This window comes from Miscanthus floridulus, chromosome 16 (genome assembly GCF_019320115.1).
Source record: "Miscanthus floridulus cultivar M001 chromosome 16, ASM1932011v1, whole genome shotgun sequence".
NCBI classification, from domain to species: Eukaryota; Viridiplantae; Streptophyta; class Magnoliopsida; order Poales; family Poaceae; genus Miscanthus; species Miscanthus floridulus.
The window spans coordinates 72,498,101-72,642,279 of record NC_089595.1 but is presented as its reverse complement, the minus strand read 5'-3'; the positions used below and the strand labels follow the sequence as shown (position 1 = coordinate 72,642,279).

The 144,179-nt window shown below is 44.3% G+C and overlaps 1 protein-coding gene across 1 annotated transcript; it reads left to right on the top strand.

The window, feature by feature from the left end:
- Positions 1–30,215: 30,215 nt before the first annotated feature.
- Positions 30,216–31,697, top strand: LOC136512919 (probable membrane-associated kinase regulator 1). The gene has a single exon (XM_066506925.1). It carries the CDS (start codon positions 30,337–30,339, stop codon positions 31,501–31,503), a length of 1,167 nt encoding a protein of 388 aa, XP_066363022.1. The 5' UTR covers positions 30,216–30,336; the 3' UTR covers positions 31,504–31,697.
- Positions 31,698–144,179: the final 112,482 nt, after the last annotated feature.

Genomic DNA, 144,179 nt, shown 5'->3' with positions numbered 1-144,179 from the left:
ATCATCAGTTCATGCATGCAGATAACGTGTTGGTAGAGTTTGTGCCTATGGGCGAGCAGGAGTATGAGGAGATCATCGAGGAGTATGAGGAGGACATTCTCGTATAGGAGGGAACCCTAGAGCTATCAGTTGTTGACTTTGCTAACACCCCACCTGTCCAAGGCAAGCCCCGATGCATAACCCCTATTTTGAATGATCACTGGAGATATATATGTGACATGCATTTATGTTACATGCATTTTATGAAAACTACATGCATAGATATACCTACCTATGAGTCCTACTAGCATAGACCAAGTAACTGCTATGCTTAGGATTTTTGGTAGCATGAGTAACCTGCCGTTACTCACAATAGGTGATTATTATGATCACTCATGATAAAATGGTGAAGGTAAATGAAGACCTGACATGGATATTGTTTGGGTATTGGTGGGTGTAAGATGTTGTGTTATGGCCAATGGGGCATAGCTTGGTTACACTGTTTCCCTATCTGCGTCGATTAAGGACCGGCCATTGTATTGGGTTCTAGGCAAGTCACAGACTTATTATCCCGAACACATACTTGTGTATGGGCGTAGGGAAGGCTTATTGCTCTCTTGTCATGGGTTTTGGCTCTTTCCGGACCCACTGATTGGAGGCAGGGATGGTGGAGGTCTAAGCACCGTACTGAGTCCGGGACTCAGGAGCGGGGGCTCGGAGTCCAAGTTTGGACGGGGACCTAGACCCCATGATAGGAGAGTGGTGGGTTGGTCCTGCTTGTGCCTAGGGTACAAGCGGGGCATGTGTTTCTGGGTACCCAGCTAGGCACATTGATTCGCGAATAGCCGGGCGATTCGGTATGGCTTGTCTATAGTCTAGCACCATAGTAAGAACTAAAAGATGAAAGGTGGTGAAATGGAACTATTTGCTCAACTCTTGCTTGAAAGTAGAACATGTGCTTACTTAGAATGGTTAGATAATGAACTAATCATGACTGCTAATAATAAATATATAGAAGGATGCACTATTAGTATTGCTTTCCGCAAAAAGGAAATCCAGCAAACCATAAAGCTTATCATATCCCTTAGAGTCAGAAAATTATTCCCACTAGTCAGATAAGTCTTGCGAGTACATTGTGTACTCAGGGTTTATTTACCCCTGTTGCAGGTGCAGCTTGAGGAGTAGCCTTGTGTGAAGGATTCTTCTGGTGGGCACAAACGGATTCTTATATTTTCTCGATAGATGTTTATTTTCATTTCACTGTTTAATTTCCGCACTCTGAATTTGGCACTGTAATAATGTATTTCTAAGAACTCTAATTGTATTGAATGGACTAAGTATTATAAACTCATTCTCATTATTGGATCCTGGAGGAAAATGTGGATTAATCGAGTTCTCCCTTGGGGTGTGCTCGACGGAATCCGCTCGATGTAGCTCGCTTTTGGGGTGCTTAGTGTCTGGTGGTAGATGAGTGCCTCCGAAGGTGTGTTATTTTGGGCAGTTCTGCCATAGTTGGTACCAAAGCCAATAATGAGTCTACGAGTTTCATCACTCCTTTCCAAAACCTAAAATTTAACCAACAAAAGTTTTGCGAAAAGTAGGATGCGATAAATTATGTAAATAAGTATAAGCCCTAACAATATGGTCTATCTAGGATAGCGGCACTGGTTTTATCTAATCAATTTTCTGCAAGTACACTGACTTACACTGCGTAAGAAATCGTTTAGCAAGCAAAAAGTGAGTGTGCAATGTGCCGAGAATTTTTGCGAATGCCGCTATATTCTGGCTTGAGTGAACGTATAGGCCGATGCATGCATCATCAAAAGAGAATCTTGCTTAAATTAAATTTCCCCCTGCACATATAATTGGGTTAGTGAATTGATAGGATAACTAAAAGAATGTTTTAATAAATGTCTTATCATTTCTCTAATCTCTTGTTCCTGATCTAGAAGGTTGTCCTAAATGGTTGGTTCCTGTCTGTTTTCAGATGAACTTGAGATCCGATCGCGAGAGCACCAGTGCCGGAGCGGGCCATGGTCTTAGCGAGGGCTAAGGTGAAAGTGGCTGGGGCAATGGGAATGGCAACGGGGAGAGCCATGAGGCTCCACTTCTAGCTCCTCCTCCTCCAACGCCACCGCCACCTCTGATGACTTATGTGGAGATGATGGCAGAGATGTTGGCTGCTCATCGTGAGTCAGCCCGTGCTATGGAGCTGTTAGCACAGGCTATCGATGGCTTCACCCATGGAGTCCACAGAGGAAATGGTGGGAACGGAGGTGGTGCCCGCGGTCCTGAGGGACCCTGCTCTTATCAGGATTTCTTGAAGACGCAACCACCCACGTTCACGCCGACTGCTGAGCCTCTAGATGCAGAGCATTGGCTTCGTATTCTAGAGCAGAAGTTTCTGCTACTCACCGTAACTGAGGAGCAGAAGGTGCGCTTTGCAGCACAACAACTGTTGGGATCTGCTAGTGCATGGTGGGACACATTCAATGTCATGCAGCTGGTGGATTATTGGGTGACTTGGTAGGAGTTTACTGCGGCCTTTAGAGAGTATCACATTCTTGCTGGTGTTCTAAACAGGAAGTTAACGGAGTTCCTAGATCTGAGACAAGGGGGCATGTCTGTGATGGGATATGTCAACAAGTTCAAGCACTTGTCACAGTATGTTGGGTCTCACATCGATACAGATGAGAAGAAGAGGGACCATTTCTATCACGGCCTCTCTTGTAGCCTGCAGAAGGAGTTATACACAGGAAACTACCAGACCTTTGGGACTATGATGAATGCTGCTATTGCCATGGAGGGACTGCAGCGTGACTCTTAGGCAGAATGGAAGCACAAGTGGGTGGCTACTAGGTCTTCTAGTCACCCCCAGGCTCAGAAGGTACAGGTTGTCAGGCGGGTGCCCTATCAGTCTTTGGGTGGACATTCATTTCTATAGCATTAGCAGACCTATCAGGCACCTTCCACCCAGTATCATGCACCTACTTCGTAGGTGCAACATTAGCAGCCCCAGGGATAGCAGGTCCCACCTTGTCAAGGATAGGGGAACAAGCCTGGTGCTTGTTTCAAGTGTGGCATGGAAGGCCACTATGCTCAGGAGTGTCCACAAAACCAACCTGCACAGTCTGCTCAGCCCTCAGCTAACTCCCGTCTCATTAAGTGGACTATTATCAAAAATAAGGTGCCAGTAAGCTGTTTTAGGCAAGTTAATTTCTCGGAGGCTGAGGAAATATTGCAGAATAAACCAGTGATGGCTAGTATGTTTACCATTGATTCCCATCCAGCTTATGTGTTGTGTGATTCTGGTGCATCACATTCGTTCATGAGCATGGGATTTGCATATAGGCACAATACACCTCTTATGGCTATACCTTTTGCCTATAGAATCAGTACTCCGGGTGCACAGTTGTGCGTTAATACTCGGACGGACATAGTTGGATTAGTGTTAGCCACTCACACTTACCGTCTCCAATTCATGGTGCTTCCTGGATAAGGCATTGATGCAATTATAGGAATGAACAGGTTGCGTGTTTATGGGGTAGTTTTGGATCTGAAGCAGAGAGTTGTTTAGTTATGACTTTCTTCTTTTGAGGATAGGATGTCTCTTCTTATGCCCTTAGATCCAGCCTTACCTGTTGCTGTTCATGCTAAAGCTTCTCCTGATCTTGCCTCTATTCCTATGGTCTGTGAGTTCCCAGATGTCTTTTCTGAAGATCTACCTGGGTTGCCACCGAATAGAGATGTGGAGTTCTCCATTGAGTTAGAACCTGTCACTACTCCTATCTCTCGGTGCCCGTACTACATGGCCCCGAAGGAATTAGCTGAAATGAAGAAGCAGTTAGAGGAGTTATTGGAAAAGGGATTCATTCGTCCTAGCTCTTCACCATGGGGTTGTCCAGCTATTTTTATGAAGAAGAAGGATGGCACTCTTCGAATGTGTGTGGATTACCGTCCTCTCAATGCGGTAACCATTAAGAACAAGTATCATTTACCTCGTATTGATACTTTGTTTGGTCAACTAGCTGATGCCAAGGTGTTCTCCAATATTGATCTCCGTTTAGGTTATCATCAAATCAAGATTAGACCACAAGATATACCAAAGATAGCTTTTTCTACTAGATATGGGCTGTATAAATACCTAGTCATATCTTTTGGTCTCACCAATGCTCCTGCATTCTTCATGTATCTCATGAATTCAGTCTTTATGCCGGAGTTAGTTGTAGTGGTATTCATTGATGATATCCTGATATACTCCAAGAACAAGGAAGAGCATGCCCAACACCTTCGGACAGTACTGACTCAACTAAGGGAGCACAAGTTGTATGCCAAATACAGCAAGTGTGAATTTTGGTTAGATCGAGTGCAGTTTTTGGGGCATGTTCTGACACCTGAAGGTATCTCTGTAGATCTAAGCAAGGTGCAAGATGTGCTAAATTAGAAGTCTCCCAAGTTAGTGCATCAGATTTGTCAGTTCCTTGGTCTTGCTGGATACTATCGGTGCTTCATTCCTGACTTCTCCAAAATAGCTCAGCCGATGACCAAGCCGCTTCAGAAAGATGCCAAGTTTGTTTGGAGCCCGGCTTGTGAAGAAGTTTTCCAAGCTTTGAAGAAATTTTTTACTACTGCTCATGTTCTGGCCCAACCAAATAATGACAGACCTTTTGATGTATATTGTGATGCCTTAAAGACGAGGTTGGGAGGTGTGCTTATGTAGGATGGGTGGGTGATAGTTTATGCTTCACGCCAACTAAAAAAGCACGAGGTAAATTATTCAACCCATAATTTAGAGCTAGCTGCTATAGTGCATGCTCTAAAAATTTAGAGGCATTATTGGATGGGAAATAAAGTACACATTTTTACGGACCATAAGAGCCTCAAATATATTTTCACTCAGTCTGAGTTAAATATGAGGCAAAGGAGATGGTTGGAATTAATCAAGGATTATAACTTGGAGGTACATTACCACCTCAAAAATGCTAATATGGTAGCTGATGCTTTGAGCCAGAAGTCATATCAGGTTGAAGAAACACCCTTGTCTCTCAACCATGCTAAGGTGCTAGCTCACATTGCCTTAGTCTCAGATTTACTTGAGCAGATTATTACGGAACAAAGACAAGATACTTCAGAAATTCCTCACATCAAGAAATTAATTGCCGAAGGGTGTGGTTCTCAGTTTAGTATTGATGAGCAAGGGGTAGTAAGGTATAAGAACAGATTGGTAGTTCCATCAAATGAGGAGATTGGAAGGAAGATTTTGAATGAAGCTCATCATTCCAAGTTGTCCATCCATCCTAGCAGTAACAAGATGTACCATGATTTATGCCACTTGTATTAGTGGTCCAATATGAAGCAGGATATTACAAAGTATGTCGCGGAGTGCGATACTTGTGGGAGAGTTAAAGCAGACCACATGTGTACCCTAGGATATTTGTAGCATTTGCCTATTCCTGTTTGGAAATGGGAAGATATTTCCATGGATTTCATTGTGGGTTTACCCCGCACATCCAAGGGCTATAACTCTATTCGGGTCATTATGGATTGCCTTACCAAGTCGGCTCATTTTCTCCCAGTGGATACTAGATATTCAGCTAGAAAGTATGCCAAGCTATATTTTGACTGGATTGTGACCTTGCATGGAGTTCCTCTTACTATCATCTCTGATAGAGGGCTAGTCTTTATCTCTCGCTTTTGGGAGCAACTCTAGAAATGTCTTGGTACTAGTCTCCTCCGAAGTTCAACCTATCATCCACAGACTGACGGCCAAACAGAATGGGTAAATCAGGTACTTGAGGATATGTTGAGAGCTTTTGCCATTTCTTTTCCTAAGAAGTAGGATGAATGCTTGAACTTAGCTGAGTTTTCTTACAACAATAGCTATCAAGAAAGCATTCATATGGCACCCTTTGAAGCTCTATATGGAAAGAAATGTAGGACACCACTTAACTAGGTTGAAGTGGGAGGCCATGGATATTTTGGGCCTGATTTCATCAAAGAAGCTCAAGAGCAAGTCAGTATTATTCAGAGTCATTTGAAGGCAGCTCAGAGCCGATAGAAAGTTTATGCGGACAAGCGAAGAAGGCCTTTACAGTTTGTAGTTGGGGATCATGTGTATCTTAAGGTGTCTCCTATGAGAGGGGTGCATCGGTTTAGTGTCCATGGCAAGCTAGCCCCTTGATATGTGGGCCCTTATAAGATTTTGGAGCAGTGTGACTCAGTTGCTTATCGTCTCCAACTTCTAGATATTTTATCGGCGGTACACAATGTGTTCCACGTATCTCAGTTGAAGAAATGTTTGTGGGTCCCTGATGAAGCTATGGAAATTGAAGGGCTTCCCCACCAGCCTGACTTGATGTATATTGAGCACCCTGTCAAAATCTTAGATGAGAAAGAAAGAGTGACTAGAAACAATATGGTGAAGTTCTACAAAGTTTAGTGGCAAAACCACTCCGAGGATGAAGCAATGTGGGAGTAAGAAAGTTATATCTTGAAGCATTACCCCCACCTTCTTTCTGGTTCATCGAGGTAGTTGCTTGCATTGAAATATATTTCTTATCTCTTCTCCCACACTAGGCACATGAAATCTCGGGGCAAGATTTTGTTTTAGGGGGGTAAATTTGTAACACCCTCGGTGTTACACTTTAAATCATTTACTAAAACACTGCATGAGCATCATGTTTATGTGTTAATGCATGTAATATAGAGTGAAGATCAATTTTCGTGACTTAAAACGACCAATGGAAATGCATAACGAAAGGTTGTTCGTGACTTATAAAATTATCAAGTAATGATGTTCGTGAATTTTTATTGAACGAAAACACTATAGAACGTATATACGGAACTTTAATAACGTTAGAAGTACAAACTTTGTAGATGACGATGAAATACCTATGGTCGAATAATGAATTTACTAGCTAACATATCTAATAGCTTGGAAATTAAATTTGACGCGAATCCGGTCAAGACTTAGTCGAATTTCTAAGGCTGAAAAATGCTTTGACAAAGCTATGTGCGGCAAATTTTGTAGAGTAATTGGGTTAAGGAGTGATGGGGTATTAGGGCTTGTTTTAGTAGCCTAACATGCCCTCTTAAGTATAGCATAGGTGGTTTGGCGTTTGAATCAACGATTTGGATTTTTAGGACGCTTTAAAAAGCGTGCATGGCACGTGTTGGGTTGGGTTCCTCGTGTTGACGCGGTCACCGCGCTCCTGTGCCAACGTTGGCGCGCCGGCCTCTTGCGTGCAGTCTCTGGCTGAGCTCGGCTAGCCAGCTGTGGCCGACAGCCCTGGCTTGCAGCCATCCCATCTCACTGCCTCAATGCGCGCCGCCGCTGGCATCGCTGTTGGTGTCTCTAGGGCCACCCGCGTTGCTCTACTGCTCGGTTCTACTCCGCCAGGTGCCATCGTTGTTTTTGCTCGGGCGCAGTGGCATCGCATGGCCGTAGTCTCCGTCGTCAACACGTGCACGTTCCTCTATGCTGCGTCATCACGTCGGGCGCACTACATGCGTAGGCTCGTGGCACCCCCACGTGCCTCTACTTTGCCTGGCGTCCGCATCCCACCGAGGTGGCACAACACCCTCTACTCACCGTGCCACTGCCACTACCGCCCTTGCTTTGCCGCACGTGTAGCCATCCCCAGTGGCGCCTTGTCCTTTTCTATTTAGTGGCAAGCACCACGCTGCGCTCCCCAACCACCGCCTTGAATGGCGTCATGTCGGTACGACCGAGCCACGCCAATGCAAACCGTAGCATCGCTTGTGACTCAATTTGGAACTTAGCTACGCGCCTAGCCCGCCCACTGCTATAGCCGTACCATGTCGAGCCCTAATTTGAAGATTCCCCGTCGTCGGCCACCTTAAGACCGAACGTCGACGTCCACCAAATTAGCCTCGCACCGTCCACCTCCAACCAATTCCATGGCACCGTGTCTTCACCTTGATCCCCTCTACCCTATGTGCACCCCATTTTCATTGTCATTGCTTTCCCGACGCCGCTGACACGGTCGCACCACTGCAGCCCATCGCTGTGCTTGTTGTGTGCGCATGGTCAGACGCACCCGGTCCATCCCCGGTCAAGCGACCGCCATAGGTAGATTTGGGGTGAGTTGCTGATGCCCATATTTTGGTTCTTTCACTTTGGTTGTGCCTTGGCTCATGGGAACATGGCCGCCGCCACCGCAGGATGTCCGTCGCTGTGGAGGGAGCTCTTGACCGTGTCTCCAATCATTGCTTCACCATCCACCACTTTGCGTTTGCATCTAGGTGAGCATCGGCTCCATAGAGGGGGCGAGGAGGGGACTAGACGGCCGGCGTGGCGGTCCAGTGCCATCGCCGCCGTGTCGGTGCGCACGGGGTGGCCGAAGGACCTGCCCATGGTAAAGAAGCGGTTTGGGAAGGGCTTATCTGTATAAGCGTAGACTGTAGGAATAGTGTCATGGACCTCGGGGTGAATCATCGATAGGTCAAGGGGGTTTTTGTGAAGTTGCCAGCGCACACGAGCCTCCTCGTCGTGGGCCATTGCTACGCGGTTGGGCTGCTCCCAGCGTGGGCTGTACCGGCGGGTCACGCATTCAAGCACATTGTGTGTGCGTGGGCTGCGCCGCTCGCTCGTGGGCCGTGCGAGTAAAATTCATTTTTCATTTTTACAGATGATAGAAATAGCTTTATATTTTACATTCTAAGTTAAACTTTGGAAATTAATATCAATTCATCTAAGTATCCAAAAATTATGAAATAAATTCCATTGAGTTCCTAAAAATGTTGTCTATCTGATAATATGGTTAGTTTATATATGTCTATGTTGGTGCTAAGGTCTACTAAATCATTTGGAAGTGTTAATGTCATTTAGATTAATAATTGTAGGAATTTTTGTGGCAAATTGGTAATATCTTTAGCCATGGAATTTTTACATTAGGTTCATTAGATTATTATGTACTCACTATAATTTTTGTAGCCTTAGAATATGTTGATAAATATGGTAGCTAGTACTCCTTGTTTTATCATATATATAGTAAATCGATATTAAGAATAAAGATGCCTTTAGTTGCTAAGGTGATACATGTAATGTTTTATACCTGTTTAGTGGTAATGATAGGTAACTTAATGTCTTGGTTGGTAGAGCTAGTTTAGTAGTATGATAGATGTATTTTTATTTTTTAGAGTTGCTGTTGCCGTATTACTAAGTGTTGCATCATCATTTCATGCATATAGATAACGAGTTGGTAGAGTTTGTGCCTGCGGGCGAGCAGGAGTATGAGGAGATCATCGAAGAGTACAAGGAGAAGATTCTCGTACAGGAGGGAGCCGTGGAGCCATTAGTTGCTGACTTTGCTGACACCCCGCCTGCCCAAGGCAAGCCCCGACGCATAACCCCTATTTTGAATTATCACTGGATATATATATGTGACATGCATTTATGTTACATGCATTTTATGGAATCTATATACATAGATATACCTACCTATGAGTCCTACTAGCATAGATCGAGTAACTGCTATGCTTAGGATTTTTGGTAGCATGAGTAACCTGCCGTTACTCATAATAGTGATTATTATGATCACTCATGATAAAATGGTGGAAGGTAAATAGAGACTGGGCAGGGATATGGTTTGGGTATTGGTGGGTCTAAGAGGTTGTGTCCTGCAGCCAACGGGGCATAGCTTGGTTACACTGTTTCCCTATCCATGTCGGTTAAGGACCGGCTGTTGCATTGTGTTCTAGGGAAGTCACAGACTTATTATCCCGAACTCATACTTGTGTATGGGCGTAGGGAAAGCTTGTTGCTCTCTTGTCATGGGTTCCGGCTCTTTTCGGACCGACTGATTGGAGGCGGGGATGGTGGAGATCTAAGCACCGCACTGAGTCTGGGACTCAGGAGCGGGGGCTTGGAGTCCAAGTTTGGACGAGGACCTAGACCCCGTGACAGGAGAGTGGTGGTAATGGGGATGAAGGTCCCGATCTTCCGTCAGGTTCAAGATACACAACAATTTGTTCGAAGAGCGACACACCGATCTAGTTTCAGATCACAAAGACCCGAACCCTACAACCTTAGCACCACGTCTCCTCTGGTTATCAACCGTGTCACAATCCGGTTGACCTCGCCAAGAAGGCTAATCCCTGCTGCGAATCGAAGAACACAAGCAAGAACAAGATAAAAAGCAACTCAATTAAAGTGACAATTGCAGATGAATGATTAAGCACTCGAAGTTGGGGTCTTGCAAACCGATAACGACGACTGTTCAATGACAGATTGATCTAAAACAAAACCCAAAACCTAATGTAGGTGGTGGCTACTGATTATATAGCCTAAGGGACGTCCAAGGATCCCTCTTCACGTCCTAAAGGTGTCCCAACACGTTACAAGGCCCAACGGCCCAAAAGACGACGATGTAGCGCCGTGATAGATTCTGGACGTCAACTTGTTTTGATGATTCCCATTGATTCTTATGGAATTTTGATGTGGGACCACTTCCATTGGTTTCCTTATGAAATTATCTTTCCATCCATATGTGGATCATAAAAAACAGAGTCCGTATGCAACCTGGACGTCCATTTTACTACACGCTGGTCCTGAAGCCCGAGATGGACTCGAACTCAAGTTGGACTGGGCCTCCGGCTTGGCTTGGACGTCCTTGCTGGCCTCCTAAGGTGGTGGCCAAGGAGGAGGACGTCCAAGGGCTTTCTTGGTGGGTTCTCCAAGTCCTTGGGGTGTGCTCCCACTTGGGCCAGGGTCCCAAGGATGAATAACAAGCCCATAACGACAGTGTAGCTCCCAGTAGAAATAGCGACAGAATATCTTGATGGTTTGGAGGCCTTGCTGATGTGATATTGCGATGAGACCAGATCTATTTGAAATCTTATCAAACAAGCTTTCCATCAAGTGCTCATTGACCTCGATCGCACTCCAGATGGCTGAGTTATGGCCTTCCCAATGATGCACTGTCGAGCTGCCGATGAACCAAAAATTCAACTTTGATGAACTTGCACGTTGAGACATATTTGTACCTACATTCAAATAACGACATGTACATGTGGAACCAAGTGAATTGTACCAAAAATCACTATGCAAATGTAGGAACGTGCTCACCTTATAAACAATGGTCGTATCCGATGGTGTCATGTCCTCATCAGGTGGGTTGGTCCTGCTTGTGCCTGGAGTACAAGCGGGGCGTGTGTTTCGGGGTGCCCAGCTGGGCACATTGATTCGTGAATCGCCGGGCAATCCAATACGGCTTGTCTACAGTCTAGCACTGTAGTAAGAACTGAAAGATGCAAGGTGGTAAAATGGAACTGTTTGCTCAATTCTTGCTTGAAAGTAGAACATGTGCTTACTTAGAATGGTTAGATAATGAATTAATTATGACTGCTAATAATAAACATACAGAAGGATGCACTATTAGTATTGCTTTCTGGAAAAAGGAAACCCAGTAAACCATAATGCTTATCATAGCCCTTGGAGTCGGAAAATTATTCCCACTAGTTGGATAAGTCTTGCGAGTACATTGTGTACTCAGGGTTTATTTACCTCTGTTGCAGGTGCAGCTTGAGGAGTAGCCGTTGTGTGAATGATTCTTCTGGTGGGCACAGACGGATCCTTGTATTTTCTCGATAGATGTTTATTTTTATTCCGCTGTTTAATTTCCACACTCTGAATTTGGTACTGTAATAATGTATTTCTAAGAACTCTGATCGTATGAAATGGACTAAGTATTGTATATTCGTTCTCATTATTGTATCATTGAGGAAAATGTGGATTAATCGAGTCCTCTCTTGGGGGTGTGCTCGACGGAATCCACCCGATGTAGCTCGCTTTCGAGGTGCTTAGTGCTTGGTGGTAGACGAGCGTCTCCGAAGATGTGTTATTTCGGACGGTTGTGCCACTTCTAAGCATTAGTTGCATGATTCAAGTAGCCTTCACTAGTCTCCGCTAGTGGGTTCATGGCACTTTTTTCCCTTCTTCAGAGTCAGACATACGGTAAAATCATATTTACTCGGTTCTAGTAAATTTTTAATTTTAAATCCATCAATTGAACTTTATTCCAAATTAAATTATCTAGTTTTAATTATGTCATAAAAATATATAAGCATCTACAAGGTCAAACAATATTCAATAGATGCACCATGAAATATATTTTGCAGTGCATTGATTTGCTATTGTAGATATTAATATATCTTTATATTAAATTAATTAAAGTTAGATGAGTTCAATTTAGAGCAAAACTAAAACGACCTCATTTGAAATTGAGGGAGTATATCTAAACTCACCCATACATCTAGAACAAAAATTCTATCATGTGATTTTCTCCACATTGAAACTTTCTCAAGCTAGGATTTTTATCTTGACTTCACAAATAACTACAGGATATATATGATGCATGCATGAGAGACGAAAGATGACCAAATAGTATATAACAACCCCCGGAACAAAATTAAATCCTAGCACCATAATGTTAGGACAATTCTCGAGTTACTAAACGCTGCTTGAATCCATTGCCAATCATTTATGCAGAATGAAATCATTGCTCTTTGACTATACTTTTGTTGCACCTGGCCCTCGGAAGGAGTTGGCCGTAATATTTTAATAATTTGCAGTGTACCACGAGCTCGATTACGACCTTCCAACATCATAATATGTCCATATCAAGGTACCCTTGTATAATAACAAGAAAAGGAAAATATAGAATTTGAGTTGACCAATCATATATATATATATATATATATATATATAAGGCTTTGTTTAAATCCAGGGTATAAAGTTTTAGGGTGTCACATCGGGTATCACATGAGGGTGTCGCATGTGGTGTTTGGATACTAATAAAAAAAATAAATTACAGAATCCATAGTAATCCGCGAGATGAATTTATTAAGTCTAATTAATCCGTCATTAGCACATGTGTGTACTGTAGCACCACATTGTCAAATCATGAACTAATTAGGCTTAAAAGATTCGTCGCGTAAATTAGTCGCAAACTGTGCAATTAGTTATTTTTAGTCTATATTTAATACTCTATGCATGTGTCCAAACATTCAATGAGATATGGAGTTAACTTTAGGAGAAGGAGTCCTACTAACTTACCGTACAAGATCAAGTCCAAAGTGTAAGCATGCAATGTTATGTCTACATTTGGTACATACTTCATTTTTTCCTTCGTTGGTTATATTATCATTAATCTAATATGTCTGTCTCCGTCTGCACTTTTTCAGGGTATATTTTGTCGAAACCATGCAAAGGAATCTTTCATTTTGCCCTCTACAAAGTATAAGTAGAGTGGGAGTAGCACGATGCTAGCTATATTTGTAGTCCAAGATCATTTTGAGAAGGATTGAGGAGAATCTAAACTTGTAGGGGTTTAATCCCTCTCTGTCCCTTTCATTCCCTATGGTTTCGAGACAGAACCAGCATGGCCTAAAGCAATTGCTATCCTATATTACCTCTAAGGTTCTGTTGGGATGGACTAGAACTAATTGTTAAAGCATCTTCAAGAGTTTCCAAAATGCCAATATTGAGGTGAAAGGAGGTAGGGAAATATAAGGAGCAAGGACGGGTTTTCCAATGTAAATGTATAAGAGAGAGAAAATATAAAAGTGGTTGGGGTGATTAATTTGAAAGTACTTTGGTATTTTTGTTGCAAAATTGTCTTCTATCTTTTAGAAGTGAGATTTTACAAACAGTTGGAGGAACCCAACAAATGAGCTTCCAACACTTTTTAGCAACTTGGAAACTATTGCATATGCTCTTAGTTGGTTATTAACTAGAGCTAATTGTTAGCTGACTAATACTTAGTTAGCTAAACATTAGTTTTGTGTTGTTTTTGGATTCAAGGACTAGTAGATAGTACTATGCCCACACAAATATGTGTATGCCTCTTGGTCCCTAGCACAAACATAACAGAGATAGGTGCAATTTAGATTTTTTTCGGGATTGGTTGCTCTTGTATTCCCAATTAATTGAGTTTGGTCAATGGGTGGACTAACAACTAGTTAAGGGCTTGGCTAAATTAAATTAGTTCTTTATGAGCAATGAAAATAGCCAGCGACATAGAGTAAGCGCAGCTTCTCACAGGTGAGGATCTAATGCTCAATTTAGCACAACTTAGCTTCACAAGTTAAGTGTTTTTTTTTTGCTTCAGCTTCATGAGCTATTGATAGAGTTAGAACTGTTTTAGTGAACTATTGGCAAAACAGCTTTGACAAAAAAGCACTTAACACTGATATTCCGTACACCTCTACATATTAGTGAACTGTTTTAGTGAGCTGCTAATATTAGTCCTAAGTAATTTGGGGTATATGCGGCCTCCAAAATAATGTAATTCTAGCTCTATCTTTAAATCTCAGTCAAAAATTTTAAAATAGGACTAATATTATTAAGAAAGTATCAATATTTATAATAGAAATTAGGTATAATTTAAAATATATTTCTAAAAAAATCTAATAATATTTATTTAGTATCATAAATATTCAGAAATGCTATACTCCACACATGTGTTTTTTGGTTTGTTGGCACACGAATTTTCTGTTCGCTGGATGAAGATTCGACGTCTGGTCGCGCCCATTTGTCTTGGGACGCTGATTTGCCAGGCCCATTCTGAGCGTTACTGTTTCAAATCGGAATCGCGCCTGGCTATCTCATTTCCCCCATCGTCTTCTCCCTCCGACGCTCTCTTGCCTAGAGAGGCGATTCGAGAGGCGACCTCGCCGCTCTGCCACACCGCATCTCTGCGCGTCGCCTCCTCCTCACCGATTCGGTTGCTACGGTAAGCCCGCCGCCACCATCGTCCGCCTGTGGGATGGCTCTATGGCGCTCCACACGGACCTCAACGCGACGCAAGTTGGGCTCGCTGCTGGACGCGCCGACCTCGTGGGCCTCCACGCCCGCGTCCTCACCACCACGGGCTCCTCTAGACGTTCCTCCGCGACATGTAGGACAACGGCTCTGGTGCGTGATTTGTCCCTATTCTTCCTATTTGTTTCTATGTTCCTCATTCGTTGCATGATTTATCTGATCCCCTTTCCTGATGTGGTGTGGATTTGCTCGATTCCTTTTCCTAATATGGTGTGTGATTCTTCCTATGGTGCGAGGAGCTTGTTTTGTTATGTTGTTGGGATGAGATCTGTGAGCAAGGAGAGGAGTTCGCCCTCTACTGCATAGTTAATTTTGGATTGAGTAGATCTAGAGCCTAGGTTGTGTCAGTGCACGCATTGATTGGGCAAACTGAACCTTTGTGTTTTCCTCTCATCTAATACTACTTGAAATGGTCAAGACGATGGCATTTTCTTTTTCATTCAACCACGTCTGACAACTGAATTCAACCTAAAAAACTATTGATACGTTTGTAATTGCTTGACACTCCGTGTTAAGTAGCTATCAGATTGACTAAGTATTCATAGATGCTGATTTGTGGCTTTTTGTTTGGACAGACTACTTCAATGTGTCTTGCTGACAGGAAGACTGCAAAGTTCCATAAGAACATCACTAGGAGGGGTTCCGTGCCTAAAACCACTGTTAAGAAGGGAAATGACTACCCTGTTGGCCCTATAGTGCTTGGGTTCTTCATCTTTGTCGTCATTGGATCATGTATGCCTTCCAACCCTCTCAAATTCTTTTCATATTGTATTGTTTCATGCTGGTGACATGCTACTTTAGAATACGCACCGCCATGCCTTTTTTCTTTAAGAATATGTTGTTCCCTCGAATGTATCATCTATTTTTGTACAAGCACAACGAGAATAATCAGTAGTTTTCTGGAATATGCACTTGCTTAATCGCCATCCTATTGTTTTGTCTCTAGCAGTAGTACATCTATCTTTCTCTATTCTTAAGTATGCATGGCCTTCAAATCCCCTTCAATCAATAGCACAAAGTACGCAATCATCCATGAACTAGTTCACAAAAGTAACTCCATTACATTTATGTACAAATGTACAAATTTGCTTATTTCAGCTGCTATACACATTACACACTTGCTGCTTCACCATAGGACTATGTCTCACCTCTTCTTGTTGGTCATTGGCTCGGCACCAGCTGTCCCTTTCCTCATCATGGCCACAAACTCTGAATAATCTATCCTTCCGTCCTACATGTGCAAAGAGTAAATTTAAGTCTCTTGATTTAACAAGAAACTAAAACACATACGCTCAGTACCAGGAACAATTAATCATGACAAGTTAATCATTTGATGTAGTGGATTCTATTTCTGTAACACCGATATGATGCTGTGGTTTCTATAGTTTATTATGTCAACTAAAATTTACATAATGTTTGTTCCTTACATTGTCACAATCGGCATCTAAAGTGACATCTTTGATTTTATCGGAGTCATACAACCCTTGCTGATGTTGTTAGATATAGGTGAAGCAATATTTTCTGGCATTTGATGTGTAGTTTTACCAAATAAATATTTGGCTCTGACCTGATTTATATAAAATTAAAGCATTGTTTCTTCTTGTGGCAGAACCTCCTAAATTATAGGGCCCACATGCACTTGTCATTGTCCAATGACTTCTGACGACTATGCATATATTCCCGGTAACTTAAGAAGCCTGTTGGGTGTCCTCGGGAGACCCGAATCATCCACATTTTCTTTTGAGCAGGATCCATCACAGAGTCATTGCAGTATTACAACAGTTTATTCATTAATATACATCAAAGTAAAATAGCGGAAGTCTTACAATAACTTAGTTACAAAATAGTTGTTTCACAAACTAAGTACGATTATTATTACAAAACATAGTAGTGGAGTAGCTTAGTAACATAAAACAAAACACGCAATTAAAGTGCCCTGCCCAAGGGCCACACATTTACTCGACATCTTCGATTTGAACATCCATCATGCAGCACGGTCCAAGGCAGACCTGCCCATGAGGCTCACCTGCAACAAGGGTTAAAGAACCCTGAGTACAAAAGTACTCAACAAGACTAAACCGACGTATAAATGGAGAAAACTCAGGAATGCATGCTCGGGGATTCAAGGTAGGGCTTTAGCAAGAATCAAAGTTCCTTTGTGTAAAAGCTCTCTAACAAGATTCTTTCTTTCAACAAATAACCCTTATCAAGATCATATATGAATCTGCCATGATCCGTATTGAGATCATGAACTTCATATCAAACCCTTTCTCAAATCTACCTCAAGTTTCATTTATTAACTACGATGATGAATAGTGAGTTGAGTCTCCATAATCGAGGAGCAACGATGATTCGAACCGATTATAATCCAGCTGGGGATTCCCAACCACACGACATATGCAGGTCCTTGACCTACATATACCAACCTACCCTTAGATCCTCTAAAACAGGAACGGGTCCACGCCACCCGAGAATACAGTACTCCACCAATCCAGTCCATGGCCACGTGGGTACACGCTACTCTCGCCATCTCTCCACTCCTAGTGCGCGAGTAGCCATTCTTATAATAGAATAGCCGAGTTAAGGCTTACCGGAGTATGTGGCCAGTACTACAAAGTCTCACCTCATGCAATTCAACAATGGATGGTTCTTAACCGACACAGGCGAAAAGAACCCGCTCACAAGACATCCATGTCTTGTGGCTCTCATACACCGAGTCCGCCCGGTCTAGATTTATTACTCCACAAGATTATATCTCATGATAAGATAAATACCCAATCATACCTAAAAATCCATTTATATCTCGCAGGTGACAGGTAATCACCCAACTTCTATCGGTCTAAGCATGGCTAAGCATAAGTAGGCATTCCTAAATTGAAACTGGTAACAAGGTTGATATGGTAAAGTAAGGTTGGTAATGCACCAATTAGGTTTCCACTCAACTCCTAATCACTTAATGCAGTATTTAAAAGCAAAAGTGATATAAATTTGTAAAACACAAGGTAGGTTTAAATGCATCCGGGGCTTGCCTTGATTGTCGAAAAAGTCTGGTTCCGGAGATGTTCCACAGATATCAAACCGACCTCAACAGGCGGATTAACTCCCTCAACAACTTGGTTGACTACCACATTCTCGCTTTCGTTCACTACACATAGTAATAATGCCATGTTTAAAATGATGCGAGATATAAAACATGATGCTTGACGATGGATGCAAAAGTTAATAACTTGAATACAACTTTCCTTCGCGGTACAGTTACAAGCCAAAAACTAACTAAACCCTTTTTTTTAACTCAAACACTTACTTTAAATGCCCAGGATCATCTTATGCTTATGACCCAAGGTCATCACTCAATCCCAAATTCAAACAACACCTAAGTCATTAAGGGTTAATATTTGTTTTTATTAATTAACAATTAATTCAAAATTATGAAATAAATCAACTTTTTCCAATTGAGCTCAAAATTTTTGTGAAGGCTCATCACATGATAACTAAGTGTAAAAACAATTATCATAATTTTTGGATAATTATACAAGCCTAGAAAAATCATGAAACCCCATTTCTTAATTAATTTGAGCAATTTTTATCACATTCAAAATGTACTGAAAAGTAACATTTAATATTTTTCCTAAATAGTTCACATCTTAGAGAGCTCACACAAAAATTTTCATAATTTTTGGAGCCCTATTTAATTCTACACAAAATAAACAAATCACAGCACTATTTAACCATTCCTGAAAAATAGAAAATTCATTTTCAAACAAACAGTCACTGACAGAGTGACCCCACTCGTCAGTGAGAGCAGCGCAACGTTGAGCCTCTAACCGGCACGTTCTCACCGGCGGCGAGGTCTCCGGCCACGATCGAGGTACCGGCGTGATCTCCACAGCAAGGCGCACCCATTAGTGGCATTAATTGAATCAGTAAAGGCTCAAACCAAGCTCGACGCCGGCCATGGCGGCCACGACGGCGCGGCTGCGTTATGCCTACGAAGTAAGACTGTCAGCGATTAAACTAAAGGCTTGGGAGGACTTAGTAGCTCACCCCAAACTCGCTCGAGCTGAAGGATGAACCGGAGGAGCAACAGAGAAGCTTGACGGCAATCAAGTCAGACACGGCGGCATTCCGGCGTCGACGGGGGCGTCCTGGCGTCTGCAATGGATGAACAGATCAACTAAAAGGCCGCAGAGCACCATGGAAACATGGAGAAGAAGGACCTATGCTTAGCAAGGGTAGAGATGCACCGTAGAGGGCTGGCCACGGAGAGACAAGGTCGGCGGCGTTGCGGCCGGCCACGAAGAAGAAAGACGGCGTGCAGCGTCTCCCGACGAACTCCGATGTCTAAGACTAGTTGAGTGGGTTCGCAAGGTACAAATGGAGCGATGACATGCTAAATTGAGGCTAGGGAAGCTCTGTGACTTCGGCGCGAGCTCGACGGAGCAATGGGGGCGCGACGGGAAAAACAGAGGAAGAGGAAAGAGCGACGGGAGAGCACTTCCAGTCTTATCGGCGAGTGAAGAGCGGCGGTGAAAGGTGCGCTTGACATGCCATGATAGCATGGACACGTTGAAGCTAGAGGTGGCACTTGCGGGCGTGAGTAGAAGCCAGTGGAAGCTTGCCGTCGGTGAGAGCTGGCCTGCTAGCACTGTTCAAGCTATGTACCGAATTACCACTCACTTAATTTCTCAAATTACTCTCAAATTTGTATGGTAACTCAAAAATCTCCCAAAGTAAAAGTTGTTCCAAATTCAAAGTTCTACAACTTTGCTTTAATATCCATACCCAAATTCTATCTAGATTTGAAAATGCAAGTTTGAAATCAAAAGGGGGCACTTTAAGAATTTATCCCCTTTCAAATTACTCTAAATTCTACATAACAACTTCGAAAACTCTAAAAACCAACTTTGTACACATTGACAAGCTCTACACTTTTCCTTTTAGGCTCAACCCCAAAATGTGCTTAGATTTTGAATTAGGTTTTCCAGGGTAATATTAAATGCTGGAAATTAGGGTTTTCGGAAATTCCAATTCAATGCTAAGGTTTTGAACTTGATTGATCCATACAAGTCAACACATATAATCATAAAATAAACTTGTTTTAGTGAATGCATATCAAAGTTTTCACTAACACACAAATGATGTGCAATGCATATGATGACATGGCATCTTTTAGGGTTTAAAACACCAGAGGTGTTACACTTCTTCTAATTGATTTTATCATGTCCTTTTCAGTGTATTGTATTTCATGTCGTTCTCAGTCAAAGTTAGTAGCCTAAACCAAAACTTCTATCTAATAGCAGGATGTAGGCTCAACTCTTAGACATACTCCTATATAATCCATTTCAAATAGTCCAACATTCTTTTTCTCGTGTCACTATTATAATCTTTAGTAATATATTTTCTTCATCCATCTTTTCTGCTACCATGGCTACTTCTTCCATATCCATTGACTGCACGTGTATGGCAAACGAAGCAAGGGTCAGCTACATTTAGTTTTAGTTATATTTTGAGCTTCCTTAAATTCGGATGCTGACATCTCTGATCTGATCTGCTATGTTCAGACTTAGAGAGAAGTCAATTGTTCAATGTTCAGCACCACTTATATTTCTTTGAACAAATTAAATATACACTAATTTGGTAATCTCAATTGATGTTCGCCGGTCTATATAGATATATAAATACAGTAATACACGGCTCCACATCTCCAATCCAACCAACCATTGCAAAGCAAGATACTTTAACAATGGGCTGAGGCTGCTTTTTTAGCATATGCAATTTGTGTTGGCTATTGTAAAAACATTCAGATAATTAATTGCAAGCATGAATAATGTAAATTGCAGGTATACAACACCGCAATTGTAGTTCTAAGTATATGCAATTTGGTTGTATGATGTTGTTATATTATTTGTTTTTCCATTTTAGCCTAAAAAACATTAGGTGATTCCCCATAGGTTGATTTCAAGTGTTGTTGATAATTATTCCTGTGTTAACTTGTCTTTCTTGCTCTCAGGACTACTGCAAATGGTAGCCTAGGTTAGGAATTATTAGAGCACACTAAGGATGCAATTGGAATGATCGACATTATTCTAATAAATCACTTAGCCAAGCAGTATGTAATTATTTCATGTTATTCAGAAGGCATATTATAGAAATATATTTCTGTATATTGTTGACAGTGGTTGGAGCGTAGCCATTCTCTTCGTTTTTAACTGTGTTGCTTTTTGCTTGCAGGGCTTGTCTATTAGTAAGTGAATCATTCTTCCACAACAATCCTTTCAACTTTGTTCACATGAGTGGTGGTGTAGTTTCAGAGCTAGAGCCACATAGAATGTTTTTGCTTGAGTTTGCTTTTAATTTGCTCTCTGTTTTTAACTGAATCTTGTCACTCCATTGCTAGGCGATGATTGTCACTCCATTTATAGGCAGAGGTATTTTAATTTGCTTGAGATGGGTGGGGGTTAGCAATTGTCATCGCCGAAAGCAAGCCGATGCTGTGGGGATGTGGTGTGCCCACTGCTGTGGTGTGTGCAGTAACTTATCAATTGCGCGTGTTCGTGCTGCCACTTTCAGTCCCCTTGTTGTCGAGGTTTGTTGCCTTGTTTGCGTTGATTTGAGTGTATTGCTAATTGTGGCGTCGTGATGTTTTTGCTTCATATAGCTCTCCTTGTTTATTAGGTATATACTTTTTTGGGGTCTCCTTGTTGCCTATAGCTCTGGATTGTTCTGTGTGTGGGTTAACTTAGTCTGAGCTATCAATAGGGGATTAGCTGGTGGTCGAGCCACCCGTAAGGGAATGATTTAGTTGGACATGACACCTGTATATTTGGCTGTGTAGTGATTTCTATCGAAATATCAGTTCATTTTAGGTATGTGCATTCTATCTTCTTTTGCCAGCCTTTTAACTATTTTTGTTGACACCGTACTCTTTTGTTGTATATCTGTGAAACTATACAAACTGTTCTTATCAAAATATGGAAACATAAAATTGGGATTGCACATTATGCTCTTGTTTTTTATAACCAGCTTTCAGTTAATTGAAACATCGAATTGTCCTGTGGGTTGGCATGATGTGAACCATCTTCCATGAGCCAGCTGCTAATTCAAGGGGACACTTCAAGTAGCTCCTATGTGTATGATGTAGGACGTGTTGTATGTGATTTGTTTTATGAAGTATACTGGCTACTTCATTTTTGTATTATTTATCAATCACTTATCATCCTGTGTGTCAAGTTGTGTCCTAAACTCCCTATTCGGGTTGAGTATAACATCCTTTAGGGTTTAGCTTGATTGCTTGAACCTAATTTTGTTTGATTTACTTTTTTTGGTTTTGTTAGTGGTTTCATTTTGGATTGCTTGTTAGAAATGGATTCATAGCTAAGTTGGCATTGCTGCATGCTCATTTGATTTTATGGGTTGGCTCAGGTGTTTTTTGAGTGTGGTGTGGCTTTGTTGATTTGGTTTTGGATGTTGTGGTTTATGTAGTAGTTGTTCTCGTTAATTAGTTTTTGTGGGTTGGATTCATAGTTCATTTGCCGACAAAGCACATGAGACTATGACCTTGTCTGACCCAAGTGGCATGCTACTACTACTATTGAATCTAACATTGAACAGATCCAATATAATTTGAGTGTCGTGGTTCCTAAAATTGAATGCCCTGCTTCTCATGATCTGAAGGTATCTCAAATAGATGAACTCTGCTGATCCAAAAGCTCAAATAGATAAAGGCTTCTGAATGTTGCAGTCAACCTGGTTCCTTGCTATGGAATCTAAAATTTACACTATGGCTTCATAGTGAAAGTCCTTGTTGAATAGTTGCCTCACAAGGAATTGGGCAGTGAACCTGGTTCCTTACTATAAAGGGTGTACCCAGTGCAAAGAGCTCCCGCTCTGTGCAGGGTCTGGGGAAGGGTGTTAGTGGCAAGCCTTATCCTCGCCTGTGCAATGCGAGGAGACCACGACTCGAACCCGGGGACCTTCTGGTCACAGGCGGTAAGACTACCACTAGCACCTGGTTCCTTACTATGGCATCTAAAATTGAGACTAATGATATCGAGCCTTTGCTTGAATCTTGAAATTTGTGCAGCAAGTGCTTACATATTTTTATGTATACCTATCAGTTTGTGTCATCTTATGCAAATCATGTATAATGAACAAGGCTCTGCCAACATTATGCTGGTGGTGATATAATTCTATCCTGCCATGTATGTAATTTATAATGATTGCCACTGCGATGAGTCAAATTCATGTCAGTTCACAATAGCATGGAACCATTAGGATTGTAACACCCATGTGTTTATATACTTCTTGTGATATCCTTGTTTTTATTTTTCTGTTTTGTATTTGTGTTGATCTGATTTTGTATATGTAGTGCTTGAATGATGGTACTCCAGAAGTTTGAGATGCTTCAGTTTCTATTTTAACTGTCATAGCCAAGGTTTCCTTCTTGAGAGCTTGCTTTTCTCTTCACTTCATTAAATGTATCAAAATGTAGCTTTAAATTGTGGATTTTTTTACTCTTGCTCTCTATAGATGGTTGGTATAAAACCATTGGAACGATCCCTTGAGAAATTAGATGATGTGAGGAAAAAGAAGCTATCAGATATGATTGGTTCTTCCAGTGACACTGTTTTGAGTTCACGGACAGGTTACATTTGCTTTTATACTTGTACCTGTGTATTAAAATAGACCAAATGTCTCTATTTTGGACTAACTTCTGTACAAACCACACTTTTCCAGCTCCAATCACAACACCGGGAGCACTAACATCTCCTTATGGGGTATGTTCATTGATCTTCTAATTCCAATATTTTATGAAGTTGTTCGCTACTCGTCAGCCTTCCTCTCCCAAGTGCCTATTTATAGTTCTTGTGCTGTGTTGGTGAATTCTTGTTAGAAAATTTATCATTTATGATTAGGTTCTATCTGTGTGCCTATTGAATCAATAGCTTCACACTCGCAAAGGCTCTCAGAAATGGCCGGTAGACCAACAAGGAAACGGCTATCCTTGTGCCAGGAGACATCATCAGTGTGAAGCTTGGGGATATGAAAGCTCTAGTTTGGTTTTGGTGAATTGATAAAACCCTAAGTGCTAACCTAGTTTATCAAGTGATCATGAGATAGGTAGCACACTTCAAATCGTGAAGCAAATGAAGATCATAGCATGATGAAGATGTTGCCATGGCAATGATCAAGTGCTTCGACTTAGAAAGAAGAAATAGAAAAACAAAAAGCTCAAGGCAAAGGTATAAACCATAGGAGCTATTTTGTTTTGGTGATCAAGACACTTAGAGAGTGTGATCACATTTAGGTTTGATAGCCGTACTATTAAGAGGGGTGAATTTCGTATCGGAATGCGGTTATCAAAGTGCCACTAGATGCTCTAACTCATTGCATATGCATTTAGGATCTAGTGGAGTGCTAACACCCTTGAAAATATTTGTGAAAATATGCTAACACATGTGCACAAGGTGATACACTTGGTGGTTGGCACATTTGAGCAAGGGTGAAGAAGATAGAGTTGAAAAGGAGTTAGTTGCACTGGTTACAGAGTGACCGGACGCGTCCGGTATGTGACCGGACATGTCCGGTATTTTGGCGACGAACTCAGCGACCGGACGCGTCCGGTCACCACACCGGACACGTCCGGTGTGAATTAGCAAAAGCAGTGTATGGTAGGACAGTCGATCGAACGTTGGCAGCGTCCGGTCTGGTATGACCGGACGCATCCGGTCGAGCGTGGATGCTTACTGTACTCCACCGAATGCTGTGGCTTAGCATCCGGTCATTTGTGTTTGTGCGTCCGGTCGTCGGTAGATTAGGTAGCAACGGCTATGCTGGTTTGAACTGGACACGTGGTAGTCTGGGAGCTACCGGACACGTCCGGTAGGCCGACCGGACGCGTTCGGTATTCACAAACGGAGCGTCCGGTGCTGCGTCCAGTCGATTGGACCGAAGCGTCCGGTCACCCCGCATTATGCCCAGTGAAGGGGTATAACGGCTCTATTTCGTGGGGGCTTCTATTTAAGCCCCATGGCTGGCTCAAGCTCACACTCTTAGCCATTTGCATTGACATAGCAACCTTGTGAGCTTAGCCAAAGCCCTCCCACTCATCTCCATCATTGATTCATCATCTTTGTGAGATTGGGAGTGAATCCAAGTGCATTGCTTGAGTGTTTGCATCTATAGGCACTTGGTGTTCGTGTTTCGCTATGGATTTCGCTTGTTACTCTTGGTGGTTGCCGCCACCTAGATGGCTTGAAGCAGCGAGGATCGTTGAGCGGAGGGTGGTGATTGTCTCTGGCTCCGATCGTGGTGATTGTGAGGGTTCTTGACCTTTCCCCGGTGGAGCGCCAAAAGGTACTCTAGTGGATTGCTCGTGGCTTGTGTGATCCTCATCTTGTGTTGGTTGTACGGCACCCTATTGAGGGTTTGGCGTGTGAAGCCAATTAGCGCGTGAACCTCCAAGTAAGTGAATCGCCACAACGAGGACTAGCTTGCCGGCAAGCAAGTGAACCTTGGTAAAAATCATTGTGTTCATCATTGATTCCGAGGTGATTGGTCTTCATTGTTATTCATCCTTGTGATTGATTGGTTTCTTCATCTACACGGCGGTATAACCTTCTTGATCACTCTCTTTACTTTACCGCAAACTAGTTGACAAGCTCTTTAGTGTAGCTAGTTGTGAGAGCTTGCTTGCTTGGTTGGTGTGGCTCTTTAGTTAGCCTTTGAGAGCACACTAACATAGGGTAGTGTCATAGCTATTGTGTGAATAGACACTATCTAAACTAGAATTGTGGTAGATGGCTTACATTTTGAGTAGGCTAGTGCAACACTTACTTTGCCTTATAATTGTCTAACTATTTTGTTAAGTGTTGTTGTAGAAATTTTATTAGGCTATTCACCCCCCTCTAGCCATTAGAACCTTTCAGGATATCATTGTAGCTGATGCTCGTCTGCTTGAAGGGAATCCACTAAAAATCGATCAGGTAATGCAAATTGAAGCTGCTCCTCTCTATGTGGATTTTTTGGGTTGATATTAAATTGTGCTTCTACTATCTTAGATTTTTTTGGGTCCCAACTTTTGAGTTGCTTGCAGTCTGCACTCATCGGGGAGTCCCTTCCGGTGACCAAAGTCCCTGGTGATGGAGTGTACTCTAGCTCCACTTGCAAACTAGGTGAGATTGAGGCCGTTGCCATTGCCACTGGTGTGCAAACCTTCTTTGGTAAGGTAGCATGTCTTGTTGATTCAACAAACCATGTTGGTCATTTCCATAAGGCAAGCTTCTAATCCTGCTTTGCAGAACTTGCTTACTTTCTTCATTAGCAAATTTATGATGGAACAAACATCTGTTGTTTCACTATCTAGGTTCTCACTGCCACAGGGAACTTTTGCATCTGTTGAATTGTTGTGGGAATGAGCTTGGAGCTTGTCATCATGTACGCTATCCAACACTAGGCTTACCGACCAAGAATTGATAATTGTTGGTGCTTCTGATTGGAGGAATTCCAATTGCCATGCCCACTGTCGTTTCTGTCACTATGGAAATCGGGGATCATCACTTAGCTCAATAGGTATGCACTTGCACAATGTGAAAAATTTTGATCTTTGTTTCTCATGTGATCTAATATAGAAATTGAATACTAAAGTTCTGCATTCTGGTTTAGAGAGCAATTACTAAAAGAATGACAGTAATTGAAGAAATGGCTGGCATGGATGTTCTTTGCAGTGACAAGACTGGCACATTAACCTTGAACAAACTTGCTAGAGCATTTTTTGTTTCTCATGCATGCTGATTTGTGCTAACACACCTATTCCTTTGTTTATTGTGATTTGTGCAAGCCCACACGAAATTTTTGTCCTTGTCCTTTCATAGAAAAAAATTGTTTCTTGTGATTTGTGCTAACACACATTTTGCTTTATTTATTGTGATTTGTGCAAGCCCACACCAATTTTTTGTCCATGTCCTTTCATAGAAAAAATTTGTTTAATTTTTTTGTCCTCTAAGACAAATAAAACATTCGGTTACACAATTGCAATCATCAACAATGTAATTTGCAGCTACTGGGCACTTCAATTTTAGTTCTCAACATATGTAGTTGTAATTCTGGACATAATTTAATTTAAGAATGTAACATCCTATTCATTAAACAAATTACATAAATTAATTGACCATTGAATTTGAATGCATCCCTCCTTCTAATTGATAAATTTTGCTTTCCTTCTGTTGATTATCTTTGATTACCATGTCCTCAGTGTTCTGTTGCTCGGTGATCAATGTTACCATTTGATATTTCCTTCCTCTTCTTTCTTCTTGGCTTCACCGAAAAGCTTACAAAACATTATTAGTTCACATAAATAAGAATTTTTACATTTGAATTCAAATTCTATTTGTATGTACTAAAATTCTATTTGTATGTACTTAAATTTTTTACCTGCACTGTATGTGTCATTTGTTTTCTTATTTTTCTTTTTTTCTGCTACCACCAGTTTCTTCTTTATTTCTTCTATATGTGTCTTCATTCTGACAGGTTTAGGTGGCCTTTCCTTTCTCTGAATTCTTTCTGGATCATCTATTTTAGTCTGTGGATCTTCAGCTTGTGCTGCTATAGTTTCTCCTTCTTCATTTCCTTGATGGTTATTTTGTGCTTCACCTATTTGCTGAGCAGATAACATTCTATCTAGATTGATTTTCATCTTGTTGAATTCTGCCATAAGGTATTCCATGACTTTCTTATTTTTTGATCCTTTTGAATTTAGTATTGTTGACTTCCTGGATAACATGTTGAATCTCAACAATGAGCTTGTTGCAATTGTTTCTTCTTCTTATCTTTCAACATGTACTTTCATAGCCTCTCTGCATTGAAATATATTTTAGTTGACAAACAACCTTTTTATCTTGACTTTCTTGGGAGTAAGCAATGATTTTGCTCACCTTTTTGTATCTGTAGAAACGGTCAGTGGAACAATTTGTGCCTCCAAATACTTGATATGGAGTTGACTGCACTGCCTTCATTACTTCTGTACCATGTGAGTTCATTGATGTTGGATAATAATCAACTCTACTTGTTGTCATATACATACTATTCTGCTTCATAAAAAAAGAGCACCTGAGTACTTATTTTACTTTTTATCAAATCTTCTTAATTTTTCATTGTATCTATGAAATGTGTTTTTTACCTCAAGTAATTGATCAAACTGGACTGGTGCTTATATCAAATACATTAGGGAACCAAATAAATGATGCATCAAAATATAGAATTCAGTAGTTGACATATTTTCATTGTTTATGACAGCATTTTAAATTAGGAGTTATTTTATCTCATATATGTCCTTGGTGTTGACATCATTGTTGTTGTATCCTTGCACTTTCTCAAAATTCTGAATCTGATATTATGGCTCTGACATTTGCTCCTGTCTTGTACCCTTGGTTCTAACATTCAAAAATGCTTGTTTAATCAGTATAATTGCATTAGCAGCCAATACCAGTTACACTATTTGAAATGTACAATTTGTTTTTTGGTATTCTATATTTTTGTTTCCTGAGTTCCTTAATTTGTGAATTTGTAATTATGATTCTTGAATTTGGTTGCAGCAAATACTAGCAGTCTTGGATTACATCTTCATGAGAAAGTCGGTGAGCTTACCTTGGCTGTTGAGGTTAGTGGTTCCCCTTCAATCTGTTGGTTGCTTGCCCCTTTCCTCTGCTCTGCTTGCCCCCACGCAGAGGAGATCTTCATCTTTGATTTGCTGGTTGTTTTCTCCTTTCTCCTGCTCTGATCTTCACACAGAGCAGATCTGATCTCCACGTAGATCATTTCTCCTGTTTTCTTTGCTTATTTTCCAAGTATAACTGTTATATTCCTATGGAATTCCTGTTTGTTGGGGTTATGGGTTGTTACATATTTAGTGGGCTTTTCAATTGCACAGAACTTACATCTAACAAACAACAACATATCTGGTTTGCGTGGACCTTTTTTGTCTGATGAAATTTGTGTGCTAGTTTCTCCTAAAACACATGGTTTTTTTCCCTTTTGTAATTTATGTGTTTTTTAGGCAGCCAACAACCATGTGCTAGCTTATCATAAAACACATGGTTTTTTGTATGTTGGAATTCATGTGTTTTTAGGCAGCCAACAACCATGTGCTAACTTTGGTTGAAGCACACGGTTGTACTGTAGATAGACACCTAAATATTAATGTCTTTTAGTATGAATTTAGTTAAATTTAAAATAATTCTACTTGGTATTCTTTCAAGAACTGAGAGAGTAATAATACAAGTGGAAGCCGAAGTCTTACTAGAAAAACTGAGAAAAGAAAAAACAACGGCAACAACCATGAGTCCATGACCACGGTCCAGTCCATTGATTCATGATGGAGGATCTGAGGCGCCGGTCAAGGAGACATGCAACATGGACGGTGACCCCTCCACATACTTGTTGGCTGCTGCCCTTGCGCAGCGCAGGAGACGAAAAGTTTATACGTACAGAAAACCAAAATTTTGCATCAACCTATGATGATAAATGAGTGCAATGTTCATCCCAAAATAAATGAGCACAATATCCAAGAATTTATGCCGGGCGTAGATGCACCAACCCGTCGTGATTGTTGTCAAAAAAAAAAAAAAAACCCCGTCGTGAACGTACAGGTACTAGATAAATCTACGGTGGATTCGCTTAAATTCCCTTGACATATATGTAGAGGTGTACGGAATATAAAATCTGTTAAGGAAGAAAAGGTACTACACTTGAAGATATGCTGCTACGATTTAATCATTACTCCATTTTCAACCAATGTACTATGTCTTTGTCAATCCATCTCTAGGAATAGGAAAAAAATTAAACCATGTTTGAATCTTGTGAGAAAAATGAAAATAAGATCCAAACACTTAGGTTCTAGAATTTCATTTTAGAATCCAACTATATGTACTGTAATATTCACTATAAAAGTAAGATCCAAACATTTTTTTCTTATCTAAAATCTACATTTTGTATTTACTATCTAGAGTCAAATTCTCACTATATAAGAAGTAAATGACATCCAAACGTGCTTTTACTTGTGTAACAAAGAAAGCCAGCTCTTAGCTGCATTGTTCAATGGAGAAATGGAGAAAAATCCTCAGAAATTCCTGTCCACATTCACAGTGAGATCCAGTCATCAGTCAGTTAACTGCCTGTTGGTTAACCAAGAATTTTTTTTTGGAATATTCAGCGCCAAGCCATCCGATCCTGATCCCGAAGTGATCCGACGGCCGCGGAGTGCGATCGCGGCCGTCATGGCCCCCGTCCCCGCCGGGGCATCTCCTCGGCGCAGCTGCATCTGTAGCTGCGAGCCAGCGACTACGACCCGGCTGGCCGGCTGCCCCTCATAAAGACGTCAGGTTCGTCACCCCCGAAAAGTTTTTACCTTTCCTCCCGTCTCCTCGGCTCCTTGCTATGCTGGCCGATCCCACCGCGCCTGTCCATCACTCCCCCGACGCCACGATGAGTCTGTAGCGGCCGCACAGCCAGCCACTATGGGCAGGACGAGAGGCAACAAGAGCGCAGCCGGCGGCGTGGGCGGCGTGAAGTCGTTCCCGTCGCCGGCGTCGTCGTCCTCGGCGTCGTCGTCGGAGTTCGAGTTCACGGTCACGCTGTCGCCGGCGTCCAAGCAGCGGTCGGCGGAGCAGCTATGCCCGGCCGACGAGCTCTTCTACAAGGGCCAGCTCCTGCCGCTGCAGCTGTCGCCGCGCATCTCCATGGTGCGCACGTTGCTGTTGTCCTCGGCGTCCACGTCCTCTGCCTCCGCGTCCGACTCCACCTCCACGTCCAACTCCTCCCGCGACTCCAACGGCAGCACGTCGTCGTCCTTCTCCGCTGACTGCGCCGCGCTGCTGCTCCCGGACTCCGCGGCCTCGTCGTCTCGCCCCAGCTCCGCCACCGAGGATGACCGCCACCTGCATCACCCGCTGTCGGCCGCCGCCTCCTTCGCCGGGCTGCCACCCGCCAACAAGCGCACCGGGAAGCAGTACCTCTCGTCCTTCGCCACCCGCTTCTCCTCCGTCTTCCACCGTGGCGGCGCTCCGACCGCGAAGAAGCAGCCGTCCAAGTCGCTCGCCAAGGAGGTGATCAAGAAGTACGCCAAGAAGGTGAAACCGCTCTACGAAAAGCTCTCCCAGATCCCCAAGAACCAGAACAACAACGTCAGTGGCAGTGGCGGCGTCGTCGGTGGAGCCAACAACCAGCCGCAGCAAGGGTTCAAGAAGCCGTTCACCTTCTCCATCCGCAAGAAGAGAGGCGACGACGACCACGCCGTCGCGGCTGCGGCAGCGGTGGAGGCAGAGGTTGTTGGCGGCGGCAAGTACGCGCACTCCAACTCCTTCTCCGGGAACCTCCGGTTCCCGCGCCAGAAGCGGGCCGCGGCGAGCTGCCCGTCATCGATGCGGTCGTCGCCGAGCCACTCGGGTCTGCTCACCTTCGGCGGGGCCGGCGGCGTCGGCTTCCCCGACGTGCCGGCTGCAGCGGCTGCGGCCGTTGCGAGCGGCATTGGCGTCGGTCCGCCGGTGTCGCTGTCCACGGCATCGTCCATGGAGGAGCTCCAGAGCGCTATCGAGGGCGCCATCGCGCACTGCAAGAACACGATGGGCGGCGCCGTGCCGCGCAAGGCGGCGGCGGCGGTCGCCTATGAGATCTGCGCGTTCTGAGCGCGCGAGGCGCGCTAGGATTCAGGCGGCGGGGAGCTAAGTAAGCAGGCTGTTTAATTGGTAGCAGTACTTATCTGTTATTAGTAATTTTAATTTCATTCGTCTCCTTTTGGTAAGACTATGATCATGGTCGTAAATAAGGGTAGTTCGAAGGGTTAAAATGATAATCGGAGACTTTCAATCACTCCTTTTCCTGGGTTTTGGAATTTGCATTGGCGCCCTCCAATTTTTATGTCTAATTGCATCTATCTACCCAAAGAAAATGTTGGGGCAACCTTAGTAATATATAAATCCACACACAAAAAAAACTGCCTCAATTTTGATGCTTCCAATGCAAACATTCAGATCATGAAAACGTCTGCTATGAAATGCCTGCATTTTGCAAGTTGAATTTTGTCTCCCAGATAGAAGGGAGAATCTGAAAATCAGTTCAAGTGAGTATATTTCATCCTAAATTTTTGAAACAAAATGGAGTATGAAGTTCCCAACCTGATGATGGAGGGTGTTGATGCAAATTTCATTTCCTAGAGAAGGGTGGTCAAAAGCTCTTTAGTTCATTTAAGCTGAGGATTTGGACTCTGATGTGGCAGTACGTCTGAGCTAGTGGTATCAATTTTTGTTGTGATTTTGTTCGTTCCAAGACTAGAGTTTAATACTAAGCTAATGCTAATATAGTTTGGCTTTTAAATCTGTACTTTGCATTACTGCTTCAAAAAGTTCGTTTTGTCTGCTCCCCGCCGCTCAATGAATTTGTTTTGTTTGATTGTCATTTGTCAAACTGCTTTATTCTTACTGTCACCGATGAAAGAAAGGTCGATCTTTTGTTTATTTGATTGATGACTTCGGTTTTGGTAAATTGTGTCTCATATAAAAAAAATGAGAAGTGGTTCAACACCACTGCATGCCAATTGCCAACACCCACAAGGAGTTAAAAGTGGTTGCAACAACTGGGCTTCGCTAGATCTGGCTCGCATAGACATAATATGTACATTCACATGGTTACACAGCATACTCCGTACATTATTTCTTCGGTCAAGTACGTGAAACTTACGTGCTAATTAGCTTTTAGCTACTAGATCATGTGAGAGACGTTGACTGACTGACTGACTGTTTAAACAGAGGCAAAAGGTCGAGTAGGTGGAATCTCTATCTAGGGGTTGAGCCGTTGAGGTTGGGGTTCATTCAACGACCGGGACGTGCCACAAGTTTCTCACCTACGGTGTCACCCTCTCATGATTGCATTGCATACGTTTCGTACAACGACAAGGAGAAACAGAAACTGGTGATGAGATTAGATGTGATCCACGACATCAAGGACACACGGCAACTACTGCCATGCCATGCATGCTTGCTTTGGATTGTTGCACGCGCAGGTCAGGTCATGTGCAAACTGCAGAGTGCAGAGCAATGTGTGCAACCCGATGGATGAATGGATCCCCTCATCCCCTGTGGCCGTGACATGCTGAGACGTTGCACCTGTCGTAGATTATTAGCTGGACGGCCGGTCAGCAGCACATCGCCGCCGTGCCCGTTGAGAGCCATGCATGTGGCTGTGGTTGGACGTCTGTTAATGGCGATTAAAGTATGGTGGGTTACTCCCCCGGCCATGGCGAAACAAGCTGAAACATTGTATTTGTTGTGAGAAAAAAAATATTGTTTCAACTAAAAAGATAAACTGAAAAGTACAGAACGAACAGGCCACGTTGCCGAACGGCACGGTGAGACGCGAGTAGATTCCTGCCTGCCGGAGTAGTAGCGTCGGTAGGAGTAGGATGCATGCCCCAACAGTTAATGCTACAGTGGTTGACGTTGCAATAGTTTATGGAGGAACAACCTATTGAGAACGACCGCTCGGCATTGAAGAATCGAGTGCAAGGAGGAACCTCTAGACTTGCCGAGATCTACAACAAGTTTTCCCCTCGGCCCTGTATTCTCCTCTCCTCAGTCCCCCCAGGCAAACTGAAGTCGCCGGCCGGCGTCGACAGGGATCTCAACAGGCTGCAAGTGTGACAGGATCACAGGACCATGTATGGCGATACGGCATGGGCTTGCCAAGTGAGCAGGCTTCTGCTCCGTCGATTCAGTGACTTCGCAACTGCAAATTTGCATGTGTTGCTGTGCTTCAGTGACTTGTCCGGTTGGTCACCTTTTCATGGGTGGAAGTGGAACCAATGAGCCAGGCCCTGCCCGAGTGCATGCCAGCTTCGTAAAGCGCAGCTGCTTTTGCTTTGCTTTGCTTTGCTTGCTACGTCGGCCATACACTGTTTGCGTTCTCTTCTTGAAATCAGGTTTCTTTCGCGAAAGGTGCGTAAGCGGCACCGGTTTTTACTCGGTCCATCTCAGCAAAAGTAGAGAGGGGGAAAAGGCGCACTTTCCTTTCATCTTTCAGGATTACTACAAGTGAAGCTCGTGGATAACATTGCTTGATCGTAGTATTTGACTAACCTATACTCCTACGTACGTGCCACATAAAGTCCGTGTCCATGGAAACTGACCAGTCGCCACCGGGTGCAAAAGTTGAGTGCTCCACTACAAACTTTTCTAGTGTATGTAACCGATGGTACGCGATGTCTGTTATCATCCCTTTGCTGTCAGAACGCACACGGCTAGTAAGTTGTTCAAGCCGCGCCGATGAAAGTTCACGACGAACCAGAAACTCTGAAAGCTGGCAAACCTGTCCAGATCTCTGCATCAGCGCAACTTGCGTTAAAAACACACACCACACCACCTCTTGTTTCTGCACCGCACGCATTTCGCCTCCCTGGATCTGTTCTGCAACATGGCGGGCGCCTGTGACAGAACAGTGACATCGCGAGAGCCGCTGCCTGTCTGGCTCTCGATCGCCTCGTAAGCCAGCTGACAGTTCGGGGTCACGAGACCCCGGCGACTCCACGTAGATTCGCCCCCTGCTGACACCATTGTTTACTGTATAGCACTGTACTAATTAAACCACGCCATGACGGCCTGTCCTACATAGTCCGTGCTGTTAGATTGATCTCTAATTCTAAACTGGGCTCAATAGTCCAATTGAGCATTTGATCTGCGTCCTGATCGGAGGCGCCCAGCCCACTATGGCTGGAGGCCCCTGTCACACTGCGCAGTAAATAGAGGTGGAGGGCGACGATTCTGGATACGAGGTTCGCCTGAGCTACAGTTCTCCACCGAAATCCACTGGTAGAGAACAGAGCTTTACTCCCGGCGGGGAACCCCCTCTAGTCCCAGTTCCCCACCCGGGAGCAAGCATCCGGAACTAAAGGGGGTCCTTTAGTTCCGAGTCAGGAACCGGGACTAAAGGAGGACCTTTAGTCCCGGTGGGTAACACCAACCGGGACTAAAGGTGCCTCCTGACATGCCACGATGGCCGGCACCTTTAGTCCCGGTTGGTAATACGAACCGGACTAAAGGTTTTATTCCTTTTTTCTTTTCTTTTCAAAATAGGTTTTCGAAGTCGTATTGTACGCTGCTAATTATACATTTATACGCGCGTATAGTATGTTTCGGTTCAAGCACAATGAACGTATTAAATCACATAATTCAAGCATAGAAATATATATATATATATATATATATATATATATATATATATATATATATATATATATATATATATATATATATATATATATATATCATATATATATTTACATGCATGCATGCATATGTGTATTTTATATTATATTATTTCATGTGCATATATTACAAAAAGATTGCATTACAGTTGTTATGATATAACAAGTTTCCTCTCATCCTCTAGCTTGGCTTCCATGGCAGTGTTGGGTCAAAGTAGAACTCGCCCTTGGAATCGATGACCTGCTCATTAAAAAATCCGGCTATAGACTCTTGAATTGCTTTGATTTGGTCTTGCCGTATGACCTTTTCCTCCAGCCATCGAGTCTACAGGGTTGAATTAAAGAAAAATAAATTAATATATGTACATATATATATATATATATATATATATATATATATATATATATATATATATATATATATAAAGACATAGTAACACAATCAATAATAATAATTAAATGAATATATAGTATATTTTTAACGTACTTTGAGTCTCTCTGTAGGAGTTCTTTGGGAGACCACCTTGATAAACTTACAAACATAGTAACCACAATAGTTGTTCTCATGTTCCTGCCTCAGACACCACTTTACGAGAAAAAGATTTGTCATCCAATCTGGTGATCCGGTGAAAGCTATATATTTAATTAATAAAGATGATGCGATTTAGGGGACTTACTTTCAAAGGGATTACATTCAGTGGCGCTTTGCATTTTTCCATGTGTTGCTTCTCAATAAAGGTTTTCCAAACACTGCCCAATAAAAAATTTGCCACGTCAGCAGATATAGTTAATCATCATATTTGTGTGTATATATAGTTGCTAGAGATACCGAAATTACCTCTAGATAATATCTATCATATCTTTGTAGTCTTGTTGTGGTTTTCTCATCGAGTCATAGATTATCAAGTGACTTTTCACCAGATCGATGTCCATCAATATCCAGTGATTGCTGCATGTGTTTATAGGATATAACGCATAACACTCATTAATTAACTAGAATCAACATATAAGCCATTAAGGATGATCGACATTATTAACACTCACTTGAAATTGCAGGGAAAGAGTATATCCTTCTTGTGGCGTTGGTTTACTAAGAAGTTCATGAGGTTACTCTCTGACTCAGACTTCCAATTAGTCTTTGGAGTAACTGGGTCTTTGAATACTATATGGGGATCAACAAAACCAATTTCATTGCAGCCTTCCTTTCTGAGCTCTGTCATTGTAAATCTGCATATATATAGTACTTGTTAGGATAATTTATATGCATATACACACATATGATGAGTTTAATAATAGATCAAAAGAATTATTACTTACAGGCAATAGCAGCTAATGATAACTTTGTCCAGAGAGGTCAGGTGGCATAGTTGATGAAATTCTACAAAGTCAACATACATAACATCATCGCCACGGAACCAATGTTCATTTCTAATTCTGACACCAACGCAGAAGTCTCCACCAGTAGACGCCTGCATGTACCACTTGTTTAGCAGGTACATTTGCGTCCCCAGATCAGATAAGGCTTGAGGGTTGTATAGACTCTGACCAAGTATAAATTTTTTCTTCCAAATATCAACCTCCGTCGCACTCTCAATATTTCCATCACCAAACATCTGGTAAAGGTTAAGACCAGTCTCATCAATAAATTCACCAAGGTGATCCAAATCGACATCCGGAGGTATGTTTGCCTGATGCATTAATCCTAAATTCGAACCATATTCATTACCAACAACTAGCGGGGGGGGGGGACTGATTGGTGCGCTTGTTGTCCGAGTTGGCACTGGTAGAGAACAGAGCTTTACTCCCGGTGGGGAACCCCCCTAGTCCCGGTTCCCCACCCGGGAGCAAGCATCCGGGACTAAAGGGGGGTCCTTTAGTCCCAGGTCAGGAACCGGGACTAAAGGAGGACCTTTAGTCCCGGTTCGTATTACCAACCGGGACTAAAGGTGCCTCCTGACATGCCACGATGGCCGGCACCTTTAGTCCCGGTTGGTAATACGAACCAGGACTAAAGGTTTTATTCCTTTTTTCTTTTCTTTTCAAAATAGGTTTTCAAAGTCGTATTGTATGCTGCTAATTATACATTTATACGCGCGTATAGTATGTTTCGGTTCAAGCACAATGAACGTATTAAATCACACAATTCAAGCGATAGAAAAAAAATATATATATATATGCATGCATGCATCATATATATATTTACATGCATGCATGCATATGTGTATTTTATATTATATTATTTCATGTGCATATATTACAAAAAGATTGCATTACAGTTGTTGTGATATAACAAGTTTCCTCTCATCCTCTAGCTTGGCTTCCATGGCAGTGTTGGGTCGAAGTAGAACTCGCCCTTGGAATCGATGACCTGCTCATTAAAAAATCCGGCTATAGACTCTTGAATTGCTTTGATTTGGTCTTGCCGTATGACCTTTTCCTCCAACCATCGAGTCTACAGGTTTGAATTAAAGGAAAATAAATTAATATATGTACATATATATATAAAGACATAGTAACACAATCAATAATAATAATTAAATGAATATATAGTGTATTTTTAACGTACTTTGAGTCTCTCTGTAGGAGTTCTTTGGGAGACCACCTTGAAAAACTTGCAAACATAGTAACCACAGTAGTTGTTCCCCTGTTCCTGCCTCAGACACCACATTACGAGAAAAAGATTTGTCATCCAATCTGGTGATCCGGTGAAAGCTATATGTTTAATTAATAAAGATGATGCGATTCAGGGGACTTACTTTCAAAGGGATTACATTCAGTGGCGCTTTGCATTTTCCCATGTGTTACTTCTCAATAAAGGTTTTCCAAACACTGCCCAATAAAAAATTTGCCACGTCATCAGATATAGTTAATCATCATGTTTGTGTGTATATATAGTTGCTAGAGATCCCGAAATTACCTCTGGATAATATCTATCATATCTTGGTAGTCTTGTTGTGGTTTTCTCATCGAGTCATAGATTATCAAGTGACTTTTCACCAGATCGATGTCCATCAATATCCAGTGATTGCTGCATGTGTTTATAGGATATAACGCATAACACTCATTAATTAACTAGAATCAAGATATGAGCCATTAAGGATGATCGATATTATTAACACTCACTTGAAGTTATAGGGAAAGAGTATATCCTTCTTGTGGCGTTGGTTCACTAATAAGTTCATGAGGTTACTCTCTGACTCAGACTTCCAATTAGTCTTTGGAGTAATTGGGTCTTTGAATATTATATGGGGATCAACAAAACCAATTTCATTGCAGCCTTCCTTTCTGAGCTCTGTCATTGTAAATCTACATATATATAGTACTTGTTAGGATAATTTATATGCATATACACACATATGATGAGTTTAATAATAGATCGAAAGAATTATTACTTACAGGCAATAGCAGCTAATGATAACTTTGTTCAGAGAGGTCAGGTGGCATAGTTGATGAAATTCTGCAAAGTCAACATACATAACATCATCGCCACGGAACCAATGTTCGTCTCTAATTCTGACACCAACGCAGAAGTCTCCACCGGTAGATGCCTGCATGTACCACTTGTTTAGCAGGTACATTTGCATCCCCAGATCAGATAAGGCTTGAGGGTTGTATAGACTCTGGCCTAGTACAAATTTTTTCTTCCAAATATCAACCTCCGCCACACTCTCAATGTTTCCATCACCAAACATCTAGTAAAGGTCGAGACCAGTCTCATCAATAAATTCACCAAGGTGATCCAAATCGACATCCGGAGGTATGTTTGCCTGATGCATTAATCCTAAATTCGAACCATATTCATTACCAACAACTAGCGGGGGGACTGATTGGTGCGCTTGTTGTCCGAGTTGGGCAACTCCTTTCCCTGCCCGCTTCTTTTTCTGTGCCGCCTCAATTGACTTGGTGAGAGTGCGGTCATAGTCCAATAACGTTGATTTGGACGGCTTACGAGATTCCCGCTGTTGTTGCTGGTAAGAAGCCACCCTTTTTCTTAGAATATCTGGAGCTATGAAGAAGTACGGTTTCTCTGGGTTTCTCCTTGCTTCTTGATTCTTTTTAAGTTTGTCATAGAATCTAGACATATCTTTTTTATATGCATCAGTTCCTTCTTCCTTCTCTTCAGATATTATTTTGGGAATAGCCCTTGGTTTTACGGTGGCTTTTTTTGCAGGCGGGGACTGGTTCTTTGTTTGAGGGGTTGGCCTCTTGCTAGGCTTCTTGGTAGGCAGGGGCGGGGGAGGCGTTGGAGACCTCCTTGGAGGTGTTGGCAGTGGCGTTGGAGACCTCCTTGGAGGTGGCGGCTACGGCGTTGGAGACCTCCTTGGAGATGGTGTGGATGCAGCCTCGCCTTCCAACACAATGTCATCGTACAGAGCACTATGATGATCTGGCGATTGAACAATTGGATTTAGGTTGGGGGAGGATCTGCTACAAAAAAAGGAATGACATATTATTATGAGCAGATTATTAATTATTTAAGCCAATACAAATTAATGATGTAGTGTTTTCATCCGCACGTACCTATGGTGAGGTAGTTCAGGAGGAGGTGGAGCCGACATCCCTGGAATGATGATGTAGCGCTTGCGCCATAGAATGAATGTCTTCTCCGCTTCTCCTAGAGTCTTCTCGCCATCACCTCCAGGAATGTCAAGAGGCAAATCACTAAAACCTTTTTCAGCTTTATCTACCGAGATGGTAGCATATCCTTCTTGGATTATATTCCCATGAATCCTTGGTGTCTTGGTTTGGTCGATAGGATTAACTAGACCGATAGCCACCTTGATTGTGGAATTCCCCTTCGGAATGTGTAGCTCACACGTTGTACAAGGTTTAGTGACGTCATCCATAGGGAAGCGCAGTCCTGTGTCCCCTTGATTTGGTATGTCAAGAGGCAAATCACTAAAACCTTTTTTAGTGACGTTATTTTTAGCACCATCATCGCCGGCAACTTGAGTGCCAGTGTTGATCAAATTCATCATCAACTCCTCCTCATCCATGTTTCTTGGGTCGGCCATCTAGCTTCAAAAAACAAAACCAATATATAGTACGCCAAATCTTTGCTTACATGCGTAAAATCTACGAACAATATGCATTATTAAATCTTGCCCCTCGGTCACGGACGCAATTCGCCACACTAGGGCGAACTGCGTCGGTACTAGGGCAAATTAGGGCTATACATAAACGGCCGAGGGCGAATTGCATCGGTGACTAGGGCGAACCACGTCGGTGACATCAACAGCGTGGTTCGCCCTGGTGTGATTGTTTAGCGTTAACGATAACGATAATACGAATGTTGATCGACTAGGCCACGAGAGAGGGCGGTGTGACAAGAGTGGCGGTGCTCCACTCTGTCGTATATATGTCTGTACACATGGGTGAACGAGGGCGGCGGTGCTTCGCCGTATACATAGAAACGCATGGGCAAACGAGGGCGGCGGTGCTCCACGACGTATATATACATGCATATGAATACAAATGACGTATATATACATGTCGGCGTGGTGGCCGGTGTGCTGACGACGACGACGTGAGGCGGGCCGGCGTGCTGACGACGACGACGTGAGGCGGGCCGGGGCGGTGTCAGTGCGTGATGTTGTGATCCTATGTACCATGTGAACCATGTAGTCATTCATCATATGAGAAAATTCTATGCTGATAATGTAAGTATAAGTCATTATGAAATGTAAGTATATGTGTCTTATTGCTAATATAACCATTACTATTTCTGAAATGATAAGAATTTATCTTCTTTTTGGACTTTTCTTTCTTGTGGCCCAAATTGTCTTTAGCCATGCATGCAAGTCCAACCAAAACTGCTTACATCATCACATGTGATATTTTTTATAAACTAAAAGACGCTTAGTTTACAAACTGGGTATCCAAATTGAGTTCCTATTTGACCATTATATATCCTACAACAAATCCTTCAAAAAAAAGACCCTACATGAATATATTTGGATAAAATTTCGTTAACAAACATTGATCTATGAAGATAGAAAAAATTCTTGTATTGAGCAAAGCCAATGTTCTAGATTCATGAAACAATGTTCTACTTTCAAAAGAGAAATGTTTTCAGTTTAGGAGAACAAATTTCTACATTTCAGATCTATTCAGTATCACAGCAAGAATGTACATTTTAAAATTGAATTTGAAAAACTAAAAAATTTAAAGCATAATTTTGGGGCCATATACTATTTTAATTGAAAATATCATCAAGTAAAGGTTGTACATGTCTTCTAGCTCAACAACTTCAATAGAAAGTCTGTGCACACTCGCGGACGTCGTTAAGGAATGGCCTAGTGGCCGACAACAGCCGCTTGTGCACACTCGCGGACGACAAACTTAACATTTGAACAACACAGTACACATCCGCAACAACACAGTACACATCCGCATTGTTCAGATCAAGATCGCATCACGAACAAACTTACCAAAACTTACCAAACCAAGCAGCGGCTGGCGCGCGCGTTGGGCCAGGGCGGGCAGCAGCAGGCGCCGCGAGGTCGTCGGCGCGTGGGGTGGCGTGGGGACCGCGGACGTGCGCGAGGCGGTGGCGACGACCGGCGTCGGGTGGGGTGGCGGCGGCGTCCTCGGTGTGGCGGGCCGGGTGGCGTGGGCGCAGGGGAGAGGAATCAGTGAAGAACGCAAGGAAGAAGATGGCACTAGTATATATAGGCCACACCCCTTTACTCCCGGTGCTATCCCCCCACCGGGAGTAAAGGTCCTTTACTCCCGGTGCGTATTATCAACCGGGAGTAAAGGGTTTTTTTTGGCGGGCCACGAAACTGTAGCCCACCTTTACTCCCGGGTGGGCTTCCCACCCGGGAGTAAAGGTGGCCTGCAGTTTCGTTTCCCGCCTGTTTTAAGCAATAGTCTTGTTAAATACAATAGAAATGCAATAGTTTTTGTTAAATACATAGTAAATTAAATAAAAGGCATAAAATTATTTTGTTAAAAATATGGATTTTCTTTTTCTTTATTGCACATAGGAAAAAATCTATAACCTAACTTTTTTTATTTTTGTTACAATTATAAAACATAATGTAACTAATATTTATTATTTCGTTAATGCAAAAATGTAGTGTTTAATTAAAATTATTAAAACTATTGGTTTTGGACAGGAAATTTGTTTTCATATCATTTTAACGTTAATATTTTAATTTTTCATCACTCAATATCCTAATTTACCTTTTTGAGAGAGAAATCCCACCAAATCAAACATTGATTTAATTTGAAACATGACATAATAAACATCTGAATTCACAATTATTACATAATATCTCAAACACACACTACATTAAATCACTATATCATCAAGTGGGCACAGCAGTGAACTTCTTCTTTACGTATGTCCCTTGGTTATGATCGCATCGTAACCATGGAGTGTCCTCATCATTTACCAAGATGCTAGGGTCTTTGTTCACTTTGAATGGCGGAATTCGGTCATCCTTTTCATAATCTTCTGACATGTCCGACTTGTCCTCAATTCCCACGATGACTCTTTTCCCTAAAAGAACTATGTGGCGCTTTGGCTCTTTGGTTGAGTCATTATCGTTTTTCCCTCTTTTTGGTTTGGTAGACATATCATTGACATAGAACACCTGATTCACATCCTTAGCAAGGACGAATGGTTCGTCTTTGTACCCAATATTACTAAGGTCTACTGTTGTCATTCCATACTCGTTGTCTACTGTTACCCCACCTCCGGTCACCTTGACCCATTGGCACTTGAACAATGGGATCTTCAAAGTAGGTGCATATTCTAGTTCCCATATTTCATCTATGCGTCCATAATATGTCTGCTTATTCCCATTCGTGTCTGTGGCATCTATGCGGACACCACTATTTTGGTTGGTACTCCTTTTATCTTGGGCTACTGTGTAGAATATGTTCCCATTTATCTCGTACCCTTTGTATGTGATGATATGCCATGATGGTTGCATAGCCAATAAATACAGTTGCTCATGGATGCTCTCATCACCTTGACATTTTTTTCGCAACCAATCGCCGAAAGTTTCCATGTGCTTACGCGTAATCCAAGCTTCAGTTTTCCCTGGAAACTCGGATCGTAAGAGATCCTTGTGTGTCTCAATATACGGATCTACCAAAGAGGAGTTCTATAGAACTATGTAGTGCGCTTTATTGAAATAATCATCATCCGTACCAATATATGTTTTCCTCCCTAGTGTCCCCTTTCCGCTTAGTCTCCCCTCATGTCTCGATTCAGGAACACCAATCGAGTCAAGGTCGGGAATAAAGTCAACACAGAACTCAATGACCTCTTCTGTTCCATAGCCCTTGGCGATGCTTCCTTCTGGGCGAGCACGGTTGTGAACATATTTCTTCAGGACTCCCTTGAATCTCTCTAAGGGGAACATGTTGTGTAGGAACACAGGACCGAGAGTGAAAATCTCCTTGACTAGGTGAACTAGGAGGTGTGTCATAATATCAAAGAAGGAAGGAGGGAACACCAACTCAAAGCTGACGAGACATTGAACCACATCATTCTGTAGTTTAGCTAGATCAGTTGGATCAATTGCCTTCTGAGAAATTGCATTGAGGAATACACATAGCTTCACGGTGGCTAGACGTACATTTGGAGGTAGAATTCCTCTTAATGCAACTAGAAGTAATTGCGTCATGAGAACGTGATAGTCATGGGACTTTAAGTTACAGAATTTCTTCTCTAGCACTTTTATAATACCCTTTATATTCGAGGAGAATCCAGATGGTACCTTGATGTTGTTTAAGCATTCAAACATGATTTCCTTCTCCTCTTTGCTTAGAGTGTAGCTAGCAGGACGTAAGTAATGGTGTCCATCATCTGTCTTCTCTGGATGCAGGTTGTCTCTTTCTCTCAAACAACGCAGGTCCTGTCGTGCTTCAAATGTGTCCTTAGGCTTTCCATACACACCCATAAAGCCTAGCAGGTTCACACAAAGATTCTTCGTCAGGTGCATCACGTCGATCGAGCTGCGGACCTCTAGGACTTGCCAATAGGGTAGGTCCCAAAATATGGACTTCTTCTTCCACATGAGTGCGTGACCGTTAGTGTCGTTCAGAACAGGTTGGCTTCCATGTCCTTTTCCAAAGACGACTTTCACATCATTGACCATATCAAGTACATCCTCACCGGTTCGGTTGCGAGGCTTGGTCAGGTGGTCTGCCTTACCTTTAAAATGCTTGCCTTTCTTTCTTACGGGGTGATTTGCAGGAAGAAATCGATGATGGCCAAGGTATACGACCTTTTGACATTTTTTCAAGAATACACCTCTAATATCACCGAAGCAGTGTGTGCATGCATTATATCCCTTGTTTGACTGTCCTGAAAGATTACTTAGAGCAGGCCAATCATTGATTATTACGAACAACAATGCTCGCAGATCAAAGTGTTCCTGTTTGTACTCATCCCACACACGTACACCTTCTTTATTCCACAAAATGAGAAGTTCGTCAATAAGTGGTCTTAGGTACACATCGACGTCATTGCCAGGTTGCTTCGGGCCTTGGATGAGCACAGGCATCATAATGAACTTCCGCTTCATGCATAACCAAGGAGGAATATTGTAGATACTTAGAGTAACAGGCCAAGTGCTATGACTACTGTTCTGCTCTCCAAAAGGATTGATACCATCTGTACTTAAAGCAAACCTTAAGTTTCTTGCGTCATTTGCAAACTCCGGGAATTCTCTGTCGATTGCTCTCCACTGGCACCCATCAGCAGGGTGTCTCAACATATTGTCTACCTTACGGTCTTCTTTGTGCCATCACAACAATTTTGCATGTTCTTTGTTTCTGAACAGACGTTTCAAGCGTGGTATTATAGGAGCATACCACATAACCTTGGCAGGGATTTTCTTCCATGGACGTTCGCCCTCAACATCACTAGGGTCATCTCGCCTGATCTTATACCGCGACGCATGGCATACCGGGCATGCATCCAATTTCTCATACTCTTTGCCATGGTACAGGATGCAGTCATTAGGACATGCATGTATCTTCTCTATTTCTAGCCCCATAGGACAGACAACTTGTTTTGCTTCGTAGGTAGTGGCGGGCAATTCATTGTCCTTCGGAAGCATCTTCTTTTGGATTTTTAGTAACTCTCCAAATCCCTTATCAGATACACCATTCTTTGCCTTCCATTGCAGCAATTCTAGTGTGGTTCCCAACTTTTTCTGCCCTGCATCACAAGTTGGGTACAACAATTTCTTGTGATCTTCTAGCATCCGCTCGAACTTGATCTTCTCCTTTTCACTTTCACATTCTCTTTGTGCGTCATGAATGACCTGAGAAAGATCATCAGCCGGCTCATCTTCTGCGGCTACCTCTTCTTTAGCTTCTCCCATTGCAGTATCATTGAAGCACGCACCATCGGGAATAATATCATTGTCGTCCCATTGTTCTTCTTCACCTTCTTCCATTACAACACCGGTTTCTCGGTGCTTTGTCCAACAAATATAGTTTGGCATGAAACCCGACTTGAACAAGTGTGAATGAAGAGTCCTTGAGCAAGGATATTCCACCGTATTCTTACATATGGCACATGGGCAGCACATGAAACCGTCGCGTTTGTTTGCCTGGGCCGCACGTAACAAAGAATGCACGCCGTCAATAAACTCTTGGGAGCGTCGATCAGCATTATACATCCAATGATGGCTCATCTGCATTACATGACATAAATACCATATTAAAACCTAGATCATAATTAATTATTTATACAACATGCGTGCCACCACAAAAGATACAAATTTATGAAAGCATCGCTACAATGTAGACAATCCCAACTACCACTAAAAGAACTAAAGCTAAAATACATTTCAGGAGCACAAGGATTTCGCGACCAATCTCAACTAAAACAGACAGATCCCCCGATTGTGCAACATCTTTGGGCTTCTTCGGCTGGATCACTGCCTCATTAGCCGCCGTATCTGCCTGTTGTGTAAGATATTTTTGTACGAGTTCAACATACTCTTCCTCCCAGTACAAGCCTGAACATCGTCCACTGCCATCCCACTGAAATTAAAACAAAAAATTAGAACTTTAATCACAACCATCATGAAAATAGGTATAAACTAACCATAATCATTAAATATGATAAAATAACTCACATTGCGATCCGGACACTTGTAGAAGATACGATCCTTGTTGGGACCCTCCTTCTTCACTCGGTACTCCATCACAATCTTCGTCTCATCACGACACTTGCCGCATGGAATGAGAGGGAGGCCCGGCCTAAGTCGCTTTGGAAACCCATGAGAGGCCGAGGACTTGGTCAAGGAAGAGCTCCGATTCTACGAGGAAGGGAACACGGTCTTCCACGACCGTTGTCGCTCTCCCTCGTAGAATCAAAGCTCCTCCTTGATGTCCATTACCGCTCGACAGAGAACATGCTGGCCGAGCTGAACACGGTCCGCAAGTTCAACTAGTACGGATTTTCTATAATTTTCTAACTATTTTCTAAGTTTTTCATTTCATAAAAAGTTAAAATAAAAAGTACGGTGATTGATAGACTACTACGACGATATCGGGACATGTGAATAAATAACCATCCGTACTAGTTGAACTTGCTTACGTGATCATCTCGGCGAGCATTTCTCCACCGGACGGCACCGTACTTGCCATGGAAGAGCTCCGATTCTACGAGGAAGGGAACACGGTCTTCCACGACCGTTGCCGCTCTCCCTCGTAGAATCAAAGCTCCTCCTTGACGTTCGTTACCGCTCGGCAGAGAACATGGTCGCCGAGATGAACACGGTCCGCAAGTTCAACTAGCTACTTTAACCTTCTTTCATGTAAATATGCAAGCTTGAAGTGATTTTGAGCTCAAATTGCTTACAAATGAAAAAAACCACAATAAAGAACCATATATATATATAGTGAACAAAATGAGATAAGACAATGGTGAAAATGAGAGTATGAGATTGGTAACCTTTACAACTGAAGAATCGATGGAGAAATCGAAGAAATCGACGGAGGAATCGAAGAATGGATGGAGGAACAATGGAGGGAGGGAGGAAGCAAGAACACTACTGCAGTGAGCTTCAAAATACGCTGAGCTCGGGCTCGGGGAGGAAGGAGATGACCGGGATATAAAGAGGGGACCTTTAGTCCCAGTTGGTGGCTCCAACCGGGACTAAAGGTAACTTTCCAACCCCGGGCGCAACCACGGCCCGGGAGTAGACCTTTACTCCCGGTTGGAGCCACCAACCGGGAGTAAAAGTATACCTTTAGTCCCGGTTGGTGGCTCCAACTGGGACTAAAGGTCCCTGCCACCTCTGTCTGGCCCAGTAGCCATTGGGCAGGGACCTTTAGTCCCGGTTGGAGCCACCAACCGGGACTAAAGGTATTTCTAGTCCTGGGGGCAAAAAATTTTGGGACTAGAGCCCATTTTGGCCAAGGATCAAAGGTCTGTTCTCTACTAGTGTGGGCAACTCCTTTCCCTGCCCGCTTCTTTTTCTGTGCTGCCTCAATTGACTTGGTGAGAGTGCGGTCATAGTCCGTTAACGTTGATTTGGACGGCTTACGAGATTCCCGTTGTTGTTGCTGGTAAGAAGCCACCCTTTTTCTTAGAATATCTGGAGCTACGAAGAAGTACGGTTTCTCCGGGTTTCTACTTGCTTCTTGATTCTTTTTAAGTTTGTCATAGAATCTAGACATATCTTTTTTATATGCATCAATTCCTTCTTCCTTCTCTTCAGATATTATTTTGGGAATAGCCCTTGGTTTCACGGTGGCTTTCTTTGTAGGCGGGGACTGGTTCTTCATTTGCGGGGCTGGCCTCTTGCTAGGCTTCTTGGTAGGCGGTGGCGGGGGAGGCGTTGGAGACCTCCTTGGAGGTGGTGGCAGCGGCATTGGAGACCTCCTTGGAGGTGGCGGCTGTGGCGTTGGAGACCTCCTTGGAGATGGTGTGGATGCAGCCTCACCTTCCAACACAATGTCATCGTACAGAGCACTATGATGATCTGGCGATTGAACAATTGGATTTAGGTTGGGGGAGGATCTGCTACAAAAAAAGGAATGACATATTATTATGAGCAGATTGTTAATTATTTAAGCCAATACAAATTAATGATGTAGTGTTTTCATCTGCACGTACCTATGGTGAGGTAGTTCAGGAGGAGGTGGAGCCAACATCCCGGGAATGATGATGTAGCTCTTGCGCCATAGAATGAATGTCTTCTCTGCTTCTCCTAGAGTCTTCTCACCATCACCTCCAGGAATGTCAAGAGGCAAATCACTAAAACCTTTTTTAGCTTTATCTATCAAGATGGTAGCATATCCTTCTTGGATTATATTCCCATGAATCCTTGGTGTCTTGGTTCGGTCGATAGGATTAACAAGACCGATAGCCACCTTGATTGTGGAATTCCCCTTCGGAATGTGTAGCTCACACGATGTACAAGGTTCAGTGACATCATCCACAGGGAAGCGCAGTCCTGTGTCCCCTTGATTTGGTATCTCTGTGGAAGCGCAGCTGCTTTTCAATTGAACAGATTGGCTAATGTTGATTCCTGGCTCTGATGCCTGCTTGCTTGCACTCACTACTATTTGCACTTGCCTTCTGATTTCCTCTTGCATTCTCGCTTCAAGGTTTTTTTCCCGCTCCTGTGCTTCACGCACCGCTTCCTCCAACCTCTGGAGCCGCTAGGCCTCTTCTTCCTTCTTTCTCTGGTGGCTTCTATAGGAAGGTCTGTCCTGAGGTAATCCATGCTCCCACGAGACACTTCCTTTGCCTCTAGTTCGGCCACCATGTTCAATAGTCCCGATGGCGTATGTCAGCTCATCCTTCTCTCTGTTGGGCCTGAACACACCACTAGCAGTAGCTCTCTAAGCATAAAACAATCTTTCTGCTGCTTCTTGTAGTCTTGTGCCATAAACGCACTTCCCTGTCTCCTGGTCCAGTGTTCCTCCATGAGCGAAAAACCAATTCTTTGCACATTCTCCCCACTCGAGTGATTCTGGTGTGATACCCTTGGCAAGAAGGTCTGCTTCCATTTTGTTCCACTTCTTAATGGCAGTCGGGTAGCCACCTAATCCCAAGTTATGGTGGTATGTCTTCTGTTGGGCGTTACGTTGGTTCTTTATCACCCGACTCACACCCTCTTTCGAAGTCTTGTACTGTACAAACTCATCCCAATAGGGCCTTTGCTTTGAGATCGGGCCTGGGACAGTAAAATCTGGTGCTATGTTCTTCTTGACATACATCGTGTATAGGTGTTTCTTCTAAGTCTGAAACTGGGTGGCCATCTTCTTCATTGCCCAATCCCTAACTCGCTCCTTCAATTCATCACCATCTATTATATCATCATAACCATCTGTTTGGAGCGTGAAATGTACCAAGACATCTTTCCAAATTAACGTCTTGTCACGATCGGAGACAAAACTGATATGAGGAGCATTGGTCTTCTTCTTCCATTCACGGGTACTGATCGGGAGCCGGTCTCGTACAAGATAACCACAGTGGTGCACGAATTTCATTTTATTTGGCCCCCCGGTTCGCCTGTATCCACATTGAACTCCGAGATGATGAAGCGGCCCTGCAATGGCTTTTTGGGACCTCGAACATTTTTACTCTTCGTTGTAGTTGTTGATGTCGATCCAGAGGGCTACAAAACATAAACATTATTTTTAATGTCATGAGCACACATAAGACATATGATAATATATATAGCTAATAATAAAAAATATATACTTGGCCAATATGTTGTTGCTCATTTTGTTCAAGAGCTAAGTACTAACTCCCGTCATCTGCATCCTCTTGCACGTTATTTTTAGCACCATCATCGCCGGCAACTTGAGTGCTAGTGTTGATCAAATTCATCATCAACTCCTCATCCATGTTTCTCGGGTCGGCCATCTAGCTTCAAAAAACAAAACCAATATATAGTACGTCAAATCTTTGCTTACATGCGTAAAATCTTCTGCCGTATAAACCCTAAACCCTAAATGAGTAGGTTTTGACGGGTGAAGGTTGGTTTGTATGATAAGAAGAATCAGGAAGCGAGTAGGTTTTGGTGGCCCAGCTGTCACCGTGGAGGGCGTGGCCGCCGCCTCTTTGTGGTTGCGGCGCTGCTTGGGGAGGTGCGTCGGCTGGCCCACTGCTCGAAAGAGAGGGAGGCGCACCACACGGGGAGGAGAGAGGGGCGCTGCGTCCGGAAGGAGAAAAGGATGCCATGCAGGGGCTGAAAGATAGAATGCGCGTTGTTTTGAAGTGAAACCCTAAGTCTTTTTATTTATATGAGCCCAGTAGAAGGATAGATATGGGCTTTGCTTGGGCTCGGAGCTGGGCCAGTATTTTTGAAAAATGCCTCAAAAAATGGTCTATTTTTCTTGGAGGCGGGCACACTAAGGCCCGCCTTCGAAAATACTAGCCCAGCTTTGAGCCCAAGCAAAGCCCATATCTATCCTTCTACTGGGCTCATATAAATAAAAAGACTTAGGGTTTCACTTCAAAACAACGCGCATTCTGTCTTTCAGCCCCTGCGTGGCATCCTTTTCTCCTTCCGGACACGACGCCCCTCTCTCCTCCCCGCGTGGTGCGCCTCCCTCTCAACAGAGCGGCATGCGCGCCTCCCTCTCTTTCAAGCAGTGGGCTAGCCGATGCACCTCCCCAAGCAGCGCCGCAACCACAAAGAGGCGGCGGCCGCGCCCTCCACGGTGTTAGCGGGGCCTCCACGGCGACGTACATTTGGAGGTAGAATTCCTCTTAATGCAACTGGAAGTAATTGCGCCATGAGAACGTGACAGTCATGGGACTTTAAGTTACAGAATTACTTCTCTGGCACTTTTATAATACCCTTTATATTCGAGGAGAATCTAGATGGTACCTTGATGTTGTTTAAGCATTCAAACATCATTTCCTTCTCCTCTTTGCTTAGAGTGTAGCTGGCAGGACGTAAGTAATGGCGTCCATCATCTGTCTTCTCTGGATGCAGGTTGTCTCTTTCTCTCAAACAACACAGGTCCTGTCGTGCTTCAAATGTGTCCTTAGGCTTTCCATACACACCCATGAAGCCTAGCAGGTTCACACAAAGATTCTTCGTCAGGTGCATCACGTCGATCGAGCTACGGACCTCTAGGACTTGCCAATAGGGCAGGTCCCAAAATATTGACTTCTTCTTCCACATGGGTGCGTGACCATTAGCGTCGTTCAGAACATGTTGGCTGCCATGTCCTTTTCCAAAGACGACTTTCACATCATTGACCATATCAAGTACATCCTCACCGGTTCGATTGCGAGGCTTGGTCAGGTGGTCTGCCTTTCCTTTAAAATGCTTGCCTTTCTTTCTTATGAGGTGATTTGCAGGAAGAAATCGACGATGGCCAAGGTACACGACCTTTCGACATTTTTTCAAGAATACAGCTCTAATATCACCGAAGCAGTGTGTGCATGCATTATATCCCTTGTTTGACTGTCCTGAAAGATTACTTAGAGCAGGCCAATCATTGATTGTTATGAACAACAATGCTCGCAGATCAAAGTGTTCCTGTTTGTACTCATCCCACACACGTACACCTTCTTTATTCCACAAAATGAGAAGTTCATCAATAAGTGGTCTCAGGTACACATCGATGTCATTGCTAGGTTGCTTCGGGCCTTGGATGAGCACAGGCATCATAATGAACTTCCGCTTCATGCATAACCAAGGAGGAATGTTGTAGATACTTAGAGTAACAGGCCAAGTGCTATGACTACTGTTCTGCTCTCCAAAAGGATTGATACCATCTATACTTAAAGCAAACCTTAAGTTTCTTGCGTCATTTACAAACTCCGAGAATTCTCTGTCGATTGCTCTCCACTGGGACCCATCAGCAGGGTGTCTCAACATATTGTCTACCTTACGGTCTTCTTTGTGCCATCGTAAGAATTTTGCATGTTCTTTGTTTCTGAACAGACGTTTCAAGCGTGGTATTATAGGAGCATACCACATAACCTTGGCAGGGATTTTCTTCCATGGACGTTCACCCTCAACATCACTAGGGTCATCTCGCCTGATCTTATACCACGATGCATGGCATACCAGGCATGCATCCAATTTCTCGTACTCTTTGCCACGGTACAGGATGCAGTCATTAGGACATGCATGTATCTTCTCGATTTCTAGCCCCATAGGACAGACAACTTGTTTTGCTTTGTAGGTAGTGGCGGGCAATTCATTGTCCTTCGGAAGCATCTTCTTTTGGATTTTTAGTAACCCATCCCCACCCTTTGAATGGCAGAAGGTGCACCGGAGAAGACTCCACGTCGGCCATGGCGGCTCGAGCACGTCGGCCCACTACGTAACCCTGGCAACGGCGTAGTAGAGTTTAAAACAAAGTGAGTATCGCGTTCAGTATCTCACCATGATCACGCCGGTGCGGTTGGTGAAGACGGAGATGGTCTGGAACAGCCTGGCCACGTCGAGGCGATGGTGGTGGAGCTCCGGCCAGTCTCAGGGAAGAAGACGTTGCGCCGGGCGATTCCGGCCAACCCAGGTGACGTGAGCAAGCCGTAGAGAAGCGCAAGACTGAGACGATCGTGTTGGCGTAGCTGGTCATGATGGAGGCTGCTCGACGGTGGCTACGGCGAGCGGTGGAGCTAGCTGGCGGCGGAGCAGAGCAGAAGGGGAAAACGGGACGATGGTGGCGACTGCTGCTATTTATAGTTAGGAAGGGGTTGCCCAGCGTCGACAGCGCACGCACGGACCCACCACGGCACCAGCTGCGTGTCAAAGCGCGAGGAAGCGGCGCAATCTAATCGGCGGCGACAACCGCGTGGCGCCGGCGGCAAGCAGAGAGGTGGCGCCGGCTATTTTTCAAATTTTGAAGTATTTACAGAATTGCCACTACGTTAATTTTACAAATTACTCCCAATTTTTCTAAAGAAGTTGAAAATCTCCAAAAATGAAAGTTGCTCAATTTTTTAAACTCTACAACTTTGCTTCTAGGAACATTTTCAAATTCTGCCTCCATTTTGAAATTTGAATTTGGGGTGCATTTGAGTATTTGAATCATTTCAAAATTACTCCAAATTTTATATGTAAACTTGAAAAACTTTGAATACCAAAGTTGATCCTTATAAAATAATCTTCAACTTTGCTTTTTGCCTCAACCCCAAATTCCAAATGGATTTTGAATTAGATAAAAGGGGCAAAAAGGACTTTTATGATTTGAATTTGAATTCAAATTTGATTTGTTTACCTTTTACTTTAACTTTGATTTTTGACCAGTAACATGGCCCATTAGGGTTATTTGAGTCAAATGACACATGGCCTCACATGATCACATGAAATTTGACCCTTGTGGTCATGATCTTTGTTTAGGGTTTTGAATCACATCACACATAAAATAACAACTTACTAAATAAAGCTTATTTAGTGAATGCATTCAAAATTTTCTACTTTATGAATGCTTTGCAATGCATATGATGACATGTCAAGTTTTAGCGTTGGGTCAAAACACCAGAGGTGTTACACGACACTCATCGGCGCGGCTGCTGCGAGGCCTCTGGCGTAGGGCGCTGCGGCTAGGCCGCTCGACGGCGGAGCGCTCACCTGGTGGGGAGTGCGCATGCCGACGAGGGGGCAAGCGACGACGCCATGGCTCTGCCATCATCGCTCGCTCTCGCTCGGTATCGATGCGGTGCTGAGAGAGCGAAGAGAGAGAGGCAGAGAGTTAGAATGAGTTAGGGTTTGGGGGGCGCAGGCCAGTCGGGGGGCTTTGATCTCCCGAAGACGACGCCTGGCCATCGGATCGGAACGGACGACGCCGGTTGATCGGGCCGACTTTTGGCCCATGCGGCCGTGCGCAGGCGTGGGGCTTTACCGGCCTAGGCCCAGGTTGCGGCCTGGGTGCGGGCAGCGCAAGTACAAGGGGGCTGGCTCAGGCCGATTTCTTGGTCGGGCCGAAGGAATAATAAAGAAATGAGTCAGTTTTCTTTTTCTTTTTCCAGTAAATGTTTATTTCCTGGAAAATGGATAAATGGCTTAAAGAAAATAGAAAATAGAATTTTCCTGTAGGTAAAATTCATTAAATTGAATTATTTTTCCGCTGCAATGTTAAAGTTAATGATCTTCTAATTAAATTCGAACCAACGGGAGAATTTAATTTGAAGAGTTGTCAATTTTAATCAGTAAATTTTATAATATTATTATTTTTCTGACCAACGTTGATAATAGCAATATTATTAGGTTTAATCATAAGTTTTCCATGCATTAATTCTATTTCTGCCCAACAGTGATGTAGAATTAGTGTATAAGAACAATTATATGTTTTAATTTTGACCAACGTTGGAATCAAGGCATGTAATTGTTGTTATTATTTATGTTCTCACTCAATATGAATTGTGTTTTCAGACGGATACAACTTGATGGGTTATATCAAAGAGACCCCCACTCTCAAAGGTGACAACTACACGGAGTGAAAGAAAATAATTGATCTGACCTTCATCTTGCTGAGGTGGACTTGGTAGTCACCTCACCGTGTCCCACTGAGCCTATGGCACTGGTGAGGGAGGCAAACAAGGCTGATGCCACTTGGGCAACTAGAGAGAGGGATTTTGCATCCCAAAAGATGTCATATGACCTTGAGCATAGGAAGTGGGTCACTGCCAATAAGAAATGTTTGACTGTGATAAAGAACATGATTGAGCCTATAATTGTGGGCTCAATCCCAGAGTGTGACACGACGACCGAGTACCTTGATAGAATAAAGAGTCAGTTCACTAGCTCTTCAAAGACATATGCTACCCAGCTGATAAAGCAGCTGGTGATAGAGAGATACTCTGGAAATGATGGCATAAGAGAGCACATACTAAGGATGAACAATTTGGCATCCAAGCTAAAACCAATGGATCTGGCTCTCAAGGAAGAGTTCCTTATCCCTCTGATTTTTGCTTCCTTGCCAAAGGAATTTATCACTTTTGTTGTCAATTACAACATACAGCCCAAGAAGTGGGACTTAGAGAGGCTCAGTGCAAGAGGAGGAGAGAATGAAAGCTCCAATGGTGGCACTATCAATTATGTGAAAGACAACAAGAAAAAGAATAATAATGCTAACTCCTCCTCAAAGCCAAAGGGAAAGGGTCCCATGCTGCATCAGCCTCAGCAGAACAAGTTCACAGTAGAGAAAAGACCAGTGTCTCTATTACAATAAGATGGGACATTATAAGAAAGATTGTCCCGATTACTTAAAGATGATAATGACAAAGAAAGGTGAGAACATTATTACGTTCATAAATGAATCCCTGTATGTATAGTATTCGAAATCTACTTGGTGGATTGACTCAGGTGCAACTATTCATGTTGCTAATTCTTTACATGGATTCCGTTCGACGAGGACTACGCAAAGAAGAGAAAGACACGTTAAAGTTGCAAATGGAGTCTGAGCAGATGTTGAAGCCGTTGGCGATCTTTCTCTAGAGCTTGCTGATGGCTTCACACTTTTACTTAGAGATGTACTTTATATTCCCGCTTTACAGAGAAACTTGATTAGTGTTTCATGCTTGGACAATGATGGATATGATTGCCATTTTAGAAATGGCAAATATAAGATAACATTTAATAATGCATGTGTTGGTCTTGCTATCTTACAAAATGAGCTTTATTTGTTATCACTACGTGATGATGTGAATGTTGTATGCGATGATGGGAACGTTGCGTGCGACAATGAGAATGTATCCTCGTCTACGGATGTTAATAGAAAATGAAAGAGAACTCATGATGCGTTGTCAAAATTATGGCACTGTCATTTAGGCCATATTTCGAGGGGGGAAATAGAAAGACTAGTTAAGAATGATATTCTTCCTCCATTAGAGTTCTCAGATTTAAAACAATGCAGAGAATGCATAAAAGGAAAGTATGTAAAGAAAATTAAGAAAGATGCCAAACGAAGCGTAGGAATTTTATAGATTATTCACACAGACATCTGCGGTCCATTTCCTATAAAGAGTGTGGATGGTTATGATTCGTTCATAACATTCACAGATGATTACTCCTGTTATAGCTACATTTATCCAATCAAAGAAAGAACAGAAGCATTGGATAAATTTAAGATATTTAAGGCAGAAGTTGAAAACCAACACAATTTAAAGATTAAGATAGTCGGGTCCGACCATGGGGGGGAGTACTACGGTCGGCATACCCCATATGGCCAAGTTCCTAGACCTTTTGCAAGGTTCTTACAGGAGAATGGCATAGTAACCCAGTATTCTACACCAGGCGAACCTCAGCAGAATGAAGTAGCTGAAAGACGCAATCGTACCCTGATGGATATGGTGCGCAATATGATAAGTTACTCCACCTTACCATTGAGCTTGTGGATGGAGGCGTTAAAAACCACCATTCATATTCTCAATAGAGTACCAAGTAAGTCGGTGCCCAAAACACCGTATGAGTTGTGGACATGAAGAGTACCCTGACTAAACCACTTACGTGTGTGGGGGAGTCCTACTGAGGCTAAAGTATTTAACCCAAACATTAGGAAGTTAGATCCCAAAATAGTAAGTTGCCATTTCAATGGCTACCTAGAAAAGTCAAAAGGTTTTCGTTTCTACTGTCCAGATAGACATACAAAGTTTGTGAAAATGAGACACACTGTCTTCCTAGAGGATGAAATGATGAGGGAGAGCATGGTAGCTCGAGAAATTGACCTTGAAGAGAAGCGGGTGTATGCGCCCACTCTGATAATTCATGAGCCATTTTTCTCACTACCTGCTGTCGTTGCACCGACAGTGCAAGATACTGTGGTGCCAGCACCTGTTGTTATTCTGCCTGTGGCAACAATGAATGACGATGAGGAACTTGTTCTTCAGGATCCTGTAGAACCTATTGCCACACATGAGGGGGAGCAACAATAGCCTCAAACAGAAGATGTGCCAAATATAGAGGCCCCGAGAAGGTCTCAAAGAGTTAGAAAATTAGCTATTCTTGCTGACTATGAAGTATACAACACTGAGGAATTTCAAATGGAGGATGATCCCACCTCATTTGAAGAAGCCATGAGAAGTGATCATTCATCAAAGTGGCTTGAGGCCATGGAAGATGAAATGAAATCTATGAATGCCAATAAAGTTTGGGACTTGGAAATAATTCCTAAAGGAGCCAAAACAGTAGGCTGTAAATGGGTCTACAAAATAAAACTTGACTCTTAAGGGAATATAGAGAGATATAAAGTGCGACTTGTGGCAAAAGGCTTTACGCAAAGAGAAGGGATCGATTACAATGAGACCTTTTCTCCAGTCTCATGTAAGGATTCCTTCAGAATCATAATGACATTAGTGACACATTACGATTTAGAATTACATCAGATGGATGTAAAGACGACATTTCTCAACGGGGACTTGGAGGAAAATATTTACATGGCACAACCGAAAGGTTTTGTCATGGAAGGAAAAGAACGAATGGGATGCTGCCTAAAGAAATCTATTTATGGATTAAAACAAGCTTCAAGACAGTGGTACTTGAAGTTTGATCAAACAATAAGGAATTTTGGGTTTAAAGAGAATGTAGAGGACAATTGTGTCTATACAAAGTTTAAGAATGGGAAGTTTATCTTCCTTGTCCTGTATGTGGATAATATCTTACTTGCTAGTAGTGATGTCAGTCTACTACTGGAGACAAAGAAGTTTTTGTCCTCAAAATTTGATATGAAAGATCTTGGTGAAGTTTCGTTCGTTCTAGGGATCGAGATTCACCGAGATAGAAGTAAAAGGGTATTAGGACTGTCACAAAAGACATACATAGAAAAGATCTTAAAGAAATTCAGTATGCACAAATATAGTCCCTCACCTGCTCCTATAGTCAAGGACGACAGATATGGGGATTTTCAATGCCCCAAGAACCAGTATGAGATCGATCAAATGAAAACGGTTCCATATGCTTCAGCTGTCAAAAGCTTGCAATATGCTCAAGTATGTACGCGCCCTGACTTGATATTTGTTACCGGGTTACTTGGCAGATTCCAGAGCAATCCTGGAACACAACACTAAAAATTAGTAAAGAAAGTCTTGTGTTATTTGCAAGGAACGAAAAGCCTCATGATGACGTATAGAAGATCTGATTCACTCCATATAGTGGGATATTCATATTCTGATTATGCGGGAGATGATAGAAAATCCGTGTCTAGATATGTATTCACTCTCACAGGGGAGCTATTTCATGGAAAAGCTCAAACCAAACCGTTACTACATTGTCCACAATGTATGCTGAGTTTGTAGCGTGTTATAAGGCAATGGGGCAGGTGAACTGGCTAAAGAAGTTCATATCCGGTTTGAAGGTGGTTGACGACATCTATAACCACTTAAGTTATACTACGATAATAATCAGACAGTACAGTATGCTCGCAACAATAAGTCAAGTGGTGCTGCCAAACACATTGACATAAAGTATTATGTTGTGAAAGATAAAACCGGGGATCATGTCATAAGTCTTGAGCATATAAGTACCAAAAAGATGCTCGTGGATCTGCTTACAAAAGGCTTATCACCCAACGTGTTCAGAGAATATGTAGCCGGCATGGGTTTAAGGGAAAGCCTATAATTCCTGGACAAAAGAAGGCCCAAAGTTAAGTATCTATTTCAGAACAGACTGGTGTGTTGTAGTTGTTAAATCTATCGGCAATTGACTGTGATGATGAAACATACTCTATGCGCTAATCTGTATTGGAATGAACAAAAGTAAATGATATGAATTTGAAAGATGGTAGGAGATCAAGGGGGAGATTGTTAGATTGATCTCTAATCCCAAATTGGGCCCAATGGCCCAGTTGGGCCTTTGATCCGTGCCCTGATGGGGGGCGCCCAGCCCACTATGGCTAGAGGGCCCCTGTCACACTGCACAATAAATAGAGTTGGGGACCGGCAGCTCTGGATACGAGATTTGCCTGAGCTACAGTTCCCCATCGAAATCCCTAATCCGATCTAGAGGGGCGCAGCCAGTGACAGGAAGCCACCAGCCGTGCCGCCACCGTCTCTGCATCTACACCGAGGGGCTGCTACGTCGCTGGACTACCCTGCAACCGCTACTGCACCGCCGCCCTTCGACTCAACACCGCCACTGAGTTATCGCCAAGCACTGCGATGGCGAGCCCATCTTCATCCAAGGCGGCCAAAGATTTGCACCCTTCACCCCTCTCTTTCTCTCATTCACTAGTATAGAGACGGGCTTTACTCCCGGTGGGGAACCCCCTCTAGTCCCGGTTCCCCACCCGGGAGCAAGCATCCAGGACTAAAGGGGGGTCCTTTAGTCCTGGGTCAGGAACCGGGACTAAAGGGGGACCTTTAGTCCCGGTGGGTAACACCAACCAGGACTAAAGGTGCCTCCTGACATGCCACGGGGCCGGCACCCTTTAGTCCCGGTTGGTAATACCAACCGGGACTAAAGGTTATTTTTTTTTCTTTTTTCTTTTCTTTTCATTTTGTTGTTTTCTTTTCAAAATAGGTTTTCGAAGTCGTATTGTATGCTGCTAATAATACATTTATACGCGCGTATAGTATGGTTCGGTTCAAGCACAATGAACGTATTAAATGACACAATTCAAGCATAGAACTATATATTATATATATGCATGCATGCATCATATATATATTTACATGCATGCATGCATATGTGTATTTTACATTATATTATTTCATGTGCATATATTACAAAAGATTGCATTACAGTTGTTGTGATATAAGAAGTTTCCTCTCATCCTCTAGCTTGGCTTCCATGGCAGAGTTGGGTCGAAGTAGAACTCGCCCTTGGAATCGATGACCTAGTCATTAAAAAATCCGGCTATAGACTCTTGAATTGCTTTGAACTGGTCTTGCCGTATGACCTTTTTCTCCAACCATCGAGCCTACAGTTTTGAATTAAAGGAAAATAGATTAATATATGTACATATATATATATATATATATATATATATATATATATATATATATATAAAGACATAGTAACACAATCAATAATAATTAAATGAATATATAGTGTATTTTTAACGTACTTTGAGTCTCTCTGTAGGAGTTCTTTGGGAGACCTGCTTGATAAACTCGCAAACATAGTAACCACAGTAGTTGTTCCCCTGTTCCTGCCTCAGACACCACTTTACGAGAAAAAGATTTGTCATCCAATCTGGTGATCCGGTGAAAGCTATATGTTTAATTAATAAAGATGATGCGATTTAGGGGGACTTACTTTCAAAGGGATTACATTCAGTGGCGCTTTGTATTTTCCCATGTGTTGCTTCTCAATAAAGGTTTTCCAAACACCGCCCAATAAAAAATTTGCCATGTCATCAGATATAGTTAATCATCATGTTTGTGTGTATATATAGTTGCTAGAGATACCAAAATTACCTCTGGATAATATCTATCATATCTTGGTAGTCTTGTTGTGGTTTTCTCATCGAGTCATAGATTATCAAGTGACTTTTCACCAGATCGATGTCCATCAATATCCAGTGATTGTTGCATGTGTTTATAGGATATAACGCATAACACTCATTAATTAACTAGAATCAACATATGAGCCATTAAGGATGATCAACATTATTAACACTCACTTGAAGTTGTAGGGAAGAGTATATCCTTCTTGTGGCATTGGTTCACTAAGAAGTTCATGAGGTTACTCTCTGACTCAGACTTCCAATTAGGCTTTGGAGTAACTGGGTCTTTGAACACTATATGGGGATCAACAAAACCAATTTCATTGCAGCCTTTCTTTCTGCGCTCTATCATTGTAAATCTGCATATATATAGTACTTGTTAGGATAATTTATATGCATATACACGCATATGATGAGTTTAATAATAGATCGAAAGAATTATTACTTATAGGCAATAGCAGCTAATGATAACTTTGTCCAGAGAGGTCAGGTGGCATAGTTGATGAAATTCTGCAAAGTCAATATACATAACATCATCGCCACGGAACCAATGTTCGTCTCTAATTCTGACACCAACACAGAAGTATCCACCGGTAGACGCCTGCATGTACCACTTGTTTAGCAGGTATATTTGCGTCCCCAGATCACCTAAGGCTTGAGGGTTGTATAGACTCTAGCCTAGTACAAATTTTTTCTTCCAAATATCAACCTCCGCCGCACTCTCAATGTTTCTATCACCAAACATCTGGTAAAGGTCGAGACCAGTCTCTTCAATAAATTCACCAAGGTGATCTAAATGGACATCCGGAGGTATGTTTGCCTGATGCATTAATCCTAAATTCGAACCATATTCATTACCAACAACTAGCGGGGGGACTGATTGGTGCGATTGTTGTCCGAGTTGTGCAACTCCTTTCCCTACCCGCTTCTTTTTCTATGCCACCTCAATTGACTTAGTGAGAGTGCGGTCATAGTCCGTTAACATTGCTTTGGACGGCTTACGAGATTCCCGCTGTTGTTGCTGGTAAGAAGCCACCTTTTTTCTTAGAATATCTGGAGCTACGAAGAAGTACGGTTTCTCCAGGTTTCTCCTTACTTCTTGATCCTTTTTAAGTTTGTCATAGAATCTGGACATATCTTTTTTATATGCATCGGTTACTTCTTCCTTCTATTCAGATATTATTTTGGGAATAGCCCTTGGTTTCACGGTGGCTTCTTTGCCGGCGGGGGCTGGTTCTTCGTTTGCGGGGCTGGCCTCTTGCTAGTACTTGGCTTCTTGGTAGGCGGGGGCAGGGGAGGCGTTGGAGACCTCCTTGGAGGTGGTGGCAGCGGCGTTGGAGACCTCCTTGGAGGTGGCGGCTACGGCGTTGGAGACCTCCATGGAGATGGTGTGGATGCAGCCTCGCCTTCCAACACATTGTCATCGTACAGAGCACTATGATGATCTGGCGATTGAACAATTGGACTTAGGTTGGGGGAGGATCTGCTACAAAAAAAAGAATGACATATTATTATGAGCAGATTGTTAATTATTTAAGCCAATATAAATTAATGATGTAGTGTTTTCATCCGCACCTATAGTGAGGTAGTTCAGGAGGAGGTGGAGGCGACATCCTGGGAATGATGATGTAGCGCTTGCGCCATAGAATGAATGTCTTCTCTGCTTCTCCTAGAGTCTTCTCGCCATCACCTCCAGGAATGTCAAGAGGCAAATCACTAAAACCTTTTTCAGCTTTATCTACCGAGATGGTAGCATATCCTTCTTGGATTATATTCCCATGAATCCTTGGTGTCTTGGTTTGGTCGATAGGATTAACAAGACCAATAGCCACCTTGATTGTGGAATTCCCCTTCGGAATGTGTAGCTCACACGATGTACAAGGTTTAGTGACGTCATCCACAGGGAAGCACAGTCCTGTGTCCCCTTGATTTGGTATCTTCGTGGAAGCGCAACTGCTTTTCAACTGAGCAGGGGGCTAATGTTGATTCCTGGCTCTGATGCCTGCTTGCTTGCACTCACTGCTATTTGCACTTGCCTTCTGATTTCCTCCTGCATTCTCGCTTCAAGGTTTTTTTCCCACTCCTGTGCTTCATGCACCACTTCCTCCAACCTCTGGAGCCACTGTGCCTCTTCTTCCTTCTTTCTCTGCCGGCTTCTGTAGGAAGGTCTATCCTAAGGGAATCTCGCCTGATCTTATACCGCGATGCATGGCATACTGGGCATGCATCCAATTTCTCGTACTCTTTGCCACGGTAGAGGATGCAGTCATTAGGACATGCATGTATCTTCTCGATTTCTAGCCTCATAGGACAGACAACTTGTTTTGCTTCGTAGGTAGTGGCGGGCAATTCATTGTCCTTCGGAAGCATCTTCTTTTGGATTTTTAGTAACTCTCCAAATCCCTTGTCAGATACACCATTCTTTGCCTTCCATTGCAGTAATTCTAGTGTGGTTCCCAACTTTTTCTGCCCTGCATCACAAGTTGGGTACAACAATTTCTTGTGATCTTCTAGCATCCGCTCGAACTTGATCTTCTCCTTTTCACTTTCACATTCTCTTTGTGCGTCACGAATGACCTGACAAAGATCATCAGCAGGCTCATCTTCTGCGGCTACCTCTTCTTCAGCTTCTCCCATTGCAGTATCATTGAAGCACGCACCATCGGGAATAATATCATTGTCGTCCCATTGTTCTTCTTCACCTTCTTCCATTACAACGCCGGTTTCTCCGTGCTTCATCCAACAAATATAATTTGGCATGAAACTCGACTTGAACAAGTGTGAATGAAGAGTCCTTGAGCAAGGATATTCCACCGTATTCTTACATATGGCACATGGGCAGCACATGAAACCGTCGCGTTTGTTTGCCTCGGCCGCACGTAACAAAGAATGCACGCCGTCAATGAACTCTTGGGAGCAGCGATCAGCATTGTACATCCAATGCCGGCTCATCTGCATTACATGACATAAATACCATATTAAAACCTAGATCATAATTAATTATTTATACAACATGCGTGCCACCACAAAAGGTACAAATTTATGAAAGCATCGCTACAATGTAGACAATCCCAACTACCACTAAAAGAACTAAAGCTAAAATACATTTCAGGAGCACAAGGATTTCGCGACCAATCTCAACTAAAACAGACAGATCCCCCGATTGTGCAACATCTTTGGGCTTATTTGGCTAGATCACTGCCTCATTAGCCACCGTATCTGCCTGTTGTGCAAGATATTTTTGCACGAGTTCAACATACTCTTCCTCCTAGTAGAAGCCTGAACATCGTCCACTACCATCCCACTAAAATTAAAACAAAAAATTAGAACTTTAATCACAACCATCATGAAAATATGTATAAACTAACCATAATCATAAAATACGATAAAATAACTCACATTGCGATCCGGACACTTGTAGAAGATACGACCCTTGTTGGGACCCTCCTTCTTCACTCAGTACTCCATCACAATCTTCGTCTCATCACGACACTTGCCGCATGGACTGAGAGGGAGGCCCGGTCTAAGTCGCTTTGGAAACCCATGAGAGGCCGAGGACCCGAAGCAGTTGCCATCTACTCTCTATACTCATTTTTTAATACACTATAAATTTCTCATTTTATAAACAAATAAAATTAAGAAACTATAAAATTATCTATATCTCTAAACAATGAAGTGTGCTATGCATGCTAGAAATAAAAAGTGAATACTAATTTTAAATACCTACTTTAACCTTTCTTCATCCAAATATGTAAACTATAAGTTATTTTGAGCTCAAATTGTTTACAAATAAAAAAACACTATAAAAACAATATATATATAGTGAACAATATGAGATAAGCCAATGATGAAAAATGAGAGTATGAGATTGGTAACCTTTACAACTGAAGAATCGACGGAGAAATCAAGGAAATCGACGGAGGAATCGAAGAATGGATGGAGGAACAATGGAGGGAGGAAGCAAGAACACTAGTGCAGTGAGCTTCAAAATGTGCTGAGCTCGGGCTCGTGGAGGAAGAAGGAGACGGTCGGGATATAAAGGGGGACCTTTAGTCCCGGTTGGTGGCTCCAACCGGGACTAAAGGTAAGTTTCCAACCCCCAGCGCAGCCACGGTCCGGGAGTAGACCTTTACTCCCGGTTGGAGCCACCAACCAGGAGTAAAAGTCTACCTTTAGTCCCGGTTGGTGGTTCCAACCGGGACTAAAGGTCCCTGCCACCTCTGTCTGGCGCAGTAGCCATTGGGCAGGGACCTTTAGTCCCGGTTGGAGCCACCAACCGGGACTAAAGGTCTCTCTAGTCCCGGGCATAAAAAATGTCGGGACTAGAGCCCATTTTGGCCGATGATCAAAGGTCTATTCTCTACTAGTGGTTCTATCTACTGCTACTGCACTAGTAGATGTTTTAGGACTTATGATTTTATTTAGTAGCAAATAGATATGCTAGTTCTATGCCTAGAGATCCTGCTTAAGGTTTAACACGTGCATGCATGACCGGGTCTGCTGTATGGGACAGCACCGTGTGTTGTAGCTTGCGGCAGCGCTAGCTATAGTTACTACTATCTCTCGTCTCGTCTACTACCACTTTGACGCATGCGTTGCTCGGAGCTAAACCCTAGCTAATCTGCCGCGTCTTTAGAGAAAGAAGACACAGCGCAAGCCTTTTGTTTGTCTTTTTTACCCGCCGCGTCGTTACCATGGAATGCTAGCTGCTGCCTGCCTCACTAAACAAATCGGTTCGAGGCTTTGACGGTGCATGGTGAAGGAAGAAGCTTAAACATTAATTGGGCCGAGACCGTACGTAGAGGGCACAAATCCTTGGGGCGCTCGTTGCGCATCGTTCTCGATCGATCGAAGTTGCCGTGGCTTGGAAACTGGAATTCTGGAAAGTATAACTGATATTGTTTTTTGTTCTCATTTTATAACTTGCATGTACCGGCCGAGATGGGCACTCAAAGAATCGGATTTCTCGATCCCATGTTTTCGCATGCATCATGTCATCCATTTTATACCGTCTGGCTATTGGAGTAAATTAGTCCATTTTTTTATTATTGACTGACGAAGATTGCAATGTTTATTTGCCAACGTAATATTTCAGCTTTATTATATGGTCATATATGGTAAATCGTTCATGCATCATATATAGTGCTAGCTTGATTTACTAACCATTACAACCACGAACACTTGATCACAGCACTATCTACGTAGTCCGTGAATGCTTTAGAACTAATAAGAAATAAATAGTGAAGCCAGAAAAAAACTACGTACATTTTATTTGCTGACTTTAGCGTCTGGCAAAGAATAAATAATTTCGGCTTCACTATTTTCAGCTTGTTTTTCGCTTGGGATAGGAAGCTACCTTATTCTCATGTGTACATTTGGTACGTGGACAAGTGCCAACAAAATTAGAGGATGTGATATCATAGAAAACCGCGTAATGAAACATGTCACTAGGAATGATCTTAGTGTTTTCGTACCGTGTATGGGAGTTTGAGTATGCGTATACTATACTCTGAGGACTGAATATATACTTTCTGTGTATGAGTTACGCTATTTTTGCTGGTATATATGTACCCAAGTATAGTCAAGTACGTGCATCTCCCTCGTATCGCTCGACCAACGCATCAAATAATGCATGGGGTTAGTTATTACTTAGTGCCGTACGTAGAGGCATCTCTTGGTCTTGGTGCCTTGGTGGAAACCTTCGGTGTTTGTTTGTGTGCAAGGGCTGTGTGCCTGTGTGTGCGAGGTGCGAGTGCGACTGGAAGAACAAACGGCACATCTGTTGCTCTACCGAGACGGCGCCCATGCCTGGCTGCCGGAACCAGCAAACAAAACAAGGACACTCACACAAGGGGAAGGCGGTATTAGATCGAGATCAACATGAAGGGTGATCTAGTCAAGTCAAATGAACACATCACATAATATTAAGAACATTATGACCACAGACCTTGGCAGTCCGCCATCGGTGGAGTAGGGATGCAAGGATGAGGTCGGTGCGGTACGTTGATGTAGCGTCGACCTTCATGACGCCAGCGGCACTGGCCAGTCACCTTGGCCGGTGCTGGAGTCAGAGAACAAGGGCGGCGGCCTTCAGGTCGATCCAGCGCCCTCTTAGGATCGGGAAAAAAAATGTCGGGGTGGTCTATTTCTCAGCTGTGTGTTGGCCAAAGGAGAAGCCGGGCCACCCCTTTTAATATGGCGCTGCTCGACTCAGGGCCGCAACCATTGGTTGGTTTGGGCGCTACCGATCGTTGCGCGTGTGGAGTTTCCACCGACTAACTCGGTCAGGAGAAATGGTCCACCGACTAACTCGACCAGGGGAAACGGTCTTTGATCCCATACACCTTCGTAACGGCTCGAGCCAGAGATCACTTGATTCCAACATTCTCCCCTTTGATCGAATGGCTCATCAACATAAGTCCACACTCAGAAGAATAATGTACCAAAATAATGTGATACAACAGTTAGGATAAACGCCACTGCAACACAAGTATCGACAGTACACCAGCCTACCTCGATATGATGAAACTTAAACATAATGGGAGTTGGTTGTGTTATGGTCCTCATCCAGGATCATTAGAGGCTTTCCATTAAACCCATGCCGGCAACATGTTCATTAAAATTTTTTGGTCGTAAGCCTTTTGTTAGGGGATCCGCTAACATCATTGTCGTACTAATGTGCACCATATCGACAGTTTGATCCTGGGTTCTATCTTTCACAACAAAATATTTAATGTCAATGTGTTTGGCAGCATCACTTGATTTGTTGTTACTCAAGAAACACTGCAGCCTTATTATCGCAGTGTATCGTAATTAGTTTCGAAATGCTGTCAACCACTCTAAATCCGGGAATAAAATTCTTTAACCATACGGTTTGCCCAACAACTTTATAACATGCCAAAAATTCTGCATGCATGGTTGATCCTGTTGCTATGGACTGCTTACAGCTTTTCCACGAAATGGTTCCTCCCGCTAGTGTGAAGACGTATCCGGATGTCGACCTTCTACTGTCAACACAACCAGCGTGATCAGCGTCTGCATAGCCAATAACTTCAAGGCTGTCAGACTTCTTATACATGAGTATGTAATGCTTAGTCCCTTGCAGATAACGTAAAACTTTCTTAACAGCCTTCTAGTGGTCCATTCCTGGATTTTACCGAAATCTATCAAGCATCCCGATTATATAGGCTAAGTCAGGGCGTGTGCATACTTGTGCATACATAAGGCTTCCGATAGCAGAAGCATAAGGAATAAACTTCATCTGATCAGATTGTATCTTAGTTTTGGGACATTGATAGTCACCAAACTTATCGCCCTTCACAATAGGTGCAACCGTAGGTGAACATTTACTCATGTTATATCTCTCAAGTACTTTCTTAATGTACGCAGTTTGAGATAAACCTAACACATCTTTGGACCTATCTCGGTGCATCTCAATGCCCAGAACATAAGAGGCTTCACCGAGATCCTTCATATCAAAGTTAGATGAGAGGAACCCCTTAGTTTCTTGCAGCATGTTCTTATCACTGCTTGCTAATAGAATATCATCCACATAAAGTACTAGGATAATAAACTTGCTCCCCTTGACTTTAATATATATGCAATTATCCCTTTTATTTTTAGCAAAGCCAAAATTCCAAATCACATTATCAAACTTAATGTACCACTGTCTAGACGCTTGTTTAAGTCCATAGATAGATTTCTTTAGTCTACAACACATATGTTCCTTGGCTTCCACAACAAAACCTTCCGGTTGAGCCATGTATACATCTTCATGCAAGACACCATTAAGGAATGCAGTCTTAACATCTATCTGATGTAGCTCTAAATCATAATGAGCAACAAGCGCCATGATAATTCTAAGTGAATCTTTTGATGAGATGGGAGAGAAAGTGTCATTATAATCAATCCTTTCTATATGTGTAAAGCCTTTTGTTGCAAGCCTTGCCTTGAACTTTTCTACCTTCCCTTTGGAGTCATATTTAGTTTTGTAGACCCATTTGCATCCTACTGTCTTGACCCCATCAGGAATTTCTACTAAGTCCCATACTTTATTAGAGCTCATAGATCTTAGCTCATCCTCCATGGCCTCCAACCATTTAGATGAGTTTAGTCTCATCATGGCTTCTTTATATGTTCTGGGATCATCCGCCAGTCCTATGTCAGTAACATCTTCATACATGTACACGACATAGTCTTTCGGAATGGCAGATTTTCTTTGCCACTGTGACCTTCTTATAGGTTCTTCAGTTGTCACAGGGGTTTGCTCAGTTTTCATAGGCTCAATTTCATCATTAGTTGCCTCACCATTAGGTGCTGAGCTATCTATCCCTACATTTTCAAGTGGGCGCTCACTTTCAGAACTTTCTACTGCGGGTGCAGTTGTCCTTAGCTGGATGTGGAGCTAAGTTCTTAGCTGGAGGTGTAATTGTTCTAGGCACAGAAACAAAGTTCTCATGGAATATCTATAATGGTACATCATCCCATATTTTCCTGAGATCAATGCTTTGAGGTTCAGAACTCCCACTTAAGCCATCATGTTCTAAGAAGACTGCATGTCTAGTCTCTGCAAATTTCATGGTACGATCCGGACAATAAAAACGATACCCCTTAGACCTTTCGGGATACCCTATGAAATGGCAGCTTATTGTCTTAGGGTCTATCTTCCCAATATGTGGATTAAATAAATTAGCTTTCCCTGGACAACCCCCCACACACAAGTAATTCATATTGGGTTTTCTGCCAGTCCATAGCTCATAAGGTGTTTTAGGGACTGATTTACTAGGAACCCGATTAAGTATGTGCGTGGCTGTCTTTAATGCCTCCATCCACAAACTCACTGGCAGCGCAGAGTTACTTAGCATACTTTGAACCATATCCATTAGGGTGCGATTACGCCTCTCAGCTACTCCATTTTGCTAAGATTCACCAGGAGTTGAATATTGGGCAACTATGCCATTTTCTCAAAGGAAATGGGCAAACGGACTGGGGATTTGTCTGTATGGAGCATCTCTCCCATAATATTGAAAGGTCCTTGTTTGATTTTGGTAATTGAGTGACAACCTTAGGTGGACTAATATGTGTTTGGGTGAGATACACATGTGATTAGTCCACAGGTACTTATGTGAGCAACTTATGCCATGATGGTGAAGATGGCTTGGATTTGTTGCAAGGCTCACACATGTGATGAAGGAGCTCGTTGCATATGAGACATGACATGGAGTCATGTGATCCAGGTGGAGAAGATCAAGACAAGACTTGGCTCGACGGACCGGTTGCAAGAGTGAAGGGCGAGTTGAGTGATGACTTGGCGCCGATAGACCGAGGCATCGGTGAAGAGCAAGTGAAGTCAAGATTGAAGAACCAATACAGTCACATGATGATATGAAGTGGATCATATCATTTGGTGTTTGGTTGGTGTATGTGTTGCATCGACATCGAATGAGATGGAATGGAATGCGCAAGACAAAGGTATATTTGTGGGGCATTTCATTTCACCGATCAAAGGTTGTGTTGAGAAGTGCATGACCGGGTTTAAGATAGATGGCCATACTATTAAGAGGAGCAAACTTGGTTGCATATCCGTCATCTAGTGCCACTTGAGCGATCTAACTTTGCATATGTGTTAGGATCGAGTGGAGTGGTGAAAAGAGTGCTAATCCTTTGGAAAAATGTTTGTGAAAAGTTAATGTTGGTTCAAAAACATGTCAATACGCCGAGGCACACAACAAGCTAGAAGGATCTGCTTAGGATGAGCCCAGAGATCTGCTTAGCTTCAACACAGGACCCGTCGACCCTACGTATTCCTCCCGAGGCATGCTAGTCAATTTGACCTGCAATTGACAAGGAGAGAAAGTTTATCAGTAATTTAAGGTGGAACATGCTAGTCTTGCCCAGACAGTTACAAGTGTGCCACTTCGGGGGCAGCCAGATGGGAAAATCGACTAAATAGCCAATACGCGAAGAAATGGGCTGTTACGAACAGTAAAGCTTATGGATCGCGATTGATTTTATGTTGATAAGTACAATGCCCGCAGATATAAGTGAAATCATCAGCTAGGTGGATATTACCAGTGTGAATCATTGAGCCGATGAATCTAACGAGAAAGGATATAACATGAGAACGAATCAACTGTCTAGTACGAATGGATCTACAAACGCTCTGAATCTAATCTGTTACCATCAACAGTGAGGTTCGATCGGATCGATGATTGCTATGGTGATAATAACAAATTAAAACCTTAGAATCTGTAAAACAATCTATACATTGATAGGCTTTCCGAAAGACATGCTATATATATGAAAGCTCGAGCGAATCGGCTGAAATAGCCAATTCAGGTGAAAATGGACTACATCATGTGAACAATCGACTATTTAACATGGACAAACCTATGAACTCATTAGACTTAACCTGCTATCTCTAACAGTGGGGTTCGACCGGATCAATGCAGCCGTGATAAAGATAACAAATCAAATCTTTAAAGTAAACAGATCTATTCATGTTTAACAGAATCATGGAGACACACTGTAGGCGTTAGAGCATAGGCGATCGGCTATTTAGCCGATGTAGGCATAGCAAATAGTTAAGGTCACGCCTAATCAAGAATAAATCTACTAACTAGCATCCTTCAATCTACAGGGCCATCGGTGGGGATCGATCGGATCGTTACAACCATAATAGCGAACTATAGACCATATTTAATTAGCCAGCAAACCTCTTCAAGGTCATACATGCCTTACTTAACCAGATACTATGCACGATCAAGATCAAAGTAAAAACAGCCGATGATATGTAACCCGTCGCTCAAAGTAAGAAATATCGTGTGGTAACAAAGCAAACGACGGACTAAAAGAATATGTGGCTGATCTAGATCGATCTTGACTAGACATATTGATGTTGCTGCAAACTAATAGCAATAAGAACATCAGCAAGTTCGGTAACTTAATGAATCTACCCGAAGGATGCCACCCTTAGGTAGAGCCAATAACTTGACCTTAATCTAATTTGAGCAGTGGAGGTCGAACTTAACTGATGCAGTCATATAAATGGAAGTATAAGCCATGACGGTACTTACAGACAAGCCAGAGGTTAGCCGGACCGATGCAGCCCAGCTTGTTGAAGAACTCGCTGAGATCTACTCTACTCCTACTCCTAAGGGTTGGCATAGAGCCAAAAAATAGTAACCTATATTGATTGATTGGATGTCTCTTTACAATAGCCAGGGTCCAATATTTATACCCGGAGCCTAAACATGAATCCTACTCAAGTACGACTCATTACAATCTTTGGTACAAAAGAAATCATTCCTAACTTAAGATAATTGGGACCCTAATCTATCCCTTTTTGTAGAGTCGGATATGTATTTCCTGGCGCCAACCGTAGCTCATTGTTGTTATCTACTGACATCATTCGAAGAGAGCCGATCCTAGTGTCTCCTCCAAATCAGCTGATATGAATCCTTATGCAACCGATTCCTTGATTGACACAATCTTGGAAGCTTCGAGTTCATGCGTTCTTCTTTCTAAATTTTGGTGTAAACACATGCCCCCCCAATTTTGGGATAAAAATGATTTTATTCCAAAATTCCTATTTATCTGTTTACCATGTCGCAACCGTTTTATTTCGAGATATACGCGTGACTCCTGACTTCCCAGTCTGAGTCTTATATAATATCCCAATAGTATCTTTTCCAACTCACTCAGTCCATTTGCTTTTCCCCTTCTTTCTTGAGCAAATCTTAACAGTCGACGCCACCATCACCAAAGCCTCAACCCTAGCAAATCCTCTTCCCTATCAAGCTTTCATTCAAGCGATCTTCCTCAGATTCAAATCTATTTTGGCTACAATGGCAATCAACAACCACGTCCCTGAGGTATGCTTTCAAGTTTCCCATCCTCTGAGTATCGGCCGCTACCCAACATTTCTCTTTTTTCTCAATTTTATTTTATCTAATTTCTAGGAAATGAGGAATGAAATCTTGATTCCATCAGCTATTGCTCTCAATGTCTATTTTCTTGGGCCTATGGGGTCCATCTGATTTTATCTATCAAGAAACCAACCAAATCCCCTTCAAACAATCTGTAGTGGATTCGTCTTCTTAGAACACCAAAACTCCCTTCAGAAATTGGTCCAAAATGCCTAAGGGATGGAGAGACTGGTTTTGTAGGGTGTCCGAGAAAAAGGCCAAAGACTGGGAGCTTTATGATCTGAATCAATGCTTGACACTTTCATTGTCTAGAATGGAGAGGAATGATTCACTCCTAATCTCTGCATCTTATTTCTGGTCCAACACCCTAAATGCTTTCGTTTTTGGTCATGGCCCAATGACCATCACTTTGGCTGATGTTTATATGCTGACCGGCCTTAGAATAACAGGATCGATGCAGCCTTATGACTTCTTAAGTGCTAGATCTATGAATTTAGCCAAAATATCAGACTGCACAGGATGGGCAAGCTATATGCTAAACCATATTGGAGACGAATCAACTGTTAGTGAAAGAGAATATGTAGCCTTTCTGAACATGTGGTTAGAGAGATTCATCTTCTGTGGGTCATCTTTTGGTCTTACTTACAATCACAAACTTATGGCAGAGCATCTGGCAGTAGGCAAGGATATTCCTCTTGGAAAGTATCTGTTAGGAGTTGCTTATCATCTGATGCACTAGGTAGCTGCCTAGTTACTGAAGAACAAACTAGCGCATACTATTAGTGGCCCTTGGTGGTTGATACAGTTATGGCTGAACCTGTATATGCAAAAGATTGTTAGGCCTGATCTCAGAAACCTGAGCTTTCCTTCCTCCAACTTTGATGAGGAATATAGAGGTGAAGAAGGAAGAACCCGTCAATGCATGAGTTATGGTGAAGCTGCATCGGCCATAATAATTGTTGTCGATGTTGGCCATCTTTTCAAAAAGTTTTATAGAGGGTTTGATGTAGATACCCTGACTTGGCTACCCTATGATGAGGATGAGAACAATGAGCTGATCTTCCCATTCAAATTTCGATTTGAATTAGGCTGTTCAGACAAAACGGTGGCTACAATCTTCAATTGTTTCATCAATCCTTGTGTTCTTCCAGCCAAGTTTCGTCATGGCTGCGGCAAAATGTCTATAGATTCCTTTCTTCTAGGCAACCTTCCAACCTATGAGTTTTACAACCCTTCTTTTGTAGCTTGTCAATTTGGTCTTGGTCAACTTCCTCCTCAACTGTTCTTCAAGGATATACTGAGGCCAAGAGAGGGTATTAGTGAAGTAATAGAAGCCTCCAGAATTTTCCAACTAGGATTAGATCTTCCTTCTCTTTATTTGCATGACTGGACAAGAGTCAACTTCTCTTCCAATCTTTTTGACTCCTGGTGGCAAGAATGGCGCTCTCACCTCTTCTGTGGGCTAGTCCATCCTAGTTGTATAGCTCTGGATGGAGAGTTTGCTTCTGATAGTGAGGTAACTTACCATTCCTTTTTTCAGAAAAATTACTTGATGAGTTCCCCTACCAACTATTCTAATAGACCTTTTCAGGACACCGAATTTGACCCCCAAGCTTGGATAGGAAGGGGCATCCTACAGATTATCAGCCATCATGCCTAGTTTCAAAAATAACATTAGCTACACCTCCACTGAAGAAGCTGATGAAAACTCAAACTGCCCCTACAATCGTAACGTATCAATCCTCAAAACGCAAGACAGCTCAAGGGACAACCCAGAAAACTATTACTGGGGAAAGACTTCGTAGAACGAGACCATCGGCTGCCCAGGTAAACAATTCATCTTTTCCTCAAAATGATATTCAACTTCTAATCCTCTTTCTTCACAGCTATCAACAATTGCATCCCAATCGACTCTGGGTGAGGGATTGTTGTCCTAGGCATTTGATTCGACATCAACTAAACCTTCATTAGCCGATCCCCAAGAGGAGCCAACTTTGGTTGAAACAACTGATGTTTCCAAGACAACAGAAGATGTGAGTCCTTCCATTTTACCCCTTGATGCTGTCGAAGTATTTTCCTCAAAACTTTTAATTTTATTCAATTTTCATCCTTCATCTGACTTCTTATCATGCCAGATACTTCCTGAGAAAATACCCATGCAAGAGTAGAGGTCTGACAGTCTCCATATTGAAAATGATCCTGCTATTGTTGACACTCAAACTGTCGATTCCCTAATCCAGCACACAACTGATGGTAAGAAAGATCATTTATTTTATCCCTCTGCAACAATCATGAACTAAAAATCTTTCTTGATGCTTGTAGACACCAATGTTGAGAGTTTAGAGCCGATTCAACCAGATACCATTGGTGCATCATCAGTCATTCCTTTTTCTCAGATAGAAGTCATCTTAGAGAAGGTACCGTACTTACTTCATCATTTATTTTATTATATACTGATTCAATCCTTCTAATCAAGATTTCCTTATATATATAGGCACTTAATCTTCTATCTCCAAGCTATTCTTTCAACCTTGAAGAGTACTTTGATGAAGATGAAATCAGCTCGTCAGCCATCTCTTCTAAAGAAGCTCTATCAAAAGAGACCAGAAATCAGCTAAGGGATATATTGCCAATGCTTGAGAGAAACATAGCCGATTTGGTCCAAGATGCAGATTCAATGCAAAGAGTCTTCTCGGCCATAAAGGATAGTTCATCCCTAGATCTTATCAATGTTTTGTCATCTTTGTCCATCATCGAAGATCAAGCTCCAAAGGTGAAAAAAGCTTAGAGGAGACTGTCCAACCATGAAACTTTACTGGCCAAGAAGAACTCAATAGGCAAGAGGCCAAAGAGCTGACACAACTGATCGATGATTTGAAGAACTCTTCTCTCAGGATCGATCCAGAGCTGACCCAATTGGAAGCTAGGCGTGTAGATCTTGAGAAGGAACTAGAGAATGTGAGGGCTACCATTGATTGCTACAAGTCCAATCTGGCCTAAATACCTGACGCCATTAAGCAGAAGAAACAAGAACTGCTAGCTAAGGTCAGAGAAGGTAGGGCCATCTGCAACAGTCTTGAGGGCATCTGTGGCAGAACCACCTGAAATAATGCACTTACGGAGGCGCTCGTCTTCCACCAAACGCTAAGCACCCCAAAACCACGCTACAACGGGCGGGTTCCGTTGGGCACACCCTAATGGAGAGCCCGAAAGATCCACATTTTCCCCAAGGATCCAATAATGTTCAGAGTGCGGAATATTAAATAGCGGAATGATAATAAACATCGATCGATAATAAATAGGGATCCGTCTGTGCCCACCAGAAGAATCCTTCACACAATGGGTACTCCTCAAGTTGAACCTATAACAGGGGTAAATAAACCCTGAGTACACAATGTACTCGCAAGACTTATCCAACTAGTGGGAATAATTTCCTGACTCCAAGGGATATGCAAAGCTTTATGGTTTGCTAGTTTCCTTTTTGTAGAAAGCAATACTAATAGTGAGTTCTTATTTATGTTATTATTAGCAGCCATGATTAATTTATTATCTAGCCATTCTATGTAAGCACATGTTCTGCTTTCAAGCAAGAGTTGAGCAATTAGTTCCATTTCATCACATTTCATCTTTCAGTTCTTACTACAGTGCTGAACCGTAGACAAGCCGTACCAAATTGCTCGGTGATTCACGAATCAATGCCCCTAGCTGGGTACCTCGAAAACACATGCCCCAATTATACCCCAGGCACAAGTAGGACCAACCCATCACCCTCCTATCACGGGGTCTAGGTCCCCATCCAAACTTGGACTCTAAGCCCCTACTCCTAAGTCCTGGACTTAGTGCGGTGCAAGGACCTCCACCATCCCCGCCTCCAATCAGTCGGTCTGAAAAGAGCCAGAACCCACGACAAGAGAGCAACAAGTCTTCCCTGCGTCTATACCCAAGTATGTGTTTGGGATAATAAATCTGTGACGTGCCTAGAGACCTATGCAATGGCCGATCCTTAACTGACACAGATAGGGAAAAAGTATAACCAAGCTATGCCCTGTTGGCCACAGGACACAACCTCTTACACCCACCAATACCCAAACCATATCCCTGCCCGATCTCCATTTTTCCTTTCCACCATTTATCACGAGTGATCATAATTTTCACCTATTGTGAGTAACGGCAGGTTCCTCACGCTACCGATACCTGGAGCATAGAATCTACTCGACCTATACTAGTAGGACTTATAGGTATGTATATCTATGCATGTAGTTTTCATAAAATGCCTATAATGTAAATGCACATCATATATATATTCAATAATCATTCAAAAATAGGGGTTATGCACCAGGGCTTGCCTTGGGCAGGCGGTGTGTCAACAAAGTCAGCAACGAACGACTCTAGGGCTCCCTCTTGTATGAGAACCTTCTCCTCATACTCCTCAATAATCACCTTGTAGTCCTATTTGTCTGCAAGCACAAACTCTACCAACTCGTTATCTACATGCATGAAATGATGATGCAACACTTAGTAATACGGCAACAACAACTCTTAAAATAAAATACATCCATCAAGCTACTAAGCTAGTCCTACCGACTAAGGTGCTAAGTTATCTATTGTTACCACTAACAAGTTTGAAACATGGCATGTACTACCTTAGCAACTAAAGGCATTCTTACTCTTAATACCGATTTACTCTATATATGATAAACAAGGAGTACTAGCTATTCTATTTATCAACCTACTCTAGGGCTACAAAAATTATAGTAAGCACATAATAATCTAATGAGTCTACTGTAAAAATTTCATGGCTAAAGCTATCACCATTTTGTCACAAAAATTCCTACAAATATTAAGCTAAATAATACTAAGCTTTCTAAAATGAATTTATGAGTCTATCATTACTACACTATCAACTAACTGCACCAACAGATAGATAGCATTTTTGTGAATCTAACAATTTTTGTTTCACTATTTTTTGACATCTCTAAAAATTACTATAATTTTTCAAAGTTTAGCTCCAAACTAAATTGAATAAACATTTATTACCTTACTGGAAAATGGAAAACCTAAATCTACCGCGCGGTCCAAAATGCAAGCGACTCGGCCCAGTTCGGCGCAACGCACGCGCACACGCGACGCACTAGCATGGCCGAGTCATGCCGGTCATCATGTGAAAACACCGTCGGATTACTCGGTAATTGCGCAAGCACTAAGAGCACTATTCTACTAGTCAGCTATCTTACAATTCTGCCCTTCCCCCTTTCCATGTTTACCACGGCCATACCCTCAGGCCCTCCCGCACGCGCACGGCGTGACGACGCTGGCATCGGGCGGTTACGTCGGCCAGACCAGCCCCTCCCCTTCCTATCTAAGGAGCCAATATCTACCTAGGCATGAGCACAAGAAGCTGAGTGAAGAAAGCATGAGCTAGGACATCGCAGTAAGGCCGGACCACGATGGCGGAGCTCCTACAACAAGGCGGTGGCATTTCGGTGAGTTACAATAGCGCCGGGGTAAATAGGGTAGCGAGTGAGCTCCAGACACTCACCACGGAACCAATCGAGGCGATGGTTCGACCGGAGGCGGCCCGAGCCAAGCTGGCCGCATGCGCACGGACGGTGCGGTGGTGCACGGTGGGGGCAAGGCTGCGTCAGGGGTGGCTAGAGGGTGGCAGCAACTAGGCAAGGGTGTGCCTGGCGACAGGTAGGTGGAGGCGAAGTAGGCGGTGCAACGGATCGAGCGCAAGTAGCTCTAGAGAGGGGGCTTGCCATTGACATGTGCCGAGGCGGTCTTAACAACCCAGCGGGAGGAAAGCTCCAAATTGGAGCATGGCACAGCAATGCACACTGCAATCTAGGGTTGGGTGGTTGGCTGACTACACCATGAAGCCATGGACAGGGTTAATTGGACCAAGGTGACTCCACCACGGCGAATTGAAGGCGCAGGTCCGGCGACCATGGCGACAGAGGAACAGGGGAAGGCAGGCATGGCTTAGCTTGTCGCTGCCGTAGTGGGACGTGGCTATCAACTCGGTGCACAATCACACATGTGCTATAGGCCATTGAGGGAAATGGCCAAATGTGCTCAGAATTGGTTGGCCGCATTGCCATAACTCGCAAACCGACTGCGCATGGCTCGGCCCTTTGCGCCGTAGTGGCATGGCGCCAGTCCAAGAGAGGCGGCAGCGCAACGTCGCATCGAGCACGATGTGATGGCCAAGGTAGGTAGGGCAAGCCCACACGCGTGCAGCTGTGAAGGGTCAGCAGCAGCGGCGGCCGCGTGGTAGCGGTGGTCGGAGCACAGCGCGATTGGGCACGCAACACGACACGATGGCAAGCATCAGCAGCACCACGCGACAATAGCCTAGACTGGCCAAGCCATAGGCCAGTCGAGGATGGCCATGTGCACATGGTCCCCCACAGGCAAGTACGAGGAGGCAGCGTGGCTCAGGCGGACGCAATGACGGTGGCAGAGCAGCCAGGCTTGCCAGGCCCTAGTGTCCCACCGAGCGCGGCGTATGCGTGAGTGCGTGGGTGCTTATGTGCATGTTTACGGCAGTGGTGGTGCAAAGCCCGCGCGGCAGCGTGCACGGGTGCACATGTGGGCGAGCGGCGACGCTGGCCAAGTCACGGTGACCGCGGCCAGTTGCTGCCACCGTTTAAAAACATGTCTTGCACGCTTTTTAAAGCATCCCAAAAATCCATCCCAATGCTTCAATTGCTACACCAACTATTTTACAGTCGAGATGGCATATCAAGCTACTAAAACAAGCCCTAAGACCATACCACTACCAAACCCAATTCTCCTATAAAAATTCCCAAACTTATCCTCGTCACACTGTTTTCTAACTTAAGAAATTTGACTAAGCTTTGATTGGTTTTGCATCGAATTCGATTTCCAATCTATTAAGTTTGCTAGCTAGTGAATTCCGTTCTTGACCGCAAGTATGTGTGAAAGCTCAAGCGAATCAGCTATATGTGTGAAAGCATGAGCGAATCGGCTGAAATAGCCGATTCGATTGAAAAGGGACTACAATATGTGAACAATCGACTATTTAACATGGACAAACCAATGAACTCATCAGACTTAACCTGCTATGTCTAATAGTGGGGTTCAACTGGATCGATGTAGCCGTGATAAAGACAAGAAATCAAACCTTTAAAGTAAACGGATCTATTCATGTTTAATAGAATCATGGAGACACTATAGGCGTTAGAGCATAGGCAATCAGCTATTTAGCCGATGCGGGCATAGCAAATAGTTAAGGTCATGCCTAATTGAGAATAAATCTACTAACTAGCATCCTCCAATCTACAGGGCCATCAGTGGGGATCGACCGGATCATTATAGCCATAATGGCGAACTATAGACCAGATTTAATTAGCCAGCAAACCTCTTCAAGGTCATACATGCCTTAACCAGATACTATGCACGATCAAGATCGAAGTAAAAATAGCCGATGAAATGTAACCCGTCGCTCAAAGTAAGAAATATCGTGTGGTAACAAAGCAAACAATGGACTAAAAGAATATGAGGCCGATCTATGTCGCAGAACCGACCAATTTATAAGAGCACAAGTACAATGGCAGCTCGCAAGCGGTCGCAATGTCATACTTGAGCCCATATAAACCCGGTAGTCTGTCGAGTACCACAACGGGTCTCGATAAACGATCCACAACAACCAAGATCGTACATGATTCAACATACATGTCACATATTATATAAAGTTCATAGATACATTTCCATCACCAGAGTATGAAACAAAGTTATTACAAACCAAGTTTGATAGATACTAGTGGAAGCAAATTAAGTTTGAAAGTAGCATTTGCGAACATAGTTTAATACGGTGCCAACATACGATCATAGTCCACAAAAGCATGTAGATGGATTAATAAAGAAGCCTATCCAAGGCTTACTCCTCATCCATAGTGGGATAGAAGCAACTCTTGCAATACCCATGATAAACGGTGCCATCTGCGACAATGAGAATAAAACCCTAAGTACGCGAAGGTACTCAGCTAGACTTACCCATCATAAACCAGAAATAAATTGACTCCAAGGATTATGCAAGGCTATAAAAGTGGAGGTAGCTTGACAACATTTGCATAAAAAGTGATCAACTTAGTTATACAATTATAATTCCGTTATCAAGTTATTTATAACTATCCATCTCTAAATTAGCAACTATCCTGTGCCAAACATGTGGTATATCATTTTAAGAGCATACAATAGTAACCATAGCAAGTATAGTAATTCCATGTTTACCCGAACCATCCTATTCCATAATACAATTACTACGATGTTGGGACCAGCCAAGTTTCTCACTATCCGGGAGAGACGGCGATTCAAATCGATTTCAACCAGCTAGGAATTTATACCTAACACAAACCCAGGTGGACCAGATCAACGGTCACCTTAGATCACCTTTGGTACAACTCAAGTCCACATGTTGTGGGTTCGCCCAGTGCCGTACAATTAGGGACAACCAATCGCTAGGACGTTCAGGACTATCCTACCCTTGGGCTCATGTCTAGCTTCCCCGCACATCCTTACTACCATCTAGAATGCGCACTCTTACAGAGCGGGGCCTGGCCTGAGTTGAGCTACTCGGCTTCCTGGTCGGAATGAGTTATCCGGCCAGCTATGTGATAGGCATGCATTCAATCTTGTTAGAAGCGCCAACAACGGTACGGTCCTTAATCGGTACAGACGGAATCACATGAGTCAACCTACCATAGACTCCGCTTGGACTCCATTTACTTTTACCCCATGGTTCTTTTTCACGATAGCAAATATAGCCAAGCGTGCTTTGGTATCCACCTATATCTAGCAGGTGACAGGAAATCACCCGACTTCTACCGGTCTAAGCAGGGCTAAGCATATATTTGATCCTGGACCTACACAGGGTTAAAGGTGTATTTCTGGACAAGGAAATTATATGCATCAAGTGGTTCCAATCAACTCTTATAACCTAATGCATCAATCATAAAGGACTCGAGTAATATTTTATAAAACATTGGGAGACTTAGAATGCTCCGTGGCTTGCCTTTCAGAAAAGAAGTGGGGCGGTGGTCAGGGCACTCCAGAAGCTCTTCTGGGGTCTGCTCCTTGCCTTCGGGAGCTGTGGCTTGAGGAATCTCCTGCTGGTCCCCTTCCTCTCCTTCGTTGAACTCCAGCAACGTTATCTCCTCTATCGATCCTAGATGCATGAATATGGCATAAGATTTTGCGAATGCATATATGCTGATAAGTATAGTATGATGACACATGATGAATGCATTTGTGTAAGTATTCTTAACAGCATGGTGTTAAAGTAATAACAAGTGCGTCATATTTTACTGAGTATGTGCATATCTCTTCTTGATTACTTAATCAAACACTTCAACAATTTATTTACTATACCACAAAACAGCAGCTACTTGTTTGACTCATAACTGAAGTTCTACTTATCCAAATGCTGTGATCTTTGACTTTTTGGAAAGCTTATAAAATTTTCTACAACTTTCTTTTAATACTCTTACTGTGATTCAAGAGTTATTTAGGGCAAGCAAATCATTCAATAAAATCTATCCAGAAAGCAAACATTTCGCACAGCAAACTTGTAACAGCTAGAACTCAAAAACCCTAAGCCCTATGACTGTGAAAATTTAACACCAGGTAGATTAGAAAGTTATCTACAACTTTTTTATTAACAAGTTTTACAGCAAAGACCATTACCCATATTTTATCCCTACCAATTTCCTTAGAAAATGCTATTTATTAATGAATAAATAGAAAGACCATAGTTAAATCAAGTTTACAACAAGCTTACTATTTTTCCTAGCTAGAGCATGTCAATACAAAACCCACAAAATTGGAATCACATTTTTATCATTTTTCTAGCTCAGGATATCTAATTTACAAAATGGTAAACATACAAAAAGCACTCATTTAACTATATTTAAATCACCATAAAAATACTAGAAAATGCACATTTCATATTTTTATAAAAAACTACACTTCCTAAGGAATACAACAAAATTTGGTTCACAAGAAATGGACATCTATTACTCCACTTATCATTTTTCAAAGTTAGCATGTAAAACTAAAATAAAGGAGCTATCCTATAACTCTACAGTCACTGACAGGCGGGACCCGCAGGTCAGTTGACCCCACATGTCAGCGAAAAAGAAATAGAGCACGACGCGGACTCGACGTGGATCGACCACATCTTGTCGCCGGCGAGTCCTCCGATGAAACCAAGCGCACCGACATGCTCTACAGAACAAACCGCGTCAAGTGACCTAGGTGGTGGCAGCGCAGGTGTGGTGGAGCGTGCTCATCGTCGGCCATCACCGACCACGGCGAAGTTAGGCGAGGAGCGCACCAGCATCATGGTGACCAAGTTGATGTATTTACGCGACATAGGCGGCTTGAGGTGCTCCGACGAAGCATGACCACGGTGGCGGCCATGGCGGAGCTCCGACGGGGACGCACCCTCGGTGGCGCAACACGAAAAGTAGCTTACCAAAGGCACTACTGTGGGCGCTGACAGGTGGGAATGGTAGAGCAGAGTGAGGCGAAGCTTTGAGTGTAGCCGATTCGAGAATGGGGCAGCGGTGAGCGCGTGCGGGCTCGGCGCAGCGGCAGCAACGACGATGGTGAGCACGGTGAGCAAAGGAGAGCGAGGAGGTGAGTGAGAGTGAATGGCCGGCTCTATGGTGACTTAAGCGCGTTGCTGGAATCGTGCTGGCCATCGATGCCTGACGAGTGGCCCTGCGCCGGTGTACGGGCGCCAGATGGTGCGTGCGGCCTCCATTTCCACCACGCGGTGGCCAGCGTCTATGGCCAGTCGGCCACCGAAGGTCGAGCCGATCCTGTCATCAGCGCCCCAAAATCGAGCCTGGTAGCGGGATCCTATGAATCTCGATCTTCTAATCCGTGAAGCATTAGCGCACATAGTCTAAACCAAAGTTGTAGACCTACATACCACCTACAATTGTTCTTAAATGATCAAGACCTAATTCTCAATGGTTAAGGAGTAATATCATCTCAAAGCTGGCTGCATCGACACTGTCAGTTAAACTAACTTAGCAAAATTGCCTAAGTGTAGAAAACAGTGCAATCATGGTTCTTGTGAGATAATTTCAAGCATGCTAGGAGCTAAACTAGCCTATGACCCAAAAATAAAAGTTGTTCCTCTCATCAAACACTATAACTTTGCTATAGTGACCACATCCATGCAAGGTCTCTATGACATAGTTCAAACTAGGTCAAACCTACTACATTCAAATGATGGTATACACTTAAACTATGACATAGTGACCAAATTAGCCCTAGCCATGAATACCAAAGTTGTTCATAATGACATTCTAAACATGTTTAAGCTATTCCTAAGGTCACACAATCATTTCATACATTGGTTACACATAAAGCTTTCTAGGTCAACCTACGTAGCATCACTTAAGGACTTGATCCTGCAAAGTGACCTTCATGAACAATGTTCCATCAGTCATCCTAAGTGTAGCTAAGATGTTTTAGTGACTCACATCAACCATTTACATGTATTCATTCATGATCATATGCATATATATACAAGAAAACATAAAATAACAAGCATGTTTCATATGTTTCAATCACATGTCTTAACTGTAAAAACTTATATATGAATGCTCAATGCTCATGCTCATGCAATTCAAATTAGGCAAGTCTAACACCAAGGGTGTTACAGCCCCTCCCCCTTATAAAAATCTTGTCCTGAGATTTGCAAGACATACCATTCTTGGAAAAAGGTGGGATAAACCTCACGTAAGTAATCCTCTGTTTCCCACGTAGCATCTTGTTCACTATGATTATTCCATACCACCTTATAGAACTTAATGATCTTACTCCATGTTACTCTTTCTATCTCTTCTAACACTCGGATTGGCTTTTCTTCATAGGTCAAGTCCGATTGAAGCTTTATGTTGGTGGGTGTAATAGCTTCCTCAGGTACATGAAGACATCTCTTCTACTGAGAAACATGGAAGACATCGAATATTGCACTCATCTCTGGTGGAAGTTGTAACTTATAAGCGACATTCCCTTTTCGTTCAATAATCTTGTACGGCCCTACATATCTAGGCGCAAGCTTCCTTTTCACTCCAAATCTCTACACTCCTTTTATGGGTGACACTTTCAAGTATACGTAGTCTCCCACTGCAAAAGTCAATGGTCTTCTTCTTTTATCCGCATAACTCTTTTGTCTAGATTGGGCGGCTTTCATATGCTGTTGAATAATACGCACTTGTTCTTCAGCTTCAGTGACAAAGTCAATACCAAAGTATCTCCTTTCACTGGGCTCAATCCAAATCAACGGAGTTCTACATTTTCTACCGTACAAGGCTTCAAAAGGAGTGATCTTGATGCTTGCTTGATAACTATTGTTGTAGAAAAACTCGGCTAAGGGTAACCATTTCTCCCATGAACCCTTGGATGATATAACACAAGCTCTCAGCAAATCTTCTAAGATCTGATTCACTCGCTCAGTCTATCCAGAAGTTTGTGGATTGTATGCCAAACTTCTAATTAGCTTAGTTCCCAAAGCCTGGTGCAGGTGCTCCCAGAAACAGGCTATAAACTGTGGTCCCCGATCTGAAATTATAGTCCTGGGTACTCCATGTAGTCTCACAATCTGAGAAACATACAGCTCAGCATACTTCCCAACTAGTACCTTGTGTTCAACGGTATAAAATGTGCTAACTTGGTGAGACGATCTACAATGATCCATATGGAATCATGACCTTGCTGTGTCAACGAAAGGCCTATGATAAAGTCCATACCAATTTCTTCCAATTTCCAACCTGGGATCGGCAATGGCTGAAGTAATCCAGCAGATTTCATATGAACAACTTTTACTCTACTGCAGTTATCGCACCTAGCGACCTAGGCTGCGATCTCCTTCTTCATCTTAGTCCACCAAAAACAGGTTTTCAAATCTTGATACATCTTACTACTGCCCGGATGGATAGACAATTTGGACGAATGAGCTTCATCTAAAATTTAATTTCTAAGCTCACGGTGTTTTGGTACCACAAGTCTATCCTCAAACCATAGCACACACCTTTCATCTAATCTGAAATGCTTAGTTTCTTGGTCTTGCATCTTTCTCTTGATGTGAAATATACCTACATCTGTCTTCTGCCGTTCTATGATTTTGCTCTCAAGTGAACATCTGATAGTGATATTGTGCAGTACAACAGGATATAACAAATTAAATCCATCTTCCAACAATGCTTCCACAGTGTTGCAATGAGATTTCCGACTAAGTGCATCAGCTACAACATTGGCTTTCCCGGGATGGTAGTGCACTTCCAAATTGTAGTCCTTAATCAGCTCTAGCCATCTTCGCTGTCTCATGTTTAGCTCAGGTTGGGTAAAGATATACTTGAGACTTTTGTGGTCAGTATATATATGACATACATTGCCCAACAAGTAATGTCTCCATATCTTTAGTGCATGAACAACTGCTACAAGTTCTAAATCGTGCGGAGGGTAGTTGACTTCATGTTTTCTCAACTGTCAAGAAGCATATGCAATAACTCTTCCTTCTTGCATGAGCATACACCCCAAACCTATACCCGATGCATCACAAAACACATCGAAAGGCTTTTCAATTTTGGGTTGTGCTAAAACAGGAGCTGTAGTTAATAGAGTCCTGAGGGTGTGAAATGCTGCTTCACATTCTGGTGTCCACTTGAACTTCTCATCTTTATAAAGTAGCCTAGTCATGGGCTTAACTATCTTGGAGAAATCTGGAATGAAACGATGATAGTACCCTGCTAACCCTAGAAAACTCTGAACTTCATGAATCGAAGTCGGGGCCTTCCAATCCATGACCTCTTGTACTTTCGATGGGTCTATAGATATTCCATCTCTTGATAAGATATGACCTAAGAAAGGTACTTTACTCAACCAAAATTCACACTTGCTAAACTTTGCATACAACTTATGCTCCCTCAATCTGGATAGAACAATCCTTAGATGCTCTGCATGATCTACCTCGCTCTTCGAATAAATCAATATATCATCGATAAACATGACCACGAACTTATCGAGCTCGGGCATGAATACTGAATTCATCAGGTACATGAAGTAGGCAGGAGCATTTGTTAGTCTGAGAGACAACCAAATACTCGTACAAGCCGTACCTAGTGGAGAAAGCAGTTTTAGGTATATCCTCTGGCCTGATCTTTATCTTATGATAGCCTGATCTCAAGTCGATCTTGGAGAATACCCTTGCTTTTGCCAACTGATCGAACAAGATGTCGATGCGAGGCAACGGGTACTTGTTCTTGATGGTCACAGCATTGAGTGGCCTATAATCCACACACATTCTCAAGGACTTGTCCTTCTTCTTTACAAACAATGCTGGACATCCCCATGGAGATGAACTAGGTGGAATGAGACCTTTGTCCAACAGATCTTGTAGCTGAATTTTAAGTTCCGCTAACTCGTTTGGTGGCATCCTATAAGGCCTTCTTGAGATAGGTGCCGTACCTGGCACTAACTCAATCTTAAATTCCACATCCCTATCAGGTGGTAAACCTGGTAACTCCTCTGGGAATACATCAGGAAACTCACAAACCACTGGGATATCACAAAGGGTAGTGGTTTGGATAGCACAAGCTAAGTGTTGGAGTTCAAAATTTCAAGAGAGTGGTACTAGAAAAGCATTTCCTCCCTTTAGTTCTCTCAACATAATAGTCTGAGTGCTTGTGTCAATGAGAACACCATGATCTTTTATCCAATTCATGCCTAAGATTACACTTATGGATAACATGGGCAATACTATCAAATCCGTTGTATACTCCCTCTCTAGTATAGAGATGAGCATGTTTCTGACTATCTTATTTGTAGAAATAGTAGCCCTGGCTGAACTTATATTATAACCACCCTTGCTTACTTCAATTATTTTCTGATCATGTCTAGATGCAAATGCTTGGCTCATAAATGAATGAGAGCTCTCGAATCAAATAAAACAATAGCGGGATGCTTGTTGATAAGAAACATACCAGCCATGACAACTTCTCTAGCGGGCACTTCCTCAACAGTGGTATAGTGCACGTATATAGGACGTGCCCTTGAGTTCACCTGCCTCTGATTATTCTGATTCTGATTGCCATTCTTCTTAGGTTGGGGGCATTCTTTGGCCCAATGACCCACTTGATTGCAGTTGTAGCAAGGTTGATTGGTCCTAGGTCCTGTGGAGCTTCCCTGGCCGCCATTCCCTTTTGGTAAGGCAATAGTGAACGCCTTACGGAATACCTTCTAAGGCCTGCTGTTCTGAGCTTTTGGTGGTGGAGGCCTAAACTTAGGTGCAGGTGGGCGGAACTGCGGCCTTGCTGTGATAGGAGCTCTGGACAATGAAGATCCGATGGCACCTGCCTCAATTGCCCTCTTGCGGCCCTTACCTGCCGCATGCATATTGTTATGGTTTTCCTGGGTCAAAGCATCACTAATAAACTCGTTGTAGGTGGTGCACTTGGAATTGGCCATAGTCTTCATCATGATCACTGATAATTGAACTGGAATTGCCTTAGTGTTTAACCAAACGTGAGATAACATGCAAATACCAATATTACATGATAGTCCAATCACCAACACCAAACTCAACTATAGGTCCATTACATAGATAGCGATGATACATCAAGGATTTCTACTCAGTACTAAGCGATCTAATCCTCATCGTGATCACTATCGAGGTTAGAGATAGGATCATCTCCCTCCTTAGGCTCCACTTCTTCCTCATCCTCATCGTCATCTTCTTCCATATTTGGACCATCTTCTTCCCCATCAAGGATTGGGTTCAGCTGGTTGTTCAGATAGTGCACCTCATGCTAAAGGTCCATCACTCTAAGTTGAGCCTATGCAAGCTGTTGACGTAAGCCCCTTTCAGCATGGTCCTACGCGTTACTTATGGCATGGTGCCTATCTCGTTCTATTCTTGCTACAGCGGCACAGTTGTTTGATGCGTCCCGCTGGTGCATAGCTATGGATGCCTCAGCATGGGTGGCCTCCAGCTGCTCCCATAGTCCTACAAGCAATGCTTGATCATCAGCTCTTGCTTCTTGGGCTGCTGCTCTCTGTTGATCCACTTGCTCCATTTGGATATGGAGATTGCCCAAAGCTGCATAGGCTTGGTCAGATTCCCATCGGGCTTCACTTGCTGCTTTCTTATACCTGTGCACATGCTTCTTGAGCTTGCGTTGTGCGGCTTCAGCTCTCATGAGCTTGTCCATGCAAGTGGTGTATGATTCCTGCTAGAAATCCCTGGTGTCCTGGCGTGTACAAAACATCTTCATCACCGCAAACATGGCACTCATAGCGGGACTAGAGCTATTTGCCCACTCATCTCGATCTTGGATCAATGCATTTTGGTTGCGTTGTTCCCATATTGCTGTCGATGGATCCACCCGAGGAAACATACTAGCGGCACTGCCGGTAAGTGCATCCCCATGCTGCTGATAGATCCGACTCAAAACCTGAAAGGCCACCACTTGGGTAGCCTCCCAAGGAGTTTTCCCTTCAGATTCCACCTTCCACTCCTGCCAGAAAGGTGCTTGTGTGCGGGCTAGTATGGTTAGCCGCACCTCATACCATGGCTGTCCCTCCAGGTACTCTTCATTCCAATGATAGAGAGGTGGCTCCTGATACCCTGCAAAGTGCAAAACTCTCCTAAGCAAAGCAGGAGTTCTGAACACCATCAAGAAATTCTCACATCCAACTGGCGCTGCCATCTGTACCATCAACATGTACAACTTTTGTGAGATAGGGCCATAATGGATAAGAGTTACATAACCGAGTAAGAAATTTATAAGGGAAGGAACAATGCAAGTATTGATTAATTATTATCATGATGCATGCCCGTTCCGTACGTCCTCACAAACTTAGGAAAAATTTATTTCTAACGACATACACGGTGGCATACATACGTTCTCTCATATATAGCGTAACTAGTCGAGCTACATGTTTCATTGTTAGTGTACCTGCATAAGAATTTCATTTCAGCCCAAACCCCACAATTATATATGCAGAATGTAAATCTAAATACTTCTATATATGTATACCCCTCATATACTTCCGTATCAAAGCTACCCGATGATAGTTTATACCCACAATTAAATACGCACCATATACACATGCAAGCATGCATACACAGCTGTACCAAAGCTAACTCTCCCCGACCGCACGCTCACATCTTGTGGTCTTGCCACTCATCAACTTACCTTCTTACCTTGGCATAGAGGCATTTGATCCATCCATTACCATTCAAGTGAATGGCATCCATACAATAGCACGCCGTATGGACGACGAAATTAAAAAACCCCAAGTTAGTACTTAAATAGCCACCTAATAGTCCTTAATTTGGGCATAAGGAAAGTGATCACTGGCACACTTTAGATTTCAAATACCTATTTATATAGCTATTAGTTGCTAGAAAAGGGTTTTGGAAAACAAAAACCTTTGTTTTAAATACACATGTGGCAATTAATGTTGAATCTTGCTCTGATGCCAGCTGTCGCAGAACCGACCAATTTATAAGAGCACAAGTACAATGGCAGCCCACAAGCGGTCGCATTGTCATACTTTAGCTCATATAAACCCGGTAGTCTGTCGAGTACCATGACGGGTCTCGATAAACGGTCCACAACAACCAAGATCATACATGATTCAACATACATGTCACATATTACATAAAGTTCGCAGATACATTTCCATCACCAGAGTATGAAACAAAGTTATTTCAAACCAAGTTTGATAGATACTAGCAGAAGCAAATTAAGTTTGAAAGTAGCATTTGCCAACATAGTTTAATACGGTGCCAACATACAATCACAGTCCACAAAAGCATGTAGAGGGATTAATAAAGAAGCCTACCCAAGGCTTAATCCTCATCCACAGCGGGATAGAAGCAACTCTTGCAATACCCATGATAAACGGTGCCATCTACAACAATGGGAATAAAACCCTGAGTACGCAAAGGTACTCTGCTAGACTTACCCATGATAAACGAGGAATAAATTGACTCCAAGGATTATGCAAGGCTGTAAAAGTGGAGGTAGCTTGACAATATTTGCATAAAAAGCGATTAACGTAGTTATACAATTATAATTCTGTTATTAAGTTATTTATAACTATCCATCTCTAAATTAGCAACTATCCTATGCCAAACATGTGGTATATCATTTTAAGAGCATACAATAGTAACCATAGCAGTTATAGTAATTCCATGTTTACCCGAACCATCCTATTCCATAATACAATTACTACGATGTTGGGACTAGCCAAGTTTCTCACTATCCGGGAGAGATGATGATTCAAATCGATTTCAACAGCTGGGAATTTATTCCTAACACAAACCCAGGCGGACCAGATCAATGGTCACCTTAGATCACCTTTGGTACAACTCAAGTCCACATGTCGCGGGTTCGCTCAGCGCCGCACAATCAGGGACAACCAACCGCCAGGACGTTCAGGACTATCCTGCCCTTGGGCTCATGTCTGGCTTCCCCACACATCCTTGTTACCATCTAGAGTGCACACTCTTACAGAGTGGGGCCTGGCCTGAGTTGAGCTACTTGGCTTCGCGGTCGGAACGAGTTATCCGGCCAGCTAAGTGATAGGCATGTGTTCAATCTTGTCAGAAGCACCAACAACGGTACGGTCCTTAATCGGCACAGACGGAATCACATGAGTCAACCTACCATAGACTCCGCTCGGCCTCCATTTACTTTTACCCCATGGTTCTTTTCCACGATAGCAAATATAGCCAACCGTGCTTTGGTATCCACCTATATCTCGTAGGTGACAGGAAATCACCCGACTTCTACCGATCTAAGCAGGGCTAAGCATATATTCGATCTTGGACCTACACAGGGTTAAAGGTGTATTTCTAGACAAGGAAATTATATGCATCAAGTGGTTCCAATCAACTCTTCTAACCTAATGCATCAATCATAAAGGACTCGAGTAATATTTTGTAAAACATTGGGAGACTTAGAATGCTCCGGGGCTTGCCTTTCAGAAAAGAAGTGGGGCGGTGGTCAGGGCACTCCAGAAGCTCTTCTGGGGTCTGCTCCTCGCCTTTGGGAGCTGCGGCTTGAGGAATCTCCTGCTGGTCCCCTTCCTCTCCTTCGTTGAACTCCAACAACGTTATCTCCTCTGTCGATCCTAGATGCATGAATATGGCATAAGATATTGCGAATGCATATATGCTGATAAGTATAGTATGATGACACATGATGAATGCATTCGTGTAAGTATTCTTAATAGCAAGGTGTTAAAGTAATAACAAGTGCATCACATTTTACTGAGTATGTGCATATCTCTTCTTGGTTACTTAATCAAACACTTCAACAATTCATTTACTATACCACAAAACAGCAGCTACTTGTTTTACTCATAATTGAAGTTCTACTTATCCAAATGCTGTGATCTTGGACTTTCTGGAAAGCTTATAAAATTGTCTACAACTTTCTTTTAATACTCTTACTGTGATTCAAGAGTTATATAGGTAAAACAAATCGTTCAATAAAATCTGTCCAGAAAGCAAACATTTCGGACAGCAAACTTGTAACAGCTAGAACACAAAAACCCTAAGCCATATGACTGTGAAAATTTAACACCAGGTAGATTAGAAAGTTATCTACAACTTTTTTATTAACAAGTTTTTACAGCAAAGACCATTATCCATATGAAATCATCCACACAATCAAAATTATACATGCAGCCTTGTATTTGAATGATAAAGTGATAATTAGTTATTTGCATACAATCAATGGCTTTTAAGTCTTACCATTGACATCAACAGTTACTATGCATCATAAGAACCATAGAAAACATCATGGTTAATCACAATCTAATTATTTAAATGCCTTTATTAATTTAATTAAATAATTAGGGTAAATAATAAACATACACCATATGTGCACAATAAATTCTTAGAAAATTACATTAGACTCCTAATGCTCACAATATGCTACTGTGAACATTTCATACCATTTGCATATGTATAACATCCTATGCAAAAATGACAAGCTAGCAAGGGTTATTTTAGTGAAAATGGAAAACCCTATAGAAAAGTGTCAAGCAACAGATTATATATTTTTTCTAGCTTCATATTAGTGCCATACTACTGTACAAAAAATTGCATAGCAATATATTACATATTTTTATCCCTACCAATTTCCTTAGAAAATGCTATTTATTAATGAATAAATAGAAAGACCATAGTTAAATCAAGTTTACAGCAAGCTTATTGTTTTTCCTAGCTAGAGCATATCAATACAAAACCCACAAAATTGGAATCACATTTTTATCATTTTTCTAGCTCAAGATATCTAATTTACAAAATGGTAAACATACAAAAAGCACTCATTTAACTATATTTAAATCACCATAAAAATACCAGAAAATGCACATTTCATATTTTCATAAAAAACTACACTTCCTAAGGAATACAACAAAATTTGGTTCACCAGAAATGGACATCAATAACTCCACTTATCATTTTTCAAAGTTAGCATGTAAAACTAAAATAAAGGAGCTATCCTATAACTCTACAGTCACTGACCGGCGGGACCCGCAGGTCAATTGACCCCACATGTCAGCGAAACAGAAACAGAGCACAGCGCGGACTCGACGCGAATCGGCCACAGCTCGTCGCCGGCGAGTCCTCTGGCGAAACCAAGCACACCGACGTGTTCTACAAAACAAACCGCGTCTAGTGACCTAGGTGGTGGCAGCGCAGGTGTGGTGGAGCATTGAAAGGTCCTAATATGGCTAGAGGTGGGGGTGAATAGCCTATTTAAAAATCTACAAATCAACTAGAGCAATTTGATTAGTATGACAAATAGTGAAATGCAAGCTTGCTCTAGCTCTACAAGGGTTGTAAGCCACCTATCCAACAATTCTAGTTGCAATGATTACTAGACACACAACTTACAAAGTTACTACTCACTAAGGGCTCTCAAACTTGCTACTCTAAAGGGCTCCACTAGGTGAACTCAAAATAACAAAGCAAGCTCTCAAATCTAGTTGCACTAAAGAGCTTGCTACAACTAGTTTGCAAGAATGTAAATGAGTGAGTAGGATGATTATACCACCGTGTAGAAGAATGAACCAATCACAAGATGAAGATTATGCCAATCACCGGGAGAATACAAATGACACAAGACAACCAATTTTCTCCTGGGGTTCACATGCTTGCCAACACACTACATCCTTGTTGTGTCGACCAACACTTGGTGGTTCGGTGGCTAAGAGGTGTTTCACAAACCTCGTCCACACAATTGGACACCGCAAGAACCTCTCCACAAGTGACGTAACTCAATGACACAAGCAATTTACTAGAGTTACCTTTCGGCACTCCGCTGGGGAAGGTACAACTCCCCTCACAATCATCGAAGGCGGCCACGAACAATCACCAACTCGTACCAATCCTCCACCGCTGCACCAAGCCGTCTAGGTGGTGGCAACCACCAAGAGTAACAAGCGAAATCCACAGCGCAACATGAATACCAAGTGCCTCTAAATGCAATCACTCAAGCAATGCACTTGGATTCTCTCCTAATCTCACAAAGATGATGGATCAATGATGGATATGAGTAGGAGTGCTTTGGCTAAGCTCACAAGGTTGCTATGTCAATGAAAATGTGCAAGAGGGTGAGCTTGAGCTGGCCATGGGGCTTAAATAGAAGCCCCCATAAAATAGAGCCATTGTACCCCTTCACTGGGTACTGATCGGGGTGACCGGACGCTCTGGTCCTACTGACCGGATGCAGGGCTCAGCGTCCGATCGCCCGATGGCGGCCACGTGTCATCCTGCGTTCAATAGGAGTCATCTGATCTCAATGGTTGATAGTTGACCGGACACTTCGGCACAAGTGACCGGACGCTAAACCCCCAGCGTCCGGTCGTTTACAGTAAGGTTCCAAAATCAGTTTTCTTCAACCGGACTCATCCTGTGGCACTTGACCGGACACATCCAGCGTTCGGTCAGTCACCCTGATTACTGTGCAGCTACGTCACCTCTGACCGGACACTGCCTTCCAGCGTCCGATTAGTTAGAGGCCCAGCATTTGGTCACATGACCGACGTAGGGTATCACTGCCACGCCTGACCAGATGCGTCGGTCTCCCTGAGACCAGCGTCCGGTCAGTTGTAAAATAGCAAGACTGACCCTATATCATCTCTATCTCCTTCACCCTTGCTCAAATGTGCCAACCACCAAGTGTATCACCTTGTGCACATGTGTTAGCATATTTTCACAAATATTTCCAAGGGTGATAGCACTCCATTAGATCCTAAATGCATATGCAATGAATTAGAGCATCTAGTGGCACTTTGATAACCGCATTTCGATACGAGTTTCACTCCTCTTAATAGTACAGCTATCTATCCTAAATGTGATCACACTCATTAAGTGTCTTGATCACTAAAACAAAATGGCTCCTACATTTTATACCTTTGCCTTGAGCCTTTTGTTTTTCTCTTTCTTCTTTTCGAAGTTCAAGCCTTTGATCATAACCATGCCATCACCATTGTCATGATCTTCGTCATTGCTTCATCACTTGGAGTAGTGCTACCTATCTCATGGTCACTTTGATAAACTAGGTTAGCACTTAGGGTTTCATCAATTAACCAAAACCAAACTAGAGCTTTCAAGCGTGCTCGTCGCCGGCCATGGCGGCACGGCGGTGCTGCTCTACGGTGCGCCGGCCGTCACCGGCCATGGCGAAGCCAGGCGAGGAGCGCACCAGCATCATGGTGAACAAGCGGATGTATTTAGGCGACATAGGCGGCTTGAGGTGCTCCGACGAAGCATGGCCATGGCGGCGGCCATGGTAGAGCTCCGGCAGGGACACACCCATGGTGGCGCAACGCGAAAAGCGGCTTACCAAAGGCACGACTGTGGGCGCTGCAAGGTGGGAATGGTAGAGCAGAGTGAGCCAGAGCTTTGAGTGTAGCCGATTCAAGAATGGGGCGGCAGTGAGCGCGCGTAGGCTCGGTGGAGTGGCGGCGATGGTGATGGTGAGCACGATGAGCAAAGGAGAGCAAGGAGGCGAGTGAGAGTGAATGGCCGACTCTATGGTGACTTAAGCGCGTTGCTGGAGTCGTGTTGGCCGTCGATGCCTGACGAGCGGCCCTGCGCCAGCATACGGCCGCTAGATGGTGTGCGCGGCCTCCATTTCCACCACATGGCGGCTAGTGTCTGTGGCTGGTCGACCACCGAAGGTCCAGCCTATCCCATCATCAGCGCCCCGAAACCGAGCCTGACAGCGGGATCTTGTGAAGCTCGATCTTCTAATCCGTGAAGCATTAGCGCACACAATCTAAACCAAAGTCGTAGACCTACATACCACCTACAATTCTTCTTAAGCAATCAAGACCTAATTCTCAATGGTTAAGGAGTAATATCATCTCAAAGCTGGTTGCATCAATACTGTCAGTTAAACTGACTTAGCAAAATTGCCTAAGTGTAGAAAACAGTGCAATCATGGTTCTTGTGAGCTAATTTCAAGCATGCTAGGTGCTAAACTAGCCTATGACCCAAAAATAAAAGTTGTTACTCTCATCCAACACTACAACTTTGCTTTAATGACCACATCCATGCAAGGTCTCTATGACATAGTTCAAACTAGGTCAAACCTACTACATTCAAATGATGGTATACACTTAAACTATGACCTAGTGACCAAATTAGCCCTAGCCATGAATACTAAAGTTGTTCATGATGGCATTCTAAACATGTTTAAGCTATTCCTAAGGTCACACAATCATTTCATACATTGGTTACACATAAAGCTTTCCAGGTCAACCTACATAGCATCACTTAAGGACTTGATCCTACAAAGTGACCTTCATGAATAATGTTCCATCAGTCGTCCTAAGTGTAGCTAAGATGTTTTAGTGACTCACATCAACCATTTACATGTATTCACTCATGATCATATGCATATATATACAAGAAAAGATAAAATAACAAGCATGTTTCATATGTTTCAATCACATGTCTCAACTGTAAAAACTTATATATGAATGCTCAATGCTCATGCTCATGCAATTCAAATTATGCAAGTCTAACACCTAGGGTGTTACAATCTAGATCAAACTCGACCGGGCAGATTGATGTTGCTACAAACTAATAGCAATAAGAACATCAGCAAGATCGGTAACTTAATGAATCTACCCGAAGGACGCCACCCTTAGGTAGAGCCGATAACTTAACCTTAATATAATTTGAGCAGTGGAGGTCAAACTTAACCGATGCAGACATACTTGAACTAGATAAGAGTCGATAACTAGCTTATACTAGAGTTCATAGTGGAGGTCGAAGTTAACCAATGCAGCCGTACAACACAGAAGTATAAGCCATGATGGTTCTTACAGACAAGCCGGAGGTCGGCCAAACCGATGCAGCCCTGCTTGTTGAAGAACTCACCGAGATATACTCTACTCCTACTCCTAAGGGTTGGCACAGAGCCAAAAAAAGTAACTTGTATTGAATGATTGGATGTCTCTTTACAATAGCCGGGGTCCAATATTTATACCCGGAGCCTAAACATGAATCCTACTCAAGTACGACTCATTGCAATTTTTGGTACAAAAGAAAACATTCCTAACTTAAGATAACTTGGACCCTAATCTTTCCCTTTTTGTAGAGTCCAATATGTATTTCCTGGTGCCAACCGTAGCTCATTGTTGTTATCTGCTAACATCGTTCGAAGAGAGCTGATCCCAGTGTCGCCTCTGAATCAGCTGATATCAATCCTTATGCAACGGATTCCTTGATTGACACAATCTTAGAAGCTTCAAGTTCCTGCGTTCTTCTTCCAAAATTTTGGTGTAAATAGTTAACACAGGTGCACAAGGTGTTGTTCACTTGGTGGTGTTGGCACATTGGTAAAGGAGAAGTCGAAAGGTGAAGAAAGGAGGCGAAATTGGGCTTAGGCTGCTACCCTGAGGGCACCGCACCTAGCTGTCCGGTGCACCGCCACCCTAGTGACGGTGACCAACTGGGAGGCTAAGAGCAGCATGTTGTCCTAAGGGCACCACCACTAGCTGTTCGGTGGCACCACCACCCCTAGGGTGGTGCCCACCTGGACTTGGTCGAGCATAGTAGGAGTCGGGGTGGTCACCAGAAGTGATGGTGTACACCATCGTGTGGAGGGCAGTGGCACCGCCAGGGGCTGTCCGGTGCACCGCCGCTTTTCAACAAAGAGGAAGGGTTGCCGAGGGAGTCATCGCCTAGGCACCGCCATGCCTAGGGTGGTGCACCGCCCGCTTTTTACCCGAGATAGGTGACTTCACGGGGTTGGCCTAGGTGGTCTCCGCCACCCTTAGGGCGGTGCCACCGCCACCATGTCTGGTGCCCCTATGCTAGTCAAACTAGCCATTGGGGTGACCGTTGGGGGCACTGTCACCCCTAGGGTGGTACCACCACTGCCATGTCCGGTGCCCTCGCAGAAAGGTGAACTTTGCTCCAACGGCTCTATTTAGCTTGGGGACTATAAATAGATGTGGAGCTTGGGCTTGGGTTGGTTGCTGAGCACCCTTAAGCCATGGTGGCTTGTGTAGGCTTGCTTGGATGCACTCTAACTCAATTATGCTTGCAAGAGTGCGATCTAATTGTGAGTGAGTGTGATTCTAGTGCGTTGCATCGTGAGGTTGCATCGAGTGGCACTAGGTGATCATGTTGCAAGCTGGTGGTGCTTGTTACTCTAGAAGGTTGCCACCTCCTATATGGCTGGTGGCTTGCGACTCTGTTGAAGCATGAGAGAAAATTGTGCAGTGCTCAGGAGGAGGATTTGTGAGGGGGATTGTGCTCACCCTGTGGGGATCGCAAAGAGCAACTCTAGTTGAGCGTGTCATTGAGCTACCCTCACTTTGGGGGTAGATTCTTGCGGTGCCCAGCGTGTAGGCTTGGCGGGTGATGCCAATTAGCCACCGAACCACCAAGTGAGCGATTGACATAATGGGGACGTACCTTGGTGGTAACCAAGTGAACCTCGGGAGAAAATCACCATGTCAACATTGTCATCATCATCTTCTCGGTGGTTTGCATTCCACACAACACAAACTTGTATTTATATTTCATACATTGTGCTTGTGTAGTTGCTCTTGTGACTAGCTTAGCTTTAGTAGCTTGCTAGTTGCCTTCTTGCTTGTGTAGCATAGAAGTTGTTCCCTTGAGTGGCTAATTTGGTTTTAGTAACCTTGTTAGTCACATTGCTTAGTTTGTGTAGCTAAGTAATTTGTGCTCTCTAATTTGGCTTGTGTAGCCTTCTTATTGAGCATTGCTAGTGAGCTTAGGCTTTGTGCTTTTGTATACTAGTTGTGTAGGAGCTCCCCCATGCTTGAAGTGCTAGCGGCATAGGTTTGTGTGACCTTGCTCCTAGAATTGGTTAGGTGAGCTCTAGCTAGCCTGGCATCTTTGTTACCTAATTAGGATCTTTATAAGGTGCTTGTGAACATAGATAGAGGAATGTAGTCTTGACTAGACCGATAGTTTTAATTCTGCATTTATTTTGGTTAGCCGGCGTGATTAAATTTAGAAAGGACTATTCGCCCCCCTCTAGTCCACCATCTCGACCCTACCATGGTATTAGAGCTTGGTCTCTCATTTGTGGTCTTCACTGACCCGAGAGAATGGCGTCTAGTGGGATAGTTGATTGTGAGACACATATTTTTGATGGCACAAACTTTGCACTTTGGAAAAATCACATGCTTTATCATTTTCGTGCAAAGGGACCTAAGTTTTGGTGGGTTGTCACTAGTGGTCTCACCCATGTCTTGGACCATAAAAATCTAACCAAAACTCAAAAGGTTCTCTTTGAACTTGATGTCAATGCTTATTTATATCTAATGGATGCTTTGAGCTTTGAGTTGTTTTACAAGGTGAACCACAAAGGAATCGCTCATGAGTTGTGGGAATCAATCAAGCACACCTTCAGTGATTCCTCCTCATGGGATGATGGCAAGTTCAAGAAGGATGATGAGCCCAAGGTGGATGTGTATGAGTGTGTCGAGCATGACCACAATTTAGTGATTGTGGATGATTGCTCTACCTCATGGTCAAGTGATGGTGATGACGATTCTACCACAAGTTCACTTGACAAGATTGATGATGATGCCACAAGTGTTGTGCATGAAGATTCTACCTCAAGCACACTTGGTGGTGATCTTGTTGATGATGGATCATGCTCGGATGACATTGCTACAACAAGCTCTCCTACATCACCACATTGCTTCATGTCACAAGGTGACACTAAGGTATCTAATGCTAATGTGGTTGATCATGTTGATTCATATGATGAGCTTGTTAGTAGACTTGCTAGCATGACCATGTCTTTAGAAAATGAGAAAGCTAAAACAATGAAATTGAAAATTGAAAACTTATTTCTAAAGAACTCATGTGAAGAATATAAGCACTTACTTGATGTTCTTAAATCTTCACATGATAAACTAAAATTGACTTATGAGACACTACTTGCATCTCTTGAAGAATTATTAGAACAACATACTTCTCTTATTAAAATGTTTTCAAAGAAACTTAAAAGGAATGAGAGCTCATCACATTAGTCAAGTGATCAATTGCAACATGTGACTAACTCTTGTGATGTAGGGAAGAAGCATGTATCCACCTCTTGTGATGATTTATTAGAAATGCTATGCTCTTCACATATAGATGCTTGTTGTACTTCCTTGTCTTGTGAGACTAACCTTTTGAAGGAGAACAATGAGCTCAAGAATGAAGTGAAGAAATTGAGCAACAAGTTAGAGAGGTGCTACAACTCAAAAGTCACCTTTGAGCATATGTTGAAGACTTAAAGAAACTTTGGTGACAAGAGTGGCCTTGGCTTCAAAAGGAAGATGACAAAGGGCAAAAGAAAAAGGGCAAAGAAGATGAAGTAGCAACTACAATTAAAGTTGTCTCATTCCATGTGCTACCGGTGTCATGAAGCGGGACACCTTGCAAAAGGTTGCCAAAACATTGAGAAGCTCAAGAAGTTGAAGGAAGAAGAGAGGCCAAAGCATGTCAAGTGTTTTAAATGCCGCACTTGGGGTCACCTTACCTCAATGTGCCCAACCAAGCAATTGGTGAAGCAACAAGAAAAGCCTCAACCCAAGCCACAAGATCAGCTAGAGAAGACACCCCAAGAGCAAATCAAGATCAACCATGAAGATGGTGGTGACTTTATGATGAAGAAGAAGAAGACAAGAAGGGGTGGAAAGGCAAGGCATCCAATACTTATTCAAGATGCCAAGATGATGAGCAAGACATAAGATGAGAAGAAGATGTATGCTCACATCAAGTGCTTCAAGTGTGGAGATACGGGACACTTTGCCTCAAAGTGTCCTACCAAGTTTGAGAAGAAGGCTCAAGCAACTCATGAGAGGCAAGGCAATGGGAAGCACCACTTGAGCAAGGAAGAGAAAGCTCAATTAAAGATAAAGTGCTACTCATGCTGGGAAAGGGGACACATGGCTCATTCATGTCCCCTAGGTAACTCTCCTAAGCCCATTTCAATTGATGCAAATACTATGCTTAGGAAGGATGGCAATGGTACCTCATTGGTTGTAATTACAAAACATCCCGCTACTCATACTAAGGCTTTGCCTAAGTATGTTGCACCTAACTTGAGAGGACCCAAACTTGTTTGGGTACCATCCAAAAGTGGATGATTGTTTGTAGGTACCATAGGCATTGGAGGTTGGTTCAAGTGGTATTCATTTTGTTGATCACATGATTAAGCCAAGTATTGAAAAGCAATTATCATTATCCCAATACCATGACAAGTTAGTGAAGTTCAAGTGCTACAACATACAAGTGTTATTAATCAAGTTGTGGTGATTTATTGGAATATTTGATGGCTTGCAAAGATATAAGTTGAAGCTTGCTAATTGGATGATCATAAGCCAATCAAGGTATATCTCTAGTTGATCTCATTCATTTGGGTCCATATGAGTTGATTGAATTGGATGTGTATGCATATGTTGCTTGCTATGAGATATTTGAATGGATAAATGCTTAGTAATCAAGTTTGGATTGATTTGTGTTGGATAAGTTCATGAGATGACTTTTATAAGTGGATTGAATGGATATATGTCTTGTGAAAGTATTCAAACAAGTTGATTTCAAGTTTGATTCACTTTTGATGAAGAATGGCTCAAGTGTTGAAATCTGTCCTTTATTTGAAAATCTGAGTGAGCTGAGATCAAGACTGAGTTTGAGTGATCATATCTATTTGGATTGGCTTAAAATTTGGTATGCATTCTCTAGACTTATGGTATTAGATGCTGTACAAATTTTATGAGAATTGGATAAGAGATGCTTGGTTTTGGAGTAGATCTTATCAATCATAACGCAGCAGTTTTTAGCATGTAGCAGTGGTGGAAGAATTGAAATCTGGTAGCAATCTAGAAGTCAAATGAAGCCTAAATTTTTACAGCTGCTAGATAACTTAGTGAAGCACATCACCAAATTTTATGGCATTTGGATCTGTACATTGGGAGATTTGTGTTTTTCTATGAAGAGTATAGAATCTGCCAGAAAAGTGACATCTATTGGATTGATCAAGAGTCACTTTGATTGAAAGGTCCTCAAGTTGGAAATATGTTTATAAGTGATTGAGGCACCTAAGTTTGGTTTTGAGATGAGCTAGAAGTATGACAAGTAATGAGTACAAGGCCATTTGATTGTGGAGTGTACTTGGCACACTTTTGGTACTCAAATTAAAGATCAAAGACCAAGCTCAAGATGAAGATGAAGTTCAAGTCCTAATGACAATTGGAAATCATTTGGTAGAAAGAAAAGGACTTAAACTAGTAGAAAGAAAAGGACTTAAAGAAAGAATTAAGGTTACTCATCAAGTTAAGTCCATCATTTGGATCAATCAATCAAACCATTTCAAGTGAGTATGAAAAATGATTCTTTGGAGAGAGGTCATTTCTCCCTAGTGTAGGGGCTTGCCGCCTATGTGTAGGTAAACCAAGTGTGGTACTTGAAAGGATAATGTGGAAGTGGTGATCTGAGGAACATTTGAGATGCTTAGTTGAAGCAATCAAAAGGGTTGATCAAGAAAAGCAAGCAACACCCAAAAGAGAGCTAGTCATAATATTTCAAGTGGTATTCTCACATTGACGCTCTCATGCAAGCAAAGATGAAATGAAGAAGCAAACAAACCACAACAAGAAAGTGCACTTGATCATAAGTGGTTCTAAATTCATACGGGTGAAGAATGGACTCTATCTATGATGATTGGTCTTCACCAAGCTATAAATTGGACTTCACATTGCTATTGGAGTAATGAATTAGAATCTATATGACTATCCTCTACTCCAACATAGCAAAGATATCATTGTAATGTGCATGATCATTGTCATCCCATACTAGTATGTGGTTAGTGCATATAGTACATGCTTATAGGATCATGCATAACAAATGAATTTAAAAAAAAATCATAACCTACCACTATTGCTTGAATGGTTGATTGATCTAGTGGTAGTATATGAGTTTGTTCATGAGCTAATGAACCAAAGTGCTTGATTTAATTTGGATTGCTAACAAGTGACAAGTACAACATTGGCAAGATAACCTTTGTTAGAGGTGTGAAGAAGCTTGTCATTGGTTCAAATCGGACTTTGAAGCTTAGGCAAATAAATTTAGTTAAAATCAACTTAGAAATTCATGATAAGTAACAAGAGTACAAGCACAAGACAACAATGCAAATGGATATCTAGTTTGGATTGTTTTAAGTAGTATCTAGACTCAAATGAAGAATGCATCCCTCACCTACAAGAGCTCAAGTTTATCAAGTGAATGATCCATGCTATGACATAGGGGAAGGTGTTCCACCAATTGGTATCAAGGTCATAAGATCCTACACATGGTGTCTAAAGAGCTATACAAGTGGTGTCCATAAAAATGCAAGATTCAAGCCTTAACCATCTACCCCAAATGCAAGCCTTTGCATCAATAAGCAACATTGAGGAATTAAGAAGGATCAAAATTGAGAAGGATCAAAATTTTTGGACAAAGAGAACCACACAAGTAGGGGAACAAGCTCATGAACTTTAATTTGTTGGCATTTGATATGTGCATATTCATGTGCTTTCTTGCATTGCATAAGTTTTAAATTGGATATGCATGGTTGTGTGGTGTATGCTAGTTGTAGAACTTGAATGATGATATGATAACTAGCATGCATAGGATGGTAGCTAGACTTGTGTTTATCATGCAAAAACTAGAACCTTGCTTATAATGTTGATCTCATGGGTTTTCTAGTTTTTTGTGGTTGTCTAGCTACTCATGATGCTAAGGATGGTGTTAAAAGTGCAACTCTTATTGGTATCACGCTTCAAAGGTTATTCTATACACCTTAGCATCACTTAGTAGTGGTAACACTCCCATAAATTTCATATTTATGCATGTGTGCAAACATGAAACCAAATCATTTGAGCACACATGTAGGGGGAATTATCACTACCTAGTCAGGTTTTATGATGCTTATCCAAATCTTAACATAGAGTTTAAATGTTGGATAAGTAGCATAAAATCCAAATCAAGTTAGCAATTTACACTTGTGTGAAGTGCTAGCTTGAAATGAGCTTATTTTCCATATCTTTGTAGAGTTGTCATCAATTAACAAAAAGGGGGAGATTGAAAGGTCCTTGTTTGGTTTTGGTAATTGAGTGACAACCTTAGGTGGACTAATATGTGTTTGAGTGATATACATAGGTGATTAGTCCACAGGTACTTGTGTGAGCAACTTATGACATGACGGTGAAGATGGCTTGAATTTATTGAAAGGCTCACACATGTGATGAAGGTGCTCATTGCATATGAGACATGACATGGAGTAATGTGATCAAGGTGGAGAAGATCAAGACAAGATTTGGCTCGATGGACCGGTTGCAAGAGTGAAAGGCAAGTTGAGTGATGACTTGTTGCCGATGGACCGAGGCAACGGTGAAGAGCAAGTGAAGTCAAGATCGATGAACCAATACGGTCACGATGATATGAAGTGGATCATATCATTTGGTGTTTGGTTGGTGTATGTGTTGCATCGACATTGAAGGAGATGGAATGGAATGTGCATGGCAAAGGTATATTTGTAGGGCATTTTATTTCACCGGTCAAAGGTTGTTGTGGGGGGTATGACCCCGGATACCCATAGTAGACCACATGGGCTGCGCCCCCAGGGGCGGCCCAGCCCACAAGATGAAGCCTTGCGAGGCACGACGCTGCTCGGTGCCTCCCGCAAGGCACCAGGAAGATATCCTGAAGATATTACGAAATCTGTTAGGATACGTATGATCCCATGATTCCTGAATCTGTTATTACTTTCCGGTTATCTCCTAGATCTAACCGACTTGTAACCCTGCCCCCGGACTATATAAGGCGGACAGGGACCCCCTCCAAACTCACACAATATCATACGGTAGCTAATACAATCCAATAGACCATAGGTGTAGGGTATTACATCATACTGATGGCCTAAACCTATCTAACTCGTGTGTCTCTGTTGCCTTCTTGTTCTCGATTACATGCATCTCTGCCGATCAATCTAATTTCGTGGGATACCCCTCGGAGGACTTCTGATGATATTCTATCGACAGTTGGCGTGCTAGGTAGGGGTGTGCGTGTTGTTTCCATGTTAAACAAGATGGTACATTCTACAGGCTCTCTGTCCCTCCCATAGCCTGGCCAAATCTTCACGGTCGGATCAATCTTGTGGATCATCAACGTTGATGGAGTCAGAGAGCTCATCAAGTCGGTGTAGATCGATTTTGCGCTGATCACCCCAACATCTATGACTGTAGATCTGATCTCGGAACCGCCTCCAAGGTCATCTTCATCTACAATTCACCGCCCACTCCCCTGCTACTAAAGGAGGCAAATCAACAACAATGATCTGATCGCATCCATCGATTAGGTTGGCCAGAAGCTCACCAATTGCCTCTCCTTCCTGGAATCGTCTCTGACCACTCTGGTTCAGCACCGACCACCCTCTGATCTAGATCTATCAGAGGCTACTCAAGAAACTCTAGGAGTTACGGCCGTACCCTTCGGGCTCACCGGTATCATCACTACCTACCAACATGCCCTAAGGGGCAAGTTCACCGACCAGGTTGGAGATGTCTATCCTCTCACTGACCAGATCGCTGACTAGCTTCCACCGGCTGTCAACATGCTACATGTTAGCCGACGCCCCGCAACATCCCTCCAAACCATCCTAGAGGAGAATCTAGACTCTGAGTCCTAGGGCTGTATGGAGACTGTGGTCGAAACCACCGCCGAACAACTTCCTTTCCCTGCCTTTCATGGAGGCGCAATCTTCAACGTCTGCATCGATAGCCCCCCGTGAGAAGGGGAAACCGAGGAGGACCGCACCACCCGCATCAACAGGAATGTCAACCATGCACAGCGCCGAGCAAACGAGGCTGCCCTTATGATGGCTGAGGCTCAGCTCGACTCACAAGGAAGGCCACGCCAACTCCAATGCAACCTCAACGATGAGTTTGTCCGTGTTGATAGCCATGATGTCTACAAGACTCCAAGCACCAACTTGGACGTGGCCGCCAACGAGCTCACCTGGCTCCCGCAGACACTGGAGGTCACTAAGGTCACTGCCATGCTTAAAGCGGTGCACTGTTAGGTCAACGAGATCCACTAGGATCTGAGACCTTCATACTCCACAAGCTTGATTCGCTGATCAGCCATGCCAAGATCTAATCGCCACCCAAGTCTTTTTACTGACTAACACCATGATGACAGGCAACCCCTCGAGGGGGAGCTAGGGGCAACCGCATCGAACACCCTCGCCAACACGATGAGGAGGTCGACTAGGACGTCCAAGCGCACCTCAACAATCTCCAAGACATGTGACGACGTATCGACGAGCGTCGCTTCAGTCGCCATGAAGAAGAAGTACGTCGCCGTCAAGAGTACGAGCAAGAGTTCGGTAACCTAGACTCAGCTCTTGAGTCGCTCAACACCAGCAACACTATAGATCACAGCGCCGACAATCTCAAAGGGCCCCCAGCATTCATGAGGGTACTCCAAACACTCTAGTGTCCCTATGGTTTCAAAATCACTGAGGTTGAGCCCTATGAGGGACGGATGAACCCCACATAGTGGCTATAGGCTTACGCACTGTTGTGCTCACCATCGGAGGAGATACTAGTGTCATGGCAAACTATCTTCCCATCATGCTCATGCCAACCGCGATGAACTGGTTCACAAGCCTTGCCCCAAACTCCATCAGATCCTGGGAAGAGCTGAAGAAGGTCTTCACCGACAACTATATGGCTACGTATACACAGTCGGGCACCAAGCATGATTTGAACCACATCTACCAGAAGTCACCTAAGCTCCTCCATAGCTACATCAGACGCTTTTCTGAGATGAGGAATTCTATTCCCAACATCACGGAAGCTGAGGTTATCACCGCCTTCGTTCGAGGACTCCATAACCGTGACCTCCGCTCCAAGTTCAACTGCAAGCCGCCCATAGGAATTGATGAGATGATTACGACCACCAACCAGTACGCTAACGCCGAAGAAGCCGAAGTGTGTTTCAACAAGGATGCGGGCACTCATCGCCCAACTCGCCGCAGCGACGATCATCCCGATGACCAGCGCCACAGCGACTGCCACTATGACGACCGCAGTCACCATCGGGATAGTGGTCGTGATCGGCCAGAAGGATCCAAGTCTGGTCAATATCATCATCGATGACTAGACGATATCATCGTCGCTATTGACAAACCTCACGCCAAGCGCAACTATGATGAGAAATACAAGAAGATCATCGATGGCCCGTGCCCTCTCCACAAGAACGCCAAGCATAAGATGAAGGACTGCCTCAGCTTGGCTAAGGAGTTCTAGGCTAAAAAGCTAGATGACAACAACAACAACAACGGAGCTGGAGGTCGCTGACTACCTAGGGGCAACAACAATGCCTTCTAGGATCATGACAAGGTGGTCGCCACCATCTTCGAGGGCCTCACCTCTGCTGTGAGCAGAAGAGAGTGGAAGCTCACCGCCATTGGGTGCTCGCCATCAACATGGAAGACATCGCCAACCCTAGCTATCGCCCCTGGTCTGAGGTCCCCATCACCTTTAGTAGGGCCGACCAATGGGCGGACATCCCTTACACAAGGCGTCTCCCCCTCGACCTTGATGCAACCGTCTAGAAAGTTCTTTTCAGAAAAGTGCTCATCGATGGTGGGAGCGCTCTGAACCTCCTCTTCGCTAGAGCCCTAAAGGAGTTGGGCCTCGGGATAGGAGATCTCACACCCTACAACTCCTCCTTCTAGGGTGTGGTACCTGGCAGGGCATCTAAACCGCTTAGAGAGATCACCCTACCAGTATAGTTTGGCATAGCTAGCAACTACCGCGTCGAACACATCAACTTCTACATCACTGACTTCAACACCACCTACCATGCCATACTTGGTCGGCCAGCTCTGGCCAAGTTCATGGTCGTACCGCACTATGCCTATCTAGTGCTGAAGATGCCTTCGCCTGCAGGAGTCCTGGCCCTGCAGGCCAACCTCTCCATCGCCTACACCTGTGAGACAGAGAGTCTCATCCTCGCCAAAGCCACCGACCTCTCCATCCAGATGGCTAGTGTGGTCACCGATGCCAAAACAGTGCTCGCCGATGACTTGGAGATCCCATCGCTGGAGCCTCCTCGCGCCTCTACCAAGTCCAAGGAAACCAAGGAGGTCGGCCTCGGCCTCAATAACCCCTCCAAGACCATGAAGATTGGGGCTCACCTCAACCCCAAATAGGAAAGCGCACTCATCTCCTTCCTACGTGCCAACACCAACATGTTTGCTTGGAAACCTGTAGACATGCCGGGGTACCACGAAAGAAGATTGAGCACTCCTTGAATGTCTTGCCGACTGCCAAACCGATCAAGCAGAAACTCCGATCATTCATGCCAGACAAGAAGGAGGCTATTAGGGTAGAAATAAAATGGCTCCTAGCTATCGGATTTATAAAAGAAGTGTATCATCCTGAGTGGTTAGCAAACCCTGTTCTCGTTCAAAAAAAAGAATAAAGAATGGAGAATGTGTGTTGATTACACTGATCTTAACAAACACTGCCCTAAAGACCCCTTCGGTCTACCTCAAATAGATGAGGTTGTAGACTCCACCGCCAACTATGAACTGCTCTCCTTCCTCGACTATTACTCTGGCTATCATCAGATATCCCTGAAGGAAGACGATCAGATCAAGACGTCATTCATCATGCCTTTTGGTGCATACTATTATACCACCTTGTCCTTTGGACTCAAGAACATTGGGCGACCTACCAGAGGGCCATCTAGATGTGCCTCGATCAATAGATCGGCCGCAATGTCGAAGCATACATCGATGATGTAGTCGTCAAGTACAAGACAACCGACAATCTCATCGCCAACCTTGAAGAAACATTCGCCAACATGAAAAGGTATAGATGGAAGTTGAATCCTTCATTGTGCATCTTTGGAGATCCATTTGGTATACTCCTAGGCTACATCGTCAGCGCCCGTGGCATCAAACCCAACCCCAACAAGATCTCCACCATCATCAACATGAAACGTCCAACCTGCGTAAAGGACATACAGAAGCTTATAGGCTGCATGGCTGCTCTAAGCCGCTTCATATCACGCCTCGACGAAAAGGGACTACCATTCTTTAAACTCCTCAAGGCCTCTGAGCGCTTCTCTTGGTTAGAGGAAGCAGATACAACTTTTGAGCAGCTCAAGTTGTTTTTAACGAAGCCTCCGATCATGACGGCGCCTTGACCAGATGAAACTCTACTGATCTACATAGCCACCACTTCTCGCATCGTTAGCACAGCTATCGTCGTCAAACGCAAGGAGGCCAGACACACCTATAAGGTGCAACATCCGGTCTACTTCATCAGCGAGGTCCTTAACGAGCCCAAAACTCATTATCCTCAAGTTTAGAAACTACTATATGCTATTCTGATCACGTCACGCAAGCTCCGCCATTACTTCGAGTATTACAAGATCGACATGGTCACTAAGTTCTCCCTAGGGGACATTCTCTGCAACAAAGAGGCCAATGGCCACATCATTAAGTGGGCTCTCGAGCTCGGCACTTACTCCATCAAATTCAGAAGCAGGCCTACCATCAAGTCATAGGCGCTCGTTGATTTCGTCACTGAGTGGACCGAGATCCAAGACCCCATTGCCGCTACTTGCCCTGAGCACTAGGTGATGTACTTTGATGGCGCCCTCAACATCAACGATGTTGGTGCTGGCATTCTATTCATTATGTTGACCAAGGATAAGCTCCGATACATTCTCTGAATACATTTTCCGGCCTCCAACAACGCCGTTGAATATGAAGCGTGTCTCCATGGACTCCATATAGCCATTGAGCTCAGCATGAAACATCTCATGGTATATGGGGACTCCACGCTGGTCATCAAATAGCTCAACAATGACTAGTCCTACTCCAATGAGAAGATGGATGCATATTGCGTCGAAATCAGGAAACTCAAAGGGAAGTTCTACGATATCGATTACCACCACATGGTATGAGATCAGAATCAGCTCACTGACCACCTATCTAAGATAGGATCTTCTCACACCATGATTCCGCCTAGGGTCTTCATTCAAGATCTCTTTATGTCATCCATTAAGGAAGAGAAGGAAGTTCAAGAAATTCCCCCCGCCGAGCAGCTGGTACTTATAGTACCTTCACCGGCCGCCGATTGGAGGGAACAGTTCGTCAAGTACCTCACTAGCACCGAAGTACCCACCAACAAGACTCAAACCGAACGCCTAATCCATCGAAGCAAGCATTACATGCTAGTGGACGGGAGCTTGATGAGGAAAGGTGCCAAGGAACTATTAAGAGTAGCAAACTTGTTTGCATATCGGTCATCTAGTGCCACTTGAGTGATCTAACTTTGCATACATGTTAGGAACAAGTGGCGTGGTGAAAAGAGTGCTAATCCTTTGGAAAAATGTATGTGAAAAGCTAACATGTGTGCACAAGGTGTTGTTCACATGGTGGCGTTGGCACATTCGCAAAGGAGAAGTCGAAAGGTGAAGAAAGGAGGCGAAACTAGGCTTAGGCTGCTATCCTGGGGGCACCGCCCCCTAGCTGTCCGGTGCACCGCCACCCTAGTGAGTTGACCGGTTGGGAGGCCGAGAGCAGCGTCTTGCCCTGAGGGCACCGCCACCCCTAGGACGGTGCCCATCTAGACTTGGCCGAGCACAGCAGGAGTCGGGGTGGTCACCGGAAGTGACGGTGTACACCGCCATGTGGAGGGTGGTGGCATCACCAGGGGTTGTCTAGTCACCGCCACTTTTCAGTAGAGAGGAAGGGTTGCTAAGGGAGTCACTGCCTAAGCACCGCCATGCCTAGGGCGGTGCACTGCCCCTTTTTACCTGAGACAGGTAACTTTCGTAGGGTTGGCCTAGGTGGTCACTGCCACCCCTAGGGCGGTGCCACTGCTACCATGTCTGGTGCCCCTGTGCTAATCAAACTAGCTATTGGGGTGACCGTTGGTGGGCACCGCCACCCCCAAGGGCGGTGCCACCACCGCCATGTCCGGTGCCCTCACAGAAAGGTGAACTTTGCTCCAACAGCTCTATTTGGCTTGGGGTCTATAAATAGAGGTGGAGCTCGGGCTTGGGTTGCAAGAGTGCGATCCGATTATGAGTAGTGTGATTCTAGTGCGTTGCATCATGAGGTTGCATCGGGTGGCACTAGGTGGTCGTGTTGCAAGCCGGTGGTGCTTGTTACTCTTGGAGGTTGCCACCTCCTAGATGGCTTGGTGGCTTGCGACTCCATTGAAGCATGCAAGAAGATTGTGCGGTGCTCTGGAGGTGGATTTGTGAAGGGGGATATGCTCACCCCATGGGGATCACGAAGAGCAACTCTAGTTGAGCGTGTCATTGAGGTACCCTCACTTTTGGGGTAGGTTCTTGCGGTGCCCAATGTATGGGCTTGGCGGGTGATGCCAATTAGCCACCGAACCACCAACTAAGCGGTCGACATAACAAGGATGTAGCTTGGTGGCAAACAAGTGAACCTTGGGAGAAAATCTCTATGTCAACATTGTCATCATCATCTTCTCGGTGGTTTGTATTTCGCACAACACAAGCTTGTATTTATATTTCATACATTGTGCTTGTGTAGTTCCTCTTGTGACTAGCTTAGCTTTTGTAGCTTGCTAGTTGCCTTCTTGCTTGTGTAGCATAGAAGTAGTTCCCTTGACTGGCTAATTTGGTTTTAGTAACCTTGTTAGTCACATTGCTTAGTTTATGTAGCTAAGTAATTTGCGCTCTCTAATTTGGCTTGTGTAGCCCTGTTATTGAGCATTGCTAGTGAGCTTAGGCTTTGTGTAGTATCTCCCTCATGCTTGAAGTGCTAGCGGCATAGGTTTGTGTGACCTTTGTTGGGGACCAATACTAGGGTACCCGAAGAGGAGGAGCTAATGATCATCAACGTTGATTCGTCCATGCGATCAAGAGCGTGACTACACCACTTATCGGATCCTGCCTCATCCGACCACTGAGGCGGTGGGCCCTGCCTTGTCTGTCCCTCGAGGGTTAGCTCTGCCTCGGTGGGCGTTGCAGCCATGGGCCCTGTCTCACTCGACCCCCGAGGGTTGGCTCTGCCTTGGCTGACTCCCGAGGGATGGCTCCATCTCACCCAACCCCGAGGGCTAGCTCTGCCTCGCTTGACATCCAAGGGCTGGCTCTGCCTTGCCTGATGTCTAAGGGCTGGGTTCACCTCGCTTGACCCTCGAGGAATGGCTCCGCCTCGCCCGACATCTGACGGATGGCTCTGCCTCGCCCGACGTCTGAGGGCTAGGTCCACCTTGCCCGACATCTGAGGGCTGGCTTTGCCTTGCTTGATGTTTGAGGGCTGGCTCCACCTCGCTCAATGACTGAGGGCTGGCTCTGCCTCACTCAACGTCTACACATGACTCCTTTATAACGACACGCGTAGATAAGGCAGGGCACTCAAGTCAACCACAATACCGAGGACCGTACCCTACACGCCTGTAGGAAAGTACCATCAGGCCATGCCAGAAGGGTGCCTTGCGACCTTCCTAGCATGTCAGAGTCCAAATAGTGTTGTAGGCGTCGACATTTGCCTTATAGTGTTGTGGGCGCTGTCATTTGCCCTCAGGCATGGATCCTTATGGAATCTCACTACAATCACTATGGTCTAGAAGGAAACTCGCATCATCCACAGTAATAGATGTGCATTCACTGTGCTGCCTACTCCTTGTATGGCCGTTGATCAGCACCCTGGTCCGTCGCGCCACCTGCCGGGGCAGGATGGGATGTGACAACATGCAGACAATGCCAGGACATGGCATCGTCAGTGGGCAGACTCCAAGCATGGCCCTATCAGGGTCAGCGGACATGCGCCCAGCGTGGAGCTATCCCTGTCACCGCCTGCCATGTCAGTGGGGCCCACATAGAGGAAAACGAAGACCCGCCATCCTTGAAGGACTTCCTTTGCCTCTAGTTTCCCTTTTTCTGCAATCTATAATCCATATTATCTCTTGGCCTATAAAAGGGAAAGTAGGGCACTCTACTAATAGGATTGATACACCACATCATAGCAGAACCACTACCGTCGAACTCAAACACACAGCTGAGCAATGACTTAGCTCTCGGCACCCATTCGATCTTTTCATCAGAGACTTGGGACCTGTCCCTCTCTCACCCGTTTGTAACCCCTACAACAAACTTTTTAGTGCTAATAACACGAGCAATAGCCACAAAATGGACGAAGGGACATTATGCCCAAACCAGTATAAACCTTATATCTTTTTAGCATACCATCCAGGCCAGACGCGCAATAACACAAATTTACTCAATGGTGTTTACTTGAAACACCGACAATTGGCACGCCAGGTAGGGGCTTTTGTGTGTCCTGACATTAACATCAGGCCACGGATGGCTAGTCACAGCATCAGCTGGGTCCTGGGCGCACACATGCATTTCGGGGACCTAGACTTCATCGTCACGATGGAGGGAGAGCTAGCGTGGGCGCCCATTGTCATTCAACCCATCCACTCGACCGGCTTCGACGCGATCACCGAGATGCTCAAGGAGCTATAGCTACATGCGTCGGAGGCTTGTGTCCCAAGAAGCGTCCAGCTCCTCGACATCGACTACGAAAGGTTGGAGAGTCAACTTGGCATCTTCCTAGGACCCCAACCATCCCGGGAGGACCCACGCCACCTCACGTTGTTATTCGCCAATGTCATGGCATAGCTTACCTAGAGGGAGCCATTCTCCCCAGAATACCTCATCTGGAGCACCCCGATAGTGCTCCTGTTCAGTCTCTACAACGCCACAGAGACCATTGGCCACCTTATGGTGCAACGCATGATCCCATCCCCCATGAACAATGAGTTCATGGGGGTGATCGAACATGTCATGGAGTCTTTCCATGACCTCCTCGTAGAGGAGCCAGAGTCGCCCTCTGGCTCTGACTCCAGTAGGGAAAGCCATCACCCCTCTCATGAATGCTTCATGATAGGTACCCCCGAGGGACACGTCAAAGGCATCCATGAGGAGGAGGCTACCCCAATGAATGACCTCGATGATGAGGCCGAGGGGGAGACAGTGGCCCCACCTCAGATGTGGGTGGAGCACCTAAAAGCCTGACACCAAGAGATCGAGGAAGCGTGACTCTAGCTCGAGCAGGAATGCACGGAGCTCGATCGGGAGATCGAGCGCCATGGAGACGGTGGGCGCGCACACACCATGGCCCGTGACATAAACCAAAGGATCATTGCCAATGAAGAAGCCCTCCCTCGCTTTGCCTGGGCGAGCTAGAACAACGCCGCTACAGTGGCCTTGCTCCATGGTCTTCCAGAGGCCACAACGCCCGAGGATCATCGGGCCTACCATGAGATTTGCACGCTGTTCGAGCATACAGTGGTGTAGCAGGCTAAGAGCTCGTTGTCTCGGTGGTGCGAACTCAACACCAGCTAGCGCACGCCCTCAGAGCACCCCAGTAGGGATGCGTCGGTCCACAAGGAGCCACAAGGAAGTAGGCAGCACACTGTGGTCTCAGTGCGTTAGTGTCTCGGCCATAACTGTGATGCACGCAACACCCTCAACGCCCGTAGACGTGCCTACGATGACCTAAGAGAGGGAGCTAGCCGTGACTATCACCCTCGTCATGGTGGATGCTACGACAGCAGTGAGGACCAAAGCCTGAGCCCTAGCCTACCAGGGCCTTAGGCCCTCGGCCGACACATCCTCAACGCTGCCTTCACACCAAGGTGCCAACCATCAACCAATATTCTAAAGTACTTTGGGGAAACAAACCTTGGACTATGGCTCGAGGACTATCGACTTGTGTGGGGGTATGGCCCACGGTATCCACAAGACAAGACATGGGCCACACCCAGGTGGCCCAGCCCACAAGATCAAGGCGTGCACGGCACTGGTTGACGTGCACCGCAATATATTGTATAGAACCAAATAGGATACTTTTCTTGTAACCCTACCCCTCTAGAGTATATAAGGAGAGGCAGGGGTCCCCTAGTCGACATCTCCATAGATCTCATATTCAATACAATACATCAAAGACATAGGACATAGGGTATTACGTTGATCAGATGACCCAAACATGTCTAAATCGCTGTCTCTACGCCTTGTGTCACCATCGGGTTCCTAATAGCGCGCACCTCCACCGATCAGTCTACCTTCATGGGATACCCTTCGGAGGACTGCCGAGCATCTTTTGTTGATAGTTGGTGCCCACCATGGTGTGACAGAACCGCCCAATTTATACAAGATCAAGTACGGCTGTCCCCGCTTAACATGTTGACACGCGCATACTCTCACTTATATAAACCCGGTAGTCCGTCGAGTGTCACGCAGGACCTCGGTAAATCAACATCACAACCAAGATCGCGTGATTAAGCAAATACACATCACATACGTAGAGTTGCAGCGGAAATAATATTACAAATTGTTTCACAAATAATAGTATAAGTTTGGATTTCAAAATCAATTAGTGCAAACAACATAACTTTCAAATGATTACTTTAATATAAGCTCCAAATACGTTGCTAGCATAAGTGACATCCTCGGATAAAAGCATATAGATGAGAATAAATATAGAGTCACCGAGCCCACCGGCGGTTAGCCACCATCTTCAGCAGGCCAAGAACTTCACCTGCAACATGGTGGGATAAACCCTGAGTACTCGAATGTACTCAGCTAGACTTACCCGTCATAAACCAGAAATAAAATTGACTCCAAGGAGTATGCAAGGCTTTATAAGTGGAGGTAGCTTGACAACATTTTGCATAAAAAGTGATTAACTCAATTATACAATTATAATTCTGTCATCAAGTTAATTAGAACTATCCATCTCTAGATTAGCAACTATCCTATGCCAAACATGTGGTATATCATTTTAATAGCATACAATAGTAACCATAGCAGGTATTGTAATTCTATATTCATTCGAACCATCATGTTCCATAACACAGTTACTACGATGTTGGGACTAGCCAAGTTTCTCACTATCCGGGAGAGACGGTGATTCGAATCAATTTCAACCAACTGGGAATTTATTCCTAACACAAACCCAGGCAGACCAGATCAACGGTCACCTTAGGTCACCTTTGGTACAACTCAGGTCCACATTTCGCGGGTCCGTACCGCGCCGCACAATCTGGGACACCAGATGCTAGGACGTTCAGGCCTAGCCTGCCCTTGGGCTCAGTCTGATCGCCCCCCCCCCCCCGCAAGGAGCGCACAACAGAACAGGGCCCGGCTTGAGTTGAGCTACTCGGCTTCGCGGTCGGAACGAGTTATCTGGCCAGCTAAGTGATAGGCATGCGTTCAATCTTGTCAGAAGCGCCAACAACAGTACGGTCCTTAATCGGCACAGACGGAATCACATGAGTCAACCTACGCATAGACTCCGCCTGGCCTTGATTTTCTTTTACCCCATGGTTCTGTTCCACGATAGCAAATATAGCCAACCGTGCTCTGGTATCCACCTATATCTCGCAGGTGACATGAAATCACCCGACTTCTACCGGTCTAAGCAGGGCTAAGCATATACTCGATCCTGGACCTATACCGGGTTAAAGGTGGTATTTCTAGACAAGGAATTTATATGCATCAAGTGGTTCCAATCAACTCTTATAACCTAATGAATCAATCATAAGTACTTAAGTAATCATTTGTAAAATACTGGGAGACTTAAAATACTCTGGGGCTTGCCTGGGATCCGACACAAGTCAGTTCAGTTAGCTTGCACCGACTTGGTGACATCTCCGGTCCTAGCACTTGCTTAGTCCTTCCATCTTCGGGATAGATCCACCAAACCCAATCTTCGAGTTCGGCTCCACAACACAACCTTCACGTGGTTCATCTAGCGTACCTAAATGAGATGCAAGATGCATGTGTATGAATGTGATGAATGGTAACACAAGATGCCTCACATAAGCATTCAAGACCATCACAAGATTATGCAAGACATAGACATCAATATCTATTTAACTAACATCACACAACTAACCATAGAGAGCAAGCACATCAAGCATGACACAAGTTTAACAAGGTCACAAGTATCATAACTTGACCATCAACAAGGGCATAAGCCACACTTAGCAACACATGGAGTAAACAACCACAACTAGCATGTGTCTATTTCTGGACTGGAAACAACAGCTTCATCTTTGGATCATAACTAGAGTTATACAAATCCAATAGCCATGCAACAAGACATTATGGAAAGCTTATGGAATTTTATACAATTCATCTTTAATCATCTTATCATGATTTTCAAGTTAACTAAGTCAAATATACCAATTTACAGAAACTGGTCCACAATTGACAGAGAGCAGCCATTTCTGAAACCCAACTTTAAACAGGCATAACTCACAAACTACTTGGCCAAATGACACCAAATTTTACCAGCAGCTAGATACATGAATTATCTACAACTTTTGTATAAACAAGTTTCAAAATAAAGCACCTTATCATGAAGAACTTTGTTAAGTTCCCAGATTTGTCAATAAACCACATCGGCAAGAAAATAATTATTAACTTATGTTGCAAACACATACTTGGGCAAAACCAACTTTACCAACATTTCACACATAACTAAAGAACACCAGAAAGCATGGTGCTCACCTCTAAATAAATTTTCTTAAAGCATTTCTTAATTTATTTAGACATCAAGGTGTATTTATGAACATATACCAAAAATGCACAATAAATTCTACAAAAATTACAGTAGCCCACATATCCTCTCAATAGTATACTGTACAAATTTCATATCATTTGCATAAGTATACCTGCCTCTATGAAAAAGACAATTAGCTATTGCAAGAACTCATGTGAGAGCGAGATAAACCAATAACTTACTCATACTTCATCCAATACTCATGAAATTTTTACCACACATCAACTATCACATGAGTAGCATGCCACAAAAATTTCACTTCATTTGGAGCCATATATCTATAGTTATGGAAAATAACAAATTCAACTAGCATTACAACCTTACTGCACAAATCTATTTTTGCAGCTAAAACTTTAAACTAAAACATGTCATATTATAGATCTACTGCATAGACAATTTCACAAGGATTCCAAAAAGTCCACATTTGTTATTTTACGATTTTTCTACTAATTATTACGATTTTCCAAAGTTCAGCACAAAATCTGCAAAAAGAAAAGATTAAACCGAAAAAAGGAAAATACTTTTGCATTAGGAACCCTGGAAATCTTAGAAACCAACAAAGCTCATATATGTAAATACATGTGTCTGGCTTTTATGCAAAGTGAACACATGAAAGAGCTTCTATTTACCATTCACCCCGTCTTCTTCAACCTCACGACGCCGGACGCCGTGGAGGGGCAGCGTCGTCGGGTCAGCCAGCAAGGGGGGGCATCGGGGTTGGACCTGGGGGCGCTGGGATCCGGTCGTGGCCAGCCCTCAGCCACGCCTGACCCTAGATCGGCCGGCTATAGCCAGCAGCAGCCTGGCCGCGGCACCGGCGGCGACGAACTGCCGTGGCGGCGAACTACGACAGAGGAGGGGCTACCGGTTAGAGCTTGGGGACTAGAAAAACGAGGGGGTTATCCAGGCGAGGTTGGAGCAGCTGTAGGTCCTAGAAACCAGAGGACAGCATGGTTGCTACGATGGATTTGCGGCAGCGGCAATGGCTTCGTGCTGTCGCCGCGTCTGGCTCACCAAGGGAGAAAGAAAGAAAAAATGCAGAGGAAGGGAGAGGGAGAATGGAGAGGGCAGGGGAAAACATGGCTCAAGTTCGGCTTTCATGCATTGGGGCGAGGTGGCGACGGGCGCAGACACGGGAGGCCACGCGGCGCGAGCGGTCTATGCACGGTGTCGACACTGTTCATAAATTTCAAATTTCCAATTCTACCTCAAACATACAACTGAAACCCATACTTCGTGCCTCCGTAACTCCTAAACCACGACGAGTTAGCAAAAACTCTATTAATAAAAGTTGTAGATCTACATACCAACTCCAACTTTTATTTAGGGGTTCTGGTCTAAATCTTAATGGTTCGAGAGTAATATCAACCCAAAGTGCAGCACTTGAAACTGTAACGCGCTCTCAGACTTAGAAAAATTCAATCTCAAAAACAGTAATACTTTTGCTACTTGTGGACTATTTTTGAGCAGGCTATGCACCGAATTAGACTTTTACCCAAATATAAAAGCTGTTTACCTAGTCAAGTACTACAACTTTGCTTAAGGGTGCACTTCCATGCAAAGTTTCTAGAGTACAATTCAAACCAAGTCAAAGTAGCATCACGATAAAGCTTAAATCTAAGTTTTAGACCGATTGATGTATTTTCTTGACTTCTGCTCAACATGAACCCTACATGACTTTTGTTGTAGAGTTCATCTAGAGTCATTTGGGCAAGGTTCCAAGGTTTGGTTGATGATCTAGAATTCCATTCACTTTATAAAACAATTCAGGCAAGGACATAACTTGTCATTTCATGTGACTTCTAGATTCCAAACTTCACAAAACTTTTCCATGGATCAATAAAGATGGATATTGATGTGAGACACATGAAACAAGTACATCCAGCATTACTCAAGCATACTTTTTAGAAAGGGCAGCATGTAAGCAATGGTGCATGGTCCAAGTTTAAGTGGTGGCTCACTTTCATATGTTTGACCTAACATCTCCAACACCACTTAACATGCCATGGTTGAGTTTAAACCCATTGCTTAATTGGTGACAAACACCTAGGGTGTTACAGCCCTCCCCCCTTAAAGGAATCGCGTCCCGAGATTCAGGGCGAAAGACTTTTATGGAAGGGAGACATGTGACCAGTTTCCAATATCAGCGATAGTATTAGGCTACTTAACTTCGGAGTATCAGAGAGGCTAATTTGGTCACGACACTTTCTGATACTTGCTCTTCATCGTAAGCTGTTGTCTAAAGAATCTCCTTCGTTGGTGTCCATAAAGCATTGTTACATTGGAAGAAATCCAAGATAGCATTGTCCTGCGTACTTCGTCCTCGATGTACAAAGAGTGATACAAGTGTATACTAAATACTTGTAACATCTACTTCCCTAGCGGATATAGCACGGACCTTATGGACTTTGCACTAGACCGTAGTCTGTTGACGGATATTCCTTGCAACAGTGCTATATTTGTTCCCAAGGTTTGAAAAGCAGTTCCCTACAAAAGTGGCTTGAGCACAACTTTTCGTAAAGGATGTGATCATAGATAGGGTAAGCATCCTTTGAGGGTATGAGAAGCTAGCTAACCAATATCCAAGCCGGCTGTCGTGGTGCAATCGCTCAGATGTCAAGTGAGGGGAAGCTACATAATGTTCCATGTGTGCAGTGCTCTTTCTCTGATAACAACACTGTATTATCTGAGTCTGTTGAGTGAGTGGTAAACGTAATAGCTGACTCTGTCGGCTCAACGTTCTCGATGATCATTCCTTAGGGAGCCTTTGGATCCAAGTTGCAACAGTGATCTGGGTTGAATCTGATGCAACCTCTTAGGTAAAAACACATATAAGGTACCAAAGGCATGTCAACATTGGAGAACCATTGACACAGAAGGATGTTAGCGAGGCTTGGAGGACAACACAAGTTGCAAGTAATCACAAAACTAGGGACTAGTTCACTACCAAGCAGGTTGAGTACAATTTGCCTTCGTGGTGCAGTTGCACAGCAAGTTGGGTTAACTTGCATCGTAGCAAAACCAGCTTTCTTAAACTATATTTGACGTCGAGGCTTCCATTCTTAGGCCAATCAATATCTCAAAAACCATAATCCAAAAATCTATGGTTTGACACCTTTCCAATTACTTTTGAATTACAAGGGCACAATTTGACTTCTAGAACACCTTGACTGCTCACGCATTGCTGATCTAAGAAGGCAAAAACAAGGCACATAGGGGTGCAATTAGTCTTCTCAACGGTATGGAGGGTTGTCTAACAGCAATACACCTACAAGTTGAAATTTCTTGGCATGAATTACAAACACAACTTTCAAAGGCGAAGGATGATCGTAGTCACAAAGAAATTACAGATTCTGTACTCTTCGGTTTCCTATTCATATTTCACAAACTAGTGCTCCAATATGCACAAATTTTGGTGGGCATGTAGATCCATGGGTCTTCTAACTACTCACCAAAATTCAACTCAACCGGACACCGTTTGACCATCCAAACAATTCATCTATCAAAACTGCTCTGTTCTGAAATGACAGCAAACCGAGCCGACAAGATATCTCTCAAATCCGATGTTTTACTCAACCAATACTCAAACCAACTTAAGAAATTGAAGGGTCCTAAGCAAGGAATGAGATCACCAAGTTTGGGGTCAATCCAACTTCGTTTGAGTCACGAATCGCTGGCTTGAAGATAACCGGTTTAATGCCATAAAATCTGGACAGATTTCGTGTTCTCCCTTTTCTTTGCTTCACATGTTGAGGTGTGTGTTTTGCACTCTCTAACCTTTCTCATAGCAGCAGCAGCCTTTCCCAAGCTGAGGATGGAGGCTAGAGTTTTCCTCACATGCTTCTCTAGTAACACTTCAACCATCGTTCTAGACACCAACTTGACTATGCACAAGCATTGGACTTGTGGCTATGTTTTCGGGACACGAAGCATACTCTTCACGGAGGGACTGTCCTACAGAGATAAGGAACCATTCCTATATATCCTTCGGCACTTCGTCCAATAGAGTCTAGACACATGTGTTAGGGGCACCTAGGGGCACAAAGATGCTGACTGAAACTAGGGATGTGCTTTCGCTAGCTCCTTACGTAGCCGATACAACGTCTTGTACTATCTGTGTGATTGTCCAAGATAGAATTGACTTGATAGCACAGGTTTTGGAAAACAAAGCAGTAGTTGCATTGCTAAACGGCTTGCTGTTACATTGTTCTGCGAGACATAGCCTTCGTAATAAGCAAAAAGTTGTCACCTAGCTGGAGGTTAAGCTTCCGACTAGTAACTAATCAGTTGTCTCTCAACACTAAAAGTTCTAAATCTGCACTCTTGCCAATAATAGTTGTGATTGACGCATAACAGATGGTCGCCATCGAAGTCAGTAGGCAAGGGGTCACACTAGAGATGGTTGATCTCGACTATGCGATCCGCATGCACATAATGATCAAGACTTGGATAGCTAGGTCATAATCATAATGTGACGTTCGATTATTATCTGACTAATAACTTGTCCAACATTAAGTGTTGTGTGCCTTTCTGATCCAATGAGAAGGACATAAGTTGCTCACTAGATGACTGACATAATTACAGGGACCGTTAAGTAGAGTCACTTGTCTACCATCTCTTGCAGTCTGTTAGTGACCTGTTCTTCAAAGGTTAACCGTTGGACGACTTCAAAAGGGAGTCCTATTGCATCTAGTTCGACATATAGATCTCTTGACATGGTAAGGAGAGATAACCAAGGAAGAGCTCACGTGAGAATAACATATCGGTGTAGTTTTGTAATGGATCACAACTAGAAACCTCGATACCAGCGCGTGCCGAGCAGCACAGCCTTATGTGTGCACCCACAGGGGCTCTCGGTTTTGTCGCGGCACCATAGATCGCTAATCATGGCACCATTACTGAACATACCACCCACAAGAAATCTCACATGGCACAAATTGGGTTGCATAGGAGCAAGCACTATGCGAAGGAGGGATAGCAAACAAAGGTAGTCACAAGGTTAGGAGTCAACAAGCAGGGGATCCGAAGATCAAAACACAATGCAAGAGAGCATAGCTTGGTTGTCGAAGACAACTGAGCAGGGGACTTCTTGCTGAATTTCCATATACGTCTTGTGTCCACCAAGTGATTACCAGGTCAAGATTAACATGCGATTTGGTCTTGTCGAGCAGCAACATGAGATCAAGACTGATAAATGTCTAGAGACTTGAGAGAGTTGGAGACAAAATAAACAAGATTCAAGGGACGGAGCCAAGGCACTGACTAGGGATTCAGTTGATAAAACAACGACATGATCTGCGAGGAAAAGGTTCCAAAGCAAGGTAGATAGCGATTAGCGTTACACCACATCATCAGTAGAAGAAGGAGCAATGAGATCTAACAAGGATTTTTGAGCAAGGTCCTCCCACACAGGAGCGGGACAACCACAAAAAATGCGAGCAAAGAAGGGAGCTAAGCTTGGGCCTAAGGTCAAGCAAAGACATGGATAAAGGTCTTCGTAGCACAATGCTCAATGGCTAGCAACCACATGTACAGACTCAGGCTCCTAAGAGAGAACTTAATTGAAAACGACAACCATGAGATTACCAAAACTTGGACGTTGTTCCAGGATAGCGCTCTTCAACACTCGTATGCTTACCGAGGACAAAAGGGTGGCAGCTACGGCACTACCTAGATAATGAGCATCCACACCTACATCCTAGTCTTAAGCAAGCATTTCAAAACACTCAATCCAATTAGCTTAAGCAACTATTACTAAGAACAAAGCTCATACATAACAAGCAGTCACCTACTGCAACACCACTACATATATCATGCAAAACATGGTGATAGGTATTGTTATCTTTTATTTCCTTTTAGAAGCAAACATACAAGGCAAAGCTAATCACACCCTATCTTCAAGCATAGTTATTCAAGCAGCATGGGACAAGGTATTTTGGCTAGCTTCACATAGGGAAGATAGTAACATTACTTAGTATTAGAACAAAGTGAGGGAAGCATATTTATGCACAAGCATAATCATGATGCATGCTTGCCCTATTCGTCCTCACCAAATTGCCAGCCTAAGGTGGCAATCACGTTCTATGTCGGTGGCATAACACGTACTCTCTCGATATATAGCTAATCGTCAGCTACATTTAATCTACGCATTCGTGGTTAGCATACCTGTAGGCAAATTCATTGCAGCCCATCCCCACAAGAGATAAATAAGCACACAATGAAAGCGGTAAACTAAGATACTCTCCATATATACATCCCCAGATGTATATACTTCGGTATCCATAGCTACCCGACAGATATACCCACAATTAAGTACCTTCATAGATACATGTGTGTAACATGTAAATATTCTAGTAACCATAGCTAACTCTCCCCTAGACCGATAGTTGGACGGTCATGCTCTCACAACTCACACTTACCTGGGTGTAGAGGCAATTGATCCATACATTGCCATTCAAGCGAATGGCATCCATACAATAGCACGCCGTATGGACGACAAAAGCAAAATTGCAATAAAGTACATCCCTCAAAGTTAGTACTTAGATAGCCACATAATAGTCCTTAACTGGGCATAAAGGAGGATGTCGCTAGCATAGTGTTGTAAATTAGTTTTGACAAATTTGCCTGTAGCTAAAATTTTAGTCCAAATAGGCTTTTTAAAACAAAACTTTGTTTTGAAAACTAAGTACATGACAATATTATGCTTAATCTCGCTCTGATACCAGCTGTGACAGAACCGCCCAATTTATACAAGATCAAGTACGGCTGTCCTCGCTTAACACGTTGACACGCGCATACTCTCACTTATATAAACCCAGTAATCCGCCGAGTGTCATGCAGGACCTTGGTAAATCAACATCACAACCAAGATCGCATGATTAAGCAAATACACATCACATACGTAGAGTTGCAGCGAAAATAATATTACAAATTGTTTCACAAATAATAGTATAAGTTTGGATTTCAAAACCGATTAGTGAAAACAACATAACTTTCAAATGATTACTTTAATATAAGCTCCAAATACGTTGCTAGCATAAGTGACATCCTTGGATAAAAGCATATAGATGAGAATAAATATAGAGTCACCGAGCCCACCGGCGGTTAGCCACCATCTTCAGCAGGCCAAGAACTTCACCTGCAACATGGTGGGATAAACCCTGAGTACTCGAATGTACTCAGCTAGACTTACCCGTCATAAACCAGAAATAAAATTGACTCCAAGGAGTATGCAAGGCTTTATAAGTGGAGGTAGCTTGACAACATTTTGCATAAAAAGCGATTAACTCAATTATACAATTATAATTCTATCATCAAGTTAATTAGAACTATCCATCTCTAGATTAGCAACTATCCTGTGCCAAACATGTGGTATATCATTTTAATAGCATACAATAGTAACCATAGCAGGTATTGTAATTCTATATTCATTCGAACCATCATGTTCCATTACACAGTTACTACGATGTTGGGACTAGCCAAGTTTCTCACTATCCGGGAGAGACGGCGATTCAAATCGATTTCAACCAGCTGGGAATTTATTCCTAACACAAACCCAGGCAGACCAGATCAACGGTCACCTTAGGTCACCTTTGGTACAACTCAGGTCCACATTTCGCGGGTCTGTACCGCGCCGCACAATCTGGGACACCAGATGCCAGGACGTTCAGGCCTAGCCTGCCCTTGGGCTCAGTCTGATCACCCCCCGCAAGGAGCGCACAACAGAACGGGGCCTGGCCTGAGTTGAGCTACTCAGCTTCGTGGTCGGAATGAGTTATCCGGCCAGCTAAGTGATAGGCATGCGTTCAATCTTGTCAGAAGCACCAACAACGGTACGGCCCTTAATCGGCACAGACGGAATCACATGAGTCAACCTACGCATAGACTCCGCACGGCCTTGATTTTCTTTTACCACATGGTTTTGTTCCACGATAGCAAATATAGCCAACCATGCTCTGGTATCCACCTATATCTCGCAGGTGACAGGAAATCACCCGACTTCTACCGATCTAAGCAGGGCTAAGCATATACTCGATCCTGGACCTATACCGGGTTAAAGGTGGTATTTCTAGACAAGGAATTTATATGCATCAAGTGGTTCCAATCAACTCTTATAACCTAATGCATCAATTATAAGTACTTAAATAATCATTTGTAAAATACTGGGAGACTTAAAATGCTTCGGGGCTTGCCTAGGATCTGACATAAGTCAGTTCAGTTAGCTTGCACCGACTTGGTGACATCTCCGGTCCTAGCACTTGCTTAGTCCTTCCATCTTCGGGATAGATCCACCAAACCCAATCTTCGAGTTCGGCTCCACAACACAACCTTCACGTGGTTCGTCTAGCGTACCTAAATGAGATGCAAGATGCATGTGTATGAATGTGATGAATGGTAACACAAGATGCCTCACATAAGCATTCAAGACCATCACAAGATTATGCAAGACATAGACATCAATATCTATTTAACTAACATCACACAACTAACCATAGAGAGCAAGCACATCAAGCATGACACAAGTTTAACAAGGTCACAAGTATCATAACTTGACCATCAACAAGGGCATAAGCCACACTTAGCAACACATGGAGTAAACAACCACAACTAGCATGTGTCTATTTCTGGACTGGAAACAACAGCTTCATGTTTGGATCATAACTAGAGTTATACAAATCCAATAGCCATGAAACAAGACATTCTGGAAAGCTTATGGAATTTTATACAATTCATCTTTAATCATCTTATCATGATTTTCAAGTTAACTAAGTCAAATATACCCATTTACAGAAACTGGTCCACAATTGACAGAGAGCAGCCATTTCTGAAACCCAACTTTAAACAGGCATAACTCACAAACTACTTGGCCAAATGACACCAAATTTTACCAGAAGCTAGATAAATGAATTATCTACAACTTTTGTATAAACAAGTTTCACAATAAAGCACCTTATCATGAAGAACTTTGTTAAGTTCCCAGATCTGTCCATAAACCACATCGGCAAGAAAATAATTATTAACTTATGTTGCAAACACATACTTGGGCAAAACCAACTTTACCAACATTTCACACATGACTAAAGAACACCAGAAAGCATGGTGCTCAGCTCTAAATAAATTTTCTTAAAGCATTTCTTAATTTATTTAGACATCAAGGTGTATTTATGAACATATACCAAAAATGCACAATAAATTCTACAAAAATTATAGTAGCCCACATATCCTCTCAATAGTCTACTGTATGAATTTCATATCATTTGCATAAGTATACCTGCCTCTATGAAAAAGACAATTAGCTATTGCAAGAACTCATGTGAGAGCGAGATAAACCAATAACTTACTCATACTTCATCCAATACTCATGAAATTTTTACCACACATCAACTATCACATGAGTAGCATGCCACAAAAATGTCACTTCATTTGGAGCCCTAGATCTACAGTTATAAAAAAAATACAACTAGCATTACAACCTTACTGTACAAATCTATTTTTGCAGCTAAAACTTTAAACTAAAACATGTCATATTATAGATCTACTGCATAGACAATTTCACAAGGATTCCAAAAAGTCCACATTTGTTATTTTACCATTTTTCTACTAATTATTACGATTTTCCAAAGTTCAGCACAAAATCTGCAAAAAGAAAAGATTAAACCGAAAAAAGGAAAATACTTTTGCATTAGGAACCCTGGAAATCTTAGAAACCAACAAAGCTCATATATGTAAATACATGTGTCTGGCTTTTATGCAAAGTGAACACATGAAAGAGCTTCTATTTATGATTCACCCCGTCTTCTTCAACCTCACGACGCCGGACGCCGTGGAAGGGCAGCGTCGTCGGGTCAGCCCGCAAGGGGGGGCGTCGGGGTTGGACCTGGGGGCGCTGGGATCCGGCCATGGCCAGCCCTCAGCCGCGCCTGACCCTGCATCGGCCGGCTGCAGCCAGTAGCAGCCTGGCTGCGGCACCGACGGTGACGAACTGCCGTGGCGGCGAACTACGACAGAGGAGGGGCTGCCGGTTAGAGCTTGGGGACTAAAAAAACGAGGGGGTTATCCAGGCGAGGTTGGAGCAGCTGTAGGTCCTAGGAACCGGAGGACAACATGGTTGCTACGATGGATTTGCGGCAGCGGCAATGGCTTCGTGCTGTCGCCGTGTCTGGCTCAGCAAGGGAGAAAGAAAGAAAAAATGCAGGGGAAGGGAGAGGGAGAATGGAGAGGGCAGGGGAAAACATGGCTCAAGTTCGGCTTTCATGCACTGGGGCGAGGTGGCGACGGACGCAGACACGGGAGGCCACGCGGCGCGAGCGGTCTGTGCACGGTGTCGACACTATTCATAAATTTCAAATTTCCAACTCTACCTCAAACATACAACTGAAACCCATACTTCGTGCCTCCGTAACTCCTAAACCACGACGAGTTAGCAAAAACTCTATTAATAAAAGTTGTAGATCTACATACCAGCTCCAACTTTTATTTAGGGGTTTTGGTCTAAATCTTAATGGTTCGAGAGTAATATCAACCCAAAGTGCAGCACTTGAAACTGTAACGCGCTCTCAGACTTAGAAAAATTCACTCTAAAAAACAGTAATACTTTTGCTACTTGTGGACTATTTTTGAGCAGGCTATGCACCGAATTAGACTTTTACCCAAATATAAAAGTTGTTTATCTAGTCAAGTACTACAACTTTGCTTAAGAGTGCACTTCCATGCAAAGTTTCTAGAGTACAATTCAAACCAAGTCAAAGTAGCATCACGATAAAGCTTAAATCTGAGTTTTAGACCGATTGATGTATTTTCTTGACTTCTGCTCAACATGAACCCGGCATGACTTTTGTTGTAGAGTTCATCTAGAGTCATTTGGGCAAGGTTCCAAGGTTTGGTTGATGATCTAGAATTCCATTCACTTTATAAAACAATTCAGGCAAGGACATAACTTGTCATTTCATGTGACTTCTTGATTCCAAACTTCATGAAACTTTTCCATGGATCAATATAGATGGATATTCATGTGAGACACATGAAACAAGTACATCCAGCATTACTCAAGCATACTTTTTAGAAAGGGCAGCATGTAAGCAATGGTGCATGGTCCAAGTTTAAGTGGTGGCTCACTTTCATATGTTTGACCTAACATCTCCAACACCACTTAACATGCCATGGTTGAGTTTAAACCCATTGCTTAATTGGTGACAAACACCTGGGGTGTTACACATGGGGCTCATGCACACTAATCTTTGGTGAACTAGATGGCGTAACTCAAGATCAACATCCTTTGCGGCAACTCGGCTAATCGCATTGACATCCTTCGACAACCACGGCGCATGTCTTCGTACGTGGATTGACACCGCCAAGCTTTGACTATGTCCGTCCTACTCAAACACAAGATCAACTTCGTTCCAGCCGTCAAGTGAGCCGCTAAGCGCGCTGCCTGCATCGCCGACCAGATAACACCATACACCGCTGACCAGACATTCTGTCTAAAGCTAAGTCATGCTTTAATATTTTTCTAAATATTCTCCAATTATCGTATATCGCCATAATGTTTCTCCGAGCTGTTTTCTTCATGTTTGCTCTCCAAATGATTTTCTGAAGCCCTGAACAGTCATGTTGATGCTCGGATGTCCCTAGAGACGGCCCTGTCTCTGGCTCCTCCCTACACGTGCACGAGCGTCTGCCCTCTGCGTTATGGGTGGTCGGCAGCGGCTCCTTAGCGATGTTTTGTTCTTCCTACACGCACACGGGCTCTGCGCTCCGCGTTATGGTTAACAGGCTAGCTAGGGCTGGAGACTCAGCTACACACTAACTAATCGGGCGGTTTATATTAAATACAAATACATCTTCACACCAACTGATCGCGAGCTACATATGCTATTTCATCGCCATTGCTGATTTTCTCCGGAGTTTATACCTGTTCTACACATTTGTATTGCAGGATCATCGTCTAGGTGATCGGACCACCTGGTGATCGGACCACCTAGTGCTTGGACTTCTCCACCGATGAACTGGTTAGACCGCTAGGTTCATCGACTTCATCGCTGACCAGTTGATCAGACTATTCGCCGGTTGCTTCTACTCAATGCTCAGTTCGCCGCCGACCAGTTGACCAGACTGTTTGTCGCTCGTGCTTTATCGTCAGCTACACCGAGGACTCCTCGGTGCTTGGACATCGCAAGCTATGCCAGGGACTCCTCGGTGCTCATTCATCACTAGCTACGCTAGGGACTCCTCGGTGCTCAGACATCGCCAGCTACGCCAAGAACTCCTCGGTGTTCGGACATCGCCAGCTAAGCTAGGGACTCCTCAGTGCTCAGACATCACCAGCTATGCTGGGGACTTCTTGGTGCTCGAACATTGCCAGCTACACCGGGGACTCCTCGGTGCTCGGACATCGCCAGCTACGCCGAGGATCCCTCAGTGCTTGGACATCGCCAGATACACCAGCGACTCCTCGGTGCTCGGACATCGCCAGCTACGTCGGTTACTCCTTGGCGCTTGAATTCTTCATCCTCAGGGACTAAGTGGGCACACTTCACCCCACTTCACCTTGCGGACATCGCCAGCTATGTTGGGACTCCTCGATGCTCGAACATCGCCAGCTACGCCAAGGACTCCTTGGTGCTCGGACATTGCCAGCTACATCGGGGACTCCTCGGTGCTTGGACATCGCCAGCTACACTGGGGACTCCTCGGTGCTTGGGCATCACCAGCTACGTACAGGACTCCTCGGTGCTCGGACATCGTCAGCTACACCGGGGACTCCTCAGTGCTCGGACATCGCCAGCTATGCTAGGGACTCCCTTGATGGTTGGATCTTGCTATGCCTCATCAGTGTGCTATCAAGCTGCTCAATTTTATTTGGATCAGGGTGTTGATCTTGGGCAGCACGTCTGGGGTCTTGATACGCGCATGTCAGACGACATCGACAAGCTTTCAAACTTCTTTTTCTTTGACCTTGCTACAAGATTCATTTTTCATCTTCCAGCAGGCTTGGGGACTAAGTGGGCACACTTCACCTTGCAGTGAATGTGCGCTTTTTAATTTAGGGCTCCGCCCGTGGACTGGTTGCCTGCTCGGCTAGTCTTCTACCTTTCTTCTACTTTCTCACCCAGGCACCACATGACTATGTCACCTACTATCAGGCTCAGGGACTAGCTATGGGGGTATGGCCCCCGGTATCCACAAGACAAGACATGGGCCGCACCCTTAGAGGTGGCCCAGCCCACAAGATCAAGGCATGCATGGCATAGGTTGACGTGCACCACAAGATATTGTATAGAACCAAATAGGATACTTTTCTTGTAACCCTACCCCTCTAGAGTATATAAGGAGAGGCAGGGGTCCCCTAGTCGACATCTCCATAGATCTCATATTCAATTCAATACATCAAAGACACAGGACGTAGGGTATTACGTTGATCAAACGACCCGAACCTATCTAAATCGTTGTCGCTACGCCTTGTGTCACCATCCAGTTCCTGATTACGCGCACCTCCACCGATCAATCTACCTTCATGGGATACCCCTTGGAGGACTGCCAAGCATCTTTTGTCAACAGCTTGCCTACCAAGCCAATGGTGTGGATAATAACGACTTCATTATTCGCAACCTTCCATTGTTCTTGGCCGATTTGGCAAGAACATGGCTGGAACACCTCTTGTCCGATAGAATCCAATGTTGGGCGGACCTAAAGGAGGTCTTCATGGGAAATTTCTAGGGCACATACAAGCACCCTAGGAACCCATGGGTCCTCAAGAACTACCGATAGAAGGCTAGAGAAACCCTCCGTGGGTACATCCGATGCTTCTCCCGGTAATGCAATGAGCTTCCTAACATCACCGACGCCGACGTTATGGGAGCTTTCCTATCTGGGACCACCTGCGAGTCCTTGGTTCACAAGTTGGGATGCAAGGGCCCACGAACCACCAAGGAACTCCTCGACATTACCACCAGCCATGCCTCGGGCGAAGAAGCAATTGGAGCAATCTTCGACCACCTTAAGGGCAAGGCGAGGCGGGACAAGGACACCGACGAAGGTGCCTCCAATCGTCCTACCAAAAAGAAGAACAAGCAATGGCGCGAGGGCTGGCTCATGGATGCCGCTGACCACAGGGGTGGTCAGAAGCCCACAGAGGGCACTCCAAACCACTTCGAAAAACTACTCGAGGGGCCATGCCCGAACCATACCTTCCCCATCAAGCATCTGTACAAGGACTGTGGCCTCATGAAGCGGTTCTTGTCTGGAGGCTCCAACAAAGGGGAGGACAGGAAGGACCCCAACCCTACCATGGACAATGCCGAGGGGAAGGATGGAGGCTTCCCAATGCTAGATGGCTGCCTCATGATCTTTAGAGGATCGGTGGCTTATGACTCCAAGCGCCACCAGAAGGTCACGCGCCGCTAGGTCTATGCGACCAAACCAGCCACACCTACCTTCCTCCGGTGGATAGAGTTCGCTATAACCTTTGATCAAACTGACCACCTAGAGAATGTCCCATAGCCAGGAAGATACCCGCTCATGGTTGACCCGATCATCGACACGATGTGGCTCACCAAGGTACTGATGGATGGAGGCAATGGCCTCAACATCATGTATGCCGAGACACTCGACGCTATGGGTGTCGATCGAGCGTGCATCCGACCAACTAGAGTGCCTTTCCATGGCATCATGCCTGGAAAGCAGACCATGCCGCTTGGGCAGGTCGATCTACCCATCACCTTTAGGGGTCTGTCCAACTATAGGATGGAGACCCTCACCTTAGAAGTCGTTGGGTTCCATGGAACTTACCATGCCATCCTAGGACGACCAGTCTACATGAAGTTTGTGGCTGTTCCCAACTACACCTACCTCAAGCTAAAGATGTTGGGGCCTGGAGGGGTCATCACTGTCGGCACCTCCTTCCAGCGTGCCTACAAGTGCGAGGTCGAGTGTTGCGATCACGCCGTGGCAATCATTGCCTTCGAAGAGCTCGTAGCCATTAGGAAAGAGGTCACCAAAGAAGCACCCGGCCCCAAAAAGTCAACAAGGTTTTCGAGGCAGTGGAGGGCTCCAAAGAGGTCCTCATAGATCCCGGTAGCCCCGAGGGCAAGGTTGTGCGCATTGGCACCACACTTTCCTCTAAATAGGAAAGCGTGCTCGTCGACTTCCTCCGCGCCAACAAAGACATCTTTATGTGGAAACCCTCGAACATGCTAGGCATTCCGAGGGAAGTCATCGAGCATGCCTTGAAGATCCGCCCAAGCTCCAAGCCAGTGAAACAGCACCTGCGTTGCTTCGATGAGGGGAAACACAGGACCATCGGGGAGGAGATCGCAAAGCTTTTGGTGGCCGGATTCATCAAGGAAGTGTACCACCTAGAGTGGTTGGCCAATCCCATTCTTATACAAAAGAAAAGTGGGAAATTGAGGATGTGTGTTGACTACATGGGTCTCTACAAGGCATGCCCAAATAGTCGACTCTACCTCAGGGTGTGAAACCCTCTACTTCCTTGATGCATACTTCGGGTACCATCAAATCATGATGAAAGAGTCTGACCAGCTCACAACATCTTTCATCACCCCCCTTCAGATCATTCCACTATGTCACAATGATGTTCGGTCTGAATAACATTGGGGCTACATACCAGCGTTGTATGCTCAAGTGTTTTGGGGACCTCATCGGGTGAACCGTTAAGGCCTACGCTGATGAAATCGTGGTCAAGTCCAAATGGGTAGACCACCTCATAGCAGATCTTGAGCAGACCTTTGCAAAACTCTGAGCAAATGACATCAAACTCAATCCTGAGAAGTGCATTTTTGGGGTCCCGAGGGGCATGCTGCTTGGTTTCATCATCTCCGAGCATGGCATCGAAGCCAACCCGGAGAAGATCTCAACCATTACAAGAATGAGCCCAATTTAGAATATGAAGGGGGTACAGCAGGTTATAGGGTGCCTCGCTGCACTCAGCCACTTCATCTCACACCTCGACAAATGAGGTCTCCCCCTTTATCGACTTCTAAAGAAGGTCGACCACTTCAAATGGATGTTTGAGGCCCAGGAGGCACTTGATATGCTCAAGCAGCTTCTGACGAAGGCTCTGTTCCTAGTTCCTCCTATCGATGGAGAACCCCTTCTGCTCTACGTTGCGGCCACCATGCAGGTGGTCAGTGCCGCCCTAGTATTGGAGCGAGAGGAAGAAGGGCATGCCCTCAAAGTACAGCGCCCTATGTACATCATTAGCGAGGTCCTATCTGACTCTAAGACCTGCTATCCCTAAACCCAGAAGCTCCTATACACCATCCTCATCACCAAGAGGAAGCTACGCCACTACTTTGAGTCACATCCGGTGATAGTCATGACGTCCTTCCCCCTCGGTGAGGTCATCCAAAACTAGGACCGAGTTGATGGGTCAAGGCATTATGTATGCCTCTTGGACGGCCATCAAATCCTAGGTATTGGCTGATTTCATGGCAGAGTGGACCGAGGTCCAAATGCCACCAGCGGTCGTCGACCAAGAGTACTAGACAATGTACTTTGATGGATCGGTAATGAAGAAGGGCACCGGCGCAAGGCTAGTCTTCGTGTCACCCTCGGGGTACGCATGAGTTACATGGTTCACCTCCATTTTCCCTCCTCCAACAACGTGGCCGAATATGAAGCGCTCATCAATGGCCTGTGCATCACCATCGAGTTAGGCATCCGATGCCTGGACATCCGGGGGACTCCCAGCTGGTCGTCGACCAAGTCATGAAGGAATCAAGCTGCCATGATGCCAAGATGGTAGCATACTATCGAGAAGTCCGCTAGCTATAGGACAAGTTTAGCGGCATCGAGCTCAACCACATCCTGAGGTGCCTCAATGAGGTGGCTGACTCGCTAGCAAAGGCGGCATCCGGTCGTGAGCCAGTGCTAATGGGTGTCTTCGCTAGTGACCAACACAAGCCCTTGATTTGCTATGAGGGGTTAGAAAAAGACGGTGATGGTCCACCCATTCTAGGCTCGGGGGCTGACCAACCGTCGGCTCCATCTAGCCCTAAAGTCATGGAGCTTGAAGAGGACCCAGTGACAGAGCCTGACCCTCTGGTTGACTTAAGGATACCCTACCTCGACTACCTCTTCTGTGATATGCTGCCAATGGACAAGACGGAGGCTTGATGGCTCACACGTCATGCCAAGTCCTTTGTTCTTGTGGGGAGCGAACTCTACAAGTGAAGTCACACTGGAATCCCACAGTGCTGCATCCCTATCAAACGAGGGAAACATTTGCTGAGCGATATCCATAGTGGGTCTACGGTCACCATGCCATGCCTAGAACCCTAGTCGGGAATGCATTCCGATAGGGCTTCTACTGGCCTACCACGGTAGCCGACGCCGAGCAAATCGTACGCACCTGCGAAGGGTGCAGTACTACGCTTGGTAGACTCACCTACTGGCCCAAGCAATCTAGACGATCCCCATCACCTGGCCATTCATGGTCTAGGGGCTCAATCTGGTTGGACCTCTCAAAAAATCGTCCAGGGGCTACACCCACTTGCTTGTCACCGTAGACAAGTTTACAAAGTGGATAGAAGCTCGGCCGATCTTCGTGATCAAATCTGAGTAGGCCATGCTATTCTTCCTTGACATTGTCCATCGCTTTGGAGTCCTAAACTCCATCATCATGGACAATGGCATGCAGTTCAGTGGGAAAAAGTTCCTCTAATTTTGTGATGAATATCACATCCGCGTCGATTGGGCCTCCATAGCGCACCCCCGAATGAACAGGTAGGTAGAACGCGCAAACAACATGGTCCTACAGGGCCTCAAGCCTAGGATCTTCAACCAGTTGAACAAGTTTGGCACAAGATGGGTCGCTGAGCTTCCCATGGTGCTCTAGAGTCTGAGAACGACCCCTAGCTGGGCCACTAGCTACATGCCATTCTTCATAGTCTACGGTTCCAAAGCCGTCCTCCCAACTAACCTCGACTATGGAGCACCAAGGGTCAGGGCGTACTATGAACAAGGAGCCAAGGCATCCCTTGAGGACGCCATGGACCAGCTTGATGAAGTGCGTGATGTTGCCCTCCTCCGCTCAGCCAAGTACCAGCAGGCGTTACGATGATACCATAGCCGTTGATTGTAGGGTCAGGCCTTCAACGTCGGAGACCTGGTTCTCCACCTTGTCTAGAGCAACAAGGACCGCCACAAGCTCTCCCTTCTATGGGAGGGACCGTACGTCATCGTGGAGGTGCTCTGGCTAGGCGCCTACAAGCTGAAGACCATTGATGGCGAGGTCTTCACCAATGCCTGGAACATCAAGCAGCTACATGGCTTTTACCCTTAATAAACGCATACTTTCTCTTATTAGTTTTATTGTCAAACTCCTTGATCTTTTAGGACATCCGACCCCAGCAATGGCAAAGGGTCGGGCCTCACTCGGGGGCTGATATGAGTACATTTATCCAACAAACATCTTCTGTGCCTGCCCCCCCCCTTTCACGTTAAGACCTAAGAGCTAGGTTTATGGGAACAAGCACTGAGTATAATTGGTCGAACTATGGGAAACCTATGCCCTAGCGGCTACGGTGTCTTTGCTCACCAGTGTAATCAGAATTTGCCCACCCACACTCTGAGCTTTTACAACCTTAAACGACAAAAAGGGTCGAAGTGCGCTAACCTTTTATACAAAAAAGGCGAGAAGAGCTAAAACGTTGTTTGCTATAATGAAATTTGAAAACCTATCCATTTGTTACAAGTTTCTCCACCTGGCTTAGCTGCCTAACTAAATTCTTGTGCAGGATGTTCTCATCCTTTATCTCCATAGGAAAATCTTGTCTCAGCAGGTAGCACAAGTCGACTCAATGGCTTGGCCACCGCCGAGAAGCGGGTAGGGAGCAGACATGGCTCCCGCTCATCTCTGGTGGAGGCTTCCTAGACCCATCACACTTACCATCAAGGTAAAACTGGTGCCCAGGTCGATCGAACGGCTCAAAGCCACTACCGAGAGACAAGCACCTTGACTTACATTAATTTCACTACCAAGCCTTCGACCCCAGCAATGGCAAGGGTTCGGACATCACTCGGGGGCTAGCGAGAGTGTCTACCTAGTAGACATTCTCTATGATCGACCCCTCCTTACATTAAATTGGAGACAGGGTGTGCGGACACAAACTCTGAGTAAACCTAGTCGGACCGCTAGGACCCTATGCCCTAGTGGCTATGGTGTTTTCATTCACCAGCGTGATTAGAGTCGTTGTCTCTGCACCCCAAGCTCTAGCCTCCACCTTCCTGGGAAGGGTTTGGAGGGGCCTACCTGTGGAATCTCCATCGAGGAGAGACCGACAGGTCACCCATGTCGATCGAACGTCTTAGGCCGCTGCCGAGAGATAGATAGGGAGTAGTAGGATACACCCTGCAAGTTACGCCAGCTCCATCACGAACATCGGATCTAGACCCCACACAGACATATCTGGTAAGATCTCTTTGAACCCGTCTCTGGAGCCGTCAAGGTAATTTTACAAACCCCCACTTTTTCTTTTCCATTACATGATCATTCATTCTGATGTATACATTCATATGTTCATACATTCATCCCATACATCCGAACATCGCATATGCAATTGTTGCATCACAACACTTCATGTTGCGTCATGAAGTGGTAGTCATCTCATTCAATATGAGCGGTGACCGATCGAGGTTCGAAGGCCAGCCCACGAAGGGCTCATGGCTGCCTCCCATCAAACAGAGCCAGGGGAGAAAAACGAAGATGAGCCCCAGCGGCCTTGCCCGACCCCGCTCAGAAGCGGACAGGGACATCTTGACCTTTCTCGTTTGATTCCAACATCAAGCCAAGCCCATAGAATCTCCATCGAGGAGAGGCCAACGAGCCACCTGAGCTTATCGAATAGCTCGGGCATCAGCCGGGAGGCAGGTTAAGAAGTAGTGGAATGCCACATGACGGCTCTGCCGACCCCGTCAGTGGATGATGGACCTGGATTCCACTCGAACATGCTCATTAGTGAGCTCACCGAGAGCGATACTCGAGCCATCAAGGCAAGTGTTGTTAGCTCAGCCCCTCTGGTTGCGGAAATCGAGGACAGGGTGATGCATGAAACTCACCTGACCCCTACCAAACCCCATGGGGCTCGGGGGCTCGGGCCGCCCGACCCTAAATCGGGAGATCAGGGTTCAAAGGCCAGCCTGTGGAGGGCCCGAGGCTGCCTCGCGTCGAACAAGAACTAGGGGAGAAAACGTAGATGACCCCTATGGCCTCATCTCGACCTTCTCGTTCGATCCTAGCCTATAGCCGAGCCCATAGAATCCCCATTGAGGGGCCATCTATTGGAAGGCGGGTTAAGGAGCAGCGGAATGCCACACGAGGGCTTTGTCGACCCTGTCACGAATGACGGAACCAGATTTCGCTCAAACATACCCATTAGCGAGCTCACCAAACGCGTCAATAGAGCCAACGAGGCAAGGGACGATTAGCTCAACACCTCCGGTTGCAGAAACCAAGGATGGGGCAACAATCACGAAGACAAGCCAACCCTCAACTAAACCCTTGCTATGCGCAGGGGCTCAAGGAAGGTTGGACTCACAGGGAGACCGAACGTGCGGTCATAGAACAATACCTCAGATCCTAGGGAGGGGGTACGTGTGAATATGAAAGATGCTTTCTCCTACTAGCATCGCTATCCTCTCCTCGATTTTCAGTTACATCCGACCCCAGCAACGGCAATGGGTCGGATCTCACTCGGGGGCTGCTAAAGGTATAAGTACACATTTTCTAAAATAGTCACCACATCAGACTTCTTCCTCAGGTTAAGCCCAGTGGCAAGGTTTGTGGAAATAAACAACTGAGCATCCCTGGTCGGACTGCAAAAAGCCTATGCCTTGGTGGCTACGGTGTCTTTGCTCACCAGCATGATCAAAGTTCCGCTCTTACACCTTGGGCCTTACAATCTTAATGAATAGAAGGGTCAGAATACGTGAGCCCCTTTTTCACATACAAAAAGGAAGGAAAACAAGTTCAATCAAGCAAAACGAAATGACAAAATTGTTTTTACGATACATAAGGGTCGGCACTTGTCCTTTGACTACAATAAATGATCATCCAATCTATTTGACTAACTATCCCCTCTAGGGCAGAACTATGTCTTCAATTCTGTTCGCCAGGTCCTACGAGAGAGGAGCCACTGCCGTCTCTATCTCATCTAGCTCATGGGCTTCATAGCCAGGAGCGAAGCCAAGGCTCATTGTCTCCAAGTAAATTCTATCCACATAATGAGAGTGGGCAATTGCAAAAGCTTGGTTGATCTTGGCGTGAAGGGCGTTCCTTTCAAGTTGGCACACCAGCGCCATGATCTCGATAGCATGTGCCATGAGCGAACTGGTCCCCTCCGACCACACCACTTCTAGGTCATCACAGACCACTCCGAGGGCGGCACTCAGGATACCGAGCTCGTCGCTCTCCACCTGAAGGTTCCTCTTTGCCTCGGTGAGCTCCATGGCTAGCCCAGCAAAGACGCCCTCAGCCTCCAACCTTCGAGTTGTAGTGGTTCTAAGCTCAGCCTAGAGGGAGCCGATCCTCTGTTGTGCCTCATCGTGCTCTTGGATGGCCTAGTTGCGCTCCTCGTGGGCCATGCCATGCTCCGAGCAGAGCCTCCCCGTGGTTTGGAGTAGCTCGTCTCACTCCTTGTGTAGCTAGGCAACCGCCTTGGCTTCTTGACTCGCCCTCCACTCTAGGGCTGCAAGCTTCTCCTCGGCTACTAGCTTTAGCTCCTACTCCTTCTCAGCCTTGGCTAGAAGGTCGAGGATCCGCTAGTGGGTCTCAGTGTCCCTCTAGAGCAGCTCATCCTGCTCCCTCCTAACCCTAGTGGCCACCTCCTCATCTTGCCACACCCTCACTGATAGGCCTTAAACACCCTCTCGGTCTCCTCCTCATGCCGACGGGCCTCGGCCTCCTGCAGTTGGAGACTGTCTGCCTCCTTGGCATGGAGAGTCAGCTCGGCCACCCTATGTTGGGCGGCAATGAGCTGGGTGGTCACATCCCCATGCAGCTGCACCTCTTTGGTGAGGTGGTCCTAGTTCTCCTTCTGCTCGCAAAGGAACTAGGATTTCTCCTGGCTACGAGCGATAAGGGACTGAAAAAAGATAAATGTCAGAACACAAAAATACATGAAGAAAGAAGAAGGCGAGAGGCAAGGTCAAGTGAATACCCGTCTAGTGGGAATGATGACTTCGCGTAGGGAGCCCCTGGCATGGTCCAAGGCTTTTAGCACGGCCGCAATCCCCTCATTGGGACTCTCTCGCTCCATGCTCTCAGTGGCATCATCGAGGGTGAAGAGTGTCGATGTCGGGTCTTGCGGATTCATCCACCAGAGCAGGGGCTTGTCCCGTGCGAGCAAATGACTGCCCCCGATGTCAGGGCTAGGGACGATTCTATGCTAGTCCTCTCTACCACCGCCATGATGTTCGGGGACCCCTCTGCAACGTCCCCCTCTATCCAGCCCATGTTGGGCACCATCACTTAGACCGCCAGTGGCGCAGATCATGCTGCTGCCTCGGGCACCACCGCGGTTGCATCTGACTGTGTCTCACCCAGCACAGCCACAGCCACCTTCGCCTATGTTGGTGGGGCCTCGATAGGCGGCGGCACGCCCACTGCGGTCGGCACCAAAAGCACGGTCGGCAGCTCCATCCGCAATGCCATCAGCAGCGGTATCACCTCCATCATCAGCTGCTCAATGACCTCCGAGGGCATCCCTCAAGCCCTAGCGCCCACTTGTCCCACCGAGGGCGTGGGTGCCACCGTAAGCGGCGCCTCACCGGCCAACAATGCAGTCGCACCGGCGCGCTCCTGCCTGAAATGGGTGCGACGTTAGCCAGTGGCTGCCGCCTCACTTGAACGACGATGCTCTTTTTTGGCGCCAGCACCAAAATATTGTGCCACCTCAAGACGTTATGAGAAAGAAAGGCATGAGTCACGGTCAAAAATAGAGAAACAGAGAAAAATAGATAAAAACAGGGGAATTGGTGACTAATGTCGACACTGTTGGGCAGTGGATACGTTTAGATGGCAAACCCCCAGACCCCAGCTCCACCTCATCAGGGCAGGGCCGTTTTGAGCCCACCCCCTGCTCTTAGGCAAAGGGGCTTGCTTCCCTTACATCCAGGGTTGTGGCGGCGAAGCCACCCTCCTCCATTGACACCTTGGGCGTAGTGGTAGATCTGCCCACCCCGACTGGCTCTTGGGGTGTGGCGACGGAGCCACCATCCTCTGCTGGCACCTTGGGTGCAGCGGCAGATCCACCCGCCCCTACTGGCTCTTGGGCAGGCTGATGGTCTGGCCCATCTCTGTCAGCCTCACGGACATGCCTTCCCCTCCATGAAACAGGAAGGGTCCCAACCCCTACATGGATGAGCCAGTACCAATTAGCATATCCTCGCTCTCCAAGTCATCATGCTCGGTGTCATCGACTACCTCATTGTCATATTCCTCATTATCATTGCCACTATCAGTGGCTTCCCCTCGCTCCCGCACCAGCAGTTTCCACTGCCTCTTCTTCCTCTCGTCCTCCTTAGCCTTCCTCTACCGCTCAGCCTCGACATGGTTCACCGTCCTCACAGATGGATCCCTCAAAAATGGAGCCAGGTGATCCCTAAGGATGAGGTCCCTCAGCTAGTCCCCCAATCTCAATGTCAGTATCAAGGGGTCAGGAGTTCAATTGAAGAGAAGGCATGAGGAAGGGAAAAACTTACAAGGACGATGTATCCTAATTCTGGCCACATCGGGGGATGCCCGGCACTGGGTACACAAAATCAAGGGGGTGCCTACGCTATCCTGAGAAGGCTCCATCACCTCCTTGATGCGCTACGTGGCTTTGGAGGGGGAGAGCACCCCCTCGGCAAGCATCGTCCTATCGAATGATGCCCAGGTGCCATCGCATATAGGGGAAGCGCGTGCCTCATTAGTGGCGCTACCCTCCTCACGTGGTAGGCGTTGATGATGTCCGATCCCTTCAGGCCCCTCTCCTTCCAGATTCGGATGGTGATGAGGTGGTCCTAGATCTTCTTCTTGTTCTTCTCTAGGACACCCCACTTCCTCCATGAGTCTAGGACCTCTTCGACTAGGCGCCCGGTGAACTCTGGTAGGGGGACGGCTGCGTCGTTCTTGAGATAGAACCAATGCGAATGTCACCCCTTATTGAAGGTTGACAAACACATTGGTGGGTATTCACCGACCCGGTTGTTCTGGAGTTGGATGCCGGCGCATCCCATCGGCGTGTTTAGCTCATGCTTCTTCTCCTGCTTCTTCTAAAGGGTGATAGTGAAGAAGTACCCCCATAGAGCAAAGTGGGGACTAATCCCTAGGAATCTCTCACATAGGGCGACGAACGCCGCCATGTGCAAGATTCCATTAGGATTAAGGTGCTGCAACTTGATTTGGTAGTAGTGCAGCAACCCCTGGAGAAATTTGTGAGCAGGGGTAGCAAACCCCCACTCATGGAAGTGCACGGACAAGACGACGTAGCCATCGGGTGGTGACAGCACGTCCTCCTCGCTGGGTAGCCACCACTACTCAGCGGCGGTCCACACGTAGAGAAGACCACGGCAGACAAGGCCCTCCATGCGCTGGAGGCTGGTATCAGAGCAGCACCATGGCTCCATTGGAAGATGGGGGTGGGTGGATGCGAACTTGATGGTGGCTGAGATGCAGATGCGGGGAGCTTAGGCGATTGGCGGCGAAGGTTGTAGATGTGAAGGCAAGGAGGCAAAGTATAAAACCCTAGGGGCAAACCCTTTGGTTTTATAGGGGCGACAAATGCGAGGAAACCAACCATCCACCTAGATCTCTACGCCTACCATGATCCGCCACAACATCACACTGCAGGATATGCGCACGCAATCCCTATCCTTTCCTTCAGGAAATTTGCTGGACCTTTTGCCTCCCTGGGCAGACCCGAACAAATTATGAGTAAGAGGAATACGGATCAAAAAAAGCATCTATGGCCCGTCTAGGCCTAGGAGTTCAATGGTTGGCCCATCAATGGGTCTAACAGCCGCTCAAAGAAACCCTACAATAAGGGATGGAAAGAGCTAGGCCCTGCAAGTGACCAGCGCCATAGGCATCTCGTCCCACGATTGAGTCTCAGCCAGGCTTACCCAGATCGGATCCTCGCGAATGGGATACCGGCGCCCTAATCAAACTATCCAGCTAAACAACCACCAAATCTCACGACCATACCCGCAAAGGGTCCGACCTCGGCGAAAAGGAATCACCGTCTTTAGGACACGTTGTGAGCAACAATAGAGGGCCAGGGCCCTTAGAGTCCCCTCTTTTGAAAAAGCCTCCGAAGGAGTATTCTACTCCTCCGTAGGCTCGGGGGCTACACCCACTGGGTGCGCTCACGTGCACCCACTGGCAAGTTAGAAAACCCCCTAGGTGATTATACTTGAATCATCCAGGGGCTTAGAGGCTACTATTGGGGACCAATACTAGAGTACCCAAAGAGGAGGAGCTAATGACTATCAACATTGATTCATCCGCATGATCAAGAGCGTGACTACACCGCTTGCTGGGTCCCACCTCATTCGGCCACTGAGGCGGTGGGCCCTGCCTCATCTAACCCTCAAGGGTTGGCTCCTCCTTGGTGGGCGCTACGGCCATGGGCCCTATCTCGCCCGACCCCCGAGGGTTGGCCCTACCTCGGCTAACTCCTAAGGGATGGCTCCATCTCGCCCAACCCCCAAGGGTTGGCTCCACCTTGCCCAATGTCCAAGGGCTAGCTCCGCCTCGCCCGACGTCTAGGTTTGGGTCCGCCTCGCCCGAACCCCAAGGGCTAGCTCTCCTCGCCCGACGTCTGAGGGTTGGCTCTGCCTCCCTGACTTCTGAGGGCTAGGTTAGCCTCACCTGATGTCTGAGGGCTGGCTCCACCTCGCCCAACGTCTGAGGGCTGGCTCTGCCTTGCCCGATGACTGAGGGCTAGCTCTGCCTCGCCCGACATCTACACATGACTCCTTTATAACAACACACGCAGATAAGGCAGGGCACTAAAGTCAACCGCAATATCGAGGACCGTACCCTACACGCCTATAGGAAAGTACCATCAGGCCAAGCTAGAAGGGTGCCTTGTGACCTTCCAGGCATGTCAGAGCCCAAACAATGTTGTAGGCGCCGACATTTGCCCTTGGGCATGGATCCTTACGGAAGCTCACGACAATCACTATGGTCTATAAGGAAACTCGCATCATCCACAGTAACGGATGTGTGGTCACTATGCTGCCTACTCCCTGTATGGTGGTTGATCAGCACCCTGGTCCGCCACGCTGCTCGCTGGGGTAGGATGGGATGTGACAACTCATTGACAATGCTAGGACATGGCATCGTCAGCGGACAAACGCCTAGCATGGCCCTATCAGGGTCAGCGGACATGCGCCTGGCGTGGAGCTATCCCTGTCACCGTCTGCCATGTCAGCGGGGCCTGCACAAAGGAAAAGAAAGACCCGATGTCCTTGAAGGACTTCCTTTGCCTCTAGTTTTCCTTTTTTTTCTCCCATCTATAATCCCTACTCTCTCTTGGCCTATAAAAGGGAAAGCAGAGCACCCTATCAAGGGGATCAATTCACCGCATCACAGC

Bases quoted from the DNA above. Each gene is read 5' to 3' on its own strand.
- LOC136512919 (XM_066506925.1), top strand. From the start codon at position 30,337: ATGGGCAGGACGAGAGGCAACAAGAGCGCAGCCGGCGGCGTGGGCGGC.